This window comes from Prunus persica, chromosome G4 (genome assembly GCF_000346465.2).
Source record: "Prunus persica cultivar Lovell chromosome G4, Prunus_persica_NCBIv2, whole genome shotgun sequence".
Taxonomy (NCBI): Eukaryota; Viridiplantae; Streptophyta; class Magnoliopsida; order Rosales; family Rosaceae; genus Prunus; species Prunus persica.
The window spans coordinates 10,541,950-10,681,304 of NC_034012.1; the positions used below are offsets into that span (position 1 = coordinate 10,541,950).

General features: G+C 35.2%; 18 protein-coding genes and 3 pseudogenes across 31 annotated transcripts; 14 read left to right on the top strand and 7 right to left on the bottom strand.

Annotated features, from left to right (window-relative positions):
• LOC18779829 (protein DETOXIFICATION 18) lies at positions 2,074–34,579 on the top strand. Its single transcript, XM_007213055.2, has 7 exons — positions 2,074–2,576; positions 2,671–3,212; positions 33,374–33,460; positions 33,564–33,620; positions 33,724–33,962; positions 34,075–34,193; positions 34,307–34,579. Exons 1-7 carry the CDS (start codon positions 2,301–2,303, stop codon positions 34,436–34,438), a joined length of 1,452 nt encoding a protein of 483 aa, XP_007213117.2. The 5' UTR covers positions 2,074–2,300; the 3' UTR covers positions 34,439–34,579.
• LOC18779867 (putative B3 domain-containing protein At5g66980) lies at positions 36,909–38,575 on the top strand. The gene is made up of 4 exons (XM_020562267.1): positions 36,909–36,914; positions 37,089–37,482; positions 37,593–37,723; positions 38,045–38,575. The coding sequence occupies exons 1-4, from the start codon at positions 36,909–36,911 to the stop codon at positions 38,243–38,245; spliced, it is 732 nt and encodes a 243-aa protein (XP_020417856.1). The 3' UTR covers positions 38,246–38,575.
• LOC18781257 (putative B3 domain-containing protein Os03g0621600) lies at positions 38,822–41,062 on the top strand. Its single transcript, XM_020561313.1, has 5 exons — positions 38,822–39,113; positions 39,191–39,298; positions 39,764–40,151; positions 40,265–40,398; positions 40,700–41,062. Exons 2-5 carry the CDS (start codon positions 39,221–39,223, stop codon positions 40,988–40,990), a joined length of 891 nt encoding a protein of 296 aa, XP_020416902.1. The 5' UTR covers positions 38,822–39,113; positions 39,191–39,220; the 3' UTR covers positions 40,991–41,062.
• Positions 41,778–46,652, top strand: LOC18781071 (B3 domain-containing protein Os01g0723500). Of its 2 annotated transcripts, XM_007212573.2 has the most exons (7): positions 41,778–41,966; positions 42,288–42,663; positions 42,796–42,923; positions 43,201–44,706; positions 45,259–45,658; positions 45,754–45,881; positions 46,150–46,652. In XM_007212573.2, exons 1-4 carry the CDS (start codon positions 41,886–41,888, stop codon positions 43,498–43,500), a joined length of 885 nt encoding a protein of 294 aa, XP_007212635.2. In that variant the 5' UTR covers positions 41,778–41,885; the 3' UTR covers positions 43,501–44,706; positions 45,259–45,658; positions 45,754–45,881; positions 46,150–46,652. The 2 variants fall into 2 exon arrangements, with proteins under 2 accessions (XP_007212635.2, XP_007213970.2); XM_007213908.2 differs by lacking the exons at positions 41,778–41,966; positions 42,288–42,663; positions 42,796–42,923 and having other exon boundaries at positions 43,610–44,706.
• Positions 47,365–49,554, top strand: LOC18780702 (B3 domain-containing protein REM5). Its single transcript, XM_007213089.2, has 5 exons — positions 47,365–47,413; positions 47,617–47,902; positions 48,059–48,448; positions 48,600–48,827; positions 49,441–49,554. The coding sequence occupies exons 2-5, from the start codon at positions 47,819–47,821 to the stop codon at positions 49,552–49,554; spliced, it is 816 nt and encodes a 271-aa protein (XP_007213151.2). The 5' UTR covers positions 47,365–47,413; positions 47,617–47,818.
• On the top strand, positions 49,504–50,641 carry LOC18779901 (putative B3 domain-containing protein At5g58280). Its single transcript, XM_020562952.1, has 3 exons — positions 49,504–49,813; positions 49,908–50,026; positions 50,173–50,641. The coding sequence occupies exons 1-3, from the start codon at positions 49,660–49,662 to the stop codon at positions 50,464–50,466; spliced, it is 567 nt and encodes a 188-aa protein (XP_020418541.1). The 5' UTR covers positions 49,504–49,659; the 3' UTR covers positions 50,467–50,641.
• LOC18779192 lies at positions 50,793–52,189 on the bottom strand (annotated as a pseudogene).
• Positions 55,073–58,659, bottom strand: LOC18779717 (protein DETOXIFICATION 18). Of its 5 annotated transcripts, none has more exons than XM_020561362.1 (10): positions 58,258–58,659; positions 57,727–57,751; positions 57,462–57,467; positions 57,053–57,279; positions 56,365–56,909; positions 56,097–56,183; positions 55,945–56,001; positions 55,609–55,859; positions 55,396–55,514; positions 55,073–55,309 (listed from the first exon to the last, which is right to left on the bottom strand). In XM_020561362.1, exons 1-10 carry the CDS (start codon positions 58,399–58,401, stop codon positions 55,178–55,180), a joined length of 1,593 nt encoding a protein of 530 aa, XP_020416951.1. In that variant the 5' UTR covers positions 58,402–58,659; the 3' UTR covers positions 55,073–55,177. The 5 variants fall into 5 exon arrangements, with proteins under 5 accessions (XP_020416951.1, XP_020416952.1, XP_020416954.1 ...); XM_020561363.1 differs by having other exon boundaries at positions 57,053–57,283; positions 57,371–57,467; positions 58,258–58,326; XM_020561365.1 differs by lacking the exon at positions 57,727–57,751 and having other exon boundaries at positions 57,053–57,283; positions 57,371–57,467; positions 58,258–58,359.
• LOC18780148 lies at positions 60,873–63,720 on the bottom strand (annotated as a pseudogene).
• LOC18780132 (protein DETOXIFICATION 18) lies at positions 66,944–73,061 on the bottom strand. Its single transcript, XM_020561398.1, is given in 8 exon segments — positions 66,944–67,075; positions 67,162–67,280; positions 67,360–67,610; positions 67,718–67,774; positions 67,870–67,956; positions 68,206–68,750; positions 68,876–69,106; positions 73,017–73,061. Coding segments are annotated over 8 exon segments (1,467 nt in total).
• LOC18780295 (probable purine permease 10) lies at positions 72,613–75,179 on the top strand. 2 transcript variants are annotated; one of them, XM_020561399.1, is made up of 3 exons: positions 72,613–72,739; positions 72,903–73,063; positions 73,752–75,179. In XM_020561399.1, the coding sequence occupies exons 2-3, from the start codon at positions 73,027–73,029 to the stop codon at positions 74,876–74,878; spliced, it is 1,164 nt and encodes a 387-aa protein (XP_020416988.1). In that variant the 5' UTR covers positions 72,613–72,739; positions 72,903–73,026; the 3' UTR covers positions 74,879–75,179. The 2 variants fall into 2 exon arrangements, with proteins under 2 accessions (XP_020416988.1, XP_020416989.1); XM_020561400.1 differs by having other exon boundaries at positions 72,907–73,063.
• On the top strand, positions 78,185–79,462 carry LOC18779148 (Werner Syndrome-like exonuclease). Its single transcript, XM_020561203.1, has one exon. It carries the CDS (start codon positions 78,585–78,587, stop codon positions 79,224–79,226), a length of 642 nt encoding a protein of 213 aa, XP_020416792.1. The 5' UTR covers positions 78,185–78,584; the 3' UTR covers positions 79,227–79,462.
• LOC18778852 lies at positions 79,724–80,958 on the top strand (annotated as a pseudogene).
• LOC18780970 lies at positions 83,178–86,363 on the top strand. Of its 2 annotated transcripts, none has more exons than XM_020561462.1 (6): positions 83,178–83,549; positions 83,755–83,791; positions 84,014–84,297; positions 84,613–84,649; positions 84,857–85,134; positions 85,315–86,363. In XM_020561462.1, the coding sequence occupies exons 1-6, from the start codon at positions 83,295–83,297 to the stop codon at positions 85,942–85,944; spliced, it is 1,521 nt and encodes a 506-aa protein (XP_020417051.1). In that variant the 5' UTR covers positions 83,178–83,294; the 3' UTR covers positions 85,945–86,363. The 2 variants fall into 2 exon arrangements, with proteins under 2 accessions (XP_020417051.1, XP_020417052.1); XM_020561463.1 differs by having other exon boundaries at positions 84,857–85,125.
• On the bottom strand, positions 87,624–92,857 carry LOC18781303 (uncharacterized GPI-anchored protein At1g61900). 3 transcript variants are annotated; one of them, XM_020562194.1, is made up of 8 exons: positions 92,640–92,857; positions 91,782–91,913; positions 90,633–91,496; positions 89,371–89,616; positions 89,259–89,276; positions 88,657–88,797; positions 88,465–88,512; positions 87,624–87,943 (listed from the first exon to the last, which is right to left on the bottom strand). In XM_020562194.1, exons 2-8 carry the CDS (start codon positions 91,813–91,815, stop codon positions 87,870–87,872), a joined length of 1,425 nt encoding a protein of 474 aa, XP_020417783.1. In that variant the 5' UTR covers positions 91,816–91,913; positions 92,640–92,857; the 3' UTR covers positions 87,624–87,869. The 3 variants fall into 3 exon arrangements, with proteins under 3 accessions (XP_020417783.1, XP_020417785.1, XP_020417784.1); XM_020562195.1 differs by having other exon boundaries at positions 87,670–87,943; positions 89,259–89,273; positions 92,640–92,840; XM_020562196.1 differs by lacking the exon at positions 89,259–89,276.
• On the top strand, positions 93,056–96,530 carry LOC18779062. Of its 2 annotated transcripts, none has more exons than XM_020562099.1 (4): positions 93,056–93,262; positions 94,070–94,845; positions 95,027–95,216; positions 96,085–96,530. In XM_020562099.1, exons 2-4 carry the CDS (start codon positions 94,133–94,135, stop codon positions 96,301–96,303), a joined length of 1,122 nt encoding a protein of 373 aa, XP_020417688.1. In that variant the 5' UTR covers positions 93,056–93,262; positions 94,070–94,132; the 3' UTR covers positions 96,304–96,530. The 2 variants fall into 2 exon arrangements, with proteins under 2 accessions (XP_020417688.1, XP_007211452.1); XM_007211390.2 differs by having other exon boundaries at positions 93,065–93,262; positions 94,084–94,845.
• Positions 97,977–105,635, top strand: LOC18778254 (GTPase-activating protein GYP1). Its single transcript, XM_007213848.2, has 10 exons — positions 97,977–98,191; positions 99,173–99,329; positions 99,433–99,616; positions 100,746–100,816; positions 101,248–101,385; positions 101,474–101,565; positions 102,618–102,889; positions 103,961–104,046; positions 104,251–104,352; positions 105,176–105,635. Exons 1-10 carry the CDS (start codon positions 98,079–98,081, stop codon positions 105,335–105,337), a joined length of 1,377 nt encoding a protein of 458 aa, XP_007213910.1. The 5' UTR covers positions 97,977–98,078; the 3' UTR covers positions 105,338–105,635.
• Positions 107,347–109,245, top strand: LOC18780644 (early nodulin-like protein 2). The gene is made up of 2 exons (XM_007211462.2): positions 107,347–107,789; positions 108,174–109,245. Exons 1-2 carry the CDS (start codon positions 107,615–107,617, stop codon positions 109,031–109,033), a joined length of 1,035 nt encoding a protein of 344 aa, XP_007211524.1. The 5' UTR covers positions 107,347–107,614; the 3' UTR covers positions 109,034–109,245.
• Positions 111,962–120,387, bottom strand: LOC18778323. The gene is made up of 12 exons (XM_007211675.2): positions 119,944–120,387; positions 119,428–119,492; positions 118,862–118,960; positions 117,688–117,820; positions 117,214–117,273; positions 116,145–116,204; positions 115,111–115,233; positions 114,705–114,776; positions 114,047–114,184; positions 113,769–113,924; positions 113,127–113,231; positions 111,962–112,252 (listed from the first exon to the last, which is right to left on the bottom strand). Exons 1-12 carry the CDS (start codon positions 120,166–120,168, stop codon positions 112,220–112,222), a joined length of 1,269 nt encoding a protein of 422 aa, XP_007211737.1. The 5' UTR covers positions 120,169–120,387; the 3' UTR covers positions 111,962–112,219.
• On the top strand, positions 127,107–134,332 carry LOC18778522 (probable bifunctional methylthioribulose-1-phosphate dehydratase/enolase-phosphatase E1 1). Of its 4 annotated transcripts, XM_020562986.1 has the most exons (13): positions 127,109–127,397; positions 127,987–128,123; positions 128,666–128,725; positions 129,362–129,457; positions 130,503–130,622; positions 130,815–130,904; positions 131,428–131,610; positions 131,815–131,970; positions 132,415–132,564; positions 132,647–132,748; positions 132,946–133,055; positions 133,195–133,313; positions 133,989–134,332. In XM_020562986.1, exons 1-13 carry the CDS (start codon positions 127,181–127,183, stop codon positions 134,078–134,080), a joined length of 1,632 nt encoding a protein of 543 aa, XP_020418575.1. In that variant the 5' UTR covers positions 127,109–127,180; the 3' UTR covers positions 134,081–134,332. The 4 variants fall into 4 exon arrangements, with proteins under 4 accessions (XP_020418574.1, XP_020418576.1, XP_020418575.1 ...); XM_020562985.1 differs by lacking the exon at positions 133,989–134,332 and having other exon boundaries at positions 127,107–127,397; positions 133,195–133,756; XM_007213857.2 differs by lacking the exon at positions 128,666–128,725.
• Positions 137,099–138,806, bottom strand: LOC18780653 (VQ motif-containing protein 4). The gene has a single exon (XM_020562988.1). It carries the CDS (start codon positions 138,104–138,106, stop codon positions 137,291–137,293), a length of 816 nt encoding a protein of 271 aa, XP_020418577.1. The 5' UTR covers positions 138,107–138,806; the 3' UTR covers positions 137,099–137,290.

Consider the following 139,355-nt stretch of genomic DNA (forward strand, 5'->3'; position numbering starts at 1 on the left):
GGTTTTCCACACAATTCTTAATCTTTGTATTTCTTTTTTGTTAATGTGGCATTTGGGTTCACTTGGATAGAGTGATTTCAAATCCAGAAATTTAGATGACATTATAAGATTAAACTTTTTGTTTAGACGACTACAATTCATGCATACCAAAAATTTGAATAAATAAAAAAAAGAAAAAAAGAAAGAATTTCACATGGCTCGTTTCACACCATCATTTCAAATATATCATATTTAGTTATTCCAAATAAAATCTACTATTTATTTTTAGTTTTTTTTTTAATTTTTAAAATAATCAAATTTAACTCATTCAAACATTTATTTCGAATACCTCCATTCAAACTGTCAGAAAAAATTCAAGAACACAAAAACTTGGTGTGTAAAGTGTGTATTGGGTTCTCTGCGTCTCAGACAATTGTAATCGTAGCGTCTCAACTATTTCTTCATGTGAAGATTGCCGCTTGCCTGCCAGCCAACTACAATATCTTTGTCATTGTTATTTCAAAAAAATTCATTTTTATTAATTTCTTTTCTTTTGTTGATTAGACCATTTTCACCTTATTTATCATGGCAAAAGACAAAGAGAGGCAACGGCTGTTCCTATTTATGTGAATAGGAAATGCTAGCAACTTTCTCTTTTTACCTTATGACATGTGTTACTTCTCATACACTTAAAATAATGACATTAATACATAAAAAAAATCACATTTTGTTTTCCAAGTTTACCCTTATTAAATGTATTGTCCTTCAATTTATCCCATTTTTTAACAACGCTCTTACCATATTTAAAAAATTAAAAATTAAAAATTAAAAAAATTTTGTTTTTTTTAAAAAAGAAAATTTCTATTTTTTTAGAGAAAAAAAAGTTTTTTTTTTTGGTTTAAAAAAAAACAATAATGAACTAAAAAAAATCCACAAAAGATATATCCTTTTTTATATAGACAAAAGATGTCCTAAGGAAGTCTGTTTTAGAAGAAAGTTCATTGATTGCATTTTCAAACTATTAATTCGGTTAGTCTCTAATTAATGGACACTTTTGCATCATGGTGATGAACCACAATCCCAACTGAGAAATTTGTCCTTTGATCATAAATATATACAAGAAGTATCAGTACTCTTTGTTCATATTTATTAGTTTGTTTTCAATAAGTTAATTTGGTAGCAGTGTATAATTGACTGTGACTCTGGGATTTATGTTGTAGAAGCCATGCTATTTAATTTCTGACAATGTTAATCTAGAATATTATGTTTGAGACCAGTGGCGGATCCAGCAAATTTTATCTTTGAGGGCAAAATTAAGCTCTAAATATATATGACTACAAATGGCTTTCATTAGTAGCAAAAAAAAAAAACAATATTATCAATCATAATTATAATGTTATTATTAATACAGTCAAATACACTTTTATCAGGTATTGTGTATCAATATTTGGATATTAGTACAAAATTTGAAGTTTGAGAAATTAGATCTCATATTGATCAGGTATTGTGTATCAATATTTGGCTATTAGTTAATTTCTTTATTTTTGCTTTTAAATGACTCTCAAGAACGACCCATTTTGAGGAACTCAATCTGTTGCCCACAAGCTAACTTAGTTGCTTGCTCCTGTATACCTACCTACCTCAGCCCCTTATGTGAGGTATTTTAATCAACGAAACATAAATCAACATAAATTACTAGGCAAGTTCATGGTGGAGAAAAGGCAGTGAGGGCAATGGCCTTCACTGGCCCCTTGCTACTGTTTAAGACCTGTAAATTTTAGAGATATTTAGTCATATATTCATTCTTAGTACTAATGATATAGATAAACTCTACACCATTTAATTTCTATAAATAAATAAAAATCTAAAAAATAACAGCTGACCTTATTGAATTGAATTTTAATTATTAAATTACTTTGATTACTTATTGAGTGTTTTGGGTTTTTTATGAGGTTTTGGGATTGGACTTGTTTTAAGAAATCGATGGTAGTTTTGTAATTTATAAGAAGTTAAAAGCCTACTTGTTATGTTGTAAATGAGTTTTGGGTATGTTTCTAAAGTCTATTTCATATATGTTTTTATTTATTTATAATTTGGGCCCCTAGGGTATAAGAGTCAATCTCCCTAAATTTTATCTATCTTCCACGAGAAGAACAATACAAAGGGAACACCAAAGAATCTAATAAACATATAAAAAGAAAAAAGTCCCAGTTTTTTTAATGGTACCTTCTCATTATAAGAAGAAGGTGGCAATGTCATAAGAAAACTACTAGAAAAAATTATAAGAAAAGTAGAGAAAGAAGAAGAAGAAGAAGAAGAAGATGGCAATGTTAGCAAACACAGATTTAGACAGGATAAATGCAAAGGGTCATGGAGATGAAGAAGGAGCAAACAAACCAAGGTGGTGGAAGAAAGTGTTGGATGTGGAGGAGGCCAAGAAACAGGTCTTGTTTTCATTGCCAATGATTTTTACCAATCTTTTCTACTATTTGATCACTTTGGTGTCAGTCATGTTTGCTGGCCATCTTGGGAAGCTTGAGCTTGCTGGTGCAACCCTTGCCAATTCATGGGCCATTGTCACTGGCTTTGCTTTCATGGTAACTCTCTCTCTCTCTACCCTCTGACCCTTATATACTCAGTATGATTGCAGACCTTTGCGTTTAATTCTTTTCTTGCCTGTTCTTGTTTTAGGTTGGGTTAAGTGGAGCTCTTGAGACGCTTTGTGGACAAAGGTTTGGTGCAAAGTTGTATAAAATGTTGGGGATCTATCTACAAGCCTCTTGCATCATATCTTTCCTATTCTGTTTCATCATATCTATAATCTGGTTCTACACAGAACCTATACTTATTTTACTCCATCAAGATCCTCAAATTTCCAAGTCTGCTGCTGTTTTTATGAAATTTCTGATTCCAGGGTTATTTGCATATGGATTCCTGCAAAACGTCTTGAGATTTCTTCAGGCACAATTCGTTGTCCTGCCATTGGTCTTCTCGTTCGTCCCCCTTGTTATTCATTTCGGCATTGCTTATGGTTTGGTACATTGGACAGCTCTTGGTTACAAGGGAGCTCCACTTGCGGCTTCAATTTCGTTATGGTTATCTGCCCTTTTGTTGGCCATGTATATCATCTGCTCAAAGAAGTTTGAGCATACATGGGAAGGCTTTTCGTTAGAATCGTTCCATTATGTCCTTACTGATTTGAAACTTGCCCTCCCCTCAGCACTAATGGTATGGTAAGTGTCAATGCTTTCATTACTTTTATAAGCATATTATGGAATAAAAATAATATATATTTAAAAAATACAGTATAGTGACCGAATTTTTGGGTTGTAATGTGCCAAGATATTGCCGAATCAAACACATACGTATTTAATTCGCATTTTTTTCCCTTCCGTATTTTACTAACTATGAATGAATGTGAGAGCTCACTTGTTCTAACAAAAATGCAAGATATATATTAAGTAATATCATTTATGAAGTTAATTAAAATATTTAATATCAATTATTCACTAGATAAATAATAGGTAGGACCTAATTCATAATTCAAGTAATTAAATCAGGCTAAGAGATTGTTTAATTACTAAAAATAACCTTTTTTTTTTCTTAAAAAACATTATTGACCCTTTTTAAAATATAAAAATAGTATAGCCGCACGGCTATACTCGCTTTAAACCCTTTTTTTTCCAGATTTTAAAAACAGTACAGCCGCATGGTTTGACACGTGGCGCCTAGGTGCTGGATAGATTTTTTAAATTTTTTTAAAAATAGTATAGCCGAGCGGCTATACTCGCTTTTAACCCCTTTTTTTTTTTTGAAAAAAAAAATGTTCAGAACTGTACAGCCGCAAGGTTTGACACGTGGCGCCTAGGTGCTGGCTGGATCCCTATTATGTATATAAATAGTACAGCCGCCCGGCTATAATAGATTTTTAAATTTTTTTTAAAAATAGTATAGCCGCGCGGCTATACTCGCTTTTAAACCCTTTTTTTTTTTTTTTTTTTTTTAATTTTCAGAACAGTACGGCCGCATGGTTTGACACGTGGCGCCTAGGTGCTGGCTGGATCCCTATTATGTATATAAATAGTACAGCCGCCCGGCTATAATAGATTTTTAAAATTTTTTTTTTGAAATAGTATAGCCGCGCGGCTATACTCGGTTTTAACCCCTTTTTTTTAAAAAAAAATGTTCAGAACAGTACGGCCGCATGGTTTGACACGTGGCGCCTAGGTGCTGGCTGGATCCCTATTGTGTATATAAATAGTATAGCCGCCCGGCTATACTAGATTTTCTTAATTTTTTTTTAAATAGTATAGCCGCGCGGCTGTACCCTGCTAACCTAGCGAATTTTGAAAATATAAAATCAGTTTCTTTACTTTTGATTTTTGTTGCCAACTTCTTTAATTTCATATATGTAATTAATTTATATCTTAGCCTTTTTGAATTACTTGAATTAGTAAGTACTTGAAGTTCAATTTTTTTAAATATATTTGAAGCCCTTGAATTACTTTAATTAAGGTCTTGAAGGGCTTAATGAATACATTTAGAGACCTCGAAGGTTACGTATTATACATGTACGTACGTGTTTTTCATGTTTAACACACGTATACACGCACATATTATGGAATAAAAATAATATATATTTAAAAAATACAGTATAGTGACCGAATTTTTGGGTTGTAATGTGCCAAGATATTGCCGAATCAAACACATACGTATTTAATTCGCATTTTTTTCCCTTCCGTATTTTACTAACTATGAATGAATGTGAGAGCTCACTTGTTCTAACAAAAATGCAAGATATATATTAAGTAATATCATTTATGAAGTTAATTAAAATATTTAATATCAATTATTCACTAGATAAATAATAGGTAGGACCTAATTCATAATTCAAGTAATTAAATCAGGCTAAGAGATTGTTTAATTACTAAAAATAACCTTTTTTTTTTCTTAAAAAACATTATTGACCCTTTTTAAAATATAAAAATAGTATAGCCGCACGGCTATACGCGCTTTAAACCCTTTTTTTTCCAGATTTTAAAAACAGTACAGCCGCATGGTTTGACACGTGGCGCCTAGGTGCTGGCTAGATTTTTTAAATTTTTTTTAAAATAGTATAGCCGAGCGGCTATACTCGCTTTTAACCCCTTTTTTTTTTTGAAAAAAAAAATGTTCAGAACTGTACAGCCGCAAGGTTTGACACGTGGCGCCTAGGTGCTGGCTGGATCCCTATTATGTATATAAATAGTACAGCCGCCCGGCTATAATAGATTTTTAAATTTTTTTTAAAAATAGTATAGCCGCGCGGCTATACTCGCTTTTAAACCCTTTTTTTTTTTTTTTTTTTTTTAATTTTCAGAACAGTACGGCCGCATGGTTTGACACGTGGCGCCTAGGTGCTGGCTGGATCCCTATTATGTATATAAATAGTACAGCCGCCCGGCTATAATAGATTTTTAAAATTTTTTTTTTGAAATAGTATAGCCGCGCGGCTATACTCGGTTTTAACCCCTTTTTTTTAAAAAAAAATGTTCAGAACAGTACGGCCGCATGGTTTGACACGTGGCGCCTAGGTGCTGGCTGGATCCCTATTATGTATATAAATAGTATAGCCGCCCGGCTATACTAGATTTTCTTAATTTTTTTTTAAATAGTATAGCCGCGCGGCTGTACCCTGCTAACCTAGCGAATTTTGAAAATATAAAATCAGTTTCTTTACTTTTGATTTTTGTTGCCAACTTCTTTAATTTCATATATGTAATTAATTTATATCTTAGCCTTTTTGAATTACTTTAATTAGTAAGTACTTGAAGTTCAATTTTTTTAAATATATTTGAAGCCCTTGAATTACTTTAATTAAGGTCTTGAAGGGCTTAATGAATACATTTAGAGACCTCGAAGGTTACGTATTATACATGTACGTACGTGTTTTTCATGTTTAACACACGTATACACGCACATATTATGGAATAAAAATAATATATATTTAAAAAATACAGTATAGTGACCGAATTTTTGGGTTGTAATGTGCCAAGATATTGCCGAATCAAACACATACGTATTTAATTCGCATTTTTTTCCCTTCCGTATTTTACTAACTATGAATGAATGTGAGAGCTCACTTGTTCTAACAAAAATGCAAGATATATATTAAGTAATATCATTTATGAAGTTAATTAAAATATTTAATATCAATTATTCACTAGATAAATAATAGGTAGGACCTAATTCATAATTCAAGTAATTAAATCAGGCTAAGAGATTGTTTAATTACTAAAAATAACCTTTTTTTTTTCTTAAAAAACATTATTGACCCTTTTTAAAATATAAAAATAGTATAGCCGCACGGCTATACGCGCTTTAAACCCTTTTTTTTCCAGATTTTAAAAACAGTACAGCCGCATGGTTTGACACGTGGCGCCTAGGTGCTGGCTAGATTTTTTAAATTTTTTTAAAAATAGTATAGCCGAGCGGCTATACTCGCTTTTAACCCTTTTTTTTTTTTTTGAAAAAAAAAATGTTCAGAACTGTACAGCCGCAAGGTTTGACACGTGGCGCCTAGGTGCTGGCTGGATCCCTATTATGTATATAAATAGTACAGCCGCCCGGCTATAATAGATTTTTAAATTTTTTTTAAAAATAGTATAGCCGCGCGGCTATACTCGCTTTTAAACCCTTTTTTTTTTTTTTTTTTTTTAAAATGTTCAGAACAGTACGGCCGCATGGTTTGACACGTGGCGCCTAGGTGCTGGCTGGATCCCTATTATGTATATAAATAGTACAGCCGCCCGGCTATAATAGATTTTTAAATTTTTTTTTTGAAATAGTATAGCCGCGCGGCTATACTCGGTTTTAACCCCTTTTTTTTTTTAAAAAAATCTTCAGAACAGTACGGCCGCATGGTTTGACACGTGGCGCCTAGGTGCTGGCTGGATCCCTATTATGTATATAAATAGTATAGCCGCCCGGCTATACTAGATTTTCTTAATTTTTTTTTAAATAGTATAGCCGCGCGGCTGTACCCTGCTAACCTAGCGAATTTTGAAAATATAAAATCAGTTTCTTTACTTTTGATTTTTGTTGCCAACTTCTTTAATTTCATATATGTAATTAATTTATATCTTAGCCTTTTTGAATTACTTTAATTAGTAAGTACTTGAAGTTCAATTTTTTTAAATATATTTGAAGCCCTTGAATTACTTTAATTAAGGTCTTGAAGGGCTTAATGAATACATTTAGAGACCTCGAAGGTTACGTATTATACATGTACGTACGTGTTTTTCATGTTTAACACACGTATACACGCACATATTATGGAATAAAAATAATATATATTTAAAAAATACAGTATAGTGACCGAATTTTTGGGTTGTAATGTGCCAAGATATTGCCGAATCAAACACATACGTATTTAATTCGCATTTTTTTCCCTTCCGTATTTTACTAACTATGAATGAATGTGAGAGCTCACTTGTTCTAACAAAAATGCAAGATATATATTAAGTAATATCATTTATGAAGTTAATTAAAATATTTAATATCAATTATTCACTAGATAAATAATAGGTAGGACCTAATTCATAATTCAAGTAATTAAATCAGGCTAAGAGATTGTTTAATTACTAAAAATAACCTTTTTTTTTTCTTAAAAAACATTATTGACCCTTTTTAAAATATAAAAATAGTATAGCCGCACGGCTATACTCGCTTTAAACCCTTTTTTTTTCCAGATTTTAAAAACAGTACAGCCGCATGGTTTGACACGTGGCGCCTAGGTGCTGGCTAGATTTTTTAAATTTTTTTAAAAATAGTATAGCCGAGCGGCTATACTCGCTTTTAACCCCTTTTTTTTTTTGAAAAAAAAAAATGTTCAGAACTGTACAGCCGCAAGGTTTGACACGTGGCGCCTAGGTGCTGGCTGGATCCCTATTATGTATATAAATAGTACAGCCGCCCGGCTATAATAGATTTTTAAAATTTTTTTTTTGAAATAGTATAGCCGCGCGGCTATACTCGGTTTTAACCCCTTTTTTTGTTTTTTTTAAAATGTTCAGAACAGTACGGCCGCATGGTTTGACACGTGGCGCCTAGGTGCTGGCTGGATCCATATTATGTATATAAATAGTATAGCCGCCCGGCTATACTAGATTTTCTTAATTTTTTTTTAAATAGTATAGCCGCGCGGCTGTACCCTGCTAACCTAGCGAATTTTGAAAATATAAAATCAGTTTCTTTACTTTTGATTTTTGTTGCCAACTTCTTTAATTTCATATATGTAATTAATTTATATCTTAGCCTTTTTGAATTACTTTAATTAGTAAGTACTTGAAGTTCAATTTTTTTAAATATATTTGAAGCCCTTGAATTACTTTAATTAAGGTCTTGAAGGGCTTAATGAATACATTTAGAGACCTCGAAGGTTACGTATTATACATGTACGTACGTGTTTTTCATGTTTAACACACGTATACACGCACATATTATGGAATAAAAATAATATATATTTAAAAAATACAGTATAGTGACCGAATTTTTGGGTTGTAATGTGCCAAGATATTGCCGAATCAAACACATACGTATTTAATTCGCATTTTTTTCCCTTCCGTATTTTACTAACTATGAATGAATGTGAGAGCTCACTTGTTCTAACAAAAATGCAAGATATATATTAAGTAATATCATTTATGAAGTTAATTAAAATATTTAATATCAATTATTCACTAGATAAATAATAGGTAGGACCTAATTCATAATTCAAGTAATTAAATCAGGCTAAGAGATTGTTTAATTACTAAAAATAACCTTTTTTTTTTCTTAAAAAACATTATTGACCCTTTTTAAAATATAAAAATAGTATAGCCGCACGGCTATACTCGCTTTAAACCCTTTTTTTTCCAGATTTTAAAAACAGTACAGCCGCATGGTTTGACACGTGGCGCCTAGGTGCTGGCTAGATTTTTTTAAATTTTTTTAAAAATAGTATAGCCGAGCGGCTATACTCGCTTTTAACCCCTTTTTTTTTTTGAAAAAAAAAATGTTCAGAACTGTACAGCCGCAAGGTTTGACACGTGGCGCCTAGGTGCTGGCTGGATCCCTATTATGTATATAAATAGTACAGCCGCCCGGCTATAATAGATTTTTAAATTTTTTTTAAAAATAGTATAGCCGCGCGGCTATACTCGCTTTTAAACCCTTTTTTTTAAATGTTCAGAACAGTACGGCCGCATGGTTTGACACGTGGCGCCTAGGTGCTGGCTGGATCCCTATTATGTATATAAATAGTACAGCCGCCCGGCTATAATAGATTTTAAAAATTTTTTTTTTGAAATAGTATAGCCGGGCGGCTATACTCGGTTTTAACCCCTTTTTTTTTAAAAAAAATGTTCAGAACAGTACGGCCGCATGGTTTGACACGTGGCGCATAGGTGCTGGCTGGATCCCTATTATGTATATAAATAGTATAGCCGCCCGGCGATACTAGATTTTCTTAATTTTTTTTAAATAGTATAGCCGCGCGGCTGTACCCTGCTAACCTAGCGAATTTTGAAAATATAAAATCAGTTTCTTTACTTTTGATTTTTGTTGCCAACTTCTTTAATTTCATATATGTAATTAATTTATATCTTAGCCTTTTTGAATTACTTTAATTAGTAAGTACTTGAAGTTCAATTTTTTTAAATATATTTGAAGCCCATGAATTACTTTAATTAAGGTCTTGAAGGGCTTAATGAATACATTTAGAGACCTCAAAGGTTACGTATTATACATGTACGTACGTGTTTTTCATGTTTAACACACGTATACACGCACATATTATGGAATAAAAATAATATATATTTAAAAAATACGGTATAGTGACCGAATTTTTGGGTTGTAATGTGCCAAGATATTGCCGAATCAAACACATACGTATTTAATTCGCATTTTTTTTCCTTCCGTATTTTACTAACTATGAATGAATGTGAGAGCTCACTTGTTCTAACAAAAATGCAAGATATATATTAAGTAATATCATTTATGAAGTTAATTAAAATATTTAATATCAATTATTCACTAGATAAATAATAGGTAGGACCTAATTCATAATTCAAGTAATTAAATCAGGCTAAGAGATTGTTTAATTACTAAAAATAACCTTTTTTTTTTCTTAAAAAACATTATTGACCCTTTTTAAAATATAAAAATAGTATAGCCGCACGGCTATACTCGCTTTAAACCCTTTTTTTTCCAGATTTTAAAAACAGTACAGCCGCATGGTTTGACACGTGGCGCCTAGGTGCTGGCTAGATTTTTTTAATTTTTTTAAAAATAGTATAGCCGAGCGGCTATACTCGCTTCAAAAAAAAAATGTTCAGAACTGTACAGCCGCAAGGTTTGACACGTGGCGCCTGGGTGCTGGCTGGATCCCTATTATGTATATAAATAGTACAGCCGCCCGGCTATAATAGATTTTTAAATTTTTTTTAAACATAGTATAGCCGCGCGGCTATACTCGCTTTTAAACCCTTTTTTTTTTTTTTTTTTTAAATGTTCAGAACAGTACGGCCGCATGGTTTGACACGTGGCGCCTAGGTGCTGGCTGGATCCCTATTATGTATATAAATAGTACAGCCGCCCGGGTGTAATAGATTTTTAAAATTCTTTTTTGGAAATAGTATAGCCGCGCGGCTATACTCGGTTTTAACCCCTTTTTTTTAAAAAAAAATGTTCAGAACAGTACGGCCGCATGGTTTGACACGGGGCGCCTAGGTGCTGGCTGGATCCCTATTATGTATATAAATAGTACAGCCGCCCGGCTATAATAGATTTTTAAATTTTTTTAAAAAATAGTATAGCCGCGCGGCTATACTCGCTTTTAAACCCTTTTTTTTTTTTTTAAATGTTCAGAACTGTACAGCCGCAAGGTTTGACACGTGGCGCCTAGGTGCTGGCTGGATCCCTATTATGTATATAAATAGTACAGCCGCCCGGCTATAATAGATTTTTAAATTTTTTTTTTTGAAATAGTATAGCCGCGCGGCTATACTCGGTTTTAACCCCTTTTTTTGTTTTTTTTAAAATGTTCAGAACAGTACGGCCGCATGGTTTGACACGTGGCGCCTAGGTGCTGGCTGGATCCCTATTATGTATATAAATAGTATAGCCGCCCGGCTATACTAGATTTTCTTAATTTTTTTTAAATAGTATAGCCGCGCGGCTGTACCCTGCTAACGTAGCGAATTTTGAAAATATAAAATCAGTTTCTTTACTTTTGATTTTTGTTGCCAACTTCTTTAATTTCATATATGTAATTAATTTATATCTTAGCCTTTTTGAATTACTTGAATTAGTAAGTACTTGAAGTTCAATTTTTTTAAATATATTTGAAGCCCTTGAATTACTTTAATTAAGGTCTTGAAGGGCTTAATGAATACATTTAGAGACCTCGAAGGTTACGTATTATACATGTACGTACGTGTTTTTCATGTTTAACACACGTATACACGCACATATTATGGAATAAAAATAATATATATTTAAAAAATACAGTATAGTGACCGAATTTTTGGGTTGTAATGTGCCAAGATATTGCCGAATCAAACACATACGTATTTAATTCGCATTTTTTTCCCTTCCGTATTTTACTAACTATGAATGAATGTGAGAGCTCACTTGTTCTAACAAAAATGCAAGATATATATTAAGTAATATCATTTATGAAGTTAATTAAAATATTTAATATCAATTATTCACTAGATAAATAATAGGTAGGACCTAATTCATAATTCAAGTAATTAAATCAGGCTAAGAGATTGTTTAATTACTAAAAATAACCTTTTTTTTTTCTTAAAAAACATTATTGACCCTTTTTAAAATATAAAAATAGTATAGCCGCACGGCTATACGCGCTTTAAACCCTTTTTTTTCCAGATTTTAAAAACAGTACAGCCGCATGGTTTGACACGTGGCGCCTAGGTGCTGGCTAGATTTTTTAAATTTTTTTTAAAATAGTATAGCCGAGCGGCTATACTCGCTTTTAACCCCTTTTTTTTTTTGAAAAAAAAAATGTTCAGAACTGTACAGCCGCAAGGTTTGACACGTGGCGCCTAGGTGCTGGCTGGATCCCTATTATGTATATAAATAGTACAGCCGCCCGGCTATAATAGATTTTTAAATTTTTTTTAAAAATAGTATAGCCGCGCGGCTATACTCGCTTTTAAACCCTTTTTTTTTTTTTTTTTTTTTTTTTATAAATGTTCAGAACAGTACGGCCGCATGGTTTGACACGTGGCGCCTAGGTGCTGGCTGGATCCCTATTATGTATATAAATAGTACAGCCGCCCGGCTATAATAGATTTTTAAAATTTTTTTTTTGAAATAGTATAGCCGCGCGGCTATACTCGGTTTTAACCCCTTTTTGTTTTTTTTAAAATGTTCAGAACAGTACGGCCGCATGGTTTGACACGTGGCGCCTAGGTGCTGGCTGGATCCCTATTGTGTATATAAATAGTATAGCCGCCCGGCTATACTAGATTTTCTTAATTTTTTTTTAAATAGTATAGCCGCGCGGCTGTACCCTGCTAACCTAGCGAATTTTGAAAATATAAAATCAGTTTCTTTACTTTTGATTTTTGTTGCCAACTTCTTTAATTTCATATATGTAATTAATTTATATCTTAGCCTTTTTGAATTACTTGAATTAGTAAGTACTTGAAGTTCAATTTTTTTAAATATATTTGAAGCCCTTGAATTACTTTAATTAAGGTCTTGAAGGGCTTAATGAATACATTTAGAGACCTCGAAGGTTACGTATTATACATGTACGTACGTGTTTTTCATGTTTAACACACGTATACACGCACATATTATGGAATAAAAATAATATATATTTAAAAAATACAGTATAGTGACCGAATTTTTGGGTTGTAATGTGCCAAGATATTGCCGAATCAAACACATACGTATTTAATTCGCATTTTTTTCCCTTCCGTATTTTACTAACTATGAATGAATGTGAGAGCTCACTTGTTCTAACAAAAATGCAAGATATATATTAAGTAATATCATTTATGAAGTTAATTAAAATATTTAATATCAATTATTCACTAGATAAATAATAGGTAGGACCTAATTCATAATTCAAGTAATTAAATCAGGCTAAGAGATTGTTTAATTACTAAAAATAACCTTTTTTTTTTCTTAAAAAACATTATTGACCCTTTTTAAAATATAAAAATAGTATAGCCGCACGGCTATACGCGCTTTAAACCCTTTTTTTTCCAGATTTTAAAAACAGTACAGCCGCATGGTTTGACACGTGGCGCCTAGGTGCTGGCTAGATTTTTTAAATTTTTTTTAAAATAGTATAGCCGAGCGGCTATACTCGCTTTTAACCCCTTTTTTTTTTTGAAAAAAAAAAATGTTCAGAACTGTACAGCCGCAAGGTTTGACACGTGGCGCCTAGGTGCTGGCTGGATCCCTATTATGTATATAAATAGTACAGCCGCCCGGCTATAATAGATTTTTAAATTTTTTTTTTTGAAATAGTATAGCCGCGCGGCTATACTCGGTTTTAACCCTTTTTTTTGTTTTTTTTAAAATGTTCAGAACAGTACGGCCGCATGGTTTGACACGTGGCGCCTAGGTGCTGGCTGGATCCCTATTGTGTATATAAATAGTATAGCCGCCCGGCTATACTAGATTTTCTTAATTTTTTTTAAATAGTATAGCCGCGCGGCTGTACCCTGCTAACCTAGCGAATTTTGAAAATATAAAATCAGTTTCTTTACTTTTGATTTTTGTTGCCAACTTCTTTAATTTCATATATGTAATTAATTTATATCTTAGCCTTTTTGAATTACTTGAATTAGTAAGTACTTGAAGTTCAATTTTTTTAAATATATTTGAAGCCCTTGAATTACTTTAATTAAGGTCTTGAAGGGCTTAATGAATACATTTAGAGACCTCGAAGGTTACGTATTATACATGTACGTACGTGTTTTTCATGTTTAACACACGTATACACGCACATATTATGGAATAAAAATAATATATATTTAAAAAATACAGTATAGTGACCGAATTTTTGGGTTGTAATGTGCCAAGATATTGCCGAATCAAACACATACGTATTTAATTCGCATTTTTTTCCCTTCCGTATTTTACTAACTATGAATGAATGTGAGAGCTCACTTGTTCTAACAAAAATGCAAGATATATATTAAGTAATATCATTTATGAAGTTAATTAAAATATTTAATATCAATTATTCACTAGATAAATAATAGGTAGGACCTAATTCATAATTCAAGTAATTAAATCAGGCTAAGAGATTGTTTAATTACTAAAAATAACCTCTTTTTTTTCTTAAAAAACATTATTGACCCTTTTTAAAATATAAAAATAGTATAGCCGCACGGCTATACGCGCTTTAAACCCTTTTTTTTCCAGATTTTAAAAACAGTACAGCCGCATGGTTTGACACGTGGCGCCTAGGTGCTGGCTAGATTTTTTAAATTTTTTTTAAAATAGTATAGCCGAGCGGCTATACTCGCTTTTAACCCCTTTTTTTTTTTGAAAAAAAAAATGTTCAGAACTGTACAGCCGCAAGGTTTGACACGTGGCGCCTAGGTGCTGGCTGGATCCCTATTATGTATATAAATAGTACAGCCGCCCGGCTATAATAGATTTTTAAATTTTTTTTAAAAATAGTATAGCCGCGCGGCTATACTCGCTTTTAAACCCTTTTTTTTTTTTTTTTTTTTTTTTTATAAATGTTCAGAACAGTACGGCCGCATGGTTTGACACGTGGCGCCTAGGTGCTGGCTGGATCCCTATTATGTATATAAATAGTACAGCCGCCCGGCTATAATAGATTTTTAAATTTTTTTTTTTGAAATAGTATAGCCGCGCGGCTATACTCGGTTTTAACCCCTTTTTTTTGTTTTTTTTAAAATGTTCAGAACAGTACGGCCGCATGGTTTGACACGTGGCGCCTAGGTGCTGGCTGGATCCCTATTGTGTATATAAATAGTATAGCCGCCCGGCTATACTAGATTTTCTTAATTTTTTTTTAAATAGTATAGCCGCGCGGCTGTACCCTGCTAACCTAGCGAATTTTGAAAATATAAAATCAGTTTCTTTACTTTTGATTTTTTTTGCCAACTTCTTTAATCTCATATATGTAATTAATTTATATCTTAGCCTTTTTGAATTACTTTAATTAGTAAGTACTTGATGTTCAATTTTTTTAAATATATTTGAAGCCCTTGAATTACTTTAATTAAGGTCTTGAAGGGCTTAATGAATACATTTAGAGACCTCGAAGGTTACGAATTATACATGTACGTACGTGTTTTTCATGTTTAGCACACGTATACACGCACATATTATGGAATAAAAATAATATATATTTAAAAAATAGAGTATAGTGGCCGAACTTTTAAGTTGTAGTGTGCCAAGATATTGCCGAATCAAACACATACGTATTTAATTCGCATTTTTTTCCCTTCCGTATTTTACTAACTATGAATGAATGTGAGAGCTCACTTGTTCTAACAAAAATGCAAGATATATATTAAGTAATATCATTTATGAAGTTAATTAAAATATTTAATATCAATTATTCACTAGATAAATAATAGGTAGGACCTAATTCATAATTCAAGTAATTAAATCAGGCTAAGAGATTGTTTAATTACTAAAAATAACCTTTTTTTTTTTCTTAAAAAACATTATTGACCCTTTTTAAAATATAAAAATAGTATAGCCGCACGGCTATACTCGCTTTAAACCCTTTTTTTTCCAGATTTTAAAAACAGTACAGCCGCATGGTTTGACACGTGGCGCCTAGGTGCTGGCTAGATTTTTTTAATTTTTTTAAAAATAGTATAGCCGAGCGGCTATACTCGCTTCAAAAAAAAAATGTTCAGAACTGTACAGCCGCAAGGTTTGACACGTGGCGCCTGGGTGCTGGCTGGATCCCTATTATGTATATAAATAGTACAGCCGCCCGGCTATAATAGATTTTTAAATTTTTTTTAAAAATAGTATAGCCGCGCGGCTATACTCGCTTTTAAACCCTTTTTTTTTTTTTTTTTTTAAATGTTCAATGTTCAAAACAATACGGCCGCATGGGTTGACACAGTCCCGCCTAGGTGCTGGCTGGATCCCTATTAATATAAATAGGACAGCCGCCCGGGCGTAAAAAATTTTTAAAATTCTTTTTTGGAAATAGTATAGCCGCTGGGCTATACTCTGTTTTAACCCCTTTTTTTTTACAAAAAATGCTCAGAAACAGCTCGGCCGCATGGGATTGACACGGGTGACACGGGGCGCCTAGGTGCTGGCTGGATCCTATTATGTATATAAATAGTACAGCCGCCCCGGCTATATAGATTTTTAAATTTTTTTTAAAAATAGTATAGCCGCACGGCTATACGCGCTTTAAACCCTTTTTTTTCCAGATTTTAAAAACAGTACAGCGGCATGGTTTGACACGTGGCGCCTAGGTGCTGGCTAGATTTTTTAAATTTTTTTTAAAATAGTATAGCCGAGCGGCTATACTCGCTTTTAACCCCTTTTTTTTTTTTTAAAAAAATGTTCAGAACAGTACGGCCGCATGGTTTGACACGGGGCGCCTAGGTGCTGGCTGGATCCCTATTATGTATATAAATAGTACAGCCGCCCGGCTATAATAGATTTTTAAATTTTTTTTAAAAATAGTATAGCCGCGCGGCTATACTCGCTTTTAAACCCTTTTTTTTTTTTTTTTTTTTTTTTAAAAAAATGTTCAGAACTGTACAGCCGCAAGGTTTGACACGTGGCGCCTAGGTGCTGGCTGGATCCCTATTATGTATATAAAGTTCAGAACAGTACGGCCGCCTGGTTTGACACGTGGCGCCTAGGTGCTGGCTGGATCCCTATTATGTATATAAATTTTAACCCCTTTTTGTTTTTTAAAAAATGTTCAGAACAGTACGGCCGCATGGTTTGACACGTGGCGCCTAGGTGCTGGCTGGATCCCTATTGTGTATATAAATAGTATAGCCGCCCGGCTATACTAGATTTTCTTAATTTTTTTATAAATAGTATAGCCGCGCGGCTTTACCCTGCTAACCTAGCGAATTTTGAAAATATAAAATCAGTTTCTTTACTTTTGATTTTTGTTGCCAACTTCTTTAATTTCATATATGTAATTAATTTATATCTTAGCCTTTTTGAATTACTTGAATTAGTAAGTACTTGAAGTTCAATTTTTTTAAATATATTTGAAGCCCTTGAATTACTTTAATTAAGGTCTTGAAGGGCTTAATGAATACATTTAGAGACCTCGAAGGTTACGTATTATACATGTACGTACGTGTTTTTCATGTTTAACACACGTATACACGCACATATTATGGAATAAAAATAATATATATTTAAAAAATACAGTATAGTGACCGAATTTTTGGGTTGTAATGTGCCAAGATATTGCCGAATCAAACACATACGTATTTAATTCGCATTTTTTTCCCTTCCGTATTTTACTAACTATGAATGAATGTGAGAGCTCACTTGTTCTAACAAAAATGCAAGATATATATTAAGTAATATCATTTATGAAGTTAATTAAAATATTTAATATCAATTATTCACTAGATAAATAATAGGTAGGACCTAATTCATAATTCAAGTAATTAAATCAGGCTAAGAGATTGTTTAATTACTAAAAATAACCTTTTTTTTTTCTTAAAAAACATTATTGACCCTTTTTAAAATATAAAAATAGTATAGCCGCACGGCTATACGCGCTTTAAACCCTTTTTTTTCCAGATTTTAAAAACAGTACAGCCGCATGGTTTGACACGTGGCGCCTAGGTGCTGGCTAGATTTTTTAAATTTTTTTTAAAATAGTATAGCCGAGCGGCTATACTCGCTTTTAACCCCTTTTTTTTTTTGAAAAAAAAAATGTTCAGAACTGTACAGCCGCAAGGTTTGACACGTGGCGCCTAGGTGCTGGCTGGATCCCTATTATGTATATAAATAGTACAGCCGCCCGGCTATAATAGATTTTTAAATTTTTTTTAAAAATAGTATAGCCGCGCGGCTATACTCGCTTTTAAACCCTTTTTTTTTTTTTTTTAAAATGTTCAGAACAGTACGGCCGCATGGTTTGACACGTGGCGCCTAGGTGCTGGCTGGATCCCTATTATGTATATAAATAGTATAGCCGCCCGGCTATACTAGATTTTCTTAATTTTTTTTAAATAGTATAGCCGCGCGGCTGTACCCTGCTAACCTAGCGAATTTTGAAAATATAAAATCAGTTTCTTTACTTTTGATTTTTGTTGCCAACTTCTTTAATTTCATATATGTAATTAATTTATATCTTAGCCTTTTTGAATTACTTGAATTAGTAAGTACTTGAAGTTCAATTTTTTTAAATATATTTGAAGCCCTTGAATTACTTTAATTAAGGTCTTGAAGGGCTTAATGAATACATTTAGAGACCTCGAAGGTTACGTATTATACATGTACGTACGTGTTTTTCATGTTTAACACACGTATACACGCACATATTATGGAATAAAAATAATATATATTTAAAAAATACAGTATAGTGACCGAATTTTTGGGTTGTAATGTGCCAAGATATTGCCGAATCAAACACATACGTATTTAATTCGCATTTTTTTCCCTTCCGTATTTTACTAACTATGAATGAATGTGAGAGCTCACTTGTTCTAACAAAAATGCAAGATATATATTAAGTAATATCATTTATGAAGTTAATTAAAATATTTAATATCAATTATTCACTAGATAAATAATAGGTAGGACCTAATTCATAATTCAAGTAATTAAATCAGGCTAAGAGATTGTTTAATTACAAAAAATAACCTTTTTTTTTTCTTAAAAAACATTATTGACCCTTTTTAAAATATAAAAATAGTATAGCCGCACGGCTATACTCGCTTTAAACCCTTTTTTTTCCAGATTTTAAAAACAGTACAGCCGCATGGTTTGACACGTGGCGCCTAGGTGCTGGCTAGATTTTTTTAATTTTTTTAAAAATAGTATAGCCGAGCGGCTATACTCGCTTCAAAAAAAAAATGTTCAGAACTGTACAGCCGCAAGGTTTGACACGTGGCGCCTGGGTGCTGGCTGGATCCCTATTATGTATATAAATAGTACAGCCGCCCGGCTATAATAGATTTTTAAATTTTTTTTAAAAATAGTATAGCCGCGCGGCTATACTCGCTTTTAAACCCTTTTTTTTTTTTTTTTTTTAAATGTTCAGAACAGTAAGGCCGCATGGTTTGACACGTGGCGCCTAGGTGCTGGCTGGATCCCTATTATGTATATAAATAGTACAGCCGCCCGGCTATAATAGATTTTTAAAATTTTTTTTTTGAAATAGTATAGCCGCGCGGCTATACTCGGTTTTAACCCCTTTTTGTTTTTTAAAAAATGTTCAGAACAGTACGGCCGCATGGTTTGACACGTGGCGCCTAGGTGCTGGCTGGATCCCTATTATGTATATAAATAGTATAGCCGCCCGGCTATACTAGATTTTCTTAATTTTTTTTAAATAGTATAGCCGCGCGGCTGTACCCTGCTAACCTAGCGAATTTTGAAAATATAAAATCAGTTTCTTTACTTTTGATTTTTGTTGCCAACTTCTTTAATTTCATATATGTAATTAATTTATATCTTAGCCTTTTTGAATTACTTGAATTAGTAAGTACTTGAAGTTCAATTTTTTTAAATATATTTGAAGCCCTTGAATTACTTTAATTAAGGTCTTGAAGGGCTTAATGAATACATTTAGAGACCTCGAAGGTTACGTATTATACATGTACGTACGTGTTTTTCATGTTTAACACACGTATACACGCACATATTATGGAATAAAAATAATATATATTTAAAAAATACAGTATAGTGACCGAATTTTTGGGTTGTAATGTGCCAAGATATTGCCGAATCAAACACATACGTATTTAATTCGCATTTTTTTCCCTTCCGTATTTTACTAACTATGAATGAATGTGAGAGCTCACTTGTTCTAACAAAAATGCAAGATATATATTAAGTAATATCATTTATGAAGTTAATTAAAATATTTAATATCAATTATTCACTAGATAAATAATAGGTAGGACCTAATTCATAATTCAAGTAATTAAATCAGGCTAAGAGATTGTTTAATTACTAAAAATAACCTTTTTTTTTTCTTAAAAAACATTATTGACCCTTTTTAAAATATAAAAATAGTATAGCCGCACGGCTATACGCGCTTTAAACCCTTTTTTTTCCAGATTTTAAAAACAGTACAGCCGCATGGTTTGACACGTGGCGCCTAGGTGCTGGCTAGATTTTTTAAATTTTTTTTAAAATAGTATAGCCGAGCGGCTATACTCGCTTTTAACCCCTTTTTTTTTTTGAAAAAAAAAAATGTTCAGAACTGTACAGCCGCAAGGTTTGACACGTGGCGCCTAGGTGCTGGCTGGATCCCTATTATGTATATAAATAGTACAGCCGCCCGGCTATAATAGATTTTAAAATTTTTTTTTTTGAAATAGTATAGCCGCGCGGCTATACTCGGTTTTAACCCCTTTTTTTGTTTTTTTAAAAATGTTCAGAACAGTACGGCCGCATGGTTTGACACGTGGCGCCTAGGTGCTGGCTGGATCCCTATTATGTATATAAATAGTATAGCCGCCCGGCTATACTAGATTTTCTTAATTTTTTTTTAAATAGTATAGCCGCGCGGCTGTACCCTGCTAACCTAGCGAATTTTGAAAATATAAAATCAGTTTCTTTACTTTTGATTTTTGTTGCCAACTTCTTTAATTTCATATATGTAATTAATTTATATCTTAGCCTTTTTGAATTACTTGAATTAGTAAGTACTTGAAGTTCAATTTTTTAAAATATATTTGAAGCCCTTGAATTACTTTAATTAAGGTCTTGAAGGGCTTAATGAATACATTTAGAGACCTCGAAGGTTACGTATTATACATGTACGTACGTGTTTTTCATGTTTAACACACGTATACACGCACATATTATGGAATAAAAATAATATATATTTAAAAAATACAGTATAGTGACCGAATTTTTGGGTTGTAATGTGCCAAGATATTGCCGAATCAAACACATACGTATTTAATTCGCATTTTTTTCCCTTCCGTATTTTACTAACTATGAATGAATGTGAGAGCTCACTTGTTCTAACAAAAATGCAAGATATATATTAAGTAATATCATTTATGAAGTTAATTAAAATATTTAATATCAATTATTCACTAGATAAATAATAGGTAGGACCTAATTCATAATTCAAGTAATTAAATCAGGCTAAGAGATTGTTTAATTACTAAAAATAACCTTTTTTTTTTCTTAAAAAACATTATTGACCCTTTTTAAAATATAAAAATAGTATAGCCGCACGGCTATACGCGCTTTAAACCCTTTTTTTTCCAGATTTTAAAAACAGTACAGCCGCATGGTTTGACACGTGGCGCCTAGGTGCTGGCTAGATTTTTTAAATTTTTTTTAAAATAGTATAGCCGAGCGGCTATACTCGCTTTTAACCCCTTTTTTTTTTTGAAAAAAAAAATGTTCAGAACTGTACAGCCGCAAGGTTTGACACGTGGCGCCTAGGTGCTGGCTGGATCCCTATTATGTATATAAATAGTACAGCCGCCCGGCTATAATAGATTTTAAAATTTTTTTTTTTGAAATAGTATAGCCGCGCGGCTATACTCGGTTTTAACCCCTTTTTTTGTTTTTTTTAAAATGTTCAGAACAGTACGGCCGCATGGTTTGACACGTGGCGCCTAGGTGCTGGCTGGATCCCTATTATGTATATAAATAGTATAGCCGCCCGGCTATACTAGATTTTCTTAATTTTTTTTTAAATAGTATAGCCGCGCGGCTGTACCCTGCTAACCTAGCGAATTTTGAAAATATAAAATCAGTTTCTTTACTTTTGATTTTTGTTGCCAACTTCTTTAATTTCATATATGTAATTAATTTATATCTTAGCCTTTTTGAATTACTTGAATTAGTAAGTACTTGAAGTTCAATTTTTTTAAATATATTTGAAGCCCTTGAATTACTTTAATTAAGGTCTTGAAGGGCTTAATGAATACATTTAGAGACCTCGAAGGTTACGTATTATACATGTACGTACGTGTTTTTCATGTTTAACACACGTATACACGCACATATTATGGAATAAAAATAATATATATTTAAAAAATACAGTATAGTGACCGAATTTTTGGGTTGTAATGTGCCAAGATATTGCCGAATCAAACACATACGTATTTAATTCGCATTTTTTTCCCTTCCGTATTTTACTAACTATGAATGAATGTGAGAGCTCACTTGTTCTAACAAAAATGCAAGATATATATTAAGTAATATCATTTATGAAGTTAATTAAAATATTTAATATCAATTATTCACTAGATAAATAATAGGTAGGACCTAATTCATAATTCAAGTAATTAAATCAGGCTAAGAGATTGTTTAATTACTAAAAATAACCTTTTTTTTTTCTTAAAAAACATTATTGACCCTTTTTAAAATATAAAAATAGTATAGCCGCACGGCTATACGCGCTTTAAACCCTTTTTTTTCCAGATTTTAAAAACAGTACAGCCGCATGGTTTGACACGTGGCGCCTAGGTGCTGGCTAGATTTTTTAAATTTTTTTTAAAATAGTATAGCCGAGCGGCTATACTCGCTTTTAACCCCTTTTTTTTTTTGAAAAAAAAAATGTTCAGAACTGTACAGCCGCAAGGTTTGACACGTGGCGCCTAGGTGCTGGCTGGATCCCTATTATGTACATAAATAGTACAGCCGCCCGGCTATAATAGATTTTTAAATTTTTTTTAAAAATAGTATAGCCGCGCGGCTATACTCGCTTTTAAACCCTTTTTTTTTTTTTTTTTTTTTTATAAATGTTCAGAACAGTACGGCCGCATGGTTTGACACGTGGCGCCTAGGTGCTGGCTGGATCCCTATTATGTATATAAATAGTACAGCCGCCCGGCTATAATAGATTTTTAAATTTTTTTTTTTGAAATAGTATAGCCGCGCGGCTATACTCGGTTTTAACCCCTTTTTTTTGTTTTTTTTAAAATGTTCAGAACAGTACGGCCGCATGGTTTGACACGTGGCGCCTAGGTGCTGGCTGGATCCCTATTGTGTATATAAATAGTATAGCCGCCCGGCTATACTAGATTTTCTTAATTTTTTTTTAAATAGTATAGCCGCGCGGCTGTACCCTGCTAACCTAGCGAATTTTGAAAATATAAAATCAGTTTCTTTACTTTTGATTTTTGTTGCCAACTTCTTTAATTTCATATATGTAATTAATTTATATCTTAGCCTTTTTGAATTACTTGAATTAGTAAGTACTTGAAGTTCAATTTTTTTAAATATATTTGAAGCCCTTGAATTACTTTAATTAAGGTCTTGAAGGGCTTAATGAATACATTTAGAGACCTCGAAGGTTACGTATTATACATGTACGTACGTGTTTTTCATGTTTAACACACGTATACACGCACATATTATGGAATAAAAATAATATATATTTAAAAAATACAGTATAGTGACCGAATTTTTGGGTTGTAATGTGCCAAGATATTGCCGAATCAAACACATACGTATTTAATTCGCATTTTTTTCCCTTCCGTATTTTACTAACTATGAATGAATGTGAGAGCTCACTTGTTCTAACAAAAATGCAAGATATATATTAAGTAATATCATTTATGAAGTTAATTAAAATATTTAATATCAATTATTCACTAGATAAATAATAGGTAGGACCTAATTCATAATTCAAGTAATTAAATCAGGCTAAGAGATTGTTTAATTACTAAAAATAACCTTTTTTTTTTCTTAAAAAACATTATTGACCCTTTTTAAAATATAAAAATAGTATAGCCGCACGGCTATACGCGCTTTAAACCCTTTTTTTTCCAGATTTTAAAAACAGTACAGCCGCATGGTTTGACACGTGGCGCCTAGGTGCTGGCTAGATTTTTTAAATTTTTTTTAAAATAGTATAGCCGAGCGGCTATACTCGCTTTTAACCCCTTTTTTTTTTTGAAAAAAAAAATGTTCAGAACTGTACAGCCGCAAGGTTTGACACGTGGCGCCTAGGTGCTGGCTGGATCCCTATTATGTACATAAATAGTACAGCCGCCCGGCTATAATAGATTTTTAAATTTTTTTTAAAAATAGTATAGCCGCGCGGCTATACTCGCTTTTAAACCCTTTTTTTTTTTTTTTTTTTTTTATAAATGTTCAGAACAGTACGGCCGCATGGTTTGACACGTGGCGCCTAGGTGCTGGCTGGATCCCTATTATGTATATAAATAGTACAGCCGCCCGGCTATAATAGATTTTTAAATTTTTTTTTTTGAAATAGTATAGCCGCGCGGCTATACTCGGTTTTAACCCCTTTTTTTTGTTTTTTTTAAAATGTTCAGAACAGTACGGCCGCATGGTTTGACACGTGGCGCCTAGGTGCTGGCTGGATCCCTATTGTGTATATAAATAGTATAGCCGCCCGGCTATACTAGATTTTCTTAATTTTTTTTTAAATAGTATAGCCGCGCGGCTGTACCCTGCTAACCTAGCGAATTTTGAAAATATAAAATCAGTTTCTTTACTTTTGATTTTTGTTGCCAACTTCTTTAATTTCATATATGTAATTAATTTATATCTTAGCCTTTTTGAATTACTTGAATTAGTAAGTACTTGAAGTTCAATTTTTTTAAATATATTTGAAGCCCTTGAATTACTTTAATTAAGGTCTTGAAGGGCTTAATGAATACATTTAGAGACCTCGAAGGTTACGTATTATACATGTACGTACGTGTTTTTCATGTTTAACACACGTATACACGCACATATTATGGAATAAAAATAATATATATTTAAAAAATACAGTATAGTGACCGAATTTTTGGGTTGTAATGTGCCAAGATATTGCCGAATCAAACACATACGTATTTAATTCGCATTTTTTTCCCTTCCGTATTTTACTAACTATGAATGAATGTGAGAGCTCACTTGTTCTAACAAAAATGCAAGATATATATTAAGTAATATCATTTATGAAGTTAATTAAAATATTTAATATCAATTATTCACTAGATAAATAATAGGTAGGACCTAATTCATAATTCAAGTAATTAAATCAGGCTAAGAGATTGTTTAATTACTAAAAATAACCTTTTTTTTTTTCTTAAAAAACATTATTGACCCTTTTTAAAATATAAAAATAGTATAGCCGCACGGCTATACTCGCTTTAAACCCTTTTTTTTCCAGATTTTAAAAACAGTACAGCCGCATGGTTTGACACGTGGCGCCTAGGTGCTGGCTAGATTTTTTTAATTTTTTTAAAAATAGTATAGCCGAGCGGCTATACTCGCTTCAAAAAAAAAATGTTCAGAACTGTACAGCCGCAAGGTTTGACACGTGGCGCCTGGGTGCTGGCTGGATCCCTATTATGTATATAAATAGTACAGCCGCCCGGCTATAATAGATTTTTAAATTTTTTTTAAAAATAGTATAGCCGCGCGGCTATACTCGCTTTTAAACCCTTTTTTTTTTTTTTTTTTTTTTTTTTATAAATGTTCAGAACAGTACGGCCGCATGGTTTGACACGTCGCGCCTAGGTGCTGGCTGGATCCCTATTATGTATATAAATAGTACAGCCGCCCGGGTATAATAGATTTTTAAAATTTTTTTTTTGAAATAGTATAGCCGCGCGGCTATACTCGGTTTTAACCCCTTTTTGTTTTTTAAAAAATGTTCAAAACAGTACGGCCGCATGGTTTGACACGTGGCGCCCAAGTGCTGGCTGGATCCCTATTGTGTATATAAATAGTATAGCCGCCCGGCTATACTAGATTTTCTTAATTTTTTTTTAAATAGTATAGCCGCGCGGCTTTACCCTGCTAACCTAGCGAATTTTGAAAATATAAAATCAGTTTCTTTACTTTTGATTTTTGTTGCCAACTTCTTTAATTTCATATATGTAATTAATTTATATCTTAGCCTTTTTGAATTACTTGAATTAGTAAGTACTTGAAGTTCAATTTTTTTAAATATATTTGAAGCCCTTGAATTACTTTAATTAAGGTCTTGAAGGGCTTAATGAATACATTTAGAGACCTCGAAGGTTACGTATTATACATGTACGTACGTGTTTTTCATGTTTAACACACGTATACACGCACATATTATGGAATAAAAATAATATATATTTAAAAAATACAGTATAGTGACCGAATTTTTGGGTTGTAATGTGCCAAGATATTGCCGAATCAAACACATACGTATTTAATTCGCATTTTTTTCCCTTCCGTATTTTACTAACTATGAATGAATGTGAGAGCTCACTTGTTCTAACAAAAATGCAAGATATATATTAAGTAATATCATTTATGAAGTTAATTAAAATATTTAATATCAATTATTCACTAGATAAATAATAGGTAGGACCTAATTCATAATTCAAGTAATTAAATCAGGCTAAGAGATTGTTTAATTACTAAAAATAACCTTTTTTTTTTCTTAAAAAACATTATTGACCCTTTTTAAAATATAAAAATAGTATAGCCGCACGGCTATACGCGCTTTAAACCCTTTTTTTTCCAGATTTTAAAAACAGTACAGCCGCATGGTTTGACACGTGGCGCCTAGGTGCTGGCTAGATTTTTTAAATTTTTTTAAAAATAGTATAGCCGAGCGGCTATACTCGCTTTTAACCCTTTTTTTTTTTTTTGAAAAAAAAAATGTTCAGAACTGTACAGCCGCAAGGTTTGACACGTGGCGCCTAGGTGCTGGCTGGATCCCTATTATGTATATAAATAGTACAGCCGCCCGGCTATAATAGATTTTTAAATTTTTTTTAAAAATAGTATAGCCGCGCGGCTATACTCGCTTTTAAACCCTTTTTTTTTTTTTTTTTTTTTTTATAAATGTTCAGAACAGTACGGCCGCATGGTTTGACACGTGGCGCCTAGGTGCTGGCTGGATCCCTATTATGTATATAAATAGTACAGCCGCCCGGCTATAATAGATTTTTAAATTTTTTTTTTGAAATAGTATAGCCGCGCGGCTATACTCGGTTTTAACCCCTTTTTTTTTTAAAAAAAATGTTCAGAACAGTACGGCCGCATGGTTTGACACGTGGCGCCTAGGTGCTGGCTGGATCCCTATTATGTATATAAATAGTATAGCCGCCCGGCTATACTAGATTTTCTTATTTTTTTTTTAAATAGTATAGCCGCGCGGCTGTACCCTGCTAACCTAGCGAATTTTGAAAATATAAAATCAGTTTCTTTACTTTTGATTTTTGTTGCCAACTTCTTTAATTTCATATATGTAATTAATTTATATCTTAGCCTTTTTGAATTACTTTAATTAGTAAGTACTTGAAGTTCAATTTTTTTAAATATATTTGAAGCCCTTGAATTACTTTAATTAAGGTCTTGAAGGGCTTAATGAATACATTTAGAGACCTCGAAGGTTACGTATTATACATGTACGTACGTGTTTTTCATGTTTAACACACGTATACACGCACATATTATGGAATAAAAATAATATATATTTAAAAAATACAGTATAGTGACCGAATTTTTGGGTTGTAATGTGCCAAGATATTGCCGAATCAAACACATACGTATTTAACTCGCATTTTTTTCCCTTCCGTATTTTACTAACTATGAATGAATGTGAGAGCTCACTTGTTCTAACAAAAATGCAAGATATATATTAAGTAATATCATTTATGAAGTTAATTAAAATATTTAATATCAATTATTCACTAGATAAATAATAGGTAGGACCTAATTCATAATTCAAGTAATTAAATCAGGCTAAGAGATTGTTTAATTACTAAAAATAACCTTTTTTTTTTTCTTAAAAAACATTATTGACCCTTTTTAAAATATAAAAATAGTATAGCCGCACGGCTATACGCGCTTTAAACCCTTTTTTTTCCAGATTTTAAAAACAGTACAGCCGCATGGTTTGACACGTGGCGCCTAGGTGCTGGCTAGATTTTTTAAATTTTTTTTAAAATAGTATAGCCGAGCGGCTATACTCGCTTTTAACCCCTTTTTTTTTTTGAAAAAAAAAAATGTTCAGAACTGTACAGCAGCAAGGTTTGACACGTGGCGCCTAGGTGCTGGCTGGATCCCTATTATGTATATAAATAGTACAGCCGCCCGGCTATAATAGATTTTTAAATTTTTTTTTTTGAAATAGTATAGCCGCGCGGCTATACTCGGTTTTAACCCCTTTTTTTTGTTTTTTTTAAAATGTTCAGAACAGTACGGCCGCATGGTTTGACACGTGGCGCCTAGGTGCTGGCTGGATCCCTATTATGTATATAAATAGTATAGCCGCCCGGCTATACTAGATTTTCTTAATTTTTTTTTAAATAGTATAGCCGCGCGGCTGTACCCTGCTAACCTAGCGAATTTTGAAAATATAAAATCAGTTTCTTTACTTTTGATTTTTGTTGCCAACTTCTTTAATTTCATATATGTAATTAATTTATATCTTAGCCTTTTTGAATTACTTGAATTAGTAAGTACTTGAAGTTCAATTTTTTTAAATATATTTGAAGCCCTTGAATTACTTTAATTAAGGTCTTGAAGGGCTTAATGAATACATTTAGAGACCTCGAAGGTTACGTATTATACATGTACGTACGTGTTTTTCATGTTTAACACACGTATACACGCACATATTATGGAATAAAAATAATATATATTTAAAAAATACAGTATAGTGACCGAATTTTTGGGTTGTAATGTGCCAAGATATTGCCGAATCAAACACATACGTATTTAATTCGCATTTTTTTCCCTTCCGTATTTTACTAACTATGAATGAATGTGAGAGCTCACTTGTTCTAACAAAAATGCAAGATATATATTAAGTAATATCATTTATGAAGTTAATTAAAATATTTAATATCAATTATTCACTAGATAAATAATAGGTAGGACCTAATTCATAATTCAAGTAATTAAATCAGGCTAAGAGATTGTTTAATTACTAAAAATAACCTTTTTTTTTTCTTAAAAAACATTATTGACCCTTTTTAAAATATAAAAATAGTATAGCCGCACGGCTATACGCGCTTTAAACCCTTTTTTCCAGATTTTAAAAACAGTACAGCCGCATGGTTTGACACGTGGCGCCTAGGTGCTGGCTAGATTTTTTTAATTTTTTTAAAAATAGTATAGCCGATCGGCTATACTCGCTTTTAACCCCTTTTTTTTTTTTGAAAAAAAAAATGTTCAGAACTGTACAGCCGCAAGGTTTGGCACGTGGCGCCTAGGTGCTGGCTGGATCCCTATTATGTATATAAATAGTACAGCCGCCCGGCTATAATAGATTTTTAAATTTTTTTTAAAAATAGTATAGCCGCGCGGCTATACTCGCTTTTAAACCCTTTTTTTTTTTTTTTTTTTTTTAATTTTCAGAACAGTACGGCCGCATGGTTTGACACGTGGCGCCTAGGTGCTGGCTGGATCCCTATTATGTATATAAATAGTACAGCCGCCCGGCTATAATAGATTTTTAAAATTTTTTTTTTGAAATAGTATAGCCGCGCGGCTATACTCGGTTTTAACCCCTTTTTTTTATTTTAAAATGTTCAGAACAGTACGGCCGCATGGTTTGACACGTGGCGCCTAGGTGCTGGCTGGATCCATATTATGTATATAAATAGTATAGCCGCCCGGCTATACTAGATTTTCTTAATTTTTTTTTAAATAGTATAGCCGCGCGGCTGTACCCTGCTAACCTAGCGAATTTTGAAAATATAAAATCAGTTTCTTTACTTTTGATTTTTGTTGCCAACTTCTTTAATTTCATATATGTAATTAATTTATATCTTAGCCTTTTTGAATTACTTTAATTAGTAAGTACTTGAAGTTCAATTTTTTTAAATATATTTGAAGCCCTTGAATTACTTTAATTAAGGTCTTGAAGGGCTTAATGAATACATTTAGAGACCTCGAAGGTTACGTATTATACATGTACGTACGTGTTTTTCATGTTTAACACACGTATACACGCACATATTATGGAATAAAAATAATATATATTTAAAAAATACAGTATAGTGACCGAATTTTTGGGTTGTAATGTGCCAAGATATTGCCGAATCAAACACATACGTATTTAATTCGCATTTTTTTCCCTTCCGTATTTTACTAACTGTGAATGAATGTGAGAGCTCACTTGTTCTAACAAAAATGCAAGATATATATTAAGTAATATCATTTATGAAGTTAATTAAAATATTTAATATCAATTATTCACTAGATAAATAATAGGTAGGACCTAATTCATAATTCAAGTAATTAAATCAGGCTAAGAGATTGTTTAATTACTAAAAATAACCTTTTTTTTTTCTTAAAAAACATTATTGACCCTTTTTAAAATATAAAAATAGTATAGCCGCACGGCTATACGCGCTTTAAACCCTTTTTTTTCCAGATTTTAAAAACAGTACAGCCGCATGGTTTGACACGTGGCGCCTAGGTGCTGGCTAGATTTTTTAAATTTTTTTTAAAATAGTATAGCCGAGCGGCTATACTCGCTTTTAACCCCTTTTTTTTTTTGAAAAAAAAAATGTTCAGAACTGTACAGCCGCAAGGTTTGACACGTGGCGCCTAGGTGCTGGCTGGATCCCTATTATGTACATAAATAGTACAGCCGCCCGGCTATAATAGATTTTTAAATTTTTTTTAAAAATAGTATAGCCGCGCGGCTATACTCGCTTTTAAACCCTTTTTTTTTTTTTTTTTATTTTTATAAATGTTCAGAACAGTACGGCCGCATGGTTTGACACGTGGCGCCTAGGTGCTGGCTGGATCCCTATTATGTATATAAATAGTACAGCCGCCCGGCTATAATAGATTTTTAAATTTTTTTTTTTGAAATAGTATAGCCGCGCGGCTATACTCGGTTTTAACCCCTTTTTTTTGTTTTTTTTAAAATGTTCAGAACAGTACGGCCGCATGGTTTGACACGTGGCGCCTAGGTGCTGGCTGGATCCCTATTATGTATATAAATAGTATAGCCGCCCGGCTATACTAGATTTTCTTAATTTTTTTTTAAATAGTATAGCCGCGCGGCTGTACCCTGCTAACCTAGCGAATTTTGAAAATATAAAATCAGTTTCTTTACTTTTGATTTTTGTTGCCAACTTCTTTAATTTCATATATGTAATTAATTTATATCTTAGCCTTTTTGAATTACTTGAATTAGTAAGTACTTGAAGTTCAATTTTTTAAAATATATTTGAAGCCCTTGAATTACTTTAATTAAGGTCTTGAAGGGCTTAATGAATACATTTAGAGACCTCGAAGGTTACGTATTATACATGTACGTACGTGTTTTTCATGTTTAACACACGTATACACGCACATATTATGGAATAAAAATAATATATATTTAAAAAATACGGTATAGTGACCGAATTTTTGGGTTGTAATGTGCCAAGATATTGCCGAATCAAACACATACGTATTTAATTCGCATTTTTTTTCCTTCCGTATTTTACTAACTATGAATGAATGTGAGAGCTCACTTGTTCTAACAAAAATGCAAGATATATATTAAGTAATATCATTTATGAAGTTAATTAAAATATTTAATATCAATTATTCACTAGATAAATAATAGGTAGGACCTAATTCATAATTCAAGTAATTAAATCAGGCTAAGAGATTGTTTAATTACTAAAAATAACCTTTTTTTTTTCTTAAAAAACATTATTGACCCTTTTTAAAATATAAAAATAGTATAGCCGCACGGCTATACGCGCTTTAAACCCTTTTTTTTCCAGATTTTAAAAACAGTACAGCCGCATGGTTTGACACGTGGCGCCTAGGTGCTGGCTAGATTTTTTAAATTTTTTTTAAAATAGTATAGCCGAGCGGCTATACTCGCTTTTAACCCCTTTTTTTTTTTGAAAAAAAAAATGTTCAGAACTGTACAGCCGCAAGGTTTGACACGTGGCGCCTAGGTGCTGGCTGGATCCCTATTATGTATATAAATAGTACAGCCGCCCGGCTATAATAGATTTTTAAATTTTTTTTAAAAATAGTATAGCCGCGCGGCTATACTCGCTTTTAAACCCTTTTTTTTTTTTTTTTTTAAATGTTCAGAACAGTACGGCCGCATGGTTTGACACGTGGCGCCTAGGTGCTGGCTGGATCCCTATTATGTATATAAATAGTACAGCCGCCCGGGTGTAATAGATTTTTAAAATTCTTTTTTGGAAATAGTATAGCCGCGCGGCTATACTCGGTTTTAACCCCTTTTTTTTTTTTGAAAAAAAAAATGTTCAGAACTGTACAGCCGCAAGGTTTGACACGTGGCGCCTAGGTGCTGGCTGGATCCCTATTATGTATATAAATAGTACCGCCGCCCGGCTATAATAGATTTTTAAATTTTTTTTAAAAATAGTATAGCCGCGCGGCTATACTCGCTTTTAAACCCTTTTTTTTTTTAAATGTTCAGAACAGTACGGCCGCATGGTTTGACACGTGGCGCCTAGGTGCTGGCTGGATCCCTATTATGTATATAAATAGTACAGCCGCCCGGCTATAATAGATTTTTAAAATTTTTTTTTTGAAATAGTATAGCCGCGCGGCTATACTCGGTTTTAACCCCTTTTTTTTTAAAAAAAAATGTTCAGAACAGTACGGCCGCATGGTTTGACACGTGGCGCCTAGGTGCTGGCTGGATCCCTATTATGTATATAAATAGTATAGCCGCCCGGCTATACTAGATTTTCTTAATTTTTTTTTTAAATAGTATAGCCGCGCGGCTGTACCCTGCTAACCTAGCGAATTTTGAAAATATAAAATCAGTTTCTTTACTTTTGATTTTTGTTGCCAACTTCTTTAATTTCATATATGTAATTAATTTATATCTTAGCCTTTTTGAATTACTTTAATTAGTAAGTACTTGAAGTTCAATTTTTTTAAATATATTTGAAGCCCTTGAATTACTTTAATTAAGGTCTTGAAGGGCTTAATGAATACAATGCTTAATTAAGCTTGGTGGAAAACCTTTTCAGCATCAGGTTAAAAACCATAACTTAGTAAGATATCGCACTTACAGTGCAAGGACATCTAAACCCAATTATTATCCAAATTAGCACTCTGACCTGATTGAATTCAAGGGCTGGACTGTGGACGTATAACATCAATTGAGGGTTTGCACTCTTGAAGTATTAAGTCAGATGCTGGCATGCTGCCCTACAACTATAGCATAGCAGCATTATTATCTATAGGAGTATGAGATAGAACTTGCATGGTTAAACTTCACAAACTTTTTTAACCTTTCCAGTTTGGAGGAATGGGCTTTTGAGATTCTGGTGTTGATGGGAGGATTGATGCCAAACTCGGAAGAAACGACTTCACTAATGGCGATGTGGTAAGCTTCAATATACTTTTTTCTTTTCTTTCTCCTTTTCTATAGCTTTTATAATATTGCAGGCTGACTCTAAGTAGTCTTTCTTTGAATATTATCTCCTCAGTATGAATACGGAAGCAATTGCATACATGATTATATATGGCCTCAGTGCTGCTGCAAGGTTGGTGGTAGAACAACAATCCAGCTTTTTATATTGCTCCAAGTTTTTCGATATCTAGATTCTGTTTCGCACATTGAAACAAAAGTTACTTGTTGTGGTGTAGCACAAGGGTGTCAAATGAATTGGGAGCTGGCAATCCTGACAAAGCTAAGAAGGCAATGGCTGTGACTCTTAAGCTCTCTATGCTTCTTGCTTTAGTTCTTGTTCTCGCTCTAGCGGTCGGTCACAATATCTGGGCCGGCTTCTTCAGTGACAGCCACATAATAGCAGAGCAATTTGCTTCCATGGTGCCTTTGCTTGTAATTTCAATAATTGTAGATTCGGTGCAAGGTGTTTTATCAGGTTAAGATCATCTACTTTTCTAGTAGGGGCAGTAGTTCAACTTTGCTTTTTCCCATTTGAAATTTGTTATCTTTTCCTAACTTCTCCATGAAAGTGATTGCTTGTCTTTCAGGTGTGGCCAGAGGATGTGGATGGCAACACTTGACTGTGTATGTAAACATTGTCACATTCTATTTGATTGGCATGACAATTTCCAGTCTTCTTGGGTTTAAATTCAAACTACATGCCAAGGTAAGACAACACCAGTAAGTTGATTTGGTGTGTTTGTTTGTTTGTTTGTTTTTTTTTCTTTTGTCCTTTTCAATTCACATCTGGTACATTTTTGGTGCTTGATTTTGTTACAGGGCTTGTGGATTGGTTTAACCTGTGGTCTCTCCTGTCAAGCTGCCACAGTGTTGTATATTACACAGAGCACAAAGTGGACTGTGTTGGATTTATCTGATATTGCAGAGAGAGAAAAGCCAGTGTTTGTGTAAACAAGTAATACCACTTGGGCCAACTGTGAGACTAGTTTGTGCATTGCCTTTTGTGGTGTGTTGAAGTAAAGCCGAAAGCATGTACTTTGTTATCAAATTTTTATGTCCTTAAACTTGACTTAGCTATGAAAGCACAAATGCCCTTAAATGAAAGAACCTCGATGCATGATTAATTATTTTTAACTACTTGAGTTACATGTTTCTTGCCACAAATCACATATCTTAACATAAAAAATCACTTTACCACACTAAATTGTTATTAAGTGAATCAAAGGGTGAAGAGCCATTTTCTTGGCCAAAGGTAATAAAAAGACAAATTTCTGTTTAAAGTAACTTGAGACATTACAATGAGGATGAAATAATCTCTTCGAGTCACTCAATACAAATCTTCAATTATATCCAAGAACAATAAAAGTTATCTTAAGCATCTCCAACATAGTTGGTATACTCTGATCCTTACCCATTTTGGCGAGAATGAGCACAAAACACAACTCCAATAGACTTGGTATCTGACTCTCCATTTTTGAGAACTCCCTATTTGAGTTTGGTGGCTCTCTATATTTATGGCATGTTTACTAATCCATAATTGAATTGAGGAGGAGTTGGATTGATGAGAATTAAATTCCGAATTTCTACTAAAGTTGTTTACTAAACCATATGGATTGAGGATAGTTAGATTCCGGATTCCTATTGAAGTTGTTTACTAAACCATATGGAATTGGGGTATGAATGGTTCTAATTACTAAAATGTCCTCGTTTTTGGGTTAAAGTAGATGACAAATTTGGAACTTTTAAAATTGTGTGAGGATATAATGGATAAAAAAGATGAATTCATAATAGGTTAGTTCTTCAAAAATTAGAATACCACCTCCCACCCAATAATTGAATTCCTCCAAAATCAGGAATCCAATTCTCAGTTTTGTGTGGCCTCACTTACTTTTTAATTCCTTGATGTGAAGTAAACACATGAATCCTCTATGGGTGGAATTCAATTCCTGATGAGAATTTCAATTCCTAATTAGTAAACACACCATTAGAGAGAGGAGAGAGAAATTGATGGTTCTCTATTCCTTCATCTTCCCTCTCCTTAGGCCCACAACCCTCTCTCGCCTCTTACTTTTTGATTTTTTTAATGAATTTTTAATTTTAGTTACTCAAATATTTAAACTTTAGGAAATAATAAAATATTATAGATTAGCCAAAATAGAGAACATTGTTGGAGGAAATAATTTTAAGGAGTTTGCTATAATAGCTTTTTAGCTATTTTAGTTAAAATTTAGAGACTCTCCTGGAGATGGTCCTATCTTAATCCTTAAAAAAGCGGAACACTCAAGAAACCTGGATGATTGCATACACAAGGTTAAGCCTTTAAATTGTTATGTTTATAGTAAGTTATACTACGAGTTGGAACCAAAGACATTCGTCTACAAGCCAATGCCTTTTTCTACTGAGCTAAGACCACATTGACTAAAAAATTTCTCTTTGAGCCATAAGGAAAAAAAATTATAATATAAATAAAAAACCCAACACTTCTCTTTTAGGGAGATTCACCATTATACCCAATATAGGGGCTCAAATTATAATAATAAAAAACATATATGAAATGAATTCAAGAAACACACCCAAAGCCTATTTACAACATAATAAATAGACTTTTAACTTCTTATAAACTACAAAACTACCATCAATTTCTTAAAACAAGCCAGATCTTAAAACCTCATAAAAAAATCCAAAATATTCAATATGGCATCAAAGTAATTTAATAATCAAAATTAAATTCAATAGGGTCGGCTATCATTTTTTAGGTTTATTTATATAAATTAAATAGTCTAGAATTAATTTATATCATTAGTGCTAAAAATGGATATATGACTAAATATTTCTTTTATTTAACGCAACCCAAGACATATATATAAGTGCATGTTATACTCATCCGGCCAGACGAAACATGAAAATACCAAATTAAAAACTATGAGAAGCAAAGTACACAAAGCAGCGACTCATAAAAAGCTTTGGAGGATCTGATTCTGAAGCAACAGCCTCCAAAAATAAAGATCAGAGATTCAGAAAAGTTGTTTGCTTTTTTCAAGGGTTGGAATGGCAAGGAAACTAGTTAAGCCTTCGCTAAATAAGCATTCTTTCTTCAAGATCCTACTTGGTGACTTCTCTTAGTGTCTGGTAACATCCTGCCTTCTTTTTTACTTAAGTTCAAGATCAATTACAAATTGCTCTCTGTTTCTTTTGGTATGGTTCGTTTTTCAAGATTAATCTTCAGCATGCGTTCAAGTTTAGTCAATTTGTTAGATTCTGAATGATGCCCATGATTCTTACTTGAAGGTTAATACCCTGTTCGTGGTTCATGTTTTAGCACACTTTTTTAGTCCACACTCTAAACACAATGGGGGAATTTTTACTTCGTTGAAATATATCACTTTCTCACACCTATTCTTGCATATTGTATGCTGTGTTCATGATAGTGAGACAATAACTGAACAGGGTTAGGTCAGTTCGCCAGGGAAGTGTCCTTTTCATCCAAGTTCGAGTCCCCTTCATATAAATTTGATTTATTTAGAGTAATTTAGACTAAAGAAAAAAAAAAACTGATCATGTGTGATTGTTTGGATTTTAAAAAAGCCATTAAATTTTGTAGCGTATACCGCCTAAGTTTGTCAAGAACTTCAATGTACGGCCACTTCACAAATGTGCTCTTAGTGGCCCTACTGGAATTCGGTGGGCTGTGGAATTGGAAGAGAGAGAGAATGGCTTGTTCTTCCAAGATGGTTGGCAGGGGTTTGTGAAGGATCATCATTTAGAAGATGGGGATTTTTTGGTTTTCAAATATGATGGTGAATCAAAGTTTAAAGTCACAATCTATGATAGAACTGCTTGTGAGAAGAATGTAAAGGTAGCTGAGAGGAGTGGCTGTCCTGTTTCCTTGGCTAACAAAGGGAAAGCTCAAGTTAAAGAAGAAATTGTTGACCGTGAAACTAGAAACTACAACAAAAACTGTCAAAACAAAGCAATTGTTTCTGGCAGAAGAAGTGGTAAGTTATTTTACTTCTCTACATCTAGGGAAGATTTGTTTGTGCTATTTTCTCTAGCAGCTTATTTACTTTTTTCTTCTTAAATTGTGTCTCATATTGATACTGTATAGGCAATTATGTTATACCTGGGAAGAGACCTGCAAATGATCATGTAGGAGCAACATCAACTGAACCCGTCTTGTTTAAACCGAAGTATTCATGTTTCATAATAACTTTCACGAGGAAACTTCGATATGGCGTTGTGAGTACTTTATTACCCAATTCTTAACCCAATTTTGTTTTTAAAACTTCACTCGTTGTGATTGCAAATAGTAGGAGATCTTTAAAATACCTTTTTAAGATTATGTGACTCAATGAAGATGAAATGTAATAGAGTTGCAGTATGGAAGTTATGGAAAAACATTTTCAAGAAGTCGTTCTTGAAAGTTCTACCATTTCTTAGGGGTGCACAAACTTCTTAGGCTTGAGTACAAAATTTATGAACCATTCAAGTGAAAATGCTTCTAGCATGAAAGTGTTATCATTTTTTTTTCCTTGATATCGATGATGTTCCAAATTGCAGTCAATTCCCAAGGAAGTAGCCGTAACTGAAGATCTTCTTAGCAAGAAGAGTATGATGATTCAGGATCCAACTGGGAGATCATGGCCTGTTAAACTTAGAGTCCGGGGAAAAGTATCTTCTTGTCGTGTGAACATGTCTACAGGTTTGGTAGACTGTTGTAACGGGAACCAGATTATACCCAGGGACACCCGCCATTTTTGAATTTGTCAAGCCAAGTCTGGCACAAATTCATATTTTCAGAGTGGGTGGCAATTCTGTGGTACTAGCTGCACCTGATGTTAAAGACTAAAGCTAGCCGACTCCAAAGCCTCAACTTGTAATACTTTCCGGAAATGTTTTGACTGCAATATCCACATATCTATTTTAGTGCGTGTGAAATATTTTCTGATTGTTGTGCTTTAGATTTCTCTCTTGTAAATGTGATGCAGATGCACTTGGATTAAGACAGTTCAGTTTATATAACTCGGTGGTTGTGTACATGTAAAGTAGAGTATTTTGTCTTTCGGTAACCATGTTCCATGTCCTTGTTCAGAGTTTTCTTCTTCTTCTATAGTTAGATTGGTAACCACGTTTCATAATCCAAAAATGGAAGAATCAAAACCATCCTTATGTTATTTGGTTCTAAACAGAGCCCATATCATGTCACTCCATCCAGCCAGATCCTGCTAATTTACCACCATTGGCTCATCTTTGTTTGTCTCATTTAACACATACACAAAAAATTATGGTTTTATTTAAAGGGTTTTGAAATACAATAAAGTAACAGTTTGACCTATCTGGCAATTCTCATAGGGACCACCCTTCCTATGTAGTCCAAGGGGTAAAAGTTTGGGAAGGAAAGTGATCTGGAGGGTCCATTTCCTTCCGGTGAAAAGTGAGTGAAGGCATTTATTTATGTTTCCCAAATTTGCTAAGAAAATTTATGTTTCCAACCACCCTGGTTATACGTTATAAGTCCATTCGACACACATGGCAGAAGCATGCAAACAGGTAAAAGTCAGAAGAACAGCAAAACAAGACCAAAGTCTTGAAGTATCTCAACTTATGGCAGCAGAAGAGTGGAAATAAGGTAAATAGCAGCCGGTATGTTGTCTCTTCACTTAAATAAATAACCAGTAAAAATTGTTCTGATGAACTCTTTGGCAGACCTAGTTGGTACTCTTGACAAAGATTCAAATGGCTGGGCCTAGGAAGCGTTCACCAAAGAAACCATCATTTTTCAAGATCCTAATTGGTGACTTCTATCAGCGTCTGGTAACATCCATCGATCCTCCCTTCATTTTCACTTTTCAAGATCAATTCTAACAGTCATGGTTGAATGCATGATTGCCTTTTGTCTTATTTATTTATTTATTTCCTTTTTGGGTTAATTTTTGTAAGATCTTGAGTTTCTTTTTGGGGGAAAGTTAGAACAAATAGACATTTGCTACATGACAGTGGTTAAATTTCTGTTTTGATAACATTCTGTTAATGAATGACTTAAGTTTTTGTGCTCTACTGTTTGCCCATAAATTTGTAAACAAGAAAAAGGAAATGTTGATCTGTAAGGTTTACAATGATTTGTTCCCAAGTTATACAATTTGAAATCTGTTTACCATAAATTTTTGACCTCTCATACATAGCGTAACTATGACATTACTTGCTTGGTTTTTAACCTTAATATATATATATATATATATATATATATATGGTCTTTTGAGAAGCTGTTAAATTTTGTAGCGTATACCACCTAAGTTTATTGAGAACTTCAATGGGCAATCACTTCGCAAATGTGCTCTTAGAGGCCCTAGTAGACAATGGTGGGATGTGAAATTGGAAGAGAGAGAGAATAGCTTGTTCTTCCGTGATGGTTGGCAGGGTTTTGTGAAAGATCATGTTTTAGAAGTTGGGGATCTTTTGGTTTTTAGTTACAATGGCAAATCAAAGTTTAAGGTCAAAATCTATGATAGAAGTGCATGCGAGAAGAATGTAGAAGTAGCGGAGAGAAGAAGTGGTAGTCCAGTTTCTTTGGTGAACAAAGGAAATCAAGCTCAAGTGAAGAATGAAATTGTTGAGCTTGACACTGAAGACTGCGAAAACAAAACGATCGATTCCGACAGAAGAAGTTGTAAGTTACTTTTCTGCATCTAAGATCTAGGGAAGATTTGTATATGCTAATTACTGTAACGTTTTGTTTACTCCTTTACTTTTTAAATTGTTTCTCATTTTTGCTTTGTATAGGCAAATATCCCATTTCTGAAAAGAGGCCTGTGAGTTTTTGTGTACAAGAAACATCAACTGGATCCATCTTGTTCAAATCGGAGAATCCATGTTTCCTAGTTTGTTCAAGGAAGCAGCATTTGCTATATCGTGTGGTGAGTTCTTTGTCACCCTATTTCCTACGTCAATTGTGCTTGTGAAAAACTTTTCGTATTGTGATCAGAAAACAGTCAAATATATCTTTAGAAACACCTTTTCATAACACTTAAAATTATGAGTTTTAGGCTTGCATACGAACGCTGTGAATCGTTTTACATATAAGTGCTTCTAGCATGAACATGTTTTGTATTTAAATTTCTTGGTCAAGTTTCAAGCAAACTTGTCTCATTTAGTACCAATCAGCTCTATGAACTTTTCCTTTACCCTCCTTGATATCCATGATGTTCAAAATGGCAGACGATTCCGAATAAACTAGCCGTAGCTGAAGGCCTTCGGGGGAGAGATGCTGTCATTCTTCAAGATCCAACTGGGAGATCATGGCTTGTTGAACTTAGAGTGGAATGCGTTAATCGTTTGGACATGGCAATAGGTTGGACAGAATGTCGTAAAGCGAACCAAATTTCACCTGGGGACTCCATCATTTTTGAGCTTGTCGAGCAAGGTGTAATGCAATTTCATATTTTCAGAGGAGCAGTGAGAGGCAATAGGTTATCTGTGATAACTGCTGCCCCTAATGTTAAAAATTAAAGCTTGTTGATGCTTTTTCAAATGTTGAGACTGCAGAATTTGGGTAAAGGATGATCTTATTTGATTCCCCAACCACTCTTCTATTACTTTCTTTGGGTAGGTCTTTTTTTAATTATGCTGAGTTAGACGCACTAGAATTGTGACAGTTGAGTTCATTCTTTGACACCCTTGTGCCACCACAAGAAGTAATCCTTGTTACAATGTGCAAAATAGAACTAGACTTTGAAAGAATTGCAGCAGCACCAAAACACAGTTTGAGATCCAATGCTTGGATCAAAAAGCCACTGATGGTCTATGACTCATTAACACATGCACTGAAATTAGATTTCATTTAAGGGTTAAGATGACTTGAATGAAATCTAATTTCAGTGCATGTATTTAAGTTCAAGGTCAAAGTTTTAGGAAGGAAACTGATCTGGAGGATCCATCTCTTTCTGGAAAAAGTGAGGACAACATTGGAAGAAGATAAAATGTTTTCCAAACTGACCAAAATAATTAATGTTTCTCCAACCCAGCTTGGTTTTATGTTATAACCTATAAGTGCATGCCATACACATGGCAGAAGCAGAACAAGCAAACAAAGCACAGAAGAAAAGCAAAACATGAGCTACACAGAGTAGTCACTCCTGAAAAGCTTTAAGTGTCTGAATTTAGGTTCTCAAAACAACAGATCACTATTTTTAAGTGCATGTTATACACATGGCAGCAGAAGGTGTTGTATGACTGAAGATCAGCATTTAAGAGGCTAAATAGCTGCAGATATTGTCTCATCACTTAAATTAAGAACCATATTCCTTTTTTTTTAAATTAAAATTTTAAAATTTTCAATAAAGCTCATTGCCACGGAGAACCACCTGTCCCAGTTTGGATACTCTTGGTCTTGGTAGAGGCTCAAATGGCTAGGAAGCTAAGTAAGCCTTCACTAAAGAAACAATCATTTTTCAAGGTCCTGCTTGGCGACTTCTATCAGCATCTGGTAACATGCATCCTACCTTCTTTTCCACTTTTTCAAGATCAGTTCTTACATTCATGATCCATGCATGATTGCCCTTTTTTCTTTTTTGGTTCATTTGAATAAGATCTTAACTTTCTGTATGTGTTCAAGTTTAATCAGTATATTACATTCAGAGTGATGCACACAAATTTCAGCTGAAAGGTTAACTACCCTGTTCATGGTTTAAGTCCACTCCTTTTCAGTTACCAAATACTTAGCATATGCAACTTGAGTTATGTGAGATTTTCTTGGTTTTAAGAAGCATATGTTCTATGATTTACAAGAAGCTGTTAAATTTTGTAGCGTTTACCACCTGTGTTTATCGAGAAGTTAGATGGACAATCACTTCCCAAATGTGCTCTTAGAAGCCCTAATGGGAAACTGTGGACTGTGGAATTGGAAGAGAGGGAGAATGGCTTTTTCTTCCATGATGGCTGGCAGGGTTTTGTGAGGGATCATTGTTTAGAAATCGGAAATTTTTTGGTTTTCGACTATGATGGTGGCTCCAAGTTTGATGTCACAATTTATGAACCAACTGGCTGTGAAAAGGATGTAGAAGCAGCCAAGAGGAGAAGTGGTAATCCTGTTTCCTCTGTAAAAGATGAAATTGTTGACATTGAGACTGAAAATTACAACAAAGAAAGTAAAAGCCAAACCATCAATGCTGAAAGAACAAGTCGTAAGTTCTACTCCATCTTAAATCTACTTTTGAACAGCTAGGGAAGTTTTGTATGTGCTGTTTACTATTTACTCTAATGGCTCGTTTACGTGTTTTTTCTTCTTAAATCGTGTCTCAATTTGGCATGTGTAGGCAAGTATATCATGTCTGGAAAGAGACCTGCAAATGACTCTGTAGAAGAAACATCAACTGGATCCATCTTGTTCAAATCGGAGAATTCATGTTTTATAAAAATTCTGACGAAAATACTATATCCAGTGGTGAGTACTTTGTCATCCAATACTTAATCATGTTTTCGAAAGCCTTTCAATGTGGTGGTTGGTAAATGTTAAAAGAGAACACAACCTCGAGTCAAAATTATGTGACTTAAGATGAAATGTATGCAATAGAGTGTGCAGTAGGTGAGTTGTTGAAAAATTATCATAAAGACATCATTCTTGACAGTTCCACCATTTGTCAGGGGTATACAAAATTATAAGTTTTAGTATAGAGTACAAAGTTTATGAATAAGTTTTTACTTTGATGTTCCAATTGCAGACAATTCCAAAGGAACTAGCCATAGCTGAAGGTCTTGTGAGGAAGAAGACTGTAAAGCTTCATGATCCAGCTGGGAGATCATGGATTGTTAAACTTAGAGTCCACAGGTCACCGTATCTTCGTTTCGAAATGACGAAAGGTTGGGCAAAATGTTGTAGAGCAAACCAGATTTCACAAGGGGACACCATCGTTTTTGAGTTTGTGAAACCAAGTGTAATGCAAATTCATATCTACAGAGGAGGAAGAGTGGGAGGCAGTGGGTGTTCTGTTGTACTCGTTAACCCCGGCCTGAAAACCTAGGCTATTTTAACTCTAGAGTTTCGCATTGCAATACTTTAAAAAAATGTTTGACTGCAATCCATTTTGGCTAAGTGATGATCTTCTTGTATTTTATTAGGTTAGTTTTCATTTTCCATTTATTCTTCTACTACTCTTTAGTGCCCGTGAAATATTTAATGATTGTTTTACTTGATTCAATTAAGACATTTTTTTTTTTAAATTTTGGGTAGGGGGAAATCAAACATAGGACCTTGAGTGTGACAAATGTTACCAATTAACCAGGAAAAGTTTTTCGCTTAGATTTTAGGTTTTAGCTTCCAATTTTAGTAGCTCAAAACTTGAGAGTTAAACTCTGCTAGGAATGAGATTAGAAAATCGGTTAAAGAAACTTACAAAAATTCTAAAATAAGGGAAACACTTGTCTTCCTACTTATTGCCAATCACATTTTGATATATAAAAAAATTTCTTTATTCGTCACCAATGTAACATTTTGATTTTAAAAAATTCCTTATTCGTCACAAATGTAACAATGTAATTCTAAATCTACATTTGTCTTCCTACTTCCTGCTAATCACACTTGTTTTTCTACTTCCCACACTTGTTTTCCAACTTCCGGCTAACAAAAATTCCAAATCTAAACATATACCAATGTAATTCTCAAAATCCTCAAACATCCGTATTTCAATATATCTAATTAACTACTAAAAACAATTAAAAATAATTTTTGTACGAAACCTCAATTCAACGAGGAAAAGTATTAATAAACAATTACAAATAAAAAAGACGCTAAAAATAAAGATAAAAAATTGTGAGTGATATTTCCCCCAAAAAAAAAAAAAAAACTATCATGATTGAAGGCATTTATTATGCATATACATGGAATAAAGGGAATTTATGTTTTTGAAACCTACCTAAACACGGAAAAAGTTAATGTTACCCTTTTTCAGAATACCTTGGGTTATAAGTTTATATGACATGGCTGAACAACGATGAGAAAAACAGAGAGGCCCTAGCAAGCAAGCATCGCCTGTTCTGCTTTTTCCCTGCCGATAAAACTTACCCACAAAAGCTAGCTACACAGAAAACCCACTCCTAAAAAGCTTTGATCTTTGAAGGTTTCGTTGAAGACTGAAGACTTGGTTCAAATGGCAAGGAAACTTATGAAGCGTTCAGTAAAGAAGAAATCGTTTTTCAAGATCCTGCTTGGTGACTTCTCTAAGCATCTGGTAACATCTTTGCCTTCTTTTTTCACTTTTCAAGATCAATTTTTTTACAGTCTTGAACGGATGCATAATTGCATGTTTTCTTTCTGTGTTTTTCTGGGTTCATACTTCAAGATTGATTGAAAGTTTGAGTGAATGGTTAATAGTTAATACCCTGTTCATGGATCATATTTGGGTCGACTTCTTTTTAATTATATTGATCAATCCTGAATAAAATCACAATTACATATGTTTGGTTGCCAAGAAAGTGAGAGAAGTCGGAGAGAAAATTTATGGCAGCTATAATAGCATACAACTCACTAAGTTGACTTATTTGACTCAAGCTTTGACCTTGAGATGACTGAGTTGCTTTTCTGTGGATTGTTTGACAAATTGTGGGTGAGGATGTAATGGGAAATTACAACAAAGAAATGCTTGAATGATTTGGAAGTGTTTGATTATTTTCCTGTATTAGTATTGCGATGCTATTAAGTTTGGATTATGTTTGTTAAATGATTCTTGCTTTGTTTTAAGCACATGTACCGTGGTTTTTCAAAAGGCTATTGAATTTTGCAGCGTATACCACCTGCGTTTATCAAGAACTTCAACGGAGGATCACTTGGCAAATGTTCTCTTAGAGGCCCAAGTGGGAAAGGGAGGGCTGTGGAATTGGAAGAGAGAGAGAATGGCTTGTTCTTCTCTAAGGGTTGGCAGGGTTTTGTGAAGGATCATCATTTAGAAGTTGGCAATTTCCTGGTTTTCCGTTATGATGGTGAATCAAAGTTCAAAGTCACAATCTATGACAGAAGTGCCTGTGAGAAGGATGTAGAGGTAGCCGAGAGGGGGATTGGCAGTTCAGATTCCATCGAAAGTAAAGGAAATCAAGTTAGAGTAAAAGAGGAAATTATAGACCTTGAAACTGAAAACTACAACGAAGACTATGAAAACAAAACAAGTATTGCTAACAGAAGAAATTGTAAGTTATACTCTATTTTACTTCCCTACATCTAGGGAAGATTTGTATGTGTATTTTCTGTACTGTTAATTATGTTTCAATTTGGTGATGAATAGGCAATGCCATGTCTGGAAAGAAACCTACAACTGATTATGTAGAGGAAACAACAAGTGAAAGCATCTCATTCAAATCGGATCATCGATGTTTTATGGAAACTATGAAGAGGCATTACCGATATTGCATGGTGAGTACTTTGTCACCAATTCTTGAGCCATTGTGTTTTTTGAGAACCTTTCCATATTTGGTTGGATTAGAGTAAAAGATATATTTATTTTTTAGAGAAAACATAGTAAAAAAAAGAGTTGCAGTATGGAAGTTAATGGAAAAACATCTTCAATAAATTTTTCTTGAAGTTCTACCCCTTGTTAGGCTTGATTGTTTTCCCTGCTAATTTATCTTCGTAGGCTTGAACTTTTTTTGTCCTTAGATATCAATTATGTTCCAAATTGCAGATGATTCCGAAGAAACTAGCCATAGCTGAAGGTCTTAATAGTGCAAGGAATGTAACGCTTCGAGATCCAAATGGGAGATTATGGCTTGTTAAACTTGTAATCCGTCCCAAGTCATCTTGCAAACGTGTGGAATTCACGACAGGTTGGGGAGAATGCTGTCAAGCGAACCAGATTTCAGTTGGGGACACTATGGTTTTTGAGTTTGTCAAGCAAAGTGCAATTAAACTTCATATTTTCGGAGAAGTGAATGGCAAGAGGTGTCCTGTGGTACTTGATGCCCCCAATGGTGAAAATTAAAGCTAGCTGACTCTCGAGTTTCACATTGCAACGTTTTCATTAAAAAAAAATGCTTTGACTGCAACATTTACCTTAGCATTTTGAGTAAACGATGGTTTTCTTGCATTGTATTATATGTTACGTTTCATTCCTCAGCCACTGTTCGATTTCTCTGAATTTCCTGTCTAGTTGAATTTGTACAACGGGAAAGCTACCAGTGGCGTATCTCATTTGTTTTTCTCCAATCGCATGGCCTGGCCCATCTTTCCAGTTTTCCAGCCCAAACCAGCTCATAATTAAAATGTGGGTGCTTGTTCTAGCTCACCTACAGGTGTCAAACCAAGCAAGTTGGCCCCAAGATGGCATGGGCACGGCATGATTCAAATGTGCAAGGAATGGCATGGTCACGAAATGGGTCAGGCTCAAGACGAGCACGACATAATATATGAGCTAGGTTGTTCGACCATAATTTTTAACGCATTAGGCACGATAGCTCAACACGAAATGGACCCAGACTAGGCATGACTCATTATGCATTATGTTTCCCTTTCCTATACAACATGTCTATAAGAAAACTTAGTTTTCAAGCTAGTGTTCGAGTAATAATAGGATAAAATTGAAACCCTGTTAAAATAAAAATAAAGTTGAGCTTAGAGGCCCAGTTCACTTAGTGCATGATACAAACATGGCACGAGCCCAACTAGGTTGTGGGCTATGCCGAGTCTAGGTCTTAACTAATTAGGTCATTACGAACATAATTAATATAAATGAGCTAACACGCATACATCATGAAACATGAATTGATCCGACATAAAAAAATTGGGCCGACATGGTATGGTTCGTTTGACACCTTCCTTCATATCCAACCTAGCTAGTACTTTCTTGACAACAAAAAAACCTAGCTAGTATTCAAAAGTTGGTTCTCTCCAGTCTGTATTTGAAATTTTTTTTCTCAAAACTCGTGCTTGCATTATTGATGTTGTTGGGGGTAAGGTTACCTCAATTTGTTCTTCATTTTGGGAAAATCAATTGTGTAAAGCAATCCAAAACTAGGAAACTGCCTAGCTGCCCTTTTCATAATTTTCACCTGATTGATATATATGAATTGAATAATAAGAAACTAAATTACAATTTTAACAATCTTTCATTTACGAAGTTTTCTTTCCCTTATTTTTGTTCTGTAAATGTCAGGTTGCATATCACATGTAAACTGGACAAAATTAAACAACGTGTCGTCATCACAAGTGAACTGTTCACACTCTCCTTAATTCTCAGCTCCCTTATTTCCCCAAACTGAATTCAGCCAATCTTCTAGCTTCTTCTCAGCTCTCTCTCTCTCTCTCTCTCTCTCTCTCTCTCTCTCTCATACTAGAAGGAAGCCTTTTCCGGTCAAATGGCGAGGAAGCCAACGAAGCCTTGTCCGAAACTACCATCATTTTTCAAGGTCCTACTGGGTGATGACTTCCCTCGGCAGCTGGTAACATCCTATATATGCTAGCCCTCTCTTTGACTTTAATTTTTTTTTTTTTCTTTCTTTCTTTCATGTATTAGTATTTAGTACTTTGACTTCATACAATTTGCACTCTGTGTATTGAAAATGTATGGTCAGTAAAGAAGCTTGTACACTTTGCAGTGTCTACCACCTGCCTTTATGGTGCATTACAATGGACCATCTCACTGCAAATGTGCCCTTAGAGGCCCTACTGGAAAATGGTGGACAGTGGGTTTGGAAGAGAGGGAGGATGGGTTTTACTTCCGTGAGGGTTGGCGGCGTTTCTTGACAGATCATTCCTTAAAAGTTGGATACTTTTTGGTGTTTGATCATCAAGGTGGCCCAAAGTTTGATGTTACAATCTATCATCCAATGGGCTGTGACATGAGGAGAAGTATAGGCAACTCTGATAAGCCTGGAAAGAGACCCGCAACTGCTGCTGCTGTGGAAGAAACATCAACTGGATCCATCGTGTTCAGATCAGAGCATCCATGCTTCATAAGAATTCTAGGCAAGAACCAGTACCGCATGGTGAGTAGTACTTTTGTCAGCCAAATTTCTATGCCAATTATGTTTTATCAACGTTATCCCTTATTTGTGATTGGAAGTTAGTAACAGAAATCTTTGAAGGGTTCAATCGATTGAGCATTTTCTTTCCCTCTAATGATGTTCCATATTGCAGAACATCCCAAAGGAGCTAGCTGTAGCTGAAGGCCTCATTGGAAAGGAGAAGGTGATGCTTAAAGATCCAAATGGGAGATCATGGAACGTTAAGCTTAGGCTCGACAATAAGGAGCATCATGGTGGTCGTTTGCTCATGACACAAGGGTTGGTAGCATGTTGGCAAGCGAACAACATTTCGCTCGGGGATACAATCGTTTTTGAGCTTGTCAAGAGGAGTGAAATGGAGGTTCATATTTTCAGAACTGGAGCAGGAGGAAATATGCCTTCTGTTGTGCTTGATGCCTCCAGTAGTTTCAAACATTAAACCTATAGTTTACTTCATTGTCTAATGTTCTGTTGCGCTGGATAGCATGTATTTTGCTCCCATGATTAAAGTTGTATGCGCCTTTGTTTGGTTATGAAAAGGAAAGCCTATCAAAATTAGAATTGATTGAAAAGTTAAGATGGACACCAATCTCTGATAAATCAGCTTTCAAAGTTGAAGAAAGTGAGTGCACAATGCACATGCACGACTGAAATATCATGGATTGGCTTTTTTGTTTCTTTGTTTCTTACATTTCCTGTTTCTTTTATCTCTGTTCCTTTTGCTTTAAAATGACTGCAATATTATGGATTGTTTAACTGATTGTGGTATGGGTGAGGAATTATTAGGAAGTTAGAACACAAAGAAACATTTGCTACTTCACCTTACCTCTATGGCTCAATGACCAGTAGCACAATTTACAGACTCGTCAAACTCACACATTTTATGGCTTCTGTTTTACATACAACTAGGCATCAGTTTCCTACCTATCTCAATTGTGTATATCTTGTGAATATTATGTTATTGAATTTTGTAGAGTATACCACCCGAATTTATGAACTATGTCAATGGACGATTGCCTCCAACATGTACTCTTAGAGGTCCTAGTGGAGAATGTTGGACAGTGGGTTTGGAACTGAGAGGGGATTGATTTGTCTTCCATAAGGGTTGGCAGGGTTTTGTGAAGGATCATTCTTTGGAAATTGCAAATTTTTTGGTTTTTGATTATGGTGGCAAATCCAAGTTTGATGTCACAATGTATGATCCAATTGGCACTGAGAAGGAGTTAGAACCAGCCGAGAAGAGAAGGGGAAATCGAGCTCAATTGGAGGAGGAGATCATTGAGCTTGAAACTGAAGAACCCGACGAAGAGAGTGAAGAAGATGCTCGTATATCAAACATAAGAAAGTGTAAGTTGTATACTATTTTACTTCTTTAAAGTTTGGGGAGTTTTGTATGACCTATATAGGTTCTTTTTTATATCATATCTTTGGAATTGTATAGGCAAGTCTGGAAAGAGGATTGCAACTGATGGTGGGAAAGAAAAATCAAATGCACATGTTGCGTTCAGATCGAAGCATCCATGCTTCATTGGAACTATGACGAAGAACCACTATCGCCTAGTGAGCACTTTCTTCACCCAAATTTATAATCCAATTCGGTTATTGATTGGAAAAATAGTAAAAGAAATATTCAGAAAACCTTTTCATGGACTAAAAAATGTCTAATTCAAGTATCTGAGCATTTTCTTTCTTGTTCATATTTGCAGAATATCCCAAAGGCGCTGGCTGTAGCTAAAGGTCTCATTAGAAAGAAGAGTGTAGAGGTTGAAGATCCAAATGGGATATCATGGGATGTTAAAGTAAGGCTCCATGGAAAGGAACATCGCGGTGGTCGTTTGTTCATGACAAAAGGGTTGTCAAAATGTTTTCATGCAAACAACATTTCACTTGGGGACACACTGGTTTTTGAGCTTTTCAACACGAAGAGCGGTGGAATGAAAATATATATTTTCAGAGGAAACAGTAATGTTTTACTGGATGCCTCCAATGTCGAATATTAAGGCTGTAGTTGGCATCAGAGCCTAATTGCAATGATCAGTAAATTTCAGGACTTATTGTGGGAAGCCACTTAGGAATTGTTCAGATTTATGTATGGTAGTTGTTGGAGAGAAACAATATCTGACTGATATGGGTGGTTTTAGATGTAAGATTTAGATGTGTGAAATGTGATTGATTAGCAGATTTCAATCGTTGCATTCCTTCTTTTGGGAAGATTAATACTGATCCATGTTTTATTATAAAATTACCTGGATATAAATGCATAAACTAAATTTTCCCAAATGGTCTATGTTGTACAGTTTAATAATGACTTTTGCCTAACATTTATCTAGACCAAAACTGGGTTTTCCTCCTCCTCTGGATTTTTAGATAAATCTGATTGAGTCCATTTCTTGAGCAGTGTAATCAACAAAAAAGTGCTTGCTTGACAGGAGAGACCACAAATTATACCAATCGACAAGCCCTGGACCAGAACAAATCAAATGAAGTTACTAGCTAGCTGCTTTTTATGTAAATCAGGAACAAGGAGGTTGCCTTACCTTAGCATAAAGTTTCAACTTAAATCCAAGAAGACCAGAAATTGTCATACCAAGCAAATAACAAGTTGCCAAATTTACATACGCAGCCAAGTGTTGCCACCCACATCCTCTAGCCACACCTGAAAAAACCCATAATCAAATAATTGTGCACCAAGAAAAAACAGAAGAAAAAAAAAGAACGAAGTTGATGAAACGTGAGTGATCTCAACCTAAAACGACACCTTGAACAGAAATCAACAATTATAGAAATTGCAAGCAATGGTGTCATTGAAGCAAAGTCCTCTCTCAATACTGCATAACTTGCATCGCTGTCAACGAAGGAGGCAGCCTAAATATTGTGACCAAACACAAGAGCCAGAATAATCATGAAAGAAAGAAACACGGAGAGCTTTAAGAGTCACAACCATTGAATTCTTAGCTCTATCTGGATTGCCTGCTCCCAATTCATTTGACACCCTTGTGCTGCCACAATAAGTATAATTGATTTCAATGTATGAAATTAATAGAAAACTTGGAGTAGAAGAAACAGCTAGGAGCTTTTAGTCTACTAACCTGGCAGCAGCAATGAGGCCATATCTAATTTTGTAACCAATTTCTTGTGTATTTACACTGCAGATATAATTTAGCAAAAGCTGTTTTTAGTAACCAGAAAAACTAAGGAGAAATATATTACCACATTGCAAGTAGTGAACTTGTTTTTGCAGAGTTTGGCATCAATCCACCTAAGAGCACTAGAATGTCAAAACCCCATTCCTCCAAACTAGAAAGCCAAAATTGCTGGACTTAGACATTGACAACAAAGATCTATAAAAGATAAAATGTTCTTGTGTCACAGAGTCTTGGCTGTTATGCTGTCAGACTATTCATCTGATGTATGTATGACGAGATCATTATTCGGGATAAAAGTAATAAAAGTTTGAAGGATGTCCGCTTACCGTTCCATTGTTCCAGAGGGGAGGGCCAGTTTTAAGCCAGTGAGGATATAATTGAAAGATTCGAATGAAAATCCTTCCCACGTACGCTCAAAACTATTTGTACAACTGACATTGCAGGCCAACATAAGAACAGATAAACATGGAGAAATTGAGGTTGCAAGTGGAGCTCCCAAGAAACCAAGAGCTCTCCAATGTACCAAACCATATGTGATGCCAATATGAAAAACAATGGCAATCACTGAGAAGACCATTGAAGTATGAAGAAATCTCAAGATTTTTTACATAGATACTGAGATTTTAAATATATATATATATATATTTCCCTGATTTTTGTTTATCGATAGTTTAGAGCATTATCTATTACTATTAGACCATTACTCGAGTCTCTATTGTACCCTTCAAATTTCGCCAGCATAGACCTGTGCCGATGAACTTTCGTCGAGAGAGGTTTTTTAGTTTTGTTTTAATTTTGAAAATATAAAATTTTACTTTGTTTTTTTGTCAACTTCTCTAATTTAATTTATGTAAGGACTTAAAATGACTTAATTAATAGTAAGGACTTAAAATTCAATGGATATTGAAAAAATAAATTACTTATTTTCGCTTTGTTGTCTTAATTAAATATTTCTAGAGCCCAAGAGGCCCAAGGCCCAAGTCTTTGATTAATATAATTATTATCCATGAAAGCCAAATCCAAAGTCGAGCCTATAGCCAAGCCCATTAGTCAAACTCTCTACTGTTAACCACACTTGCCAAACCATCATAGTGTCTTGTTTATAAACACCTTTATAAGAGTGTGGATTTTCGATGTGGAGTTTTCTTACCCTAATTAGTAAATGAGAGCTTTGAATTTTTATGGCTGTTTCAATTTTTTCCCTTTGATGAGAGAGCGAGAAAATATACCGGAGTTGAAAGTCACCAATACTTTACATATCAGCGATGATAATATATATGTGGTCACTAATACGTTTAAATAATTATTAGATAATTAGGTTTCAAAATGCTGCACTGCATATAAATTTTTTGCGGTAATGCTAGAGGCACTAACTGATGTGGCATATGACATGACAATCCATGTCATTTACCACATCATCTATTTAATTACCTCAGTAAGGGTTAAGTTCTTAACTTTTAAAAAATGAGTGTTTCAAATTTGGGACCATTGTTGTCCTTGTTGCAGTCGGTACCCACCGCCAGTACCAAGTGGCATATATTGTGGATTTAGAAACGAGGAAGATGTGTGTGTTGGGTCCGAAGCCCTCTATCTTTCTTGTTCGAGTTTTCATAGTTGATGAGACTCAGATTTGCTTTTTTGTACTAGTTTCATTATGTCTTTATTATGAAGCTTATTTGGGTCGGTGAATCTGTATTATATTGCTCTTTCTTCTTTGCACTCCAAAAGATGCAGAGAAGATATGTCATGGCTCGAGACATCGTTAAGAAAAAAATTAAGGAAAAAAACTAATGTTATGGATTACATAGATGAGTATATAAATTGCATCAGATCTTCCCTTTTTTGTTTTCATGTGAGGTTAAATCTAATGGTGTTAAAAAAAACTGGAGTTTGTTTTTCCTAAATTTTTCAGCAAAAGTTGTGCCATGATGGTGACAGTACTACAAAGGAGGTTATGGAGGAGCTGTAGAGCGGCACTTGAGGGTGTCCTTAGGTCGTGGCTACGTTCAATAGATTATATATAAACATACAGAAGTTATATAAATTAATTCAAATTAACCAAATAAAATGAAGGATGTGGCACATGACTTGGATTGCCATGTCATATATGCCACGTCAATTGGTAACAAAAAGTTGATATAAGAGTTGGTGCCCGTAGAATTACCGAAACTTTTTTGTTCAAGCAAAACGGGAAAATTTTCAAACGTTGACCATACCTTATTTAGATGGACGGCGTAGCATAGAATTTACTGAATTTGTGTAATTTTTTCAAGAATATTGGTTATTCTCTGCTTCTCGATCAATATTATTGGCTAATTAGCGAAGATATAAATGGTTGGGCAGTTGTGGATTTCATGTTTGGAGCCCAGGGGTTCTTGCATACTTGTGCACTTCCTAATTGTGAAGTCAATTCCAAGAATTAAGTTTTTGGTAAGATTCGTTGAACACATTTGGTATGTAGGCTCGTGTTTTAGTTGCTTGAACACATTTAGTATGTAGGCTCGTGTTTTAGTTGCTAACTGGAGCGAATGTGTTTGGAAGTACAATGTATGAGAGAAGGCCACACACATCTCCAAAGAGGTTTTTATCACAAAAACTACCCTAGGTACCTGCCGTTGGGTTCCATCAAAAAATCTATTAGCTTATCAAAATTTGTTATCAAATTGATCTCGTCAGTGAGCCCTTTCTGGTTAACGCCGAGCTGATGGATACATAGACATTTCAACTTATATATCAAATAGGTTTTGTCCTTCTAGAAAATTTACACATACAATAAAACATTATTTGGTTGGAGCATTGGAGAATGAAGTCTAGGGTTTATTAGTGAAATCCTCTTAATCTAATCTTATATGATCTGAGGTGCACCATAGAGTGAGTGAGAAAGAGTAAGATATAGAGAGAGAGTTTTTTAGTCAAGTGTGGATTATCTTGGTGATTTGTAGGTTGTAACGTGTGGCCTCCATTCTTGTACTTTCTTGTATATGTTCATCAAGTCTTGGTAAGATAGTCCTTTTGTTGGTTGTCAGTCCCGTTCTCCTTTCTTCTGACCCCTGTGGTCCAATAAGTTTGTGGTTACCCACCCTTGGATCTAATCTAAGGGTGAAGAAAAAACTGATTTTAAATCCGTATAAGGTTATTTCATTCAATTTTTATGACTTGTTCTTCTTCTTCACCGCCTTGGATTCAATTTTTATGATTTGAAATCCTAGATTTGAATGATGGAGGAACCCAGATTTGAAATCAAGGTTGGGTGTGGGTGAGCAAACTCCTTGGACCACAGGGGTCCAGGAGAACGAGACTGCTTTTATTGTACCTGTGGTCCAAGACAACCATCCTAATTTTTGAAAATTTGTCGTATCCCTGTATTCGTATCCGTGTCCGTGCTTCTTAGTTGCTTGATATAGTCGAAGAATTTAATACTGCTATCTCATGAACGTAGACATATCGCCAAACCATGTTACTTCATGGATTCTCTTATTTTGTTTTATTTCTCGATGAATGCATAAACAAAGTTTTCCCCAAATGGTAATTTGTTGTTTAACAATTACTTTTGCCTAACATTTATCTAGACCAAAACTGGGCTTCCTTCCTCTGGATTTTTAGATAAATCTGATCGAGGCCATTCCTTGAGCAGTGTAATCAGCAAGAGTGTGCTCGCTTGAAAGGAGAGACCGCAGGTTATACCAATCCACAAGCCCTATGCCAAAACAAAGCACAACAAAAATCTGAATTCAGTGAACTATTTAACAAAACAAATCAAATGAAGTTATAAGGCTGCCTCACCTTGGCATATAGTTTGAACTTAAATCCAAGAAGACCAGCAATTGTCATACCAATCAAATAGAATGTTGCCAAATTTACATACACAGCCAAGTGTTGCCACCCACATCCTCTAGCCACACCTGAAAATACCCATAATCAAATTAATTTACACCAATTTATTTATATATAAAAAAGAGGGAGAGAGAACAAAGTTGAAATGTGAGTGATCTCTACCTGAAATGACACCTTGAACAGAATCAACAATTATTGAGATTGCAAGCAATGGTGTCATGGAAGCAAAGTCCTGTCTCAATACTGCATAACTTGCATTGCTGTCAATGAAGAAGGCAACCCAAATATTGTGACCAAACACAAGAGCCAGAATAATCGCGAAAGAGAGAAGCACGGAGAGCTTAAGAGTCGCAACCATTGCATTCTTAGCCCTATCTGGATTGCCTGCTCCCAATTCATTTGACACCCTTGTGCTGCCACAATAATTTATTTTCAATGTATGAAATTAATAGAAAACTTGGAGTAGAAGAAACAGCTAGGAGCTTTTAGTCTACTAACCTGGCAGCAGCAATGAGGCCATATGTAATTTTGTAACCAATTTCTTGTGTATTTACACTGCAGATATATAATTGAGCAAAAGCTGTTTTTAGTAACCAGAAATAACATGTTACAGCAGAAAAATTAAGGGGAAATATATTAAAGCAGTTTACCACATTGCAAGTAGTGAACTTGTTTTTGCAGAGTTTGGCATCAATCCACCTAAGAGCACTAGAATCTCAAAACCCCATTCCTCCAAACTAGAAAGCCAAAAAATAGAGAAAAAAATTGCTGGACATCAATAAAGATCTATAAAAGATAAAGTGTTCTTGTGTCACAGAGTCTGGCTGTTATGCTGTCAGACTATTCATCTCATGTATGTATGACAAGAGAACATTATTCGGGATAAAAGTAATAAGAGCTTGAAGGATGTCCACTTACCATTCCATTGTTGCAGAGGGGAGGGCCAGTTTTAAGCCAGTGAGGATATAATCGAAACATTCAAATGAAAATCCTTCCCACGTACGCTCAAAACTCTTTGTACAACTGACATTGAAGGCCAACATAAGAACAGATAACCATAGAGAAATTGAGGCTGCAAGTGGAGCTCCCAAGAATCCAAGAGCTGTCCAATGTACCAAACCATATGTAATGCCAATATGAAAAACAATGGCAATCACTGAGAAGACCATTGGCATGACATATACAGATTGTGTCTGAAGAAATCTCAAGATGTTTTGCAGGAATCCATATGCAAATAATCCAGGGATCAGATGTTTCAAAAAGAGAGCTGCAGTTTTTGAAATTTGAGGATCTTGATGGAGTAAAATCAGTAAGGGCTCTGTATAGAACCAGATTATGGATATGATGGAACATAACAGGAAGGATATGATGCAAGAGGCTTGTAGATAAATCCCCAACATTCTGTACGACTTTGCACCAAAGCCTTGTCCACAAAGTGTCTCAAGAGCTCCACTCAAACCAACCTAATCCAAAAAATGACAGACAAGAAAACAATTAAAAGAAAAGGCCATCAATGATCTTATTAGATTTTATTTCACTTCGTTAAAGATATCATGTTACAAACTGTCTGACAACCGAACATTTTCTTATGTGACTGGGAAATTACCACGAGCGCGAAACCAGTAACATTGGCCCATGAGTTGGCCAGGGTTGCACCAGCCAACTGAAGCTCACCAAGGTGGCCAGCAAACATGACTGAGACCAATGGGATCAAGGAAAAGAACACATTGGTGGGAATTGTTGGCAATGAAAATAAGACCTGTTTTTTGGCCTCCTCAATGTCTAACAGGTTGTTCCACCACCTTCTTTCGGATCCTTCTTCTCCATGCCCACCTGCCTAGCTAATGACTTAAAATTGGAATATTCGTGCAAGTTTTGGATATCAAATTTCCAGAATTAAAAAGAAGGAAAAATAAAATAGTACATCTGATCAGAAAACTTATGTTACTAAATGGAGAAGATCAATAGGTAATCTGGTTATAGGGAAATGCATGCATCCAAGAAATTGATCTCACCACACCCTGCACTCAAACCATTTTCCAAAAAAATTCAGTTTTGCCCCTCTGTGTGTATTCATGAAAATAAAAACAAAAACAGCTGATGACCAGTTTTTTACAGTATCTATACCAGAAAGAGTTATAACTGGAATTTTCGGAACTTAATTTTGAGCTAGATGTACTTCACTAGTGCCAAGTAGAATTGATTTTTGAGTAAATGCTAGCTAGAAAAGCAGAATTCACCATAAACAAAGTAATACAAAAGAAAGGTTGAATTTCCCACCTTCAGAAATCATCTTCTCCGCAACCTAGAATAGATTATATAAATTGAACTTGTAAATTAAGCAGCTGAGTTGTGAGAAAAAAAAATCAACAATAAAGAAGGTAAAAACTAAAATAGCCACAAGCTGGGAAGGAGGGATCAATGGTGGTCAATGACTCAAAGACAAAGATTTCGGAGAAATTATTGTGTGACATATATAGTCATGAACTACTGTATAAGTAGAGTACAACAATAAGACTTTTGTTTTCTGATCTTCAAGACTCCAATCATAGACATTTTTATGGTATATTTGTTCTTTTCTTGGTCAAATTGTTTGGTACATACTTCAATCATACGTTATATATTTTTGTAATTTTATGCACTGCCTTATTCCATCCATGTGACTGTGTGTGCACCAATATTCTGCTAAATTAGAATCTGGACTTTCCAGTTTCATCAACCAAAGAAAAAATAAATTGATAACTATAACATGACCAGAAAAGTGATCGAATGTGTTAGGAACCAGAACATTTATGTAAACGAAAACAGTACCTGTTTTTCGGCCTCCACCAGGTCCAAGTACACTTTCTTCCGTGACCACCTCTTTCTTTTTGCTCCTTCTCCATGACTACCTGCCTCCAATAAGGGTGTGGTAATATTTCTATCTGAGTGACCTGTGTTTGCTAACATCTCCATCTCCCTTTTTTTTTTTTTTGGGTGGAATGCGATCCCTCACCTTCTTTTTCTATGGGATGCGATGTTTTTGAGCTTTGTTTTTCCTCCTCCTATACCTTCTGCTTCTGCTTCACACACTGTGCATATATATACATACAAGTACTTCATATCATCTCCTGATTTCTTTTTGGTGTTGATAGTTTGTTTATGTAAAAAACTACGTGGTTTTAGACTTTTCTAAGACCGAAACAAAGTCCTTTTCAGGGCTGCTAAAGTACAAAATCCCAAACCTAAAGAGCAACTCTAGTCGATAATTATTTATTTATGTGGGAACATTTGTTAGCTGTTGTCTTAAATGAGACCCATCGTGAGACTCATATCAATCACCGATTGTCTATTGCCTTAAATGAAACTGATCGTGAGACTCATATCAATCACCGATTAAGAACTATCCACATGTACAATGATCATCATGTGACTCACAATTATCTATCATGGTTCTGGCATTTTCGTGTTTTAGATGACTACCACAACAATGATAGATGTACTTTTGGTGCATAGGCGTATGCTTTTTCTCTCTCATACAAAATCATATGAGGCTCAGTACAACTATGGGGGGACCTCGCATAATTGCATGAGCCAACAAATGCATACCTCATATAACCTATCTCCAAACTCTAATAAGTTAAAGTACCAATTAGAAAATGATAAGTGACTAGTTTTGAGTTTTTCTCTTTAAATAGGCTCTATATGGGTTTTTATATAATATGTCATGCTAAAATGGACTTATTTGTAAAAACCTATAACTTTTTTTTAATACAAGCGATTGGGGGAGGGGGGTTTACACACAAATATTCATTAGGTGTCTGGAAATTTTAAACCTCTGCCCACATAGATAGAGGTGGCTTACTAGTAATGCAGTGACGATAATATATGTTTGATAATACGTTTCAAGATGATTTCATAATTAGGTTTCAAAGCTCCATTAACTTTTTGTTTTAAGAAAAATTGGGGTACATTTGAAACCTTGACCATACCTTATTCAGATATGGATGGTCTAGCATTTATTGAATTTTTGTAATTTGTTCAGGAATTTGGTTATTCTCTGCTTCGATCCATATTATTGGCTTGGCAAAAAAAAAAAAATGTGGAGACACGTGAGATTTTTGACTTGCAATAGCATTTGTGAGTATGGTCGGGCTGAGGTTAAGGGCTGTCATGGCCGATTCGTACTTATGTTTGGATCCCAGCGGTTCTTTGCATACTTCTCGGCTGCCTACCAATTGTGAAGTCAATTCCAACAATTAAGCCGCCTTTGGTATTCTATTCAAATAGAAATTTCAAAAATTTTGAATTTTTTTTAAATAAGGAGTTCTTAAATCTATTTTTAAGATTCAAAAACTTGTTTGGTATGCAATTTGAAAACTTTTTTCAAATCTTAAAAATTTGAGAACTTGTGGGTTGTTAGAAAAGAAAAAACTGAAAAAACAGATATTTTTTGTTTTTAATAATTGGGGTGTTTTTTAATTGTTCTTGAGTTTGAGTTTTTAAAAAATAGGGTTACCAAACACATTTTCTTTATTTTAGACTCAAATTTTTTTTTTTTTTTTTGAGTTTAAAAGATTGGATTCAAGTTGAATACCAAACATGCCCTAAGTTTTTGGTAAGATTTGATGAACACATTTAATATGTAGGCCCGTGTTTTAGCTGCTAACTGGAATGAATGTGTTTGGAGGTATGTATGAGAATGAATCAAATGATACATGTATAGGAGCTCTGCGTAACCCCACAGATCCCTGAAGTTACTTTATTTTTTAGAGGTTTTTATCACAAAACGTCCTAAGGTTCAAGAACTATTAATAATAATTCCTTATCTTATTTTCTTTTTTCTTATCGTCTGAAATCATCCTTCACGCTAAACCCCACACATTATTTGTGTACCTACTATTGGATTATGTCAAAAAAATATGTTAGTTGCTTACGTCAGGTGACCGGATTGACCCAAAAAAAAAAGACACACACACACAACACAACCATGCTGAAATTTATTCACAAGGTCATCTACTCTTTCAGGGGTGCACTAGATTGGTAAAGCGGGCCACAGCCCAAAGAAAAGATTGTAAAAAAAGCACACTAAAACTTGGAGGCAGGTTCAGGCGGTATCGGATCGAGGAGCCCAATTCTTGAGCAGTACAGTGCCCAAAATTATGCTCGTTTGACAAGAAATGCCAAACATTAGTCCAATCCACACAGCGGTGGACCTAGAAATTTTTCAAAGAATGAGTAATATTTCAAAGTCTAAAACGATATTTAAAAAGACTAAAAACACTATATTAATCACATTAACTAATTCACCATGTTAATTATATACAAATAAACACAACATTGAAATATTAATCATTTAATCAAACCACAACAATCTTTATTAATTAATTACAAACTAAAAATATATACAAATAAATAAATTCAAAAAAATCAATACAAAATATCCAAAACAAAAACTCAATCAATTAACCAAAACCCAATAATCCATCCTAATTAATTAAAGCATAAAGAGAAATAACTTTGAAATTTGAGAGAGAAATTAATATTCCAAACAAATTGTGGAGGGTTGGTCCATTGGTGGATGGCTTATCTCTTCTGATTTTAGAGCTGCCATGGCTTATGCCCACTTCACAACCCTTCTTTTGCCTCTAAAACAAATGGGTTTCCACCAAATAAATAAAAGAATACAGAGAGGGAGAGAGATCCTTTCAGGGTGTCGTTGCTGAATGAATGTAATGGAATTTACTTATACCAATTTGAGAGAGGGAGAGATAGTCAATGATAATGAAAAAAGCACAAAGAGAAAAGCTAATGGATGATGAAGGCAAAAGAGGATTGAGAAAAAAGGGATGTGGTTGGGGAGTTGGCCGGTGTGGGTAGTGGTGGCCCTTTCTTTTTATTTCTTTTTTTTTTTTTTTTTTTTGGTTTCACTTGGACCAAAACTATGCGTTTTGGACATATCACTTTCAAAAAAAAAAGAACCCAAACAGCCTTGCGCGCTGCAGCCTGCGCAAAGAGCTGCTGCCTGGAGCTTCTTTGGAGCAAATAATCGAACAGCTGGTGGGCAATAGAAGAAGGGCATTTCTAGCTTCTCAAAGTGATTTTCCGGCGAGGGGAGGTGCAAGTGCACCTCCTTGCGCCTCTGTAGATCCGCCAGTGAATCTACATGCCCTGAAAAATCATAAGAGATTGAATTAAGCACAAACTTCAATATTGAAAAATACCAATAAACAAAAATTAGGTTTGTTCTATTCATTATGTATATCATGAGTGCAACATGATAGCGGATAAACTAGCTGAATTGGGTTCATGTCTTGAGTTAGGTCTGTCAACTTTCCAGGACCCTCCTGACAGTATTAGATCCTTTCTTAGTAAAGATTTACTTGGAGTCTGTAGGCCTCGAGCCATTATTTAATTTCTTTGCTGGACATTAGCCCCGTTTCTTCAAAAAAATACCAATCAACTAGCTTAGCATACAAACAACACAAATGTCTCTCTCTCACCTTGACATGTAACTCGGTCGTGAGCCCAAGAAGGCCCGAAATAGCCATGCCAACCAAATATGTGGCCAGATTAACATAGCAGACCAACTTTTGCCACCCGCATCCTGCGGCCAAACCTGAAAGAAAAAACCCCAACCCCAAATCATTTCCCATGCAACTTGCAAGCACCCCATGAAAAACAAAACAGGAAAAATGGAACCAAAGTTTTTTTATACCTAAAACAACACCTTGTAGAGGTTCAACGATCACAGAGACTGCAACCAAGGGTGTCATGGATGCAAAGGCTTTTACTATTTCTGGTGTGCTGCCGAATAAGCCAGCCCAGAAGTTGTGGCCAATTGTCAGTGCTAGACCAAGAAGGAAAGCAAGAAAGCCAGAGAACTTCAGAGCCACAGTCATGGCACTCTTAGCTTTCTTTGGATTGCCTGCTCCCAGTTCGTTTGAAACTCTCGTGCTGCCACAATATTATTATTTTATGTAAACAATTAATCAAAATTATATAAAAGCACTTGATCAATTGACAAAATTACTTGAAAAATAAATAGAGTGTTACTATTATTTCACCAACCTGACAGCAGCACTGAGGCCGTATGACACCATATAACCAATTAACTCCACATTGACACTATGATTAATATACATCAAAATAAATAAATAAATAAAACAAAAGAGTGTCCAAACGGGAAATAACAATTTAATTATTTGTATATATAAATAAATAAAACTTACCATATCCCAAGTAGGGACGTGCTCTGTGTTGGATGTGGAAATGCTCCTGCCATGAAGACTAAAAACTCGAAGGTCCAGTCTTCCAAGCTGGATTGATTTATATAAATAAAAAAAGACATACCAAAAGCAACCTACTTTAAATAATGAACATTTTGGAGGACACTTACCATTCCACTGCGGCACCAGGGAGGCCAAGCCTCAAAACCGTAGGGACGTGACTGAATGATGCCAGGGAGAAACCTTCCCATGTAGACTCGAATTTCTTCGAAGAAGAATGTAGACGGCGAACATAAGAAGAGAGAAGCAGAGGGAAATGGATGCTGCAAGTGGAACACCTCTGAAGCCCAGAGGAGTGAAGTGGACAAGATAATAGGTGAGGCCTATGTGGAGGCCGCGGCTGATGAAGGAGAATATAAAGGGGACGACAACAGCAGACTGGGTTTGAAGAAATCTCAAAACGTTCTGGAGGATGCCAAATGCAAACAATCCAGGAATGAACAGCTTCATAAAGACCGCAGAGAGTTTTGAGGCCTCTGCGTCTTGGTGTAACAACGAAATCAAAACTGGCTCCGAAAAGAACCAAAGTGGGGAAATAAGCAAGGAAGCTAGCAAGGATATCAAGCATGAGGCTTGCAGGTACTTCCCTAACATGCCATACTCCCTGGCACCAAAGGCTTGCCCACAAAGGGTCTCAAGCGCTCCACTTAAGCCAATCTAAACCGCGAGAGAGAGAGAGAGAGAGAGAGAGAGTCAATTCTTCAATACATAATCCAAGAAATTAAATTATGGTCAAATGTAAAATTACCCTTAACTAATTGGCAATGGAAAATTGCTAATATATTTATCTGGAGAAATTAATGAGTAATACTATTACCACAACAGCAAGGCCGGTGGCACTAGCCCATGACATGGCTAGGTTTGCAGCAGCTAGTTGAAGCTGACCAAGGTGGCCAGCAAACATCACAGACACCAAAGTGATGAAGTAAAACATCACATTAGTGAGAGTTGTTGGCAGTGAAAACAAGACCTGCTTCTTGGCCTCCTCCACATCCAACAACTTCATTTTCACCAGAGGAAAATAAGGTCTTTAGGAGAGAAGAAATTTTGTAAAGAAGATTAAAGGGAAGAAGAAGAAGAAGTCTTACCCTCCAGTTGTGGCATGCATAGGAAACTTAATTACCTTAAACATATATGGGAAGTTGGGACCATTTTTTTCCCAATTTGATTTGGTAACCTGAATTTTGAAGTGCACCTTAACCAAACCTTCTATCTCCAAATACATATAAGTCTTTACCTCACTGGTGTGGTATTTGGATTCTTAGAAAAAGACAAATATAGAGACTAATATATCATGTGTTAATTTAGTAGCCATTACATTAGAACGGAAGTGGCATCAATACATAATGTTCAATTCAATCCAAAGAACTCTCTCAAACACATGGAGAAATAAATTCTGAAACCCCTACATTTTAATTCATAGAGGGACGAATGAAATGTTAGAACATAAGAGGAAAATCATTTTCTGATATGTTATTCTTCTCCTTCTTGGAGGAATTTAAGCAAGACTGAATGTGTAAAACTTGGAAATAAACTCAAATGATAGCCTAGTTATTACGAGCGATTAGCCTAATCAACCGATCAGCTAAATTGCAGGTGAGTAGAATCGATATTGATCACTTTGAGGAGTTAGCCCACAGTGACTTGGATTGCTATATGGAAGTAGTCTTTTCGCAAATGTCTGTCTCTGTTGCAAGCAGAGCAGTCCTAGATTTGGCTTACTTTTTTGAGGACACTTCCATTTTCCAGTGATCTCCATCACAGGAGAATGATGGAAGTTTGTTGCATCTGGGCTTTCTTTTCACCACTGCATCCCTTCCACCTGCTAATGTGGCTGTTGCTTTTCTAATCTCTTGTGGTCCTTCCACAAAATTTTCATAACTTTTTCTTGGAAGTTTGTGTTTCCTTGTTCTAATAAAACCATCTTCTGATATTTCTTTTCCGTCATCTTTTCTGTCTTTGCTTCCATGAGTTGGTTTTCTTTCTGACGCTCCTTTAACTGGAATCAACTCTGCATCACCTTGAATTAATAAACAATCAACTTCTGCATGGAATTTTGCTTCTGAATTCTCCTGTAAAGTGAAATCCTTGCTATGAGTCATGTATTTTGGAGACTTTCATCATTCAAACATGAACTTCTTTCGATGTTAGACATCTTGTGCTGTAGCCATAACATGGTTTTGCAATGGTTTAGGCATATGCTTGCGATACAAATTATTCTGACTAGGTAGGTTTTCATTTACTCCACCGCGGTGACCCTGTAATTTACAGACATTATTAGGGCAATGATGACTTGAGCAAGAATGATTATGTCAGTTCATCGATTCATAAATATAAAAAATGTGGAAATACACAACTCCATAACCAAAGAAAATAAAACAGAAGAAAGAAAGGTTTTAAAAAGAAAAGTAGGGATAGGAAAGGGAGACATATAGAAAGAGTACCTCACTTACAGGCTTCCTTTCCTGCTTATCATCTCTTCTCCCAGAGCTGACACATTTTGCAAGCCCTTCAGACTCTAAATCAACAACCTCTTCACCATCAGTTCTCTTTTGACTGAAATCCTCCAAATCCTCTTCTTTTCCTCCGTTGCTGTTTTCAACCAGAAACCGATCCTTCCCACTTCTATTTTCTTTGCAAACAAATCTCCAAAACCATCATTTGTATCGAACACAGGAGATTCATACACATAGCTTGAGAACCAGTTTCTGATGTCAATAGGCTCTAACAGATCAGGAAGCAAGCACAAACAGATCAATAACTTCATTTCTTATTTTTTTAACATAAAATACCAAGAAAATAAATGGAAGCAGAGAATACGATTCAATGATTCACTGCTTGCATACATTTTCTTAGTAGCCACACAATTCAACGAGGGGGAAAATAATAACTTCAGAAATAAGTGAGAAAGCCTGAAAGGAGGGAAGGTGACTCCGAAGGATCTTGAGTCTACAAGAATAAAAATTGTGTTAGATTATTGTATATTTGGATTCTCAATAAAGAACGAGGGGAGAAAGAGACAGATTATTTGTGAGTGTGAGGAAAAACAATTTGCTTTTCGATTTAATGAACAAAAGCTTCATCTTTATTTCCATTTCCCCTGAACCCACCTGAGTTTTCTTCTTTTTCTTCTCTTACGATTTCATCGATACCCAAATCATCGAACAACGATTTGGAATTCAGTACAGGCCAGTACCTTTCGAAACAGTTTCTCAGATCTGGAGGCCATGTCATGACTAAAATAAAAAAATTAATATCTTTCACGGACTTGGGAAATTGAAGAATCAGTAACTGAGAAGTCGTGGCTTTGAACGTTCTGCTTCGAATACTTCTCCATCAGCTTTTGCAGTTTGTTGAGTTTGTGTTGGTAGTTGGTTTTAGACGATGGCGCACAAGTTTGTCCCGCGTTTTATTTTCATTTGAATCTCCAGCGTTCCATTCAAAGCAAAGTGAGAGTGAGAGACAGATACACACAGGAGTGAGATCAAGAGAGTTACGTGTGGAGAAGATTATCTTGATGATTTGTAGCTTGTAGAGGTGTCTAAGGGGCTGGACCAAGCTCGTGCCATGCACGGGCTGATCCAGTCTGTTTGACACCTCTAGACTCTAATAGCTTGTAACGTGTGTCTACGTTCTTGTTATATTTTGTATACATCAAGTTTTGGGAATTGGTTTGGTAACGTTGTTCTCTTCTTGTAAGCCTTGCACACGATTTGGTGTATTTGATGTTGGATTCTGTCAAAAATCTATTAGTTTGTTGACATAGTATGAGTGTGAGGCCCACAAGAACAATGATATAGTACCACATAGATTAAATCAAATGTACTTTTTTTTGAAATGACGTTACTGAACTAATAGAGTCGGAGTCCACCAATACAATGAGATCCACTTCTATTAGAGAAGTGGTACACAATGTGTTATATAAATGTGGTAAACTTAACATTTTTCTTTCTTTTATTTCTTGCTTATATTGGTTGAGTTCGTAATGATATATTCTATTATTAATCTATATCTTAACAATTTCATCCACTGCAACCCCCCACCCCCTCACACCATCCCATTTCAGGTTTGACATGGGATGAGAGAAGTTCCAGAACTGCAACTCAACATGGGTAATCAACTATGTCAACTGTACTAATCCGTATTTTATTATGAAATTAACTGAATAAATGCATAAACTAAGTTTTCCCAAATGGTCTATGTTGCTACAGTTTAACAATTACATTTATCTAGACCAAAACTGGGCTTCCTTCCTCTGGATGTTTAGATGAATCTGATTGAGTCCATTTCTTGAGCAGTGTAATCAGCATGAGTGTGCTTGCTTGAAAGGAGAGACCGCAGATTATACCAATCCACAAGCCCTGTACCAAAATGAAGCACAACAAAAATCTGAATTCATTGAACTATTTAACAAAACAAATCAAATGAAGTTATAAGGCTGCCTCACCTTGGCATATAGTTTGAACTTAAATCCAAGAAGACCAGCAATTGTCATACCAATCAAATAAAAAGTTGCCAAATTTACATACACAGCCAAGTGTTGCCACCCACATCCTCTAGCCACACCTGAAAAAAACCATAATCAAATTATTCTGCACCAAGAAAAAAAAAAGAACAGAGTTGATGAAATGTGAGTGATCTCAACCTGAAAAGACTCCTTGAACAGAATCAACAATTATAGAAATTGCAAGCAATGGTGTCATTGAAGCAAAGTCCTCTCTCAATACTGCATAACTTGCATTGCTGTCAATGAAGAAGCCAGCCCAAACATTGTGACCAAATGCAAGGGCCAGAATAATCGCGAAAGAAAGAAGCACAGAGAGCTTAAGAGTCACAACCATTGCATTCTTAGCTCTGCCTGGATTGCCTGATCCTAATTCATTTGACACTCTTGTGCTGCCACAATATGCATGTTTTGTTTCAATGTATGAAACTAATATAGAAAGCATTTAATGAAGAACTTGAAGGAATTCGAACTTGCTGGGAGTTTTCGATCTACTAACCTGGCTGCAGCACTGAGGCCAGATGTAACCATGTAACCAATTTCTTGTGTATTCACACTGCAGATATAGTTGAACAAATGTTGCTTGAGTAAGGCAGAATGAACATGTTTTAGAAGATGACTAACTCTAAGGAGAAATATATCGAAGCTTACCAGATTGCAAGTAGTGAAGTGGTTTTTGCTGAGTTTGGCATCAGTCCTCCCATGAACACAAGAATCTCAAAAGCCCATTCCTCCAAACTAGAAACACAAATAAATAACTAAAATGATGGCTTCATGAACATTAAATATAAAGATAGAGGATAAATGTTCAGATGTCACAAAGTGTGCTTTATGTTGTCATACTATTAATCCGATATATATCGATCATGTAGAAGTTTGTCTCAATGTACATGTGTATTTAGCTACATATAGATGACATGTTAGATATTTGGCAAGAGAACGTTACTTGAGATGAAAATAAATTTATTTTAAGGATTGTACGCTTACCATTCCATTGTTGCAGAGGGGAGGGCAAATTTTAAGCCGGTGAGGATATGATTGAACGATTCTATCGAAAATCCTTCCCATGTACGCTCAAAACTCTTTGTATAATTAACATTGAAGGCCATCATAAGAACAGATATCCAGAGAGAAATTGAGGCTGCAAGTGGAGCTCCCTTGAAACCAAGAGCCGTCCAATGCACCAAAACATAAGTAATGCCAATATGAATAACAAAGGCAATCCCTGAGAAGACCATTGGCATGACATATACAGATTGTGTCTGATGAAATCTCAAGATGTTTTGGAGGAATCCATATGCAAATAGTCCGGGGAACAGAAATTTCAAAAAAAGAGCAGCACATTTTGAAATTTGAGGATCTTGATGGAGTAAAATTAGTATGGGCTCTGTATAGAACCAGATTATAGATATCATGAAACAGAAGAGGAAAGATACGATGCAAGAAGCTTGTAGATAAATCCCCAACATTCTGTACGACTTTGCACCAAAGCCTTGCCCGCAAAGTGTCTCAAGAGCTCCACTTAACCCAACCTAAACAGATAAAAGATAGACAAGAGATACACTAGTGTTATTTGATTTTATGTCACGTCATCAAAAGATAAAATATTACAAACTGTCTGACAAGAGAACATTTTCCAATGTGACTGAGAAATTACCACGAACGCAAAACCGGTAACGTTGGCCCATGAATTGGCCAGAGTTGCACCAGCCAACTGAAGCTCACCAAAGTGGCCAGCAAACATGACTGAGACCAATGGGATCAAGGAGAAGAACACATTGGTGAGAATTGTTGGCAGTGAAAAGTAGACCTGTACTTTGGCCTCCTCAACGTCTAACAGTTTGTTCCACCACCTTCTTTTTGATCCTTCTTCTCCAAGCCCATCTGCCTAGCTACAATCTGGGTGCATTAGTAATGTCTTAAAAATTCGTTTTTTGTGCAAGTTTTGTTCTTAATATCCAATAAAAAAGATAGGCCTAATAGAATTGATTTGCGAGAAAATGAAAAGAAAAATTAACAATAAAAACAAAGTAACACCAAAAAAAGGTCGAATCTCTCACCTTCAGCGATCATTTTCTCCGGAACCTAGAAGACGAATAATAGAGATTGTAAGAAATGAACTTATAAATAAAGACAAATCAACAATAAACTAAGAAGATAAAAATAGTACCAATTTGTTTTTCAATAAAAACTCAATGACAAAGAGGTCCGAGGAATTCATATGGCGGATGATAAACATATATAGTGTGAGCCATTGCACTATCATAATTAAATTAAGTAGAGTACAACCAACAAGAGAAGAGACTTTTGTTTTCTGATCAAGAACTCAATCATGGACACTTTTTGGGTATGTATTTCTTCTATTGGTCAAATATTTAGGTATGTACTTCAATCATAAACTTTCAAGTTTGAATCCCCTCTCTGCATATGAATTTAGTCCACTACTTTATCCATACTGTTTGGTAAAGTTCCTAACTCAAAATTAAAATTAAAATACATGATATGTTTTTAGGTTTATGAATAGATTAGATCCTACCCTAATTTACCCAAAAGAAATAAAAAACAACTCAAAACCATTCATGACATGTTTGTGCAATTATGCACTGCATTATTCCATGCATGTGATTGTGTGCACACTAATATGCTGAAACAAATAATTTTGGATTTTCCAGTTTCATCAACCAGAAAAAGAAAAAAAAAATTACTGGGAAACGATCGAAAATATACAATACCTGTTTTTTTGCCTCGAACACGTCCAAGTACACTTTCTTCCATGACCGCCTGTTTCTTTGTGTTCCTTCTTCTTCTCCATGACTATCTGCCTCTAATAAGGCTGTAGTAATGTATCTATCTGAACTTTCGGAATCTGCTAACATCTCCATCTGCCTTCTCTTCTTTCTTTTCGGGTTTTTAGAGCGGAATCTTGAATAATACTAATGAAAAGTTAAAACAATGTCGTGTACATAGACACAATATCAACACTAAGATCAGCAAGATCCTTGTTGGAAATAGAAGATCAGCAAGATCCTGTTTCTAAGTAAAAACACGAATGTTTTCTATACATTTTATTTTAGTATTAGACATAATTATCCTTACTAATTAGTATTTGTGACAAACAGTATTTCTGTTTTGGTTTTAATACCTAGGAATTGAATTTTGTTTTGAATTTGGCCAAAGAGGAGGCCCAGATTCGTTAGCCCACCTTACATTAATCACTAAAAAGACAATTATACCCTTTAGTCTTGATAATTTTCTTGGCGGTCTAACTATGAAGTGGTGATACGAGTAAGTTTGTCTGTAGATTTGCTTGTTTTATCTTCTTCTGGAAACAGGTTATGTTCTAGTCAGATTGCTGCATCATGTCTCATTTTGTTGTTTTGACGCTTTATTCTAGTACCTTTCTATGCTTTGTTTTCTGCTATTTGTCTGTGTTTTTTAAATTCGTATTGTATTGGTGTTGTCTTATTTGGTGATTTTGTTTTATATTTTTGACGTTAGATGAGTACTGCTATTGCCATTGAGGATGTGAGAAGGGAGGTGAAGATATTGAAAGCTTTGACCCGACATAACAATCTAATAAAATTCCATGAAGCTTTTGAAGACCATGATAATGTAGTAAGTCCTGATCACTGAATTTTTTTTTTTTGGACTCATGTGATTCTGTAAACTTGTCTTCTTGACCTTCTTTGTTATGGATTTCTTAACTTCAATTGTTGTACTTTTCAGATTATGTGAAGGAGGGGAGCTCTTAGATAGGATACTTGCAATGTATTTCTTCTGGTGCCTATTTGATTTGAATGCACGTGTCTTGAACTTGTTATGTTTTGGTTGTTCTTGATGAACTGGGAAATAGGAAAGTCATGGGAAAAATTGTTGGTAATTCAACAGCAACTGGTGCCCTATCATATTACGGATATTCTAATTCCTTTCTTCAGGGGTGGGAAATACACGGAAGATGATGCAAGGACCATCATGATACAAATTTTTGTTTTTGTAGCTATTTTTTTTAACATAATTGATATCTACATTGTATTTTTGTTGCAGTTTCTGTTTTTATTTGCAGTTTTTGTGTGAATAAGTGTTGAAATGATTTTTTTTTTCTTTAAACCATTGATTGTTTACATAAATATTGTATAACTAAATAAATATATTACAAAATCAAGTTTGGTGTAGTGGTTTGTGAGTGAGCCTTCCTCTTTTGAGGGTCAAGGTTCAAGTCCCTTCAATGACACAAAGTCTTTTTTCTTTAAAGGTTCGAGTCCCTATGCTAATTAGATGAAATTGTATTCCTATCTTCCAAATTAATAAACTATATTATGTTTTAAAACTAAAACTCCCCAATCAAGGATAATTTGCCACACGTATACACTGTCATCATAAATTAACAAATTATATCTTTATATGGGACTCGTTTCGAAGGGCTGGTTGCTGAAACTCCAATAGTGCAACCAGAAGCTGCGCCTTCTGCACCCCATCACCAACTGCCAATTGAGTAAGAGAGAGAGAGAGAGAGAGAGAGAGAGAGAGAGAGAGAGAGAGAGAAATTCTTACTATCTTGAAATTTGAGAGAAATTCTTGTTTGATAGTATCTTGGATTGAGAAATAAATGGAGAAATTGGAGGAATCTTTTCCATTGACAAGGAGGGTCTCATTAAAGCAAGAATATATATTTTCCAATTTTCAGTATTAGTAAAGTTTGCATTATGCTTGTAGTAAAAGTTATTCTGCTTATGGTCGAGGTCGTTATTGTTTGACTGGAAAGTCAATAGGCAAGCAAGTCAGATAATAAATAAGGTAATGAGTTGCAAGGAGTATTAGGACCGTATCAATATCTCAAACTCCATATCTACACCAATATATTCCAAAGTATCTGTGTACCTTTTTTTTTTCCTTTTTTTTTTTTGGTCTGACAAGGTTCAAACATACGCCTTGGTAATCGACTACCTTTGGTTTAACGATAGTAGTCTCTCTCTCTCTCAAAAAAAAAATTGTACGTAGTAGTGTCATTCACATGGTTTGAGGAGATGAGTTCTATTCACGTGGATACAGTAACAATGTATTTGTGATTAGTTTGATACCTAATTTAGTTCACCTCGTTTTGTACACCATTATAACAAACTGGCTCAGCTCCGTTAATGACCATGCTAATTTTCCTGAGATCCCACCTTGAAGGCTAGTATAAGCAAGATCTTATTGCAATTGGCAGTTTTTCCTTTGCGATTTCATCTTTATTGCCAATTAACATATATAGATCTGCCCTTGAGAAATTACTAATTTTGATATTTGATGAATGATGACTAAAAAGTGGAGTGTATATACTATGTATTATTCATGGCACTTTTTAGCCATCATTTATTTATCAAATATTCACTCCAACCAATAAGGGGAAAAGTTCTTCCTCGGCTTCATACTTCCATAGCTTTCAGAAAAGCTTTCACAACCTGCGCATCATGGTGTGATGATACAGTTGCTTTCTTCTTAAAGCTTCCATAGCTTTAAGTTCGGCAACATCCCACTTCAGGTTTGCATCTTCCTACAAAATAAAGTTGCTTTCTTCTTTCTTTTGCTTATCTTCTGCATCCCGCTGGTGGCTTGGGGGTGTTTGTTTGTTTTCTTTTTTCACAATTTTGAAATGTTTTCTTCATGGAGATGAAAACATAAGTTGTCTCCTCATTCTGTGCTAGCTAGAAGACACCATAGTGCATATGTAGATGCCAAGATTTCATGTGAATTGAAAAAAGCCTCTCTCTCTCTCTGGTTTCTCTCTCCCCCTACATCATTTGAGAGACGTTCTTTACCTTTCACAATATGGGAGAAGCTCACCAGCTGCAACTCAGCATCATGGGTACGTATGCCACTTATTCATTTACTTACTGGCTTTTATTTTACTTTCTTATTTAGATAACTGAACTAGAGGTCTATTCTGTGCATGCTTGGCTATGAAATCAGCTGTGAAAGCTAGGCTATAGCACGAGTAAATCATTGACTATAAAATTTGGTTATAGAAAAAGGCTTCATTTGGATTACGGGATTCCAAATTCATGAATTTAGACAATATTATAAGGTAAAATTGTTTGTTAAGACTATTACAATTCAAATATGCGAAGATTTTAGATGTGAAAGGAAGGAAGAAAACAGATGAATTTCAAATAATTCATTGCATAAAGTTTCAAATGTACATCTAGTTATTGAAAATTCATTCAATCTAATTTGGTTCTATTTTCGTAGCACATTTAGCCTTATTCTCAAATCCAAGTCATTTTTTCCAAATCCCTCCATCCAAATAAAGCTTTAATTAAATAATATGGTTGCTTGGTTGCTTGGCTTCTGATCATCTTCTGTGTCACCGAACTTATCAATGGATGGTAGGCCCAAGGGAAAATTCCCATGACAGAATTATATGGGATAGGGCTGGTAAACCTTTTCTTGATAAATATTATAAATAATCATTTGGATTTATTCAATATGTATACATGATCAATCTCATGAGTTGCAACAAACAGTACTGATCCTTGCATTTCTGTTCTTATCAGTTCATCATCAGGACGCAAATGGAGCAAACTCCAGAAGCATTCGCAACACATCGGTGCTTCCTCGGGGCAAAAGTTTCAACTGGTGGCTTAGAATGACCCTTTATACATGCCTAGTGCTCTCTGGCCAGTCAGTTGCAACACTCTTGGGAAGATTGTACTTCGACAAAGGCGGCCATAGCAATTGGCTGCAAGCCCTTATGAACCTTGCTGGCTTCCCCATCCTGCTTCCCTACTATTGCATCCCAGCACTTAGCAAAAGAAATAATCCAACCACAAACAGTGTTCAATCGGAACGGCCGCCGTCTACCTTAACCCTTGCATCAGTCTATGTCTCTCTTGGCCTCCTAGTAGCGTTTGGTTGCTTCTTGTATTCTGTAGGGCTATCATACCTTCCTGTGTCCACATATTCCCTCATCTGCGCATCCCAGTTGGCCTTCAATGCACTTTTCTCCTTCTTCCTCAACTCACAGAAGTTCACTCCTTACATTTTCAACGCTCTCTTCCTGCTCACCATCTCCTCCGTCCTCCTAGTGTTTCAAGGCGACTCTGACTCAGGCGCAGCCGGAGTAACCACCAAAAGAAAGTATGTAATTGGTTTCCTATGCACCGTTGCAGCATCAGCCTCGTATGGATTGACGCTTTCCCTAACACAGCTTGCATTCAGGAAGGTTATAAGAAAGGAAACATTTACAGCGGTCATGGACATGATAGTCTATCAGTCACTGATTGCAAGCTGCGCCATCTTCATAGGGCTTTTCGCTAGCGGAGAATGGAAAGGTTTGAAGAAAGAGATGGGGGAGTTTAAATCCGGGAAGGTATCTTATATCATGAACCTAACATGGTCAGCTATAGTATGGCAGCTGTTTGCTATTGGCGGAGTAGGGTTAATTTTTGAGGCATCTTCCCTCTTCTCCAATGTCGTCAGTGCTTTAGGTTTGCCTGTGGTTCCGGTTCTAGCTGTTATCTTCTTCCATGACAAAATGGACCGAATTAAGATAGTGGCCATGGTTTTGGCCATTTGGGGCTTTGTTTCATATCTTTATCAGCACTACCTCGACGATCGAAAGGCCAAGACTGCTGAGAATGAAAATGCCAATGGTGAGGTTTCTACAATTCTCCCACCTTGAAACAAGCTTCTTTCCAGCGCTCAAGCACTAACCGGTTACCGATTATATATACATTGTTCTTTCCAAGTGCATGAAACATGTTTAGAATTTTAAGGCTCACATCATAGGTAAGTCAGATTTCTATACCTGCGTTACAGGTTTTCTGGTTTTCTTCTTTCTCAATTTTTGTTTTATGTTCTGGTTAAAAGAGCAAAAGCATTTCATTGGAATTTCTACAAGTAGTAGAGTTGTAGAAAGTTTTGTACAATGGAGGAGCGTGAACGGCTATATAATAAGTAACTCCAGTGAAAGATCCTTTTTATTGACCAACTAACTCATACATTAATTGGTAACTGTGTAACCTTAAATTTTGAGACGGTGATTCTAAATTTCTGAACTCACAAATAAGTACTGGCCGATTCCCCCAAATGATTGAAGAAATGCTTCAATGTAGCATAGATACAACAATATTTTTGAATGCTACCCCTTTATCCCTCATCACTAGAACAACAAAAGTTTGGAGGCGGTAGATCTTATAACCGTAAAACCCCTTCTGCCACCACTAGGGATGGTAACACGCCGATTCGGGGCCAAGTATAGCAATACCATACCCGTCTTCATTCCATCCCCAAAAATAATTATCAGGGAATCTCCATCCCCATCTCTATTGTGGGCTACATTAAACACTAATTTCATTTTAATATATCATTCAACTCAATTACATTTAATTCAACTCTAAAATTCAACTCAACTACTCACAATCATTGTAATATTATACTGTCTCAGCCTAGGAATATTTAAAATTCAAAGATACATGTCCTCGATTTTCCCTTGTTAAAGCTGGGGACCTGACGTGACTTGAAGGGGAATTTTGTCATCCCTAACTTTACTCTTATAATAATGCATAATAGGTCTTTTTAACAAGTATGGGGCATACAATAATGCATATTAAGTCTGGCCTAAATTAAAACTACTATGTTAATTTAATAATAATTCAAAAAAATTAATAAAATATATTATTTTAATCGCCTTATTCTTGCCATACTCATATATTAGTATTTAAAATTTAATGTATCATTGTATCACATCGTATCGGCGTATCTATATAACCGTACCAGTGCAAAGTTGAAATCATTCATCCCAAATTCCTAAAGATATTTTATTTTCATGTAGTCGATTGACAAAACTTTGGATGTTGATTTACTAAATTCGGGTGATATATGACTATACTGTATATTTTTTTTCTTGGATTCTCTTATTATACGTTAGAATTCATGATTTTTAGAATAATTAATGGTATAGTTAGGGAAAGAAGAAAAAAAAAAAAAAAAAAAAAAAAAAAAAACTCTTTCCCCTCTCCCTGGTTAAAAAAAGGGCAAAGGAAAGAAGAAAGAAAAACAAAGATGCTTTCCCCGTCCAACCCTCTCTCTCTCTATCCTTGTTTGCTCCCTTTCTCTCTGTATGTTTTGCGTTTTTCAAGATTTCATTTATTTTAACCACCACCATTTCTATCGATTGTTTTATTGGGTTTCATCTTTTTTGTGACACTAGCCGGGGAAATTTCTACAAGAAGTGGTGTGGTTCTTGCACAAAAAATATAATTGATAAGAGCAGTTATTGTCAGTTTTATTGTGCAAGGATACAATTCGTTGGGTGGCAGTTGCTTTAGTCAAGAAGTGAAAAATATTTGTGAATGAACTTCTGATTGTTGTTTCTGAAGACTGCCCTTAATAGGTTTATTATCACCACTGTTTGGGTTCGTTTTGTTGGCATAGACAATTGTTCCATCTCGTGGTGTTGTTGCGCAGTTTTTGGTCTGTCACAATTTTACTGTCGATTGGTTTTGTTGTGTTCTTTTTTTGGTGGCATTTATGCAGGAAGTGGTGTGGTTGTTGTATAGAAGTATGATCGGTATTGAAGAAGTTCTTGATAGTTTGTTTGTACAGGGATACAATCGTTGGTTTACATGTTTTATAACACCAATCTTTCCTCTTCTCTTTCCTTTTTCTGCTGTCACTTTTTTCTCTTCTCTTCTCTTCTCTTCTCTTCTCTTCTCTCCTTCTTCCTTCTCCTCCTTTTCTCTTCTTTTCTTCTTCCTATTTATCCTGTCCCTTTTCTCTCTTTCTTTCTCTTTTTTCTTTTTCCTTTCTCTTTTTTCTTTTTTCTTTATCTTTTTTTCTTTTTCCTTTCTCTTTTTTCTTTTTCCTTTCTCTTTTTTCTTTTTCCTTTCTCTTTTTCCTTTCTCTTTTTCCTTTTTCCTTCTCTTTTTTTTTCTCTCCTCTCCTTTTCATTTTTCTTTGTTTCTCTCCTTTTTCATTTTTCATTTTGTTTTGTTTTTCCTCCTTGTTTGCAAAGGCGGAACCAGAAATTTTACAACGAGTGAGCTAGCTACATTAAATCATGTTTTTGTACTTACAATTTCTATATTTTTTGCAGAATTAAAAGTATATATTAAATCATGTAAACCACGTTAGTTCATAGTTCAATTGACTAATTTTTAATATTTTAAAAAAAAATATTTGGATACAAAGCGATATTGAGGGAGGGAAAATTGAACCTTAGACAATGGTAAATGGTCTTAACTATTTGAGCTACAAACCCCTTACAATTTTGAATTAGTTTTAACTTAAAACAAATACATATTAATTTGCAACCAAAATTATCAAAATGAAAATATGTTCAACAACAAAATTGAAAGTGTATATATTTTAATATATTTTTTTATTGTTGCCATGCAATTAAATTCATAAAGGATTGGATTTTTTTTATTTTTTATTTTTACTTTAATAGGTTAATGGATATTGTGCTATATTTGAAATAAGGTAAATATATAGGTTTAATTTTTTTTTTACCCAAAAACCTTGCTGGGCTACATCCCATTGTAGCCCTTGTGGTAGTTCCGCCCATGCTTGTTTGTTTCTCTCTGCTTCTCTTTTTTCTCTCTTTCATCCGGTGGCTGTCGCATATTGTGGATTTCGTTGCTGAATTTTGCAATTGTGTTCGAGTTGTTGGCCTTCACGGCCACATCATTTTTAGATCCATGTTGACGTTGGCAATGCTTTGTTAGTTGCAAGTTTCTGGTGCAGCCAATGTTTTGTTGATGTGTAGATTAAAGGGATGTATAGGCTTCCTATTCTTTCTTCTTTTTTTCTTATTGTTTCCCTTTGAGTTGTTCCAGCGCAAGTATTTTATTTAAAGATCACGCATTTGTTCATGTCTCTCATGCTATGTTTTGGATAATATTGTTGTTTGAGTGTTATATTTATACACTTTTAACTTTTATGGTGCTTATTATTTTTTAATAAAGCATCTATTCCAGAAAGAAAGAAGAAAAAAAAAAAAAAAAAAAAAAAAGAAAGAAGCTCTTAAGGTGAAATTTTAAAGAAATAATAAAATGATATTGAAGTACGGTCTTTTGATATAACTTGTGCCAGTGTTATAATGTAAATAAACAACATAATTAATATTTTTTATTTTACAAAATAATATCAATAGATATCTACTCATATAGTATAATTACTCGAAATTTTATCCCAAAACCCCACATTTACCCTTTTTTTTTTTTTTTTTTTTGGGACAGACATTTACCGCTGTTGTTCCTCTTTGATCGGCACACCTTTTGCGCCTTTACGAGTTTCCCCAAACCATCAAACTTCCTGAGTCAACAACCGTCAAAATCTTTCACTCGTCTTCTTCGCAAAGCACAAGCACAGCCCTAGCCCTAGCCATGGCTATCAGCATCACAGACTACGAATCCAATTGCGACACCCACGACCTCTACAGAGTAGATTTCTTCGATGACAATATCGAAACCCTAGTCACGCACACTCCGTCCAAGGTGAGGTCTTGGATCCAGAAAATCAAATACGTACACCGTTTCAGGCTCCAAGAACTCATCGTCGGCCTCGACGTTGAGTGGCGACCATCCTTCACCCAAGGCGTCACCAACCCTGTAGCAACCCTGCAACTATGCGTCGGCCACAATTGCCTCATTTTTCAGCTCTGCTACTGCGATCGGATCCCCAAGTGCCTTTTCGACTTTCTTGCGAACCCGAGCTTTACCTTTGTGGGCGTCGGGGTAGGGGAAGATGTTCGAAAGCTGGCGGATGATTATGGCCTGGAGGTAGCGAATTCTGTGGATCTTAGGGTTTTGGAGGCGAGGCACTACGGGCGGGACCGGCCCCGGAGCGTGAGCCTGAAGGACCTGGCATCGGAGGTTCTAGGGCAGGAGTTTCAGAAGCCGAAGAGTATTACTTTGAGTCACTGGGACAAGCCATACCTCTCCCCCGCGCAAGTCAAGTACGCTTGTGTTGATGCCTTTGTTTCTTTCGAAATTGGCAAGGTCTTGATCGCAGCAGAGGAGGACTAAATAAAACATGTGGGCTGCACAGTTTTTTATTTTCTCTGTCTTTTCCTTTTTGGTAAGGATGATGAACAATTGATAAATAATTTAGTTTTGCTTACTTAATGCATATGTGTGTCGTGCTAACTTCCTACATAAGTATGTAAATGTTCTTTTGAATTTTTAATTTTTCTTTGATGTCAAAATCTTAGACCTCTGTTCTTATATGGTTGGTTCCCAAGTTTGGGAATTTTTTAGTGGTACATGTGTAGCTTTGAGTCAAAGCCGTATACTAGTTAGTTTTTTTATATTTTCCGTATCCCCGTGTACGCGTGTCCGTGCAACATAGGCTTTGACAATATGGTTTTTGTGTGTTCTTTTGAAATATTTTCATGTGAAACTCTTAGGTCTCTCTTATGTTTCTGAAATTTGGGGAGCCTTTCAATTTTTTGGAAATTTGTATTAGCAAGGTTTTAATCCAGGTTTAGAAGGTTAGACCATTGTTTGGCTCGTTTTGCCAAATAATGGCTGTTCCCAGTGGAGAGTGGAAGGGTTTAAAGAAAGAGATAATTGAACCATAGGTCTTTTCTGTGCATGCTTGGACATGAAATTACTTGGCTCCTTATCATCTTAGCCTAAGGGTAAAATCCCATGGCAGAGTTTTTTGTGCAAATATTTTTGTATCTGGGATAGAGCTGGTAAACATTTTCTTGATAAACATAAGCAATAGAAGCATTCATTTGTTCAATATGTCGAGATTATCAATCTCATATAAGTTGCAGTTAACAGAACTGATCCTTGCATTATTACCATTCTTATCAGTTCATATCAGGAACCAAATGGAGCAAACTCCCAAAGCCTTCCCAGTCTGTCTCTCTTGCCCTCCTAGTAGCATTTGGTTGCTTCCTGTATTCTCTCTCTAGGACTATCTTACCTTCATGTGTCCACATGTTCCCTCATCTGCGCATTCCAGTTGGCCTTCAATGCGCTTTTCTCCTTCATCCTCAACTCACAGAAGTTCACTCCTTACGTTTCAACGCTCTCGTCCTGCTCACCATCTCCTCTGTCCTCATTGTGTTTCAAGGCAACTCCGACTCTGCAGACGCAGCCGGAGTAGCCTTCAACTGGTTTTGTATGCACCGTTGCAGCCTCAGCGTCGTATAGATTGACTCTTTCCCTAACATAGCTTGCATTCAGAAAGGTTATAAGAAAGGAAACGTTTACAGCAGTCATGGACGTGATAGTCTGTCAGGTTGCAAGCTTTGCTATCTTGGTAGGACGTTTGGTCAGTGGAGAGTGGAAGGGTTTAAAGAAATAGATGGGGGAGTTTTAATCAAGGTTTCTTACATCATGAACCTCACATAGTCAGCTATATAGTGTGGTTGCTGTTTGCTATTTGCGGAGTAGGGTTGATTTTTGAGGCATCTTCCCTCTTCTCCAATGTCGTAGGTACTTTAGGTTTGCCTGTGGTTCCAGTTCTACCTGTGATCTTCTTCCATGACAAAATGGACCGAATTAAGGTAGTGGCCATGGTTCTGGCCATTTGGGGCTTTGTTTATCTTTATCAGCACTACCTGGACGATCATATGACAGCTGAGAATGAGAATGCCATATGCGAACGCTGAAGCACTAACCAGTTAGCGATTTTATACTCTCTGGTTTTCTGGTTTTCAATTTTTTTTTTTTTACTCCGTTTTTTCTGGTTAATAGAGGAAAGCCATTTCGTTGGAAATGACATGGGAAATTATTTCCCTTCAAATTTGTTTCGTTCCGTGAACCAAACGGGACCTTAATTTCTACAAGTAGAGTTGTAGACCTGGACGGCTATAGAATAAGTAACTGGAGTGAAGGACCCTCTCTCTTTTAGAATGAGTTGATACGACAACATATTATGTTGGAATGAATTGATAAAAGGGAATAAAAAAAGAATGGTAGATTAAAAAAAATCGTGCTATATATTAAAGGAAATTGTGTTTTTATTGACCAATTAACTCATAAATTAATTTGGTACCCGTATAAGTCATCTTTGAGACGGTAATTCTAAATTTCTAAATTAACAAGTATCAATTTTAACGTATTTTTTTAATACAATCGATAGTGTAAACTACAAAGTGGAAGGGGCTCTATTGGTTTGCAAGTCACTCCGTTACACTGAACTAGACCTCTTTGAACTTATTGTTTCTACACAATAGTTCAAATCCTCAACCCCAAAAAAAAAAAAAAAAAAAAAATCTTCACAAGTAATCAATTTTACGTCAAAACGCTCAATGCACCCTCTTTTCATGGATAGTGTGAAACAATAAAAATTTTGGGGGGATAGATTATGAATAAGAGTACTTCCAACCCTGGTGCCATGACAAAGGGCAAGTAAGGGCAGACACTATTTATATGAATAGTGACTACCCTACTCTTTTTTACTTTGCTTTTTCACCCATTGTTATGGCAAGTAAAGACAAATACTATTCACATAAGATATAAGGAGAGAAATTTGTATGAAGTTTTGGTGTGGGAAGTAAAGAACATGACTATGTATTTATAATTAAAAAAATTCTAAATTTTTTGGTAATATATATATATTTTTTTTGGTATTTAAATTAGTCACTGATGCCATACTAACATCAGCAAACCCAGACAGCAGCTCAGGCAAATCTTATCTTTGGGCTTGCCTAGGCTGATGGAGCTCACTCCTTGCCCAGGCTAGCCTTCACTGCTGGAGTTGGGTTTTGGGAATTGAGGGGCCTTCTGCCCGTACTGGCCTGCACGGGTAGTAGTGGTCTATAGGGCTCATCAATAGGTCGGGTCGGGCTAGCTTGACCCAAATTTAACGGGCTTAGGCTGAGCCAGGTCGGACTTTAAAGAAGAGAGAGAAAATACCGGGCCGGGTTTTTTTAGAAAATTCAAAGCCCAAGCCCGACCCATAAGCCGAGCTTGAGAAAGCCCATTGGGCAGGACCGGGCCGAAACAGACCTACTTTATTCGAAAAAAATCATAAACTTAATCATAAGGGCATTTTAGTCTAAATTTGAGATTAAACTCACTTAATTCCAACATTTTCATATCAAACCAAATTTATAAAATACCCAATAAAGTCACACAACTTAATAAGATTTTCCACAAAAATAATAAAACCAAGTATTATTTTGAGGTTATTACATAATTAGACCGTAATACGTTTTAAGAAATAATGTTAAAAAATAATAAGTATCAAAAATATTTTTTTTTTAAAGGATGGTATAAAAAAATATGTAAATGTTTGGTGATGTGTTCAAGAAAAACATGATTATATTTGGTGGTATGATTATGTTTCGTGATATGATTATATTTGGTGATATGATATGTTATTCATCTTATTTGTATTAATAATTGACACAAATTAATGTGCTAATCATCCAATTATAAACTATGAATGAGTAAAGAAAAGTAAATGAAATGAAACAAATTATATATGTGATTTAGGTGATATAATCCTAATCCTAAACTCTTGTTTATACAAAATTATATATGTATGCGGGCCTAACGGGCCGAGCTTTTGTGGGCGGGCCGGGCCGGGCTTTCTTGGGCTTAATCGGGCCAGGCTTATGGGCTAGGCTGGACTTCAGACACCCAAGCCCAAGCCTAGCCCAGCCCAAGGCGAGCCAAGCCATCTCAAAGCCCATAACGGGCTAGGCCACCTCAAAGCCCATAACGGGCCGAGCTGGACTTTTTTTCAATGACCCTGACGGGCCCCCATCGACCCACAAACCCGCGGGCCAAATGATGAGGCCTAGTGGTCTAATAGTGTCACTTTGGGGAGGGCATAGCCCATTGTCCCTTGCTCCACAACTAGACATGCCAGCATGATAGCTAATAAACGGCGGGAGATTCAAATGAAAATAAAACGCGGGACAAACTTGTGCGCCATCGCCTAAACACAAATACCAGCACAAAAGCAACATAATTTCAACAAACTTTGTTTCCTAATTTTTTTTTTTTCCCTTTCTGGGTACGCAGATTAAGGCCTCTTCCCACTTGTTCCATCGTTTCTGGTTTGTATTGATCTTTCTCAAGTGTCTGAAAGATACTAAATTTTTATCCTCTTTCATTTTTTATTTAGCCATGGGAGGGCCTCCAGATCTGAAAAACTGGCTCCCAAGATACCAGTATGAATCACCTGCACTGAATTCCGAGTCGTTGCTAGATGATTTCGGCATCGATGAAGTCGAAAGAGAAGAAAAAGAAGAAAATTCAGTTGGGTTCAGGGGAAATGGAAATAAAGATGGAGCTTTTGTCCATGAGAAGCAAATCTCAAATGGGGTTGTGGAATCTGGCAGCTCTTCTGGAAATGAGCATGAAAACCAATATTTAAGTAAGGTAGCCTTGCTTCTTGTCCTTTTTTGTTTCATGGGTTCTATTTCATATGGAACACAATCAAAAGATTTCATAGTTTCTAGATATAATTTATGGTTCTGAATTGGATTTTAAGATTGTAAATTAAAAGTAGCAACAAAGAAATATAGTACTAAGGGATAAACCAATGTCCCACATTTACGCATTGAACACAATTTTCTTGCTGCAGATTCCAGATTCTTCGGAATCAACTTCGTTCACTTCAGGTTTGTATCACTCATATCCATAGTTTTTTTTCCCGCCCAATTTATTGAATTGTTTGGCTACTGAGAAAATGGATAATATAAGCAATGCAGTCTTTGAATAACGTTCTCTGGTTCCATTTATTTATTGGCAATCAAACAGCAGATATGGCATTTAATGTTAACAATTTTTTTATTAAAAAAAAAACAAAGTAATTGATCTGTTTGTGTTTCCTCATCTGTTAGAGCCCACTGACATCAGAAACTGGTTCTCAAGCTATGTGTATGAATCTCCTTCATTGGATACAACTGATGATTTTGGAGATTCTGTTGGCAAAGAAAGTAAACATGAGAAGGATGGCTTTTTGGTTGGAAACAGAAACAGGGAAAAAGAAAAGGTATTAGGGGATTTTAGCATAAACAGAAGTGATAGCGAGGAGGTTGTTGGTGAAACGGTACAGTCAGATGGGCTTGCAAATTGCAGCATCTCTTTGAGAGATAATGAGCAGGAAAGGCAGCCTTTAAGTGAGGTACTATTTCTGTATCTTTCCTTTTCCTATAGAGATTTCAACAACCTAGTCAGTAAATCCTTATTCTCAAGATCTTGAAGTGATTGCAGGATATAACTAATGAGAAGGAAAACATAAAGATCAATCACCAATTATAGAAAGCAAGGATTTACACTCCGTTAACAACCTGAATCTACTAAAACAAAGAACTAGAAGTGCATTACAACGAAAAGCGAATAGTTTTCCTCACACTCACAAATAATCTGTGTCTCTCCCCTTGTTCTCTAACAAGAACCCAAATATACACAATAGTCTCACACAATTTTCTTCTTGTAGACTCCAGGTCCTTTGGAGTCACCTTCACTCCTTTCAGGTTTGTCTCACTTATTTCTGAAGTTATTGTTTTTTCCCTTCGTTGAATTGTTGGGCCACTGAGAAAATGTATGTAAGCATTGAATCTTTGAACTGTATTCTCTGCTTCCATTTGTTTTCTTGGCAATAAAATGTAAGATGTGGTTTTTTATGTGAAGAATGTAAGAAAATGAAGTTATTGATCTGTTTGTGCTTCCTAATCTGTTAGAGCCTATTGACATCAGAAACTGGTTCTCAAGCTATGTGTACGAATCTCCTTTGGTTGAGACAAATGATTGTTTTGGAGATTTTGTTTGCAAAGAAAATAGAAGTGGGAAGGATCGGTTTCTGGTTGAAAACAGAAACAGAGGAAAAGAAGAGGTTTTGGAGGATTTCAGTAAAAAGAGAACTGATGGTGAAGAGGTTGTTGAGTTGCAGTCTGAAGGGCTTGCAAAATGTGTCAGCCCTGGGAGAGATAATAAGCAGGAAACAAAACCTGTAAGTGAGGTACTCTTTCTATATCTCCCCTTTTCCCTATAATTTCCCACTTTTCTTTGTTAAACCTTTCTTTCTTCTGTTTTGTTTTCTTTGGTTATGATAGTTGTGTATTGATATTGATGAATCAATAACTGACATAATAATTCTTGCTCAAGTCATCATTACCCTAATAATGTCTGTAAATTACAGGGTCATCCCAGTCGAGTAGATGAAAACCTACCTAGTCAGAATGATTTGTATCTCAACCATATGCCTAAATCATTGGAAAACCATCTTATGGGTTCAGCACAAGATGTCGAAATAGGTTCTCAATCCACCAAAATAAAGCCATCGAACATCGAAAGAAGTTCATGCTGCAATAATGAGAAGTCTCCACAATACATGACTCATAACAAGGATTTCACTTTACAGGACAATTCAGAAGCAAAATCCCATGCAGAAGTTGATTGTTTATTAATTCAAGGTGATGCAGATTTAATTCCAGTTAATGGAGCGTCAAAAAGAAAACCAACTCATGGAGGCGTTAATGGAAAAGAAATATCAGAAGATGGTTTTATTAGAACAAGGAAAGACAAACTTCCAAGAAAAAGTTATGAAAATATTATGGAAGGACGACAAGAGATCAGTAAAGTAACAGCTCCATTAGCAGGTGGAAGGGATGCTGTAGTGAAAAGAAAGCCCTTAGCAGATGCAACAAATTTTCATCATTCTCCTGCGATGGAGATCACTGGAAAATGGAAGTGTCCTCAGAAAAGTAAGCCAAATCTAGGACCCTCTTTGAAGCAGCTTCGACTAGAAAAATGGGTTCGAAAGTTGTGAAAGCTTAAAATTAGAGTATCTTGGATGTTTAGAGTCCAGTAGAACGTAAAAGGGGGTCCTAACTAAGACAGGCAGTTGTGAAACGACTATTCTTGTGGCACAAGCTTTGAAATTTGGAAAATCACCGATGTTGAAGAGAGAACAGCCAAAGCAAACCTTAAGTTCACTGCTTGCTCTTGCAACCGAGATAGACAATTGCTAAAAGACTACTACCAAATAGCAATTTAAGTCACTGTGGGCTAACCCTTCAAATTGAGCATAAGCAGATACTTTCTGTGGTGGCAAGGTTTCTCAGAGTGATATTGCTCATAATAACTAGGCTATCATTTGAGTTTATTTCCAAGCTTTGCACATTTTTCCTTGTGTAAATTCCTCCGAGAAGGAGAAGAATAACAAATCAGATCATGATTTTCCTCTCATGTTACTAGAATTTTAAATCCCGGGTTTCAGAATTTATTTCTCCATGTGTTTGAGAGTTATTTTTTCTTGAACATTATGTATCGGAAGCGGATACACTGCTTGTGTATTGTATGTTTGGATCTGATTAGGTTTTAATTGTAGCTTGCCACTTCACTCTTGTACTGATACAATGGCTACTAAATTGACACGTCCTATATTAGTCATTTTTCTTAAGAAACCAAATGCCATTCTGCCATTCAGGTTACTAAATCAAATTGGGAAAAAACCGGTCCCAACTTCGGAACTTCCTATATATGTGTAAGGCAATTAAGTTGCCTATGTATGCCACAACTGCTGCTTCTTTTTCTTCTTCTTCTGCCTCTCTGTAATCTTCTTAACCAAAGTCTAAGAACCATGAAATTTTTGGACGTGGGCGAGGCTAAGAAGCAGGTCTTGTTTTCACTGCCAACAACACTGACCAATGTGATGTTTAACTTCATCATTTTGGTGTCTGTGATGTTTGCTGGCCACCTTGCTCAGCTTCAACTAGCTGCTGCAAACCTAGCCATTTCATGGGCTAATGCCACCGGCCTTGCTGTTGTGGTAATAATATTACTACTCGCAATTAATTTCTCCGGTTATATATATAAGTTTTTCTTTTTTAATACTGTTGGAGTTTAGAGTGTATTGTTTTGATACTGTTGTTGGTTTGTGTGTGAAGGGGTTTAGGAAAAATAGGACACATGAAATAAAGTGATTTTATTAGATAAGAGGAGAATAGTACGTAGTTTTGTGTAGCTAATTGGCCTCCTAGTGGTGTAGCTATTGACCGTGGCGGAACCAAGTTAAAGGCTAACCTGGTATGTAGCCCATGGATTCTTTTTCTTGAGCATGCATGAGAAATGATTTTTGGGGTTGTGGTCACAGGATGAGGGTGGCAAAAGTTGGCCTGCTATGTTAATCTGGCCACATATCTGGTTGGCGTGGCTATTTCCGGCCTTCTTGGGTTCAAGACCAAGCTACATGCTAAAGTGAGACATTTGTTATTTATATACCAAGCTAGTTGATTTGTTCTGTTTTATTTAGTTAGTGTTTCATTATTTGATGTTTGTTCTTAACTTGATTATATTATGGTTTCAGGGGTTGTGGATTGGACTAATTTCTGGCATCACTTGTCAAACCAGCATAATTTTGCTCAACGTATTGTTCAAGAATTGGGGCCCTCGATCCGATATTACCCGACCTGATACCTGATAGACAATCTTTTCTGTTCCAACAAATAAGAAAAACAGTATCTATCTTTGTTAAGGTTTTGCTTAGACTCAAGTCCATAAATCAGATCTCTATTTCGGTACAACGAGAAGGAGCTCCATCGACGTGCTTCGCATGCATGCATGGTGCGCGTGCACGTTTGAAGAGAGAAAATAAAATGAGAACTGCTATACATTGTGGCTACTCAAAATCTACAAGGCAGTCCACACACAACGTCAATCTCCAAAAGCCCCTAATTCAAACCGGCCCAACCCTCAGTACAACAAAGTGCACAAAACAAACAATGAAAAAACGGGTAACATAAATTCTAGCTCACCACCACGACAGCCTGCATCAAAACATTGCTTTACAATGTTAGACATTTCACCTAGGGTGGAAAAAGTACTAAAGAAAGGGCAAAGAAGAAATGCGAATTCCGGAACTGCTAATGCATTCGAATAAGAAAAGATTGTGAAGAAACAACACAGGACTAATGCCAGCTTGAACAACACTATTTTCTTGAAACTCAATGCTGTAGTCTCTACATTAAATGAAAAATGATAAATCTGAATTCTGGTATGTCAAACAACTAGCACTGATTCCATTTTCACAAAAACAAAAGGCTTCTTCCAAAAACTGAATTGATTTTCCCTTGGTTTGGCTAACATTTATTCCTTTGAAAGAACCCCGGATTTTGTAAATACCTCATTGCGTTAACTTCACAAAACAGGGCAGCTTTTGTTTTTGTTTTTTTTTTCCAATGTCACGACGTTTGTCCATTTCGCTTTTTGACTTTGTTAAACACATTAAAATCAATGAAATGGAGAAAACTAACAAGAGCCAGAAATTTGAGAATCTAGTGGTACACACCAAGATTTTTAAAAGTCTCCGCCGTTGGTAGTGCAGGCAATGACATCTCTGCAAAACAATAGTAGTAGCCATGAGGTCATGGACTTCACATAAAACGGCAAATATTCTATAAATATAATCTCAGTAGTATCTGTCATATAGTATATATTATGAAGAAAAATGGCAACAGTTATGCTTTGACCAATCAGTTACCAGGCGCACAAAGGGACACCGATGAAATTGAGGAAGACGAAGGCCACGGTGCTGCAATGTTGTCACTCAAATCACATATAAAGCTGATGCCTGTTATATTGTCAAAAATCACATCTGAAGGCAAGCTTTTAAGTAGACACCCTGCATTTGAGCAAAACCAAAATTATCAATTTAATAAGAATAATGATTACCAACTTCGCATGCAAGGGAATTCCTTTCATTTCCGTCAAGTAAATACAAGAGAACATGAAAACCAACCCCACACTCAAGAACACCTGGGATATGTACATTTAGGATGCATATACGTTAAACCACCTGAGCTAATTGACGCCCATTTAAGTAAGTCACACTATTAGCATTGTAACCAACATCATTATAAAGCATCCACAACGCAGTCCAAAGAAAATTTCCCAGAATACATTTTCAGTCACACATGAAGCACACAATGCTTTTCAGCATCAGGTATTCTTATATTTCTTGGAAAATAACTACTGGAACGAATACAGCTATACAGAATGCTACACAAGATTGGATATCAAGTCATGGGAATGAATATAATGAATACATAAAGGAAACAGGGAAAAAAATTGAACATATCCTACCTTGTTGACCATATGCTGCTTCAGTGCCCCCAGGGATCCAGAAAGAAAAAAAAGATCAGATATAGTAAAGGAAAAGAGGCAGAAAATTTGAATGACACAGCAGGATCAGTACCTTGAATGCTGAAGTCTTTCAAGTCAACATCACAAAGCTCATAAACATTTTCCATTACCCCGCCTTTCCTCAACATGGACCCAAACACTGTAGCACAGATTATAGCTTGTTTATTTGTAATCAACATTTGCTTTTGTATTCCAGAGATGTAAGTGTTTAATGAGCTACAGCAGGAAGGACTAGGGGCAGCAACATTGCGACATGCTTTAACTACTTCTGAAGGCTGCTTAAAATCCAAAGGACAAACTGCACAAGTGAGAATCATTTTCATGAGAAGAGATGTACACTACAAGACAAGTCCAAAAATACACCACTTAAAGATGTAATCATCAAGTTATACAAACCAAATAAGATGTGAATAGTTCACGTACTAGTTAAGCAAGCCAAATCTCAAACTTAAAAACTCCATAGCAAAAGTGGGTAAACAAACAGAAAGGTTTATCATTTTTCTGTTCACAAAGCCAGCGCATCTTAATTTCTTGTTGCTCAGGAATTGAAGTGGATTTTTGTGTTCAACACTTTCCAGTTCCTGGGTTACAGTTAACAACTATAATACAAATGCTGGAATATTTACCAAAATTACAATACCGGAAAAAATATATATATTCGATGCCGCACTAATTCGTTAGAGCACATGATTTGGTAATCAGTGAATCAAGGTTGTGAAACTGTTGTTCAAAACACAACCAACTTCTAGAATTTTCATACAAGCATGGCATGATATTCAGCACATTTATCTCTTGAGATATTTTCCATTACCGAACATTAATCACTGTAAAAGCATACATATAAATTAGGTTAAATAATTATTAGTGAAAAAGAACAAATGATTAAGTTACCCTATAAGATAGTTATGAAAATTAACATAACTCAAACACTTCATACTATAAAGAACTAAACGACAATGGTAAAACTAGAGATGGGAATCCTTCATGGCCCATGAAAGGTTAGGCATGAAATTAATAGTATGGTTCATAAAAGAAAAGAAAGTACCAAATACTGATTTTTTTTTTTTAAAGTTTCCTTTTTCTTCAACCATCGATTCAAACAAATTGTCTTTTCTTTTTCTTTCTTGGCTCTTAAAATTTCAGATTTCAATAAATGGAGGAACCTTCTTACTGCATGAGTTGCTCTTTTGTATTCCTCATTTATTCATTTCCCACCAATAGGCAAGACAAAAAACTTAACACGAAATTAGATGCTCAAACCGCAGTTCCTAAAGTCTAAAATAAATTGGTCGTGTACATAATTTAACAATGTACCTTTGTTAACTTTGCAGGCAGATAATATTCGAAATGCAGTATTTGCAGCATCTGACAAGAGTTTCCTCGAAAGATATGTAAAAACCACTCCTTTACAATCGCTTAGAGTATCAGTGTAGTTAAGCCCACCCACTAAATTTTTGTTCTCATTCATCATCAATTGTTTTCCTGAGATTTGACGTGCAGCATCCATGATCGCAAGCTGGCAGATTGGTCTGCAGCACTCTTTAAGAGGATCAACAGTTGTGCAGGCCTCCAGTAATCCACTTGTATTTACTGTTTTATCAAAGGTACTAATGTCCTTCACTGGACAGGACCCACCCGTAAGATTTGATGAATTTATGGAGCAAAGTGTAGCTATTGTACTGTTTGCACCCCTGCTGACTAAGATACTGATGATATCTGTAAAACAGTCATTTGCGACTGAATTTTGCAAAACCAACTTATCAGGCTTGAAGCTATCGAGACCCCGGAAGATACGGATCAAACTACTAAACTGTGGGCAACATATTACATTTCCTACAAGTGCTGCTAGGGGTTGAGAACAATCAGATGCGGTTTTTTCCATTACACTTGATATAGTAGAGAAATTTACAGGACATTTCCCAGTTAAAACAGGCTCATATCTCGTCGGAAAAGTTGGGTACATTGGTGCCAAAGGATCATCTGCAGGATTTGGGTAATGTGGAATAACAGCTGGTGATATTTCTATGGGATCAAAGAACCCAGTAGTAGGTGGATTAGCCAGGCCTAGCTCTGCCATTGAAGAAACATGACTTCGGTTAAATACTGTCTGCACTGCCACGACATCTTGAAAACTGGATAACCAGATAAAGAATAACAACAACTGACAGCACAAATAACCTGCAGCCACATATAAGCCTGTCTTCAGAAGTTGTGGCAAGGAATATAACTACAGAACCCATACATTGCAAGTTTAGATATGTTTAATGAAAAAAGGTACCAAAAGAATCAACTTAAGGGATACCTAAATGATACCTATCCTGCAGTCATAACAGCACTACACTAGGGAACGGGACCTTGATGAATCACCACATATTAAGTACTATGAATTCATAATACCCATTTTTTTGCTTCTTCCTACTATAGAAACCCTATGCAAGCTAGCTATAATAAATACAAACTTACCCTTATGATGAATAACAGTCTGAAAACAGTCCATAACTCCCAAAGCCCTCGGGTAACATTGAGATTTACGTAAGTAAATGGTACTTTAGTTGGTGATAGGCCCAAAAATTGCTCGCGCCAATGCAGCAATACCTATGAAACCATCAAGATCAGCAAATACACAAGGAAAAGTCATTAACTCATATCGAGTGCAGATGAAAAGACATAAATGTACTACCAACATAATTTTTTTTTTTTTGGATGAATAATTTTCTTAGAATATATATATATATATATGTATATACATAATCCACCCGTTACAGAATTCATAATCACAAACCCAAATAGATACAAACTTGCACTCGCAAATAGGCCTAATACTGGTTGGTGTGTCTAGTAGTGTGACCATGTTCTTCAATTCTTCAGAAACCAAAGAACTCAAGCATACCACCATACATTTTCATTTCTCTGACAAGAAGCCAATGATAAACCGCAAAAATCGAAAATTATATATATATATATATAATTTTAATTTTTTTTAAAAAAGGAAGCTAGAAAACTGAAAATCCAGAGAGAACGGAAGCTAAAAGAACTCATGACAGCTCACAACACCAATTGAAAATTTAATCTTTTACCCTCCTTTTGGGAATCAAGAAAGGAAGGAAAAGTAAAGGAACCAAATCCATTAACAAATCTGAAATTTCACATTTGTTTTAATCTTAGAAAAATGAAAAGAAAAGGAAAACTTTAACTACCAATAACAAGTTGCACCTTTTTTTCCCTGTATTTTTCCACACTTTCTCAGCCACCAAACAGCAGATAATTACAGATATACAAGCAAATAACGAAAAAAAATACCCAAAAGAAACAGAAAAGTACCTGAAGACGTTGAAGCCATTGAACATAGTTTTCAGTAAGAAATTGAACGGTTTTCGAGGTTCGCGAACCTGAACCCGATCAAGCCCGCATGGTTTTCAGGTCGATGGAATCGGGTCAATTTGGATACCCGAAATCTGAGCTGAGCTGAAATGGTGAACTGATCACTCGGACTGTGTTTTCAGTAACTGCTTTTGAGGTTGGATGTAGTGGACGACAGCGGTCTCGACCTTTTGCCTTTTTTGACTTCTACGGTTCTACACGTTTGACCCGGGTCTCGGGTCTCGGGTTTCGGGCCCCTCAAGCTGTGCAGTTCAAGGCCCAGGACGTGGTCAAGGCCTATCCGGGTCGCCCGACAATCAAATCGGTGTATTTATGGACCAACCATCCAAACGGTGCGTTTTGTGATGCATAGCCTGCGAGGGTTTGGGGGGTTTATATCTTTCTACGGCATATCTCACTCTCTCTCTCCCCGTCTCAAATTATCAAAATTCCATTTCTTCACTGAGAAATGCGTTGATTTCGATCAATGGATCATGAAGCGATTTAATTTTGATTTGGGTTTGGCTTCAATGAATTGATTCTTACAAGTTCCAGCAACAGCTCTATTCATATCTCTCTTCCAGGTTTTTTCTGTTTCTCTTCCGACATTTTTACTTTTTTTTTTAATTAGAAAATAGTTTATGTGCATACACAAAGGGGTATGCATATTTCGTTATGTTATTGCGGTTTTCATGTTTGGGTTTCTTAGAAAATGTTTGTTCTGTGTCCATGAACTGCAATTCAATTTTTGTGTGCGCTTTTGTTTGGTACTGGCAAAATGGAAAGACTCAAGTTAATTTCTTTACCAAAAGTTAGGAATTTGTTTCCAATCCTTCAATTTATAAGAGCAGCTTCTGAGATGTTATTCAAATGCTGTTATATTTTACCGCATCCAGATTCAAGTTTCTGAACTTCGAAAGTCAAGTTCCCAAAGTTTATGTGTGCACTTGTGCTTCTCTATACAGATGCATATATCTTTTCTTTTTTATGTTATAATGCTTTGTTTGGTCTATGGGCAAATGGGTTTATTGGTTGTGAAGTGAGCAACCAATTACCCTCACTCAAATGAGGGGAATTCATTTTATGTTCTTTTAGCAGAATTGGGGACTAATTACCCTCACTCAAATGGGTTTATTTAGACGTTCTTCTCTTTCTTGCATCTCTTTTGCTATCAGATCAAGATTTGGGGTTTTGAATTAGTAAAGTTTCCAAATTTGGTGTGTGTGTGTGTGGGGTGTGTGTGTGTGTGTGTGTGTCTGTATCTGTGTCTGTGTCTGTGTCTGTCTGTCTGTCTGTCTGTCTGTCACTGTGTATGTATATTGAACTTAATTGAGTTGAGGAATTGCATTAGGTCTATCGTGGATGCTTAAGAGGTTTATTTATGATTTTAGGATATTCTGTACAGGTGGTGTGGCACAATAGATTACTTCCTTGGCAAAAATACTGCAGCGGCTATGCAGAATCTTCACCGTGTTATATCCCGTCTTTCCTCAACTTCACTTGGCACAAGCACGAGCGCAGCAAAGTTTCTGAGAGAGAAAAGTAAACCCACTTTGGGAAACAATGATGTGCTTTCATTGAAGAATGGTACCGAAGCTTCTCAATTTATCACCTCCCGTTTTTTTTCTTTCAAATCTGGAGGTGATGGTGAAAATAATGGCAAAGATACATTTAGCAATAACGCATCCGATGATTTGGGTTGGGATTCTTTATCCGCATGGTCGACTGGATTGACCAAGGAGCATTTTGATGGGGAGGTGGCTGGCAGACGGAAAAGTGGAGACGACACATCTCAATCTTCAGTCATCTCTGGTCTGCAAGAGATTGAAGATAGAATAAAGGAACTGGAGGAAGAGAACCGGAAAAGTAAGCGGTTTGTGGATGGATGGGGAGAGAGATTAAAAGAGGTAAGTGCACTTTTGAAGCAAGTGCGTGAGCCGGGTGCAAGGGGGTCTTATCTCAAGGACTCAGAAAAGGCTGAGATGTATCGGTTGCACAAGGAAAATCCTGAGGTTTACACTGTTGAGCGGCTGGCCAAGGATTATAGAATTATGAGGCAGAGAGTGCATGCCATTCTTTGGCTCAAGGAGCTGGAGGAAGAAGAGGAAAAAAAGCTTGGTCGTCCTTTAGATGATTCTGTTGAGCTCCTGCTTGACACCTGTCCTGAGTAAGATATCAATTTGGAAGCATTACTTCTTTGACAGTAAAGGTTTCTTGATGTGTTAATTGTAGTTGCAATTATCTTTATTAGTATTTCACTTCTGCTTTATGCATTGGCTAGTGGTGCATAGCTGATTTAATAGCCACCTTGTATTTCTCATAGTGCCCGAATATTTTCCTCTTTTCAGATTTTTCAATTCTCATGACCGTGAATTCCATGTCGCTTCCCTTCCTTACAAACCTGACTTCAAGGTTATGCCAGAGGGTTGGGATGGTACCACCAGAGATTTGGACGAAGTCCACTATGAGATCTCCATGAAAGAAGATGAAATGCTTTATCAAGAATTTGTCCAGAGGATGAACTTCAACAAAAAGAAAGTAAGTTCCATAAGCCTCACATTTCCATGAGAGAGAGAGAGTCCAACGTTGAAAATAATAAAAAAAAATTTAGCTAGTTCTGTATTACAAAGTATTACTGCTATATTTGTCGAGTCTTAAGTGACAGATTAGGTGAGTCTTAACTGGTGATGTTGGTTGACAATTAGGTAACTGAAGTTAAGTGCCATGCCCAGTTGGGTCTTTACAGCTTTTGATTGTTTACCGTATGGGTTTGCCTGTGGTTCCACTTTCTGGTTATTGGAGTTGAATTTAGTGGGATATTGGTTGAGTCTTAACTGATGATGTGGGTTGACAGATAAGGTGATTGAAGTTTAAATGCCATGTGTGATTGGATGTTTGCAGCTTTTGATTGTTTGTGCTGTGGATTTGTCTATGATTCCACTTTCTGGTTCTTAGGAGATGAATTTAGTGGGATATTGGTTATCAAGTGAGTACGGGGTGGTATTTTGCCAAACAGAAAAGAATGGCCACTGGTAAGGTAAAGGAGCTTGGGAATTTTTGGACACTCTGGTTCTATTGACTCGCCAAATGTGGGGTGGTATTTTGCCAAACAGAAAAGAATGGCCACTGGTAAGGTAAAGGAGCAGGGGAATTTTTGGACACTCAGGTTCTATTGACTCGCCAAATGAAAGAGGCTGTGCTGCTTGTCTTTGCTCCACTTTCTTTGCCATTAAAGACTGGTGTTGATAACCAAGGTTTTGCATAGGGTGATTCGAGTCTTTTTTTTTTCTCTGTCTACGTTCTGCCCACTGAGCTGCAGATTGACTCTGCAGTTTTGTAATGTACCTCCATATTTTCTGTTCACGCTTTCTTTGGCCCTTTAACTGATGGTTTCACTTGTGTGTAGATGAAAGGGGAGGTTTTCTGCCACAAGCATAGTCGTCGTCGTACTTCGGATGGGTGGAACTTTACAGTGGAGAAACTAGGACCCAGAGGAAAGCGTGGAGGTGGTGGTGGCTGGAAGTTTGTAAGCCTGCCAGATGGTTCCAGCCGACCGCTGAATGAAATGGAGAAAATGTACGTGAAGCGAGAAACACCCCGCCGCAGACGCAAGATCCTTCCCTGATGATGAAGTCTTTTGTTATTGAGTTAGATGTTACTTATAAGAATATTTGTAGTAGTTGCAAATTGTGTGTTCTGCTCCATCTGCATTTCTACCATTGTTAATCATAGACCTTTTTCTCAGATTTTTGTCATTGTATCTTTTGCTTAGGTTTATGGTTCAGCAACCTCTTTCCTTCCCACTACAACTGATTCACTAATAATAATCACGGAGCGATATCTTTAGAGCAACTCCAACCGATATGTTAAAAGTGCCATATAGACATTTAACGGCTAGAAATAATATCTTACATTATTCTAACCGATGTGTCAAAGCTGATGTGGATTGAAGGTTGAAGGTTGAGATGTTATTTTTGACATTTCAAAAGTAAGATGTCAAATTAATATTTTATTATTATTTTTCTTTTCTTTTTAATTAAAAATAAATCAACACTAAAATGTAATAAAATAATAATTTAATTTGACATATCGGGTGGAGTGTAAAGTTATGTAAGATGTAAAATTGCCACATCAACTATCAAATTTAAATTTAATGTTTGATATTTGACATCTCCTTTAGAGATGCTCTATATATCAAAAAGTTTGATGTCAAATATTATTTTAATATTTTCTTTTTAGTCATGAACCTTACTATCATTTATTATTTTAAAAATTTCTGCATCATATGGGCCTTATTTATTTTTAAAAATATAATAAAAATATATGATATTTGGGATTTCGAGTGGAGTTTTAAATTTTTTCTAAAACTTCAAATTGTCACATAAGCCATCAAATTCAAATTTAACATTTTGCATTTCACATCTCCCTCGAAGATACTCTAACTAATTACATTACTTTTAACTCTTATTGATAGCCAAGTTTACTGTGGTTGTGTTAACCTATAAATAACTTGATTTTTCTAGACTCTCTCTCATCACCTCTCTTTCCTCTGTTTTTTTTTTTGTTTTTTTTATTTTTAAAATCATGAGTCCGTCACATGTAAAACACTTGTAGCTCAATATCATGTTAGTAGCCGTTGGTTGATCTAAATGTTAATTATTCGAAAAGTAAATATTATTTTATAAAATATAATTATTTTTCTTTTTCGGACAAATAATAGAATATATACAAGATACTTTTATTATGGGGCCAATACATCCGCAACAAAACTACACCTTACATGGGGTTAGTCACAACTAAATATCGAACTTATCACAAATTTATATATCATCATCGCTATCCATATAAGTCAAACTAAGACCTATTACCATCAAGTGGAACAATATACCACTAGACTAAAAATTTAGTTGGTTAAAAAAAAAACATTATTTGACTCGGATATCTTTTATCATGCTTAATGAAATTCCAAATTTATTCTATACACAAATAAAAAATATACAAGCAGCGATAGTTTGCCGCGCTCAGCTTGTTAAATATCAATTGTTACAATTAATTATCAATTAAAGATTAGCATAAACTACGATAGTAAAAAACAATAAGATTCTTTAATATTACTTTCGTTGAGTTTAACCTGCACAAATCACCCAATTAGTTACCACCATTCCCGCCATGAAAGTGATGACTATTGAAGGGAAAAAAAAGTGACATTGGGATAAATCAGATCAGATAGCATAGATGATACATCTTTATGAGGAAAAAAAAAAGTTGGACTTTTTCTTCTTTTTTTATATATTATTTTCCTACCTTTCTTCTGTACATGCGTACTGTAGAGAGAGAGAGAAGCACCAACAGGCACCGAAATAACAGAAAAAAGCAACATGGTCATTTTGTAGAGCAACCATGAACAACAAGAGCAATCAAAGCTCCGACAGAGAAGAAAATCAGTCGAAGAAAGAAAATCCTATCTCAACCCTCGATTCAAGATTCAACCAAACCCTCAGAAATGTTCAAGGGTACCAATCCAGTTCCTTGCGTATATATGATTTTTGTTAATTTCTCATTTCTTATTGATATTTGCTTGTGATTTTCCTCAGATTTGAAAACCCATTCAGGAAAAGTTTCTATCTTTCCAATCAACTATTAAACTGTCACTAATTAGAATGCCGTTTCTCACTCGTTAATGGCTCCAATTCATTACATTGAGGATTTGACTTGGTCCTAACACGTAAAGTATAGCTTTTGATTTTTCAAATTGTGAGAGTTGGTTGAGAAAAGGATTATGGGATTTTTTGGTTTCGATATATTAGATCAGAATCAGTGAGAAAAGTAGTGTGATTTGGGAGATCTCTGTTCTTAAATTGGATAAATTCATTCATGCTCCGTTCTTTTTGGTTGGTGGGAAAATGTGGCAACACAGAAGCAATCAGACCATTTTAATTTAGAGTGAATATGTGATTCATAGTTCTGATCTGTTGCTTCTGCTTAGTTTACTCGGCCACCGATTTTGTAAGATTGACCTCAAATTGATGTCACATACCGGAAAATTGGTGGGGATTACATTCTGACTTTTACTGGATTTATTTTCTTGATTCAAGCATTTGCTAATTTGTCTTAGATTCGTAGTGTAAAATAGTTTGGTTCATTATATGTAATAATCATAAGTATGGTGAAAATTCTGGTATATTATTGCCATTAATATTATCCAAATCTGGCAAATTGTAGATATAATTGCATTTGGTATTAAAATGCCCTTGTTGTGCTTATCAAATTGATAAGAACATTGCATTAGATTTTCTAAGCCTTCTAAGTTATAAAAACATGACTCCTTTCCATTGTTTCATTATATAATTTTCTATCTGATATCTCTAGTGTCTGGAATCCTAGCAGTTTGTGATGAAAGCTAAATGTTGTTCTAAACAAATCAAACGTATTGTTTGTCAAATTAGTTCAATATCTTATTATTTATGTTTTGATTATATTTTTCTGATATCTAGGTTGCTCAAAGGTCGTAGTATGCCTGGTAAAGTATTACTAACCAGGAGATCAAATGTGCTAGATCATTCAAAATTACAAGAACCCTCACTCAATTATGGAAGGAGCTTCTCATTCAATGATGCTGATACAAGTGATCACATAGCCAAGGCGTTAGAGGTTTATTTTGATATCCTTTTTGTCTAATAAATTTGAAAAGAACATACCATTTGCCATAGTTGATTGGCTGGAAATTCTACTAATACTTTTACTTCTAAAATAGGAAGAAGTTGAAAGCCTAAGCAATCCCAACAATAATGCAAATTCAAATAAGTTAAAATCATCAACTTCGAATGTTGAGAATCTTTCCAAAGGAGCTCAAAAATCCGTCATGGGAGCTAGAGCTACGGATTCTACAAGAGTTATGAAGTTCACAAAGGTCCTTTCAGGGACAACAGTCATATTAGGTATAAGGACTCTCTCTTTAAACTTCCCCCCTTTCCCCTGCTTTTCTTCTCTCCCGCCACTATATTCATGAAGGTTATATAAAGGTAAAATGTGTTTTTTTTTCTCAGTATGTTCTGATGGTGCTTCGATGATTTCTTAGAATCTGTTAATATCCTCTTATTTCATTCCATCCATGCAAACCCTATAGCCATACACTACAACTCCACATGAGTTCTTGTTTTTCCCCTCCAAAAGGATAGTGCTTCTCAGAAACCATAAAAATGCATGGCCAAGCTTCCATGAACATTTTGTGCCAAAGCTTTAAAGAAGCAGAGCAATGGAGAAAAAAGGGTCAATATTTCAGCCTCCCCTTTGCACATAATACACCCATGAGGAGATAGATTAACTTTAGGTCTCTTTTGAACCACAAGTATTTACTCTACCACGAGCAATAATCTAAAGAATATTTTTACACAGTACTTTTGCCCCTCCAAATCATATGATAGGGGTTGAAAAGGGGGAGAGATGACTCATCAATCAACCTATGTAAAATAACAACTAAAATGCCCAAAGACTTAAGAGTCCAATTCTATCTAGTGTTAAAACTGCTAATGAAATCTAATGAAAAATTCTCAATCAAAGAGAGTCTTGAACGAAGCTGCAAATTTCTATAGAGATCTCCAGCTTTATGGAAAGGAGACATAAGACTTATTGGCAATTGATACATTATGAGAGTTGGGTAGTCTATAAAGACACGGAAAATTTGCACACAGGAGACTCCCTGCTATGCACGGGACCTCCCAAAACCTAATCTGTCCCTAGTCCCCAGTACTACACGGAGATAAGGAGAGAACAAAATGATACCCTGGCATATTGTTTGTTGCGTTTTAGCTTCACAATGTTGTACAGTCCTATCATCATGATTAGTGGGCATCCTTATGATGTTAAATCTAAATTTCACACTTGTTATTGTTACTGGTATGCAGAAGCATTTCATTCTGGCAGCTTAGGCCACTATTTTGATTAATCTGTTACCTTTACAAATTTCCTTTTAGCACTAATTGAGCTGTGGATATATATTTTTGTTTCCTTCTTTTTCGAATTTTTGTTTCCTTCTTTTTTGAATTTAGTCTTTAATTGTTTATGTAGAGAAGTTGCATGAGTTGGCTTGGAGTGGGGTACCACCATATATGCGGCCAGATGTATGGAGGCTTCTTTTGGTAAGCTCGCTGCCTCTATATTAATGACATAGAAGCTGCAAGGTCCTCCTTGTGTCCCACTTTCTTTATTTACCTTGTCTTTTCCTTTTGTATTCTGTATTTCTTTTCATTGCAAGTTTAAAACGTTTGATGCATGCAGTTGGGTTATAGGTGTCTAGTTCATTCAGTGGTGTCCAATGTTCAGCCCATGCTTTGAACTTGAAGTTTTATGCATGTGTTACTTTGTTATATCACTTTTCGTTTTAACTTCTTTCTTTCTTGTGAATTTTTTTTTTCTCTATAATTGGAGTGGAAGTTCTGAAGTATGTATTTGAAGATAGCATTATGTCTTAGAAAAGGGGTTCACTTTATTTGCCTTTTTGTTAACCTGGATTGCCTTTATCTAGTAAACATTGTGGCTTTTTTGAATTTAAAATATGAACTGACAACAGGGATATGCACCATCTAATTCAGATAGAAGGGAGGGAGTTCTAAGAAGGAAACGCCTTGAGTATCTTGACTGTGCTTCTCAGTACTATGACATTCCGGATACTGAGCGGTCAGAAGATGAGATAAATATGCTTCGCCAGGTGTTTTAAATGTTAAAAAAGCTCCCATCTTTCTTAGTTCTAATATGTGGCTCCTGGTTTTTACAATTACCTTTGTTGTCCTTATTAGATTGCTGTTGATTGCCCAAGAACTGTGCCAGATGTATCTTTCTTTCAGCAAGAGCAAGTCCAAAAATCCTTGGAGCGCATCCTTTACACATGGTTAATACTACATTTGCCCATATATTCTTGGTCATTGCTGTATTTTTTGTAACATCGAATGTGTTCATACAAGGAAAAGAGAAATGATTGCATGAAGTGTTACTGATTGTGCTAAGTTGCATCTATTTGGTCTGCTGATTCCTAATAACGAAAGTGTAAAATCTGCAACTGATTTAAAGGCGTATGATTTATTAATCTAGGAATTCCAGTCCATTTATCTTTGTTATAGGGTTCATCTAAGGGGCTTTGGTTCATTACACATGTTGATTATCTTGAAATGACAGCATGGAACAGTTATACAATTTTTTTTTTTCTTCTACATTTTGTCCTGTTTAGAGATTTAGAGGTTCGCTATTACTAATCAGACATGAATGAGAATTTCTGTCTTTGCCCTATTGGTTTTCCCAAAGTAGGTCTAGCTCTGAACTGTCTGAGATAGTATGTCAAGTTGATAGTGAGTTGTTTAAGTTAATATGTACATGTTCTCTCTACACTATCTTTAGGTAGGTTTAATGTTCTTGACATTGTGCATTTAGAGGGCTGGCATGGGGCATGATTCTCATATTGTAATTGTCACTTAACTATACATGTTTGCTACATTTCCGCTGCTATTTAGTCATTTTAATCAGGATGTTTAAAGAGCCTAGGTTTATTTCATGGGGTTTTCATGGTAGGTCTCTATGTAGATGTGGACCAAGCAGGGAGAAATAGTGAGTAGTGACAAAAGCTCTTCTATACGCATAACTTGCCTCAGTTATGTGACGCTTCCTTTTTCTTCCCTCTTCTTCCTCTAATTGAGAAATTTAGCCTATCAGATGCAGATAACAATTCCTGGTACCTTGATAGCGTGAATTGTTTCTATTTTATTTTCTGAGCAGTTTTTGGAGTCCAACAGTTTAGCTTCAAAACAAAAAAAAAAAAAAAAAAAACTGGTCTAGATGTGGAGTATGGTTTCAAGATGCCATCATTTTATTATTTTTTCTTTTTCTTTAATTATTTGATTTTTATGATTATTAGTTATGTCTTTTCAAGTTACTTCTCATGTATTTCAGGGCCATTCGACATCCTGCAAGTGGATATGTTCAGGGAATAAATGATCTTGTTACTCCCTTTCTAGTTGTTTTCTTGTCCGAATACTTAGATGGGAGTGTGGATAATTGGTCGATCTCCGATTTATCTCCTGATAAAATATCTAATATAGAGGCTGATTGCTATTGGTGCCTATCAAATTTACTAGAAGGTATGCAAGACCATTACACTTTTGCTCAGCCGGGAATCCAGAGGCTTGTGTTTAAGCTAAAGGAAGTGGTCAGGCGGATTGATGGTAACTCCCATTTTTTGCTTTTATTTTCTGCTTCTTGCACGCTTTTTACTGGATCAAGTGAATCAACCGATGCTTCTACGCTTGTATATGTACTTATAAGCTTCATTTTGGTTAATTTTGCTAGACCTATTTTGAATAGGGAAGTCTATTTTTGGCTGTCTCTTCTATTATGTGTGGGGTTGGCTGAGATGTGGGATAGAGTGAAGTTTTGGGCGGCGTTATGGGCTTCGGTTACTCCTGTTTTTAAGGATTTGGCTGTCTCTTCTATTATGCGAGATTTGTTAGCGGTTGTGAAGTGATATGTTGCTATTTTCTCTTTTCCTGGGTGGCCTCCTTGTTTGTTCTTGTCCTTCTTTCCTTTGTTTGTTTTGGTCTTGAGATTGCTGTTTTCTTTTGTTTTGCTCTTGTGGATTCCTTATCCACTTGCTTGTTTCTTTGTTTATCTCTTTTGAATTTATAAAGTTTCTATTCAATAAATAAATAAATAGGGAAGTCTACTCTGGCGTAATTTTCATTATGGAAATCTCTTTGCTTTTCTGTATGTATATTTGGACTTATACACAGCCACCAAGAGATACAAATGGCATGGCTTCACATATGGCTTTGGCCGGGCTAAAGAATGGAATGTTTTAAGCATGTAGAAACAGATCAAAGGAAGTTTATATTTGTAGTGTTAATTCAGAAACACTATAATAAAAGAAAAGAAATATGCTTCATATAATTTCCCCAAAAAGAAAATGCTTCAAATATTATAATGAAAAATCAAATAGATTGTTCGTTATATTAGGCGCACTGGGGCATTTTCAGTTTTTCTGAATCTCATGATGCAATAAAATGTTGTTGCGCATCATATTATAGTGAGAGTTTGTTATAAGTGAATTCTGGCGAGAGCAGTTTTTGGGGTGTTGGTTTTGTTGAAGGAAAGACCAACTTTTGCTCTTATACTCAGACTTCCATTTAATATCTTCAGACACTGGCAATACCTCATGCTCTAGGATGCATGAAACACGTCAAAGTTCTGCTATCATCTTTGATGTACGTACTCATTATTTTTTTCCTCTACTGCACTAGAACCTGTATCCAGACACGTGGAGGAGCAAGGGCTGGAATTTCTTCAATTTGCTTTCCGGTGGTTCAACTGTCTTTTAATACGCGAGGTTTGCTTCTACAGATCTCTTCTCTGTACTTGCTATAGTTTCCTCTTTGTAAAATATATTTGTGCGCAGTGCATAAAGTTGACCAACTGTAATCTTGAGGTTTACTTGAATTGTGGTAGAATAATTCTAAACAGATTTGGCCTGGACCTGTGCTTTTATCATTTATTGCAAAGCTAATGGAAATTCTTTCTTTTTGCTGCTTAGATTCCTTTCCATCTCATTTCTCGTCTGTGGGATACCTATCTTGCCGAAGGAGATGCATTGCCAGATTTCCTTGTGTATATATTTGCCAGTTTTCTTTTAACGGTAAGATAGAAACTGTTACCACTGCAAACATATAGTTTCCTTGGTTTCATTACGTATTTGGATGCATTAGCTGTGAGCATGTGATAAGGAAGCGTGTACTTTTATTTATTTGTCCATTAACAAGTTCGCTGTCCAGTTGGTAAATGATGGGGGGGTCGAGAGGCTATCCTTCTTGACAGATTTGGTTATGGAAAAAAATCTCATCGTTTATGATAATTTTGACTCTTTATATAAGGTTTTAAAGACCTTTTGAATTGCATTCATGGCATGCAACACGTTCATCACTGAAATGCACTGTAGATTACTTTCCATTTAACAGAAATGGTGGACATAAATGCATTCTTGCTCACCAATCAAGTATCACTATGCACAAGGTAGCCTTATATATATCATTAGCTTTTTTGCTATATTTCCTGGCCCATGTTTACCATTTCTCCAGGGTTTTTCTGTACTTGTATACCTTATGGGGTGGTAACTACTTTTGGGTGGTGGTTCTATTGAGATCCCTTATTGGTCCACTAATTGTTTTACTTTGTTTTTATTCTCTCAACTTCAAATTTTACCTTTGAATAAAACTACAACACTTTTCCTTTTTGAATAAATTGTAGATTCATATAGAATGACTTTTGTTCCTTTGTTACTTTTCTTTTGCTCGAGTCAATTTGACAGCTGATAATCTGAAAGGCTATTTTCTGTGTTATTTGGCTATATATTCCTTTATATTCTTGCTGTAAAGCCATGGTCTGCTTAAACTGCTCTAAATTTTTCGTTCATAACAGAATTGATGCCAATAACTTGAAATCCACTATGATTTGATATGCAGTGGTCAGATGAGCTTCTGAAGCTTGATTTCCAAGAGTTGGTTATGTTTCTTCAACACCTTCCCACTAATAACTGGACTCACCAAGAGCTGGAGATGGTGCTTTCAAGAGCTTTCATGTGGCACAGTATGTTCAAAAGCTCTCCTAGACATTTGGCCAGCTAAAAAAGGAATTTGTAATATTCATTATCTACCGTCATCTCTGAATTTTGGCTTTTTTTTTTCTATTTATAATTTTCCGTTTTGTTGTTCTTGATGTCGTTTACTACAATTTTTTTCTCATATGGTGGAGGCCCCTGGCACCTTGCCCATATTATATGTATCAGGTGTCTCTAATATTTGTATTTGCAAGCATTTCTTTGTAGATTTGCCTTTGAGCAATGGAGGAAAAGAAAAAACAGACTTTGTATTGATTTGTTCTTACTTCATTGAACAGAGCCGACGGAACCCGTAATCGAAGACATTTCTCGTAATTGTTATTAATGTTGACCACAAAGTCCGGGTACAATTTCTTCAGCCACCCATCTGAAGGTGCTGCCATGGAAGCTGATGGCTTAGCAAGTTTTTCTTTTTTGAAATATTAACATATAACTATAGGTAATTTTAGAGAGTAACAAAATTGTAAATAAAACAATTTAAAGGTACGTGGGTGGCATGAGTAGTTTATTGGGTGACAGTACCGTCACTCTTTCTTAAAAAGAAAAGAAAATGATGGCATGGAGGCCCAATCGAACATAGAGTGCTCTTAAGGCCCAGGTTTTAGTGGTTGAGCTGGAACAAACCAACCCTTTAACCACCTTTCTTGTTTCGGTCATTTACTTTGTGTTGTACACCGTTTTGAGGTTAGGGGATACTAAATTAAACAAAAGCCATTGTTTAGTACAACACACACTCATATTGGAAATAGGGTGACAACCAAACTAATTTTTTACTTGATACAAAATCCCTAATTTTAATTATATACTCCATCATTTTACATTTTATATTAACTATCTACTCATTATCGATCCTAGCAAAAAAATTGAACGAAATGTACTTTATTAAAAATACTCATTAAGATTTTGAACGGTGCAAAATTTAGAGTTTAAGTACGATAATAAGAGATGTTGAAAGGGTAGCAATGATGGTGAGAAAGGGAAAGAAGAAAATTACAAAGAAAGAAAGGGGCACTTTAAAATTTGGTTAAGAAAAGTATGATTGTATTAATAAGACAATAGCCTCAAAGAAGATTGAGAGGAGGAGGAGGGGACTCTATTTTCAAAGGAAAGTTTAAAGAGAGTTATTATTCACACTTTACAAAAGTCATCGTGCACTCATTCCTTACATAAATATAAAATAGAAATTGCAAATGGAGGAGAGCAAGATGTCTTTTTTAAAAGTGATAATAACAATTCCCAATTTACATTACAAGTAGACAACATAGAATTAGAATTATCAACAAAGGACCCATTACTGTTGTGGTTTGGAGCAATTGTTCCTTCCGGGAAAGCTTTGGATTCGAGTCCTAGCATTAGTATAATATATGTGAATTTAATATGCTATCACCCCTCTTAATAGAAAGGTCTTGAAAAAAAATTGGCAAAATATATTGTTTCTATACATAAGTATTTGTATACACATCCTTTATATAAGAAATGACAAAATAATGGAGTTTTATTGCCTGCCAATCTTATCTATTGCGTTGTTAGATTTTCAATTTAGGGCATTATTTAATTACAAATCTACTTGCTAATCTTATCTTATTGCGTTGTTAGATTCCAATATAAGAGATATTTAATTAAAAATCTGTTTAGTTGAGCTACAGTCTCGCAACATAACATGTTAGATTTTCTTGTAAGTAAATATGTTTCTTTACAGTTCAAAGAAAGGAGCCTTTTTGTGATTTTTCTATTTTATTTTTTCTTATTCAAATAAAATCTTTAATTTAGGAGTTGAGTTTATCTATGCCACCACCACAAGAACCATGACAAATAAGGAAATCAAAATGTCTAATCCACATCACCTTTGAACCTTGATAAGCCACACCACACATGACACACGACAATAAATTCCCAATAAAACCGTTAGGTCGGTAGGATGACGCCACGTGTGAACCTTCAATATGGCAGAAGATCAACGACAGCCAATGCACGAAACGTACGTAGCTATATCATATTTGACACGCATAAAGGCTCCTGCAACGGTAAGAAAAACAAGGCCTTATGGGCAAGTCTTTATAACGCAGGCCCCTTACCAGCTTTTGTTTCCATCTTCTCTCTCTCCTTTCCCTACTTTCTTTCTCTGCGGAGATCTTCTTCTTTCTTTGGTGCTTGTGCATCTAAATCTCTATCCCTTTCACTTTCACTGCTTATATATATACATATATATATATACATACAGGGCAACAGAAACAGTGAGGCTGATCATCTTGTTTTCTGATTTGTTTGTTTTCATTCTTCTCTCATGGAGTTTGGGAGATTTGCTTGGCTTGTGTTGCTGGTTTGCTTTGGCTTGTGTTTCTCTTCCACACAAGGAAACAGATTCTATGTTGGTGGGAAAGATGGGTGGGTCTTGAACCCCTCTGATAACTACATCCACTGGTCTGGGAGGAACAGGTTCCAGGTCAATGACACTCTATGTAAGATGCTCAAATCTCTCTCTCTCTCTCTCTCTCTCTCTCTCTCTCTCTCTAATATTTTATAGGTTCTTCGTTTTTGATCATTTTCTGAGTCTGATCCTCTTTAGATGTCTTTTTGTTCGTATTGTGCTTAGTCTAAAATTACATTTAAACTCTCAAACTGAAAACAACGTTGTTTCAGACATATATCAGAAGAGAAAATGACACTTTGTGTTAGATGCGCAAATATCTGGCTATTTCCTGATATCGAGCTTATGCCTAAAACGAAGACATAGTAGGACAAAAAATTTAGAACATAAATTAGAGATCCTATATTTCTGCTTAATTTTTTGGATTAGTTTGGAAATTTATAATTGTTTGTTCGAATGCATGTGACACATACAGATTTCAAGTACAAGAAAGGAACAGACTCAGTGCTTGTGGTGAACAAGGATGACTTCTTCAAGTGCAACACCAAGAACCCAATTCAGAAGCTAGATGGTGGTGACTCAGAGTTCACTTTGGATAGGTCTGGGCCATTCTACTTCATCAGTGGGCAAAATGGTAATTGTGACAAGGGCCAGAAACTCTTCATAGTTGTCTTGGCTGTTAGGCATCACAACAAACCAAACCCTCCTGTTGCTCCCACAACTCCCCCTAGCACCAGCCCTACCTCCCCATCCCCCAAATCTCCATCTCCTCAGTACCCTCATCACCCTCCTGGGACCTCACCATCACCAGCATCAGTGGCTAACCCTCCAGCCACCTCACCATCACCAGTAGTGGCTAGCCCTCCTGCCACCTCCCCATCACCAGTGGGCTACCCTCCTGCCACCTCCCCATCGCCAGTGGGCTACCCTCCTGCCACCTCACCATCACCAGTGGGCTACCCTCCTGCCACCTCACCATCACCAGTGGGATACACTCCTGCCACCTCACCATCCCCATCAACAACAACATCTCCAGCGCTAGCGCCAGGTCCATCTTCATCCCTTACACCATTTCCTTCTCCACCCTCACCGCCCCCCGAGGGGCCCACACCGCCCTCCGAGGGGCCCACACCGGCCCCGTCCGCAGAGTCTGCGGGCCCCACACCACCGGGAACCGTTTCTCCGCCGCCCGGGACAGCGGACTCGACGGCTCCGAGACCGGCGGGGAGTGGAGCGTCGCATAGTGTAACGGCTCCTTCGAGCGTGCTGGTGTCTTCCGTTGTTTTTATCAGTGTGGCTCTGATGAACAGCTTTGTGCAGGGTGGTGCTGTTTGAAATAATAATGGAATAAATTGTGGGGTGTCTTTTTTATTTTTTTATAATGATTTTATTAGGATTTCTTAGTTTTTTTTAATTATCTTATTTTAGATTTTATTACATACCTTAGAACTTGAGAGGAATTTGTTTCAGGTTTATTTTTATTTATTTATTCTAGTTCAATAAAATCGTAATAATAAATTGTTATCTGAGATATAATTTTGTTTTTATTTGTTTATGAAATTTTGATCATTACATTTTCCATATTATCTTTTAATATATTTCAATCAGTCACTCCTTGATTGATTTGCTTGGTTATTGTAATTTGAAAAAGGACAGGAGGGGGACCGTGCGCCACATTATTAGTTAGAACTTAGAAGTGGAAAAAAGATCGTTTGGTACAAATTGTAGGAAAAAAATACATTAAATCGTAGGAGAATTAGGCGAAAAAAGCGATAACATATTAAACTTATAATATAGCAGTTTTAATTGTCTAATGTCATTCAAACTTGGGGTCCTTGAGTAATTCAATAGATTTTTCGCATCACATGAATAAATAGTGGTGAAGATTGAAGGATTCTCGTAACGGGAGCAAAATCATAATTTGGCTTAAGTTTACTGCACCAATTTTCATAGTCAAGTATTACGTAAATTGTCACATCGTAGTATTTGTAGAAAATGTGGATTGCAGTGTGGAACTCCTTTTGGGCTCTTGGCTTTTTTATGAATCTAACAGGCACTGCATGACTTGTCGCGTCTTCTTGGCGTGTGCTTCTTCTATGCTTCAATGGCCACGGTAGAATTTACATGACCAGTTAAAAATAGCTAGTTTTTATTTTTTTTCGTAGGGTGGTAACTCTTGGGTATAAAATAAAGGGTTGGGGTGAAAATTTTGGTAGGCACTGCTGTGGGCATGAGCTTCTGATCAGAAGGTTGAAATGCCTGTGCATTAGTCTTCTCGCTATTGGGAAGGTTAAATTGCGTGAATTAAAATTGTAAAATTGGGAATTAAACAGAGTTTTACTATTTATAGTCTTATTTTTTTTTAATATTATATATAAGCGATATTCTATTTTAATTTAATATAAACTACTATTAATAGTCTCAAATTTGAGTATGTGTGCGTGAAAAAAAAAACCCAAGTCGTTCAAGTTTGACTGAGGAGACAGATGGAGAAAAGACTTTGGGGCAATGAACACAGTTACACACATATCTTTCAATTCCAATTAGATGGGTGGGTTTAATTGCAAGGCACCTCCACAGACAAGCGAAATAGACCCAGGGACTTTTCTGTTCTCTAACCAGGGGGACTTTTCTTATTGGCCACGTGGCTGGCTGTGGATGTCTTGAGACTCCAGAACCTCAAACATTGACCGGAAGCTTCGCTCATCTCTTCACTCAAAATTGACATGCCATATACTTTTCCTTCTCGTATTATCGTTATCTTTTTTTAATTTGACACCCTTTCTTCCACGAAATTGAAGCTTGACAATACACTAGTGAATTGTGCAAATTTATGTTATGATAATGTTATAAATTGAAAGGGGATTCAAACTCAGGTGCAGAATGAGGAACATATCTATTCTAACCAATTTGATTAAAATTATATCTACATTAAATAACGTCTTCTTTAAATATATAATTTTGAAATATAAAAATTCTAGATTATCTTTTTGCTATGAAAAAAACATGCATTATCATAAACTTGCAAGGCTTTCATTTTCACGGAAATAGTGATAAATTTTGTGATAGTGAGATCAAAGCGTGATTCATTTGCTTTTGCAATGTGTCGGCAAGACCTAAGAAGATATGTGGTACGTGTTTTATTAAATGCTTTTTTACCAAGAGACCAAAGAGGTGGGCAATATGTCCATAGTCTATATACAGAGGTGGCAACCAATGACATCTTTGTCAATGCACGACACATGGGAGGCTCAGACAAAGTGATCAAATGAGTGATAGGAAACGCTGCACTTCAACAACGTTAATTAAAGCTTCAAATAATTATATATAAGAAAATATGTATTTGATAGAGCTTAATTTGTCTCCTTGTTGAATGGTGTAACACGTGTTCTTAAGTTGTCAACTAATGTATGTCTAGTCAAAGAAAATAAGTTGTCATTAAACAAATATTAAGGGCAAGCAGCAATCATCTTTGTAACCACAAATTAACACTTTGAGTTAGATAATTTTATATTAACAGTCAATTTACAGAAGTCCATTTTGATATACATTGTTAGCACATTTATAACAGTTTAAACTTGAAAGAGGTCTTGGGTTCGATCCACAAATTCCCGCTTCTTTGTTGGGTGAGGTTTCGTCTATATGTTCGTTTCGAGCGAGGTAACTCATTGCCACATATAAACCTAAATCTTAAACACTAAATAATATAGCCAATTTGGTTTTCTGATCGACTGTATTGTCAAATCAAAGTTTGGCTCCAAGCAAGTCCAAGATCTCGTGGTCTACATATTATGAACACCTTGACCTAATGATGTTAGGACGAAACTTGATGTGTTTCATTAGCTTATACCTTAAGGCAACTCGGATTGAACACGGAAAATAATATCTATCAAGTTATGAGCTTTTAAGAGAGATTTGAAATGAAAGCCTTGGCCTAAAAGAAACTACGAAAAGTAAACAAGCCTAACACACACACAGTACATGTGGACACACCGACTCTGATCTTGACCCTACCTTATCTTGCCCTGCCTACACACACTCTTGTAATTGGTCTTTTCAGGTTTTGTTTACATATGTAAAGCCTAGCTCAACCATGTAATACTGTTTTCTTTTTTTCCTTTTCTTTTTATATGAAAATCCATCTAATTGCTAAGCCCTTCAGGCTATTGCATATGAGCTTCCTTGGTCCCATATCTGATCCTTCCATCTTCTTTCTAGAGGAATCTTTTTTTAATGGTTGGAATTTTATTTGGATTTCAACTCTTTCTCCTCTAAATTTCGGAATGCATTGTCAATTTGACATCAAAAACTTGTCCTTTGCTCCTCATTTACATCACTATTGTCCCAAATTGCCTCAAAAATGGAGGAAATTAAGCTGAGAGTTATAAGGGAAATTAATTACTAAAATAAGCAATACACACCGGATGGAACGATGCAGTGTAGCCAAAAAATCATACATAATGAAAAGAGCTCAAGGCAGTCCACGGTGCTCTCTGGGTACAAAAATTGTTGACACTATCATCAAAAGAACCACCATCTCCGTTGTCGCGTCTTCTGCAACAATTATAGGCGTCAAACACAAAAGAGTTACAGCATTGTTTGATATAAGATGAAACCTCAATTGTTAAGAAACAAGATTTCACAGATAAGGGGCTAAAACAGCATGATAATTTTCACAACACCAACAATGTGTTGAAAGTGAAAAATGTGGTCCTAAGGTTCAGCACCCTTGAACTAAGGTGTTTACAAAAGCATTTTTGTAGAAAGCACTTTCTTGAATTTTTATAGAAACCAAAGTAGGGTTCAAACAATATCTTAGAACTTTCATTATACAGTACAATACAAATTGTAAAGCGTACCACTAGAGTAATTAATCGAGGCAAAATAGCTGTTCACCAGTATTTAAACAGACTAAATTTGGAGCTCTCGACTGGACACTCAACCATAAAGAGAAGCCTAAATCAAGCTTTGGAATCCACTGAAACCGCTGTCCGAATAACACGAATATTGGACGTACAGACCTTTCTACAACGTAGTTTACAATTTCAATACTACATGTCTAGTCAAATGTAACCCTTTTATTAAAATTCAAAGTCCAAGTTGATGTTTATTTTCAGAGTTGGATTTTAGGGTATGTGGAGTGAGATGGGAATTTAAGACACAAGTACAAGAGAAGGCAGCCTTATATACATAGACCAAATATCTTAACAGTGATGACCAAATACTGCAATAGCAAGAAGTTGAGCACTGTGAGAAACGACAAATAGGAAAAACGTAAATATTTTTTGAAAGGGTATAGGACTAGGATTATTTTTCCTTTTTTGGTCAATAGGATTCATCAAATAACCATGATTAGAAAATTAGATTCGGGATAAATTAATGCTCAACAAGAGTTAATAAAAAAAGTGAAAGGGGAAAAGTGGTAAACCTTCTGATTCTGATCTTGTGATGGTAATATAATAGGCTGAGAGAGGATCCCACTGTCAATGTTCTGCATGTATGGACGTACCTTCTCCTCCAACATCTCATTCAACTGAGCATCAAAATGGATAAATAATTTCATTGCACTTACTAATAAAAATATAAAAATATGTTCATAGCTAAAATAACTACAGTAGTAGATGGCAATCGTAATCTGAAAAGTCAATCTCCATGGAAATTACAGGCAGTATATGGGATGGCAAGTTCATTCTTTTGATGAGAAGGAGAGCAAGTTAACACAACAGTTTTTGGGTTGATAGAAAACAAAATGGGAAGGAAGTAAGTTTCCAAATGTAAGAACGATATCTGCACGTCAGTTTTTGGGAACTACAAGCTGGAATAAGGAATAAGTTACTTGTATGACCAAAATATTGTTGTTGCATGCCTCATACAAAATTTTGTCCTTCTTACGGGGAACTCTGTCCAATTAACTCACCATCTTCATGGTGTCCAAATAGCATTAGTCTATCAGATTGCTATATTGATAAATTCTTTTTGCTTCATTTCCTATGGATTTCTTAAATTCATTAAGGAAGAAAAAGGGGAAACAAGTTCATTTTCATAGCTACATAAACTTGTAAGTACTAACCCTTTGTTGGCGCCATCTATTCTCCCACTGTGAATCCAAAATTTTATCAGCAATTTCTCTTTGAGCATTTAGAAGAACAGTCATTTCATAGAACTTTTCAGGATTTTTGAGATCCTCCTTGCTCCAAGAAGATGCATTCAATGGAAGGTCCAGTTCCTGCCAATGCTCTACAGTAAGTTCGTAATTATCCAAAATAAGCATGAACATCTTCCTTATCTTTCTCTCTGATACATACAAAGAATAAAAACTAGTCTATTGACTGAAGATAGATTACGTACACCCCAATTTTGTGGCCTTGGTGGAGGATCAAGTTTCATGACTTCTGCTTCAAGTGCTTTCTTGGCTTTATAGTAAGGGATATTTTTTACAATAACAGGATCTTCCCTGGCTCGAGCAGGATCTATGGAGATCAAGGCCTATCAATAATAAGCAAATTCATATTAAAGATCTTTCTCTAGAAACATATTACAGGAAATTGCGGAAACTATGAGCTCTTAATATGTATAACAGCTTAATCATCAACATATGAATCCAGCTTTCGAACAGTGGAAAAAGTATGAAGCAGATAGTGATGAGATATTGCCTTAGTAAGAAGATATTATACAAGAGACTAATCATTTTCATATGGAATTAAGAGCTGAAGCTTAAATTAAGAGAAAAAATCTTCTTAAGAAAAAAAAAATAAAGAAAAAAAAAGAAAGGGAAAGGGGAGTTCATAAAAAGAGCCCAAAGGCCAATAGAAGAGACCGAAACTTGTTTTCTCATAAATCTTTAAGATATGTAGTTTTCTTTCCAACAAACTTTTCAATTGGACCATGATAACATTTTCAGCGCTTGAGCAGTGTCTTTGTTTCCAAACAATAAAGAATACAGAAAAACCAAGCTCGTTAACGGAATGTTTCATAATAACTGATTATTATGCGCAAATTTTCTTACTTCCTGCAAGTTCTCCCAGCCAGGTTTCCGCTTGGCCACCACATCACGAAGTTGATCATACCGCATAGACTCCTAATCCAAGAAGAATCAAAAAACAAGGGAACAGATGAATAGATAACTATAGTAAGGCACCAATGCAATCTTCCTTTAATGAACTATTGTAAAATATAATAAATGTCAATGTGAAATGGGATATTGAGATCAGGTAATAAGGATATGTAGGTTTTTTTTTTAAGAAGAAAAAAAAAACATATTTTTCACCAAACCAAGGTAAAGCTCACATTTTTCTTATGTTGTTATAGTATCTTCAAATTATAGCATGGAAATATTGCCACCACAATATGATAACAACAAAAAAATAAGGTGGTGTATACTATTTGAAATACAGTATTTATGAATTGTCAACCTTGTATTGCCACCAAATTTTCTTCTTGACATCATCATCAAAATCGAATCCACCTGCAACTTGAGGCAAGGTAAACAGCCAAAATGCAGCGATGCTGGGATCTTTCATGCTGTGAACTATATGCTGAACCAGTTAACAAGATTGTTAATAGGAAATCAGATAAGAACAAGATATCAAAACTGATATCTAACATTAGTTCTATTCATTGTATATATATGCATAAAAAGGCAAATTAAGCTCCCAAGTTCGAATCCCCCCTTCCCGATTGATAAAAGAACACCAATTAAAATACATAAACATGTTCAAAACAAAATGTGTGGTCTAGAAAGAAAACAAACAATATTAACGGGAAGATTACAAACACATCTGTCTTTGATTAAAATCACTTCCCCAATTTGTGATGATATCGATTTTCTTAATATTTCTAAGAGTCTTTAGCAGCTATATTATCATGCTTGATGATATGGCTCTAAGTCCTTGATACTGCCTTGACTGGGACCATTATTCTTAACATTTTTTTGCCCCTTCAAAGATCCAATACGAGATTGACTATCTTCATCCACAAAGAATCCTTTCTAGCAATGCTACCCTACAACAGTCACCAAATTTGACTCTTTTAACAGATTAAATCTTTATCCCAGTTACGCTGGTCAAAGCAATGTTAACCACTGCAGCCAGAGAGCCCATAGTTAAAAAAGGTTTCACTCTATTAACTGTAGTCAGAGTCATCAAGATAGAATTAAGGAAAATGAGGATAGAGAATTTCAATGCCGAGAATAGATAAATTCATATCGTGTTCATCATTGGACCCTTTGTTGGGTTGTGGTGGGTTGCATAAGGGAAAAGGCCCAATTTCTTTTAAGAACATGAGGAAGAAGTCTTGGTCTTTCAGAGAGAGCTAGGGAGTAATGGGGGCAAATTGCTTCATGGCATCCTAATTTTAGATAGGAGCTTGTTATAAAATACTCTCGCTAGTAATTATACTTATCAAAACAACAATATTCTGATGGCACAGGACAAGAATTGGTACTGGCCTCATAGGGGTAGTCCATCTTCCTCAAAACATTGTAGGCTTTCCATGGAGGCTCCATGATCTGCAAGGAAAAATAAAAAGACATGACCTTATAAGGATGGAAGCATTATAAAGAATGAATTGATGAAATAAGAGAACATGATAATATAATACCACAAATTCTTTCAACTCAACTGTAAAAACAAACAAGAATTTATTAATACTTTAAAGAAACTCTGAAATACATATGAGGATGATATGTCCTTAAATTTAACGGGAAGAAAGCAAAGGAGTCAATCAACCTTCAACCAAACAGGATCATAATGGAAGACCCAAAAAAAGTGGAAACCGTTCAAACTCTTTAAAAATGGAAGCAGAGAAACTAAAAAGGCAGTTTTATATCCAGCATTTCGCTCAAAAAATTTACATGATTCTAACTAAAATCAATAATCATAAACTTTGAAGGCAGTCCAGTTTACAACAATACATGATCATGATCCAACTTGGGAGAAATTTGTTCAACCAAGTCAGAATCAAACTCAATATATGGATAGAAGTTGTTTTCAACACATGGGTATTGTATGAGTAATATAAATGACAGATTAAAGGTGTGAAGGGCCGCCCTCCTGTTAATTACTCATCTTTGTTTACAAAAGTAACATAGCTAGTAGCGTTTTGACATAATCAGCTGCCAAAAACAGTATATACATATTTCATAAATATAGCATGCTTTTCATCCATAACCAGTTAAATGGATATGGACTCAAGTATCAGCTGTCGTATAAAAATTCCTTCTGAATGTTTAACACAAGTTTGCTCGAAATAACACGATTCCCTTATGTAACATATTAAATCGAACTCCAAATATTCTAACAGTAAATCATTTAATGTACAGAGAACTGTGAAAGTAATTGGAAACAATCAATAGCTGAGTTCTAGACTTAGGAAACAAGGGATGAATTCACATCCTATTGTTGAATCATGCATCTCACCAAAAGTGAAGATCAAGTTGGAGCATTCAGAATTTCAGATTAATAAAATATTACAGCAACATAATTTTCAAGCACTAGAAAAATCCCAAAATGGCTCACATCATCTGCAGAGATTCTGACTTGTAATTTGTCCTTGCATTCATGACAGCCCATCACACCCTGCAATACAATAAACTATCGTGTCAAGTATGATGCTGCAAAATGCAGAAAATGACTGGAGGGAAGTAGGAAAATATGCAGAAATAAGCGTATACTACTGTCGCTTTTATTTTATTTTTTTAAAGACATCGGTAATTTTTAGGTTGGGTTCCCAACTTCTGAATCGCATAAGAAGAGTTGCACGGTTAAGGGTGTTCCACAATTACAACAGAAGAAGAGAGAAAAGTCTCGTAGTGGCTCTCACTCTCTCCCCCTCTCATACCACTCTTAACATAGGAGGACATTTATGAGTGCAGATCTTCAGTTTGTGAGATGGTAACCCTCATAGTTGGGATAAAATTACTGATTTTGAGTTTGAAATAGTAGGAAAATGCATGTAACTAAGTCAACTGTACTTCAGACCAAAAGGTTTACCGTGCCATCACAGGTCGGGCAGTCTTTAGATGGTAATGGCACATTAAGATTTATGGAGGATGGAAGGTGAACCAACTCAGCCCGATTATCAGCAATGGCATCTGCAATACATTCAGCTGTTGCCTTCTCTCCACTGATGAGGATTCATATGAAAAATAAACATGATAAAATATAATATTGGTATGGTTGGATAAAGGATTCATTGCATTGGTGAGGCTGATGATGATAATATTAATAGCCATAACATACCAAAACATACTGCACCATAAATGTCTGAAACTGTAGTAACAAGAAGAAACGGCAGAATAACTATATTTAGTTTCAGAAACCACATTGCAACACATTTCTTTCTAAAATGCTAGTAACCTCCACTTCTAGTCAAATAAAAGAGTCCTTTTCAATAAATTCTGGAAATCTAATAACTTCCAGCAATCAAATGAATTCCCATTTTTTAGAATGAAGGCCATAGTTTGGTTTGAAGGAATATACTATGAGGCCCATAAGAAGCTCTTGATGTTGGAGTCATATTTTCTTATCAAAGTTCACAGTCTCAATGCAGATTTTGGCAGGAGACATTATTGCCCATTTGTGGGACTTACTACACATGCTATTCAAACATTATACCAGAACTTAGAATTCTTTCAATCATATATTTGGGTAGTTAAGACTTCAATAAGTTCGTATAATACTAATAGAATTAGAATCATGTATCCTTAACTTTTTGCATGAACAACTATCAGTTTTATCTTCACATGTTGTTTTGGGTAAATTGACATATTATATTTTCATGTGCTCCCAACTAAAGCAAACACCACAGTTTATTACAATACCCAATCAATCAAACCCCTACAGTGATTACAATACAGGATTGCATACACAGCTGAGAACTTAAAGATGCCAATTATGACAGTACATTACTAGAAGAATTCTCATATAGGCAGATTTTATTAGCCATCTGTCTACGCAAAAGTGAAAAATTCCCAGAAAAATAAGTGATAAACTGTTCAAGATACAGCAGATACTTAAAAATCAAAGCCCTACATACTTGGCAAATCTCCCTCCTTTTTTTCTTTAAAATCTTTTCACTTTGTAATAAATAAAAGCATCTTGTAGCTCATAGAGTTACCATGTTTTTCATATTTAGGAATTAAAATCTAGTTGGAGAGAAGTCTACCTTTTCAAGGTGTAATTTTTCACTTGGTAGTGCACCCTCCCTGATCCTCTACACATGGTACACCGCAATGCCTGCCAACCATTGCAGGTTCCACAGTTCCTGCACTTCAAGACTGCAATTAAGAAATCATCCAATTCCTATAAACTATGAACCTAGTAATATCATCAAGTTCACCATGGAAAACATTCACAACTAAGATTCTTTTAAACCTAATTTGGCAGCTTAGAGATCAACCAGGAATACTACCATGGTTTTGAAAAATTACACAAAATGCTATACATTTTTGCGTACAAATTACTTCTGAATGAATAGAGTGGAAAGTACAGCGTCATCTTTATACATTATGCAAATAATAATTTTCTTTTACTAGAGAGTTTAGGATGTTATTTTGTTAGATGATCGATCTACAGACGCACATATATATATATATATATATGCATATTTACATGTACATACTGCAAAACCATAAACTATTACAGTGTTCGATGCTACAATATCAAACGGAGCATATGAACATAATCAAAGATAAGGACCGCCTTCAAAATTGAAAGGATAATGAAAAATACCTCTGACATATCACCTTCTTTCCCAGCTCTAATGCTATGTCATAAGTCCCTAGGGTAGCAACTGCCTGAAATCAACCCATGAACAAAACCAAAAGAGAATAAAGCACTTAGAATATGCAAGTTCCCAAGAGTAGTAGCACCTCATAACCTACTTCACTGAACTACAAATATAGTTCAGCAGGCCAATATAATTATATATTCACCAATTTATACTACATTCATTGCCACAAAAATCCACACAAACCCCAATAACCAATGAACAAAAACCATCGACCCGATTAACCAAATGACACAAACCACACAAAACTTCAGTTAACTTCTCAGAATTGCATACCAAAATCCATTCTTTAACCCAAAACTCAGAAAACACCACTAACCCATTTACAGAGACCTAGTAACACATGGCACGGAATGAAAATTTCCAGTAATAAGTTAAAAGAGCAACTAAATTCTCAAACTTTGCAACAGACAGATAAATTCCCACATGATAAAAGTTCGTGTTTTACAAAAACTCACAAAGATTGACATGTAAGAAAGCTTGGAAACCAACTCGGGCACGCCAAACCCACGTGGAGCAGAGCCAGCAATGTCAATGGCAAGAGTGAAAGGAGAGAGAACAAGCTTAACAGGGAACTCGAAAATGTCAATGAGCTGTTGTCCATATCGAGCTGTGAAGATCTTGTATTGAAAATCAGCAAATTTCTTCAGGTTCTTCAGTAGACGGTCCCTTCCTGTTGACATGGTGGGAAGAGCGAAAGACAGAGAGAGAGATATTGCTCTTGTAATTGCAGAGGTGGTTTTTTGGTTGGATAATGTACTAAAAAGGGAGTGGGATGTTATCTTGGATATGTATAATCAGATGCACAGCAATATTACTCTCCATTACCAAACACTCCACTTTCATTTTTTTGAATTTTTTTTCTTTTGGGGTGGGATGTTTGAAAATATCACTTTATGATATGTAAATTTAACTTTTTAATAAATTTATAGGTTAGGAACCAAAATCTAAAAAGCCTTTTAATGTTAAGGAATAATAATCTTTACACACAGTCTCTCCAAAAAAAAAATATTACAAAATTAGTGAAACATCCATTGCAAAACATGAAACTATAAATATACTCTACACTATTTAAAACATAGAAACACACCCAAAATAAACCCAAAAATCAACAATTGTATATTTTTTAATTTAATTAATAAGATGAAATATCTTTATTACCCTTTTTAGCATTAAGTTAGTTTTGGATCTCGTTTGAAGCCTCCCTCAGGTTTGACAACCTCATGTTTGAAAACCTCGGGTTTGAAGCCTCAAGCCCCTCTCCTGCTTCAAACCACCATCTCTCCTCTGTTCTCTCCCTTCTTCCCTCTCTATGCCTTCAAAGTAAACGAAACAGTCTCAAAGCCATGGACCAACACAAGACCGACGACAATCTCCGTTACATAGGTGGCCTCACATGTGTTCTCGCCGCCGATGGCTCCATTTCCTTTGCAGGTTTGTTCCATCTGCTTCAATTCGTTATTTTCCTTTTGATTTTTGCTTAATTTACTTGAATTTCTACTTGATTTCTCTTTCGCATGCACCAACCCCGACAAATCGCCGATTTCCACCGACGATATATTCCAAAATGGCCATATCCGTCCTGTGTTCTCGATTTTCAACGCGGATCTCTTGTTCGCAGATGCCGACAATGATGATTTTTTCATAGCCAAAGGGGCTGCCGCTTTGGATGATCTAACTGATGATGATATTCGAATAGCTATTCAAATGCTTCTAGTGCAAGAAATGCTTTATTTGTGCCTGAGGTATGATGATGACATATGCTGCAGTCTTTCATTTTTCCTTGTATTAAATATTATAAACTAATGGCTTGATTTTACACAGCATTGGCTGATAAGTTTCTGAATTGGTTTTAGCTCCCATTTGAATTTTTAGTTAGGAGACAAATTGCTCGTCTGTTAGACCCAAGCCTTCAGTGTCTTCGATTTGTTTATGATGAACTAATGAAGGTGAGTAATAAGGCATATGCTACGGAGTTCTAATTGTATGTTTCCATGAATCATGAGATGTAGATGTAATCAGGAAGATAAATTTTGCCTACAGATAAGCCACGCTTGTGAGGTAACTGAGTTGCAAAGGTTTCCAGTATTGAGAAAGCATCTGGATGAAGTCATGGTAAAAATTTTGCGCCATGGTGTAGAACCTGCTGAGAGAATGATAGGAAATCTTATTGAGATGGAGGTGTATCTCTCTATTAACTTTATTACCACTATAGTTTATTCACTCAAAATTAAGATCTAGGACATTGTTGCATGTATGCTTGTTTTTTGTTAAATTTATTTCAAAGAGTCTCAAAATTCTGTTTAAATACTGGAATATACTAAAATCTAATCAAAATTAGTCGGCAGTTGTAACTGGTAAAATAGAAAGAGTCAACGTTCCTCAACACTTTGATATGGCATTTGCAACAAGCCAATTTTGACTTTTTGGGTGGTTGTAGGTCTAATATATGACTTCTGTCAATTTCAACAAGCTAGTAAGTTGATTTGTAGTATACAATTTGTTATCTGTAAGTCGTATGAGCAGTTGTTAACTTTCAGTAAGTGGTATAAACAGCTGTTATACTGTTCATACCCTGCAACTGAGTTGATTTATATAACATAGTATTAATAGTGTACTTCTATGACATAGTATTAACAATGTACTTTTTTTTTCTTATTGTAAATGTATTTCCGTTTGCCTTTGCGATTGTATCTAGTGAAACTATGGACAATAGGAGGTGGCAGCAAAGGATATCGAATCTTTTGTTAGGCTTTTTTGGATTTTTTTATGAAATGGTATTTACAATGTTTTTGTATGAAATTGTATTAAGAATGTTTTTCTATGAAATGGTATTAACAATATACTTCTATAGCATGGTATTAACAATGCACTTTTATGACATGGTATTAACAATATACTTCTATGATATAATTTGCGGAGGTTTGATGGAGAATGAAGGGTCGTGGGGACAGACCCTTGGTTTTCGTGATTTTTTATTTTTTTATTTATTTTAAGTTTGGGTTTTTAAAAAAAAAATCAAATATGGGCTCGCTGGGCTTGTTTTGGGTTCTTTTGGGAATTTTGTGTTGGGATTGTTTTAAGTTAATTAATGGCAGAGATGTAATTTATAGGAACTTCAATACTAATTTTATATGTAGTAGATGATTTTTAGGTGTGTTTCTAAAGTGCATTCTATGTAGAGTTTTTTTTTTTATAATTATACCCCATATTTTGGGTATATTACTAAAACTCCCAAAAAATATTTACACATAGGTGTTATATTTAGGTATATCTAAAAGGAGTGACAATTTTTGACATGAGAAACTCAAAAATCAACTTAAAATTGTATTCTTAGATAATAATAAAAAACCAATAAAAGATTAGTGCACTAGTATATTTTATTAACGTTACTATTTGAACCAAAGATCTTTGAAATGATTAATAATAATTTGTGTATCGAATCAATATACCTAATATACAGAATCGAGTCTAATATTTTTGTTATTAAATCCCATATGCTTTTGATTTTTCCTTAGTTTTGTGACATATGACACATAACTTAATAAGAGTTTAACTCTGTTAACTCTCTTTTAGCTTTTTTTTTTCAATTAAAAGAATTAAAATATATTAGTACACAAGATTTCACGCCTTTTCATCTTCGTTCCCTACATCTTCAGCCCCTACATCTTCTCTATTGTGCAAAACTCAGCCCCTACATCTTCTCCCTTGTGCAAAACTCAAACCCTGCATCTATTTCACTCGTTGGCCCCTGGTTCATCAGGTAAGCCAGGCTCTGCTTCATTTTTTTTTTCTTCCCCTTTTTGGCTGTTGGTGTTGGAGCCATAGCACAAGAAGCTTTTAATCAATTCATTTGCAACAATCATAATTCCCATTTTTTTTTTCCAGAAAAAGAGATGGAAAAAAGTTGATTCGCTAGTTTAATTTTATGGCAGAGACGACGATGATTTGCATCCCATTGCTTGACATGCATTAAAATCGAGTATAGGCATGCGGTTACACTAGTTATAAATATTAATTTCTAGTTTCAACATCCAAAGAGGATATCGAAGAGAGAGAAATTTCATAGTAAATCAATTAGAGAGTTCTATTTATTTATTTATTGTGTGGGAATGTTTGCCTTTGATCGATCTCGTTCTCTCGAGTAATACTAAATTATGTTACTGCACACATTATTTGTCATAGAGAATTGCATGCTAAGTTGGAGTGTTCTTGATAATTGCTTCACTTTTCAAACAACACTTTACATGAAGAATACTATCACCTCTCTTATTGCTATACCCATAAATCTTTGTTTGAAATTGTTGTTCTGGTTGGCAAAGAGATTACAAAATCACCATCTTGCATTTTTGTTACAACAAGTAAGAAATAATCTTAGCCTCTCACATTCATTCATAGTTAGTAAAATACGGAATGGGAAAAAAATAAGAATAAAATACGTACCTGTTTTATTCGGCAAAATTTTGGCACATTACGACTTAAAAGTTCGGCCACTATATTATATTTTAATATAAATTATTTATATTTTAAAATATATATTATTTATATTCAACAATATTATGTGTATAATACACTAATTTTATGTGTCTTATTGAATTTTTGTTGTAAAAAAATACCTGTACTAAAAATAAAAAAATATGTACATGCCTGTATAATACGAGTATTGTACGTTTGCTTTAAAAAAAAGTGAACTTTATCGAGTCTTTAAGACGTTCGCAAAACACGGATGCATTATTGAAAAATACGTACGTACGTGTATAATACATTATTAAACGTGAAAGTGCTAAAATCTTTATACAGTTAATAACTTTGAAAAAGTAAAAAATCATGGGGGACAATAGAGACTCGAGTATGTCCTAATAGTAATAGATAATGCTTTAAACAACTCTTATCGAAAAATGAAAAATTGGGGAAAAAAAAGATCCGACTATATATAAATAGTATAGCCACGCGGCTTTGGATTTGGCTTTCATTAATAATAATTATATTAATCAAACACTTGGGCCTTGGACCTTGAGCTCTTGGACTCTGGAGATATTTAATTAAGACATCCAAACGAAAATAAGTAATTTATTTTTTCAACGTTCATTGAACTTCAAGTACTTACTATTTATTAAGTCATTTGTGAAACCAGTAATATATTTAAATATTCACTAAAGAAATAATAATTAATTAAAGTAATTCAAAAAAAAAGTAAGATATTACTTAATTACATATATTAAATTAAAGAAGTTGGCAAAAAAAAAAAAAGGAAAGAAACTAATTTTATATTTTCAATTAAAAATAAATATTATTTTATATAAACAATAATTTATAATTTATAAAAATAAAAATAAAAATAAAAAACCTCTCCTAGACCTATGCCGCGGTTATACTATATGACCCACCTAGTGCCTAGGCACCACGTGTCAAAATCGTAAAGCTGAGCGGCTATACTATTTTTAAAAAAAAAATTAGGCAAAACAAGTATAGCCGAACAACTATACTATTTTTCAAAAATTGTACGCACGTCTCAAAATAAGTATAGCCGATCGGCCATACTATTTTTTAAAAATAAATTTTAACATATCGGGTATAGCCGCACGTCTATGCTATATAAGACTCCGACAGCGCTAACGCCACGTGTCAAAAAAGTAAAGCCAACCGACTATACTATTTTTTATTTTGTAGTAATTAGCTTTCTTGTCATTAAAGAGCGAATATATACTCCTGGTTTCGTCTGTATATATCTTGCTATAAAGCTTCCTTATATGTAGTTGTTTCTCTTACCTTTTGTTAGTGAGAAAAGTATATATGGCTATAACAAGGATATCCCTTCACCTATTCGTTACTTTGGCGATGCTTATCCTCCTTGCAAATATTAATTATGCAGGTGATTTGATTTTACTATGGAGAATGGGAGCACACACACTACGGAGAATGTTTTCATTTTACTGTTTAAAAAAGTGAAGTTCAAAGTTTGAGATATTATACATATATATATATATATATATTTGTGTGTGTATATAGCTGGATTACGATACCTAGTTTCATAACATTACTGCAATCCTAGCGTTCATTAATAAAGTAATATTTTATTTTATTTTATAAAATTAATAAAGTAAGATTGCAACAAATGAAAAAATAAAATGTCAAAAAAATGTGCATAAGTGCAAGTTGATCATAATAGTGAGTCCATCGAGTATTTAAACAGTATCACTGGTATAAAGAAAAAATGCCGAAAAATATATTTATAACAAAAAGAAGAAGAAGAAGAAAAAGGGTGCAATATACGTTTAACCAAGATGGAGATGAATTGCCACTAAATTTAATTAGAGAGTAGATTTTTTAGGATTTATCCATAAAGACCCCAAAACCTTACAACGTTATCTAAATATTCCGTTTGAGAAACTTGGGGGCTACAGCCCAAAAAAAATTTCTTAGCAGACGAGGCCTATTAATGTTTTTATTTATTTTTAAAATGGAACATCTCCCCACCTAAACTCTCACCTACATCCCACTTTCAACTGGAAGAAACACTTATGTGAAATGGAGATAGTAAAATTTTGTTCAGTCAATCACCGTATACTATGTGTGATAAATTTTTTACGTGACAGTCTATAATTGGTTAAAAATTGCAACAAAACAGTGTTATTTCCGTTTCATACAAATTTTAATATCCAAACGGAAGTGCTTTGAGGTGCCTTGTATGCACAAATTAAAATACTTTGGCGATATCCCGATATATTTGATGACGCATCTATTTTTATCTAGGCATTGAAGTACTTTTAGATACTTCATCCAAATGTACCATAATATCCTTTGATATATAGCCTCAACAAAATGAAAATGCTTAAATTACCCATCTACAACAATATCAAAATATAACGCATAAATCTGAATAAGGACATAGGTAACATAGGCATGTGGTGATGCAAAGATGGCAGGAAGTCATGAGTCATGCCTTTTTTTCTTTTCTTTTTTTTGTGTGGTAAATATCACGATATGTTCCCACACTTGAAGGGTGAGATTAATTCTTGCTCAGAGTTCGGCTTGCCCTTCGCTTTCTAATTGGTTTCGAATCCCTGTTAGTTAGGCACCAAACAGTCCACCAACTGGAAGTGGCAGTTTGTCAAACGCACCACACCTTGTGATTCATGCTTTTTTTTTTTTTTTTTTTTGGATAGCTGGGTCTTGCCCATTTTAATTCCTTTTTTGTTTTTCTGTTTAGAAATCAAATAAAATATTTAAAGGGTTTGTGCTAAAATAGCATTTGTTCACAACTTTTAGCTCCTTCCTTGTACACTGTCTCTTTGTTGTCCTTATAGTTCCCTATTTATTGTCTCTATAGACTATAATGTCTCCTTAATGCAATAGGGTTATTTTAGAATAATTTATGAAAAGGGCTATTTTAGCCAATTTCACAATATTAATAAAGTAATTTCACATAAGAATTAGCTGACGAATGGAGCAAATTTTGGTCACACACCTACAAAACAAAAGTAACAAAACAGACTTTGGCACAAGTTTGGTCTTTTGCCCAATCAAATTCGGCATTTCACTCACCAGCTGGTAACACAATCATTTATAAAGCTTTGAACTTTCTCATAATTTTTTTTTTTGTTCTTTTGTTACTTTTTTTTTTTATTCAGATACTTTGAAGGTAGCCTAGTATTGAAGCTCAAAAATCTCTCTCTCTCTCTCTCTAGACTCGCAATGGCGGCAGTGGCAGTGAACGGAGCGAAACTCGGTACGGCTTCGCAGGCTTACTTGGAAAGCAGAGCAGTGAGCGACACCAAGGTTCTGATATCAGACCTGTGCCGCCAGTTCTACAATCTTGGATGGGTCTCAGGGACTGGTGGTAGCATCACAATCAAAGTTCACGATGATTCTGTGCCTAAGCCCCAACAACTCGTAATCATGTCTCCCTCTGGTATTTTTCACTCAATTTTCTACAGCTCCTTTTCTGGGTTTTCTGTTTTTGGTTTCTGGGTATTCATTGTTTTTGCTCCGTTTGTTGTATGTGTTGCTTGTTTGTGTTTCTGATTTCTGTATAGGTGTTATATTAGCTAAAGTTTATGTTTTGGATGTTCTTTTTGGTTGTTTACTTTCTGGGCATTTTTAATTTATGCCGAATGTTGAGTCTTTTTGGCTCTTCTGTGTTGTTTTGTCGTATGAGCTCAATATTGCATATGGTTTGGAATGTTATGTAGGCGTTCAAGCACAGGTGGGCTTTTTATTAATGAAAATTCATTGTTAGCATACTTTGTTATGTGCTTGTTAATTATTTGTTTTCGGATATGCCTCATTCAAGCTTAAAGGCGAAATTTTTTTGCCTTATGGCGTTTATTCTCTGCTAAAACAAGTGTAATAGCTCACTGTTGGTTTGGTTTTGTAGTCATTGAATGAGAAGTGAGTTTATCCATTCTTGTAGAATATGGTTGCACTGTAAGTACATTCTCGATATGTGTCCTTTTATGGGTTTTCTGGGCTTAATTTTTCGTGTGTTTGTTATGTGGTAGGCGTTCAGAAGGAGAGAATGCTACCAGAGGATATGTATGTGTTGTCTCCAAATGGGTCTATCTTGTCTACTCCATCTCCGAAGCCGTACCCACACAAACCTCCTAAGTGTTCTGATTGTGGTCCACTTTTTATGAAGGTATCAGTTCTTTGTGCTTCTTATAAACACTATACTTACATGGATGGTATAAAGTTAACTATGACTATTGTCTGATTTTGACAAATCAGTTATCAGTCAGAATATTTAAAAACTCTGAAATGGCTAATATGCTCCATTCTGCAAATTTATTATTTGGGCCCATATCTGATTATATGGTTAGGACAATAATAAAAGATTCTGAGATTCTTTTGGGTATATGTGCTGTAGTAAGTTGGGTATTGGGCAAACTCATAACTTTTCAGTGGCCATAGCATTTTATTCCCATATTCAGTTGCCTTATCTATAGTTGCTAAGAACAAGAAGATAATAGATCAAAATTTAAAACCTTAACTTTGTGGGAAGCTAAAGCTGCTAAACTAGGTGGAGGTTGTAGTTCCAAATATTGAACATAGCCAAGGAAATTCGATAATGAACCAAAAAAGAAAGAGCTTCTATATGTTATCTTTTCCTACATTCCATTAGCAACCAAAATAATCACTCATGAAGACTTTGATTGCTTATGACTATTGGATCCCTATCAGAATATAGCCAAGAGGCGATTGATTTCGCGGAGAAAAATGTCAAGGAATCTCAATTACAAGGTACAATGCAGAGTGATTTGGAACTTACATGATTTTGGATGTAAACGGTCATGAAGACTCATCTGGATCATGTGAATTGGGATAGCAGTCTGAAATTTAGTCATTGGCTGAAATTCTAGAGCTTCTTATGTAAAAGAAAAGGCAAAAGAAGTCGTAGTTTGAAAGTTAAATGCTGTGGTTGACATGTGACATGTGAACTACTATTACTATAAGCTATTTCCCTTTGCCCACACTATTTATTTCACTATTACTACATATAAAACTGTGTTCATTGGGTTATCTTGGTTCCAGTGTTCCATGTTGGATGTTAGTGCTCTTTTTTCTAAGTAATAAATTTTCTTTTCATTTGTTAGTTTTGGAGACATGTTGAAACTAATGTTGAGGAACTACTATTTTCTATATCTTTCAGGCCATTTTGCTTCTTGAAGGCAATTCAACAGCTTCAAACATACAATTTTACTAAAACATTGTTTAACCTTGTAATGCCAGCCACTGATCTTGTGTCTCTGTGTTTTTTCATTCCATGTTATGACGTATCCTATTTGTGGATGTTGGGGTTCATGAATACTCACCATTTGGTAAGGCTGACCTCTCTTTTGAGAAGTTATGGTTGACATATATTCCCTTGTTTTCCAGGCATATGAGATGCGTAATGCTGGGGCTGTTATTCATAGTCATGGGATAGAATCTTGTCTTGTAACAATGATCAATCCATTAGCAAAAGAATTCCGAGTAAGTTTTTATTCCTGGTATCCATTAGTGAGGATATTAAGTGCTAATAATTACACACAAACACAGGGACCACATGTTTTTATTCATTGCTGTCTATATCTTTCTTTTCCCTTTTTTTATGTTCACCTCCCTTTGCACGAAAAGTTGGATTTGTCTTCATTGTATTGACTCCCTCTTTCAAGATCTTTTGAAAATTAATTAACTTTCTAGCTTCTAATAGGGGTATGTAGAATGAAACTTTGTAGTAATACGATAGGAAATGCAGCCAACATAAGATAGAAAGAAAATTGATATATTAGCTGTGAGCTAAGATTTGTCTGATGCAACTGTTTCTGCATCTGTTAGCGTAAGATTTGCATGTGATCTCATTGCTTTCAAACAATTGAAGGAGTTTCTAGATGATGGAATTTCAGCTGCTTATTTCACAGATAAAAGTACAATAGACTTTCCCTTAGTATATTACGTTAATAATATTATTTGGTTTCTTTCTTATCTCAGAAATGATCTATAAGATCAGAAGTCCTTGAAACAGTATGCTTTTCCTTGAGCAATACTTTGATATCTTTGTGTATATAGTAGAATGAGGATTAAAGCAGAGTACGGGCTCCAGAAATTTGGGTAGTTCAAGCGTAATTCTAGCTTGAAAATGAAACCGGAGTCAATGTGAGGAGTGGAAACTAGGAATGTCACATAAATTTCTAGTTATATTACAAAATAGAACATCAAGCAGGAGACAATATCAAATTACTAGTAAAATGTTGCATTCATGAATTGTAATATTAGTTAGAAACTTAGGAGAACATGTGCAGAATAATGGCAGTGAAAGTCTAAAGGGTATCTTCATTTTAGAGTGCCAAGAGATAACTCAGTTAATGTGTTGTGATGGACTGTTTACTTGCTCTCAAAAGCCAATACATATATATACATTTTTTTTCTTTCGTTGTGGTGAGTCTAGCTCTTCCTCTGTGTAATTATTCCTGCCTACTGTTACGGGTTGTCTCTTTTAATAGTTTGCTTTCTTTTCTTGTGGTATACTAATGTGCAGATTACTCATATGGAGATGATCAAAGGAATCCAAGGGCATGGTTATTATGATGAACTTGTGGTTCCAATAATAGAGAACACTGCCTATGAATATGAGCTGACAGAGTCTCTTGCCAAAGCTGTATGTTCAAGTTTTAAACTTATTTTGGTGTAGTGATCCTATCAACTTTTGATGACATAAACTAATATTATGATGGACTTCATCCCAGTGACACATGGTTGCTTAAGTTCATACATGGCACAATTATGTACTTAATCCCATTGCACTTCATTTTATTAGTTTTGCTTGATTGCTTTCTTTCATGTTCTATAGATTGAAGCCTACCCAAAAACAACAGCTGTGCTTGTTCGTAATCATGGCATCTATATATGGGGAGACTCATGGATCAGCGCTAAAACTCAGGTGCGTATCTTAGGGAATAATTGTTGATTTTGCAGTATGTGATGCCTACAACTGCTAGTTAGGCAACCAGTGTAAATATTAAAGGTAAAAGAATCACTTGTGCATAAGGGGTTGGGCATTTTGTGTGCTATATCATACTTGTGTATGCATGCTGTTTACTGAAAGTTGCAAGTTTATGTTTCTGTTCATATGAATGGTGTTATAAAGTCGCCACAAGCAGCAATTTTATGAATCTCAATTGCATCTTAAGCTTGGTGATAAAACTAAAGCTACAACAGGCAGTGTCCTCTTCAAGCATGGATAGATTTTGCCAAAAGAACCAAAAAGGGAGAATGGGAAAAAAGAAAAGGAAAAATTTCAGATATGTAGCGTACTTATCTTTCTAGTTTCTACCAATATATATTGATGTCTAAAAGTATTTATCTAAAACTATGGAGCCTCTTATTCTCTTAGTGGCTTAAAGGTTCATTTTAATGCTTTCTACTCAATTCTGGTATATATATTTCTTTGTTCTTTGTTTCAGGCTGAATGTTATCACTATCTCTTTGATGCTGCTATCAAACTTAACCAGTTGGGTTTGGACCCGTCTACTCCAATCCATGGTCCTATACAAAATGTCAAAGGAGTTTTAGGAAGTGGTATTCACAGAAACATATCTGTGAATGCTGGGACTGCAGCTTCAGATAATAAATCTGACCCGTCACAAGTGAGTTTAATTGTTTATTTCTCTAGGTTCTACTCTAATTTCATTTACTTAGAAACCTCACCTTTTCTGCTTCTTTATATGTTTTTGTGTTTGAATGCAGATATTGCCTTTTGGTTGAGAAATTTGATAATTAGCATTTCACAATTTCTCATATAAAACTAATGTCTTTTTCCAGTTCTTTATGTATTTTGTGTTTTTCTGTAGCGTTGCATTGTTCTTGACATTGAGGGAACTACTACTCCCATATCGTTTGTGACTGATGTTCTGTTTCCATACGCCCGCAATAATGTTGGGAGGCATTTGTCTGCAACATATGACACTGCAGAAACTCAAGATGACATAAAGTTGTTGCGCTCCCAGGTAAGATTTTTGTTCAGGAGTGCTGTTTTGTTGACTGTACACCTGTATGTAGCCACATTAGTTTGCAGCTGTTAATTCTGGGTCAGTAGTGCACCACATGGTGTGTGAATACACTAGGATGCTGCCACAGTAGGTCATTGAAAATTTCATGGTAATAGCATTGCTTTAGAATTAAAGTAGTCCCTTTGAGTTTGACTTGTGCTATGAATACAATTACTTTTTTCTCTAAGAGTGCAAATATAATTAATTTTGAAGTGAGAAAACCAAAGTTTTATCTTTCAATCCCTGCTAGAAGTTAAAACTGGAAATCTTTGACTACTCTGGACTCAGGCTAGCAATTTAATGTTTTATTTAAAGAGTTAAATTTGTCGTGCACATATCAAATTCACAGAAGTAAGCTCGACACTTTGAAATGATAATTGAAGTTTTATATCTTTATTATAGGTTCAAGATGACCTGGAAAAAGGTGTTGTTGGTTCTGTTCCCATCCCCTTGGATGATGTAGGGAAAGAGGGGGTTATTGCAGCTTTGGTTGCTAATGTTGAATCGATGATAAAAGCTGATCGGAAGATCACTGCCTTGAAACAGTTGCAAGTAAGCAATTTTTTGTACTTAAAAGGAATTTTCTTGCTATGTTGCGTATCATTTGGGATATAACTGACTTCCGGCTATGCAGGGACATATCTGGAGAACTGGATATGAAAAGAAGGAATTAGAGGGAGTAGTTTTTGAGGATGTACCAGAAGCTCTTAAGAAATGGCATGATTCTGGCATAAAGGTGATTATCCTATTTTCATTTTTCTTCGCATATAAATTGCAATCTCTGAGGATGGTCAAGTTTTAGTTCATGCGCATGTTTCCAGTTTCTTTGGTACATATGCTAACTAGACAAATTAGATTAGATTGAATTCCTTGATGAAGTTGATGTTTCATTTCTTGAAGACATACCTTAATTGTTGAAATTTTGTGCGGCAGGTGTACATATACTCTAGTGGTAGCAGGTTGGCACAGAGACTTATATTTGGCAACTCAAACTATGGGGACCTAAGAGAATATTTGTCTGGATTTTTCGACACCACAGTGGGGTACATTTAAAACTCAGAATCTTTTTCTTCTTTTAAAAAATATTTTTACTTAACATGAATGTATATCTACTTCCAGCTTCCTAATTCATTTCAACGTAGCTAAAATCTCTCTCTCTCTCTCTCTCTCTCTCTCTCTCAGGAACAAAAGGGAAAGTAGCAGTTATGCTGAAATTGTACAATCAGTTGGAGTTGATAAGCCATCACAGGTTTTATTTGTGACAGATGTCTTTCAAGAAGCTGTAGCTGCAAAGGAAGCAGGTAATGAGTTGACTGTTTTACCCCACCCCTCTAGAGAAAATATTAAATGTAATCAGGTGTATAAACCCTCCTATCAACAACCCGGTCATGTGACTAGCACGTGACCACTTATTGTTAGACAATGGTGTATAAACCTGTAGGATTTTCTCCCTTTGTGTATTGGCAATCCACACTAGGAACCTCTCCCCTACCACAGATTGGGCTAGGACCTTCCCTACCACCAGTTTCTGTTATTATTAGTGTCTGGGAAATCGGTAGGTGCTCACAAGAGTTCTGGATAGTGCCTATGCGGACCTTGTCATCCTTAGAATGGGGATATGAGTATGCTTGCAAAGGGCATGGCATCATACACTATCATGGTAAAAGGTCTAGCAATGGCACTGTTTCAACATTACAATTCTTATGTACTTTAGAAGGATAAATAAATAATTTATTGTTCTGAAGATATGAGAACCACCAGAAGATCACTATAATCGAAATATCTTAATGCCCTTTATTTTGTCATGGAGACCTTTGACAGAAGATTGATAACCATAGTAGCTACACAGTTTTCTATCCTTGCTAGTTCAATAATGCTCCAACATAACAAAAACTGAAAAAGAGAAGGAAAGATGAACAATTGTGATTCAGTTTTTGTGTTGAGATTGATGCTAAGATACTTTTTTTGTGTTTCAGGATTGGAAGTTATTGTATCTATCCGACCAGGGAATGGACCTCTTCCAGAAAATCATGGGTTCAAAACAGTAAATTCTTTCTCGGAAATCTGAATGTGTGCATTGTAATCATATAACATGAAATATATATTGCCATGAATAAATACATAATAAAATATACAACTTTTCCAGGTTGTCAAAAAATAGTCTTATATAGGACCTTGACTTGTAGACGAGGTCTCAGGTTCAAACTTCCTGACATCTTAGTTGTGTTTGTATGAGAAATTCTTCTCTCCGTTAGTTTAGACTATCGTTTGTACTATAAAAAAATATAAAAAATGCATCACCGTGTTTCTTGGATTTTTATTTTGTTTTGTTTTCAGTTTAAATTGCTTGGTAAAAGACGCTACTTTTGTAGCTGTGTAAGCAGTTATAGTCGTATCGTATGTAGCTCTAGTTGGGAAAAGACTACTTCTGTGGGTGTCTAAGAAGTTGACCACTCTAATAAAAGCACATAAATCCTTAACTAGGTTTATAATCTGGCATGCACATTTACAGCTACCAACTAGTCCTATAATGAAAGAATTTTATTGAAGTTGCCCCCGACATGGTCCCAATAATTTAGGACAGAATCTCTCTTTAATCAGTGTCAGAGATTTTACGGGTTTTTACTTTTCAAAAAATAATTTGATTTCCTCTTCTTGAGGCTTGTCATGTCTCCAACTTCCCATTACCCACCTAAGTTTTTTTAATTAAAAAAAATATATATATATATATTTTGGGGGTAAAACACACCCCCGGAAATATTAAGAAATGCATAAGTTTCCTTGATGAATATCAAGATTTCCAATTTGTAATAAAATCCAGGACTGGTTGAACATCCCAATAAAAGCAACAAGCCTTGTCAAGCTAAAACTGGTACAAAAAAGACAATCTAGTTTGCATCAAACTGCAAAAAGATCTTGGCGGTTTTTCAGTTCAACGTACCCTATGTCCAGACCAGACCAGACCAGACCAGACCAGATACACACACAATGACAGAATGAGTGTTTAAATAGGAAAAGAAAAAGTCTTCACATTTTCTCTGCAGCTTTGTTAATTCAATTGTACTCTATTTTCTCCTTTCCTTCTCACTGTCATAACAAAAGCCCCACCTTTTGTTTCTTCTTTTTCTTTCTTGCGTCCACACATTGAGAAAAAAGTTGTTCTCCAAGTCAAAAGAGTCTACATCACAATAAAACTCAAATGAAGAAAAAAAGAGAAGGAATGTTTGGATGAGTTCCTTCTGGTCCGCAAGTCTTTATATCTCAGCACAAGGTAAGCTTATACATAAATGGAAAACCCTAACTATAAAAAAGTGCAAGACTTTTCTTTTCATGTAGATTGACATTTTGACATGAAAGTTTAGCTCTTCATATCTAAAGTACTACCAAGGAACCGTCACATTTTTAAGTAATTAGAAAAGCCTTGTATGATGTTTTGAGATAAACTCTGGATACGTGTAATAATTGTGGAACTTATTTTGTAGACCGAGTGTTGTCTATTATTCATTAGCATGATTGATTAATGAAATATATAATTAATGGCTGCTATGTATTTTTTTACACAAAGACGATAGTATTTCTATTAATGGTGAGGGATGAAACAAGCACAAAATCAGACTATGTCTTAAAGGATTAGGCGAGTATCTTTACACCAAATTAGCGTTATTGGTCGTCGGCTAACTATGTAGCCTACCCTCTCAATCGCAAGCAGGAGAAGGAACCTAGCCTCCGATAAAGCACCCCCGTCCCCCTAGGATCATACCCGTAAAAATTCCCTTTTACAATCCTCAAACAAAATATTTGAAATAAAATCAAGAGTCGGATATATTTGGCTTTTATTGTGTTGATCCATAAATGACATGGTAAATCCGTATAAGTCGTGCAAGCAATAGCAAGCTTCTCCCAAAAAAAAAAAAAAAAAAAGATTTCTCCATTGAATACATCGATAGGTAGATATCATCCCATACCCCATAACCTAAGAATTCCCCAAGTGAAATTCTGAAACTTTACACAGCTGGAACTGGGATAGGATTCTGAAAATCTTAGGTCGAAAAAGACTATCAAACTAAAAAGGCAGTGATCCAAAAAATAAAAATAAAATTTGCATCTGACAATTTTTGTACTTTTTCTGTCAACATAACAAATAATATAGGGCTTCATAAATCATGCTTCCCTCTCCCCAAAAGTCTCTCCTGGTAAGGGGGAAAAAAAAATAAAAAGACCAAAGTACCCATGGACCCTGGTCTACACATAAGAAGAGGACTAGTCGTAGTAGAAACTAGAAAGTGACTTATAGCCAATTTTGCTATTTCTCAATAAAATAAAATGAAATGACATCATTTGAATTTCAGATCAATGCCAATTCCACCAGAAAGAACACATCATATATACCATACTGCATTGAAAGTTAACACCTGCAGTAGAATACTATTGCAGTAGCTCAACAATTTGCAACAACAGCTGACAGAAGAAGACCATATGATATTATGAGTAGGTGGAAGTTTCATATATGGCCTTGGTGAATGAGAAATGTGGTCCTCCCTCTCTCCCTTCTCAATGGGAAGAAACATTTATATGAAATGGGGACGCGGTGCCACGCGTGATAACTTTTTTGTGGTAGTATGTGATTGGTCGGGATGACAAAACAGTGTTATTCCCGTTTCATACAAATTTTTCTGCTCAATGAGGGACCCTAATTAAAAACCCTTCAACAAATTGAATCCCACTCTAAGATATACTCAACTCAATTAAATTCTTTATCAATCTGGTAATTATCAGTAAACACTTCATAACACACCCTCATCTTTTGAAAAGTCCTCTCTCACCACACCCACACATACACACACACATTCATAACATTAAAACAAAAACTTAAAAAGAAAAAGAAAAATGCATTTCTCTTGGAGGAAATGTCAAACTGATATGCAAGTTGGTAAAACGATAATCATATTCCCATTCATATGTGCACCCAGATTCCATGGAAAATTGATTTTCAAACTTCCATTGGTGCTATAGAAAATAACTAATAAAAAAAAGAAAAGAAAAATAGCCATAAAAATGCAAAATAAAAAATAAATAACGAAGAATAAGAAGAAGGAGGTTAAACAAAGCTGCTGCCTTTTACCATTTTATGGAAGAGATATCAAATTGTACAATTAAAACAAAGATCTGTACCTGTCATTGAAAATCATCCAAAACCCATTAATCTTCTGATGATCCTTGTAATCAAAATCACTCACAGTAATAATACTACACATCTCTCTCTCTCTCTTCCTCATGATCAAGAAGAAGACCCAGAAACTCTAGGCGAAGTGACTGGAAACAAAGGCAAAAGCCTGGGCTCAGGGTCTCTGGGAGTTGTCGTCGTTCTCGGAGATGGGTGCAAGTAAAACCCCTTCTCTGCAATTGCTCTGTCTTCCTCCGATGAAGAATTCCCCAAAGAAGGCGACGAAGAGGACTTGTCAAACGGGTCGTCGTTTAACGGGGTCACTGGGCTGAGAGTGAGGGAAGGGAAGTCCAGCAAGCTCGGGGACAGGATCTCCTGATGACGTGGCGAGAACCCAGATGCTTGATGGGGAAAATTGGGCATCAAGGTGTTGATCATGAGGGTGTTTTTGAGATTGGTGCTCCTCCTCTCATAAAGCTTGAAGCCTTGCTTTTTGGGAGGGGCTGTTTTGATTGGTGGGATGTTGAAGCTTTTGTTGGAGGAGGGTAAAACGGTTGGATCTTGATGGCTGTGAGGATGATGGTGATGATGGGTTGTGGTTGGTTTGGGGGAAGATTGGTGGCTTACAGTTTCAGAGGAGCCTGTGAGCATTTGGACAACATGTTTGAAGTTTGTGGTGTCTGCTTGGACAAAGGTTGTTGGGTAGGGATTGGGGTCAGATCTGGGAGTTGTGAGCTTTGGGGTTGTGGGGATTTGAACCCCTGAGCTATTGTTGTTGTTGTTGTTGTTGTTGGTGTTGCTGCTGCAGACACTGCTGTTTGTGTTTGTCTTTGTGTTTGTGTTGGTGCCATTGCTTCTGGGGGAGTTTATGGGAGAATATGAATATGGTTGCTTCTCTCTGATTTCTTGAGGCCTTGAGGTGAATTCCATTGGTGGGTTTTTTGTCACCTCTCACCACCACCTCCACAACCACTCTGCCTCTGAAAGAAACAGAGAGAGAGAGAGAGAGAGAGAGAGAGAGAGAGAGAGAGAGCTTGCTTTATGATGGGTTTTTGCTTTGCAACTTTGAGAGTTGGAATTTGGATGGAAGAGTGAAAAACAAGGCTTTTGGCTTTGGCTTTGAAATGAGAAAAGAAAAGAAAAATAGGGTTGTTGCTTATTAGCAATGTTTTGTTATCTTGTGGTTGTGCCTCTTCTTTCTCTCTCTCTCTCTCTCTAGTTGGACTAAAGATGTTTTCCTCTCTCTGCAGTTTTGGGGGACTGACTGACTCTTAAATTTTTATTTTTCCTCCAATCTAACTATATACCTTGGTCCCTCCAAGCTTTGTTGAAATTGTTTTCTTTGCTTTTTTCTTTTTCTTTTTCTTTTTTGTTGTGTTGGGGATAGTGGCGTTGGATTGAAATGGAGGGAGTTGATTGGGCAGAGAGAAAAATGGCCCAACTGTTTTTGGGATTTATAAAGGGGGTGGAAAAGGTGATTGGTTGGAATGGGAATTTGAGGGAGGGCATGAGCATGTGTGCGCCACCAATGGCAAAAACCTTTATCATCAAAGACATCTATGTATGTCTCTGAATTTTGTGATGAGATTTTATTTTAATGAAAGAGAGAGAGAGAGAGAGAGAGAGAGAGAGAGGCATTGACTTCAGAGCCCTGCCCTGGCTGACTGCAGAGAGAGACTCTTGTGTTGTGTTTTGTGTCTTGTTGTGTGTGTGTGTGCTCAATGACAATGTGATGGGATTGGAGATAGAAACATTTGATCTCACCCATACATATTACATTACAGTCATTGCTTCATCACGCTCCCATAAAACGTTTGTTTTGCACTCTCCTCCTACCAAGAAAAAGTCTCATCATCAACTTCAAACTGTCTTTGGATTGACATCAAATAAATAAAAGCTTTTACATGTAAACCCATACAAATAAATAAATACACTTTATAATTTTTTCCCTCTAAAAAACGTACATAAATTTGGAGATAAATAAGAGTAAAATATTTTAAACAATTGGATATAGGGAAATTAGGTATTCAAATGATAAGGCATTTAACAAATAATTTTCGTCTTTAGCCATTTGTCATTACACATACGGCGATCAATGAGGAAGAAATTTTTTGAATTTGAGACATCTTCAATTTTAATAAAAGAAATATCATCGGGCTTGAAAAAAAAAACCTAGAGT

Bases quoted from the DNA above. Each gene is read 5' to 3' on its own strand.
- LOC18779829 (XM_007213055.2), top strand. From the start codon at position 2,301: ATGGCAATGTTAGCAAACACAGATTTAGACAGGATAAATGCAAAGGGT. The intron at 33,461-33,563 runs GTAAGCTTCAAT...TTATCTCCTCAG, and splicing joins ACTTCACTAATGGCGATGTG to TATGAATACGGAAGCAATTG. The intron at 34,194-34,306 runs GTAAGACAACAC...ATTTTGTTACAG, and splicing joins AATTCAAACTACATGCCAAG to GGCTTGTGGATTGGTTTAAC.
- LOC18779867 (XM_020562267.1), top strand. The intron at 37,483-37,592 runs GTAAGTTATTTT...GATACTGTATAG, and splicing joins TGTTTCTGGCAGAAGAAGTG to GCAATTATGTTATACCTGGG. The intron at 37,724-38,044 runs GTGAGTACTTTA...TCCAAATTGCAG, and splicing joins GGAAACTTCGATATGGCGTT to TCAATTCCCAAGGAAGTAGC.
- LOC18781257 (XM_020561313.1), top strand. From the start codon at position 39,221: ATGGCTGGGCCTAGGAAGCGTTCACCAAAGAAACCATCATTTTTCAAG. The intron at 39,299-39,763 runs GTAACATCCATC...TAAATTTTGTAG, and splicing joins GTGACTTCTATCAGCGTCTG to CGTATACCACCTAAGTTTAT. The intron at 40,152-40,264 runs GTAAGTTACTTT...TGCTTTGTATAG, and splicing joins CGATTCCGACAGAAGAAGTT to GCAAATATCCCATTTCTGAA.
- LOC18781071 (XM_007213908.2), top strand. From the start codon at position 44,626: ATGGCAAGGAAACTTATGAAGCGTTCAGTAAAGAAGAAATCGTTTTTC. The intron at 44,707-45,258 runs GTAACATCTTTG...TGAATTTTGCAG, and splicing joins GTGACTTCTCTAAGCATCTG to CGTATACCACCTGCGTTTAT. The intron at 45,659-45,753 runs GTAAGTTATACT...GGTGATGAATAG, and splicing joins TATTGCTAACAGAAGAAATT to GCAATGCCATGTCTGGAAAG.
- LOC18780702 (XM_007213089.2), top strand. From the start codon at position 47,819: ATGGCGAGGAAGCCAACGAAGCCTTGTCCGAAACTACCATCATTTTTC. The intron at 47,903-48,058 runs GTAACATCCTAT...TACACTTTGCAG, and splicing joins ATGACTTCCCTCGGCAGCTG to TGTCTACCACCTGCCTTTAT. The intron at 48,828-49,440 runs GTTCATATTTTC...TGAATTTTGTAG, and splicing joins TCAAGAGGAGTGAAATGGAG to AGTATACCACCCGAATTTAT.
- LOC18779901 (XM_020562952.1), top strand. From the start codon at position 49,660: ATGTATGATCCAATTGGCACTGAGAAGGAGTTAGAACCAGCCGAGAAG. The intron at 49,814-49,907 runs GTAAGTTGTATA...GGAATTGTATAG, and splicing joins TATATCAAACATAAGAAAGT to GCAAGTCTGGAAAGAGGATT. The intron at 50,027-50,172 runs GTGAGCACTTTC...TCATATTTGCAG, and splicing joins CGAAGAACCACTATCGCCTA to AATATCCCAAAGGCGCTGGC.
- LOC18779717 (XM_020561362.1), bottom strand. From the start codon at position 58,401: ATGGAGATGTTAGCAAACACAGGTCACTCAGATAGAAATATTACCACA. The intron at 55,515-55,608 runs GTAGAGATCACT...GGGTATTTTCAG, and splicing joins TGTTCAAGGTGTCATTTCAG to GTGTGGCTAGAGGATGTGGG. The intron at 55,310-55,395 runs GTGAGGCAGCCT...GTTTTGGCATAG, and splicing joins AGTTCAAACTATATGCCAAG to GGCTTGTGGATTGGTATAAC.
- LOC18780295 (XM_020561399.1), top strand. From the start codon at position 73,027: ATGGGAGAAGCTCACCAGCTGCAACTCAGCATCATGG. The intron at 73,064-73,751 runs GTACGTATGCCA...TGTTCTTATCAG, and splicing joins GCTGCAACTCAGCATCATGG to TTCATCATCAGGACGCAAAT.
- LOC18779148 (XM_020561203.1), top strand. From the start codon at position 78,585: ATGGCTATCAGCATCACAGACTACGAATCCAATTGCGACACCCACGAC.
- LOC18780970 (XM_020561462.1), top strand. From the start codon at position 83,295: ATGGGAGGGCCTCCAGATCTGAAAAACTGGCTCCCAAGATACCAGTAT. The intron at 83,792-84,013 runs GTTTGTATCACT...CTCATCTGTTAG, and splicing joins ATCAACTTCGTTCACTTCAG to AGCCCACTGACATCAGAAAC. The intron at 84,650-84,856 runs GTTTGTCTCACT...CTAATCTGTTAG, and splicing joins GTCACCTTCACTCCTTTCAG to AGCCTATTGACATCAGAAAC.
- LOC18781303 (XM_020562194.1), bottom strand. From the start codon at position 91,815: ATGGACTGTTTTCAGACTGTTATTCATCATAAGG. The intron at 91,497-91,781 runs GTAAGTTTGTAT...ATGTGGCTGCAG, and splicing joins GACTGTTATTCATCATAAGG to GTTATTTGTGCTGTCAGTTG. The intron at 88,513-88,656 runs GTAACTGATTGG...ATTGTTTTGCAG, and splicing joins GGTGTCCCTTTGTGCGCCTG to AGATGTCATTGCCTGCACTA.
- LOC18779062 (XM_020562099.1), top strand. From the start codon at position 94,133: ATGCAGAATCTTCACCGTGTTATATCCCGTCTTTCCTCAACTTCACTT. The intron at 94,846-95,026 runs GTAAGATATCAA...TCCTCTTTTCAG, and splicing joins CTGCTTGACACCTGTCCTGA to ATTTTTCAATTCTCATGACC. The intron at 95,217-96,084 runs GTAAGTTCCATA...ACTTGTGTGTAG, and splicing joins TGAACTTCAACAAAAAGAAA to ATGAAAGGGGAGGTTTTCTG.
- LOC18778254 (XM_007213848.2), top strand. From the start codon at position 98,079: ATGAACAACAAGAGCAATCAAAGCTCCGACAGAGAAGAAAATCAGTCG. The intron at 99,330-99,432 runs GTTTATTTTGAT...CTTCTAAAATAG, and splicing joins ACATAGCCAAGGCGTTAGAG to GAAGAAGTTGAAAGCCTAAG. The intron at 101,386-101,473 runs GTGTTTTAAATG...TGTCCTTATTAG, and splicing joins AGATAAATATGCTTCGCCAG to ATTGCTGTTGATTGCCCAAG.
- LOC18780644 (XM_007211462.2), top strand. From the start codon at position 107,615: ATGGAGTTTGGGAGATTTGCTTGGCTTGTGTTGCTGGTTTGCTTTGGC. The intron at 107,790-108,173 runs GTAAGATGCTCA...TGACACATACAG, and splicing joins CCAGGTCAATGACACTCTAT to ATTTCAAGTACAAGAAAGGA.
- LOC18778323 (XM_007211675.2), bottom strand. From the start codon at position 120,168: ATGTCAACAGGAAGGGACCGTCTACTGAAGAACCTGAAGAAATTTGCT. The intron at 114,777-115,110 runs GTTGACAATTCA...TTCTTGGATTAG, and splicing joins AAATTTGGTGGCAATACAAG to GAGTCTATGCGGTATGATCA. The intron at 114,185-114,704 runs GTAAGAAAATTT...TATTATTGATAG, and splicing joins GCTGGGAGAACTTGCAGGAA to GCCTTGATCTCCATAGATCC.
- LOC18778522 (XM_020562985.1), top strand. From the start codon at position 127,181: ATGGCGGCAGTGGCAGTGAACGGAGCGAAACTCGGTACGGCTTCGCAG. The intron at 130,905-131,427 runs GTGCGTATCTTA...TCTTTGTTTCAG, and splicing joins GGATCAGCGCTAAAACTCAG to GCTGAATGTTATCACTATCT. The intron at 132,565-132,646 runs GTAAGCAATTTT...CCGGCTATGCAG, and splicing joins CTGCCTTGAAACAGTTGCAA to GGACATATCTGGAGAACTGG.
- LOC18780653 (XM_020562988.1), bottom strand. From the start codon at position 138,106: ATGGAATTCACCTCAAGGCCTCAAGAAATCAGAGAGAAGCAACCATAT.